The 125,988-nt window shown below is 39.0% G+C and overlaps 3 protein-coding genes across 12 annotated transcripts in view; all 3 read right to left on the bottom strand.

The window, feature by feature from the left end:
- Positions 1-6,106: 6,106 nt before the first annotated feature.
- Positions 6,107-85,996, bottom strand: RPRD2 (regulation of nuclear pre-mRNA domain containing 2). 10 transcript variants are annotated; one of them, XM_065877276.1, is made up of 12 exons: positions 85,792-85,996; positions 49,532-49,661; positions 33,191-33,291; positions 32,255-32,332; positions 30,936-30,988; positions 30,217-30,343; positions 28,351-28,526; positions 17,930-18,212; positions 16,413-16,673; positions 13,914-14,114; positions 9,338-10,519; positions 9,109-9,197 (listed from the first exon to the last, which is right to left on the bottom strand). In XM_065877276.1, the coding sequence occupies exons 1-12, from the start codon at positions 85,994-85,996 to the stop codon at positions 9,109-9,111; spliced, it is 2,886 nt and encodes a 961-aa protein (XP_065733348.1). The 10 variants fall into 10 exon arrangements, with proteins under 10 accessions (XP_065733328.1, XP_065733342.1, XP_065733336.1 ...); XM_065877291.1 differs by having other exon boundaries at positions 10,100-10,519; XM_065877256.1 differs by having other exon boundaries at positions 6,107-10,519.
- An 8,761-nt stretch (positions 85,997-94,757) lies between these two features.
- On the bottom strand, positions 94,758-114,027 carry PRPF3 (pre-mRNA processing factor 3). Its single transcript, XM_065873736.1, has 16 exons — positions 113,985-114,027; positions 111,799-111,989; positions 111,000-111,130; positions 108,848-108,994; positions 107,178-107,261; positions 106,747-106,967; positions 105,469-105,775; positions 104,628-104,794; positions 103,765-103,844; positions 101,633-101,776; positions 100,599-100,698; positions 100,313-100,426; positions 98,828-98,946; positions 98,475-98,558; positions 97,334-97,395; positions 94,758-95,120 (listed from the first exon to the last, which is right to left on the bottom strand). Exons 2-16 carry the CDS (start codon positions 111,941-111,943, stop codon positions 94,974-94,976), a joined length of 2,052 nt encoding a protein of 683 aa, XP_065729808.1. The 5' UTR covers positions 111,944-111,989; positions 113,985-114,027; the 3' UTR covers positions 94,758-94,973.
- Positions 114,028-123,524: 9,497 nt separating this feature from the next.
- Positions 123,525-125,988, bottom strand: part of MRPS21 (mitochondrial ribosomal protein S21) — a 12,438-nt gene continuing 9,974 nt past the window's right edge. Inside the window, exon 2 of the mRNA XM_065895658.1 lies at positions 123,525-123,705. Coding sequence (XP_065751730.1) covers positions 123,525-123,705 — 181 coding nt within the window. The remainder of the gene's footprint in view (positions 123,706-125,988) is intronic.

Below are 125,988 nucleotides of genomic sequence, written 5' to 3'. Positions count from 1 at the left end.
CTGTCAGAGAAAGATGTTTAATCTAAGTTTCCAGAGGTTCTGAGAGAGGCAGCAGTTGATCTGAGTCACAGGCACCACCCTGGATCTTGGCTCCATCTTCTGGTATGTTACACACCCTGAAATACAAAAAGAAATAAACAAGACTGTGGAAGAGGAAGATTACTTGTGTGTGTGTGTGTGTGTGGTTGGGAGAAGGTAGGGAGAATTTTTAAATGGCATTCAGAAAGTGAGACAAACTTTACCCATGGCTCTGCACCAAAAGGGACAGGGGAGTGTTACATTGAAGGCAACAAATTGGTAGCTGCTCAATAAATAATTATTGACTTAAGAATACACCAATCACTGTACTGACTCGGAAGTCCAAAGTATTCATATACTGATACACACCTTCTTCAATCATTCTACTTTGTAAGGATAGTAGAGGGATGGTGGAATAAGTAGATTACAGTTATGGTAGCTCCCGGCACTCATCCCTCAAACATTTACTGACTGCTTACTGTGTGCAATGCACTGAGCTGACTGCTCAGGAGGTGCCAATCAATCGACCACTGTATCATCACCTATGTAACCTGTTTTGCAGTGGAGGGAGGGAGGAAGGGATGTCAAGTTATTCCATTCCTCCCTGTGTGGCAAGCAAGCCAGCAAGCAAGCAGGCAAAAAGCAAGCTAGCTAAGGCCAACGCATTAAGCACTGGTCCTTCACAGTGATTTTGATCTATGACTAGCATGTCTCAGCCTCGGACTTTTACTATGTGCCAAGTACCATGCTTCACTATCTCATTTAACTCCTAGAACCCCGACAAGTAGTAGCTCTTCTTACGCTCCCTTTAAAACATTGAAAATGATTCTCAGACAAGTCAAGCTGCAGTCCATCTGAAACCAAGGCCTGTGTTCTGCCATGCTATGCTATCTCTCAGGGACCAGGATAATCATAATGCATCATGTTTGGTAGCACAGCTTTTTGTCTCTCCAGGGTACACTTCTAGGAGCCTTTGGGGCCTAAGAGGTCTTTAATATACGGTGGAGAAAAAGGTCCAATAAAAAGCCAAGAAAAGAGGCAAAGAGGCATCTTACCAAATATCCTCTACCACACTAAGGTTAAGGAAAAAGAAGAGTTTAGGAAATAATGGCAGAAGACTTCACAGAAGTCTAGGGAAAAGGGAATCCTCAGTAAAGGGTATACTAGACCCTTAATTTTGGGAAATTCTCAGCTTTACTCCTCTTTTAGAATAGACATCCTGTTAGCTAAAGCTTTGGTTGAGGAGGTATTGTTTTTATAACGTTAAACTATTTGTAAGAATTCTCTCCATTGAAGGTAAAGTACATTTCCCACTTGTTATCAGGATCAACACATTACCTCCAAATCTTAGTTTTTAGAAGCAAAATTTCCCTGCACCAAAGAAATTTTAAAAGATATTGGAGGTAAAAGAGAGAAATGTAAGAAGGTAAAATACATAAAGAAAGGTTTACATCATTGCCACCAAATGCTTTTGAGGCCCAAAGAACTAGCCAAGTGGTTAAGCCTACAGTAGGTACTGTGGGGAGTTTAGGTTAAAAAAAATTTTTTTTTCCTTAGTAATGAAGATCTAGGACACAGCCAAACTTTAACTTTGCTTTAAAGATGCTACAAAGAGAAAGTCCAGCCAAGTTTGCTGAATAAATCAAGAGGGGGAAGCTTCCTACCCAGAGCATGGGGATAAATTGAACTTTGAAGACAAAACCTTTGGCTCATCTAAATATCTCTACTAACATTTCCCTTTCCCAAGACATTTCTTCAGCCTGAGAAACAAGGAAACAGCCACCTCCACCCTGCCTTTTAAATGACCCTGGTTGGTCAGGTCAAGACCAACGGAAAAATATGAAGTCTCCCAAACACAGGAGTCAGTGCCAACTTGTTTGATACTGAAGTAAAAAAACCCAAAAAACAAAAGCAAAGAGCAAAGTACTCTGAAAGAAGGCCCTAGCTACATCTACGGAAGATTACATACAACTAATGGCCCACTACCCGAAAAACCAAGATTTCAAATTAATACTTCATTAATCTCTACTGCCTTTGACAATGATTGGCTACCTAGAAAATGGGACCTTAAGTATTGCCTCATGTGGATGCAAAGGATTCCTAGCCAGGGGAGGAGAAAACAGAATGCTTTCCTCCTGGATGCTGCCCGTCTTCTTTCTACCCATTCCAACTGAAATACTCCAAGAAAAAAAACGTAGGAAGTTTCAAGTCTTATCTCCTTCCCACAAATTATGTTGCAAAGGACTTAATTCTCAAAAAGAAGGGGATCCAATGGGGAAGGGAAAGGAGGTAATGTGGTTGGAACATCTAATTTGCTAGGAACCTCAGCAGATCCAGGGTGTACTGGTTTAGCCAACACCCTTTTAAGTCAGACACAAACTGCAGCCTGTATTTGTTCTCTCTGTTGGCACTGCTCACTAGCCCCTCCACCCATATCTGTGTTCTCAACGTTTGACTCTTGCCACAGTGATAACAAAGGGAAAGGACAGGAAAAAAATAAAATAGAACCGTAAGGTAACTGTAATATCAGTTTCTAGATAGATCTCAGCCTCCTTATCCCCTTCCCCTCAAACTTGTAACTAAGCATTAAAGGTTTCTTCTGTCCTCCCCCAGCAGTTAGTCAGAAATTGATATTTAATTCTACATTACACTTGCTCCTTTCCTTTAAGGCATTATGTGCTTCTTTCTACTTCTACGTGGGGGGAGAACAGGATTTTTACTTAGGAGCCATCTCACTTGTGGGTATCCCTCTTGCAGCTTTGTCTGTGCAGACTCAATGAGTTATTACTCAGCAATTGTGAACAGCAGCCGACTTGTCCGTACAGTTACTCATAAACAAGTATGAGAAACGCCTCAATACCCTAAAACCCACTCAGATAGTGTTTATGTTATTCTGTCTACATACATGAGGGGGTAACTCATTCCTTCTATACCATATTGGCTTAAATAGAACAATTTTGGGGAAGTTATGTATTTTCAACATGCTCAGAAAGGCCGATGAGGAATTCTAAAAGCTGTTGCTTCCTTGGGGTGGAGACAGGAATCAGGAGGGCAAATCAAGGTCCCAACTGGGGACCAGGAAGTAAGGGTGAGCCAGATTCCAGAAGCAGCTGGCATAGTGGTACACCCTACCTGCTGGGTGTGTTCCTAGGCTATTTCCAAAGTGTCTGGTGACACATCTGTAGCTTCACGTATTCAAGGCTGCTATTTAGAGCATTCTACCCTGCCAGTGACCCAGCCTGGTCTACACGCAGCAACTCTCTTTAACCCTTAAGCCAACATTCGATTTATTAAGCCTCACTGGGTTATGAAAAAGGGATGGGGCAAAAGAGAGGGGTTGAGTGTAGCTTCTGTATGACAGACTGTCAATATGCAAGAAGGGCAGATGTGGGCAAAGAATTGACCAGAAGGATCCCTATCACCACTACCCCAATTTTATGTTTGCTTTAAAAATGCTTCTTCGCTCACGACTGTACAACTTTTTGAAGACATAACACAAGTTATCATCCATACAGTATACCCACTTCATTACCAACCATTCCCTGAACATCTTGATCTCACCCCACCCATCATCCCTTTCAAAATTGAATTTCATAAAGGATCAAAGAGAAAACCACAAGGCCATAAAGATCTCTCAAGAGGCTCAGACTGCCTTCAGTGACACTGAGTGCAGAAGTCAAAGGGCACGACAGTTGGAAAAGATCAGTGCGAGAGGGGAAAAGTCAACCACACAACAAAGGAAACCATACTTTATTAAACAGGAAACAAAAACAATTTTGGGGGCAAAGAGATTAAAAAAAAAAAAAGAGGAATGACTGGAAGAGAGGAAAGGGCAAGTGGTCACAAGGAAGGGATGAGATGGGTGGTCTGTGGCATCTGTGTTTGCCTTAGAACCGTGCAGGCACATACACCAGCCCCTCTACCCTCCATGCACTCTTAGACCAAAAAGCCAATACAATTGCATCTTCAGAGATATATCCAGGCTTTTCTTCCTGCATTCTGTAGCTGGTTTCACCTTCAGCCCTGGACAGTCATGTAGGGTCTTTGCTGGAGAAAATTTAGGTCTTTCCAACCATAGGCCTGTTCCACAAAGCAGCAGTTTCAACTCCTGGAGAAGTTCCCTCCTATTTGCACTCACCAGAGAAGCCAGGGGCCCTTGGTCAAAGCCCCAGATCTCAAAGAAAAATGTCAAACCTTTAGAACTAGTTATTTTATTAAATGATATTAATACACATTTCAAAAGGATTTCATTGTTGTTGCCTCTAAAGCATGTACTTGTTTTGTTTTCCACACTGAACACGTGAGAATATCAATCCAACATATCTAATTTTAATCTTAACAGGCACCCCAGCCCATTCGAAAAAAGGGGGGAGGGGGAGGAGGGGAAGAAAAAAAGGGGAAAAAGCAGTAATTTACAGCGGCTTCAAAACAATAACAGCTGAAGCTTAATTCTGCATGAACCAGTAACTTCAGGATTGATAGTGAATATTTTGCGATTAGAAGTTTAGCATATTCACATTATCTAGATAGGTTTGCTGTACCATATATATCACAAACATTGTACTCCTGGGATCGGAAAGGATAAAAGGCCTATTCTCTTATCATTTTACCCTCCCTGGAAACAAACCAAATTCTGTTTATTCTCAACTTTTGGGAGGGCAGAGGGGAGCAGGGAGACAGGTTTCATCTAAGCTGACTGAAGAGTAAACTCTTACAAAATACTCAAGGACTCAATTTCTGATACTGTATCACTGTGTTTTAAGTGGTACCAGTGTATTCATGGCCCCCACCCACTGATTCTCTGTCTGTGATTTTACAGTGAGCACCAAGGACGTTAGTAACAACTTCACATATTCTGCTTGCATATGAATCATGTCCTTGCCAAGATACACTATGCTATGCTTTCTTTAAAAAAATCTTGTTTATTTTTTAAACTCAGGTTGAAATACAAAAGTCAGAGCATGGGCACGGAGTTTTAAATCACAGACAAAGAAAGAATAAAACCCCTTTGTTTCATGTTATGAATACCAGAATTGTCTTTTTTGTTTCACTATATCACATATATACATTGTTGTCTTCATTTACTGCTGTAGACAGATTTCCTTAAAGTTAACAACAGCTGACAAGTCACATACAAATCCTCACTTCCATCTTGAAACAAATGCACTGAGGATTTTGTGGCTTAAAAAAAAAAAAAAAAACACTCCACAAAAAAACCAACCCTTAAAAGTCCATCTTTTAAACTGTACAACAAGGTCCTTCTTTCATGGATTAGCTATCATGCTTTTGAGGACAATAGCCCTGCCCCAACATTCAGGAAGCCACTGTCTTGACAACCCCGCATTTTCTGATAAAATCAAATGGTCAGAGAGCCTTTTCAAGTAAACACTACTTTTAGCTTAAACGAGAGCAGCAAAAAGAATTCACATTCTTTTATTCTAGAATAAAAAAACATCCCACTTTTCTGCAAAGGAAGAAAAAACCTATCCCAGTTTCGAGTCAGAGAGAACTCTCCCTTTCCCTCCCCCCACCCCCATCTTCACACTCTCTTATACTTTTCTCTAAACAAATGTCTTAGGACTCAATATAACTGTACTGTTTCTTTGCTTTGCTACACTATATACCCCACCCCACTTACAAGGTCATGGTATCATGCATTTTTGCGGGGGGGCGGCGGGGGGAAGCTACAGGACAGAGAGGCTTGAGAAAGTCAAAGAAAGAAAGAACAGTTGGCTTAAAACCAGAAACGCATTAGGAAGATGAAGGACTTGCAGGATCCTAACCAAAGAAAACATGACGAGCCCAAATAAATAATATGGAATAAATTACACAAAAACTCCCAAACTATGATGCACACCTGGTTTAAGCTGCTCTTTATCTGAAACGCTCTTTATCTGAAAAGCAAGTTTCTTTTGAGACAAATAATCATCTTCTGTCACTACACTGCCCACTCTCTCCCATCTTTAATATTTCGCTGGAGGAATCCAGAGCAATCCCCATACTTCCTACAGTTACTCCTATACTAACTTGGAAGAAAATATGAAACTTGCTAGAATTTCCTTTTTTTTTACTCATCTGGCTGGAGATGACCAGTGTGTACCTTGGGGTAAGACACTAAATAAAAAAGAGTAGTAAAGCAACATTTGCCTTTCAGTGTCCCTAGATATAAAGATATAAACACTCAGAATGCAGTGATTGTCCTTTTCCCAGTACTAGTTGTAGAAATACAAATAAGAAGCCTTTCAGTTCAGGGACAAGAAAAGCATTCCTTTCTCGTGGAAAATGACTAAGGGCAGAAACATTATTTTCTATTGAGAGTGGGAGGTGAGGTTAAGGATTGAGCCTTGAAATGTGACAGGCTGCTATCTGTAGAGTGGGGTAAATTTGAATTTATCGGGTCCTCCTGTTTCTCTGTAAAGATACATATAAGAATACCCACTTGTCACTAAGACAGATCTAAAGAGGTATAATATAAAAAAAGATGCTACTGAACTTCCTCCTTCGAAATACCAAGAAGAGGGGTGAATACAGGACTAGGTCAAGGGGAAAAGAAAGATAAAGACAAATATTTCCCTTTCCCTTGTAGTTAATTTTTGCTGAAAACTACCAACAAATGCCACTTACGTTAGGGAGGCACCATGGTAAAAATGTGTACTTATTAAAAAATACAGGGATAATATTTGATAACATTTCAGTTACACCTTCATATCAATTGTCAACTGTAGTGACTCTCTCTGGCTAAAGCAGAAATGAAAACTGAGGGAGGAAATAGTCAAGAAAGAAAAGCAGGAAGAAAGAGGTTGGTGCAAGATGTGTGAAACTACCTCAGAAATGTTTCCTTGTTTATGACAGATGGGCAGGTCACAACACACCATTTAACAGTTCCTTTCTCTAGCTCTCTATATTGTAGCTACTCCTTATTTTAACCTTTAAATTATATCCAGCCCCCTTTCTTTCACTCCAAGTATAAAGAGGAAAATTTTTTACTAGGATAAAATGAGGTCCGTATCTCCTCAAAGTTACTGCCTGATAGTACTTTAGAAGAGGAAAAAAAAAGAAGGAAAAAAAAAGCAGCTTTAGATTTTAGGAGAGAGGTAAAGAACTCAACTGCAACATGCCTTTAAAAACAAAACAAAGCAGAACAAAACAACTTGACAGGTCCCAGGTCTCCCACATTTCTCCCCTGCAACATCTCCTGGCTGTCAGCAGGCCACAGAGCATACAGGGAAGAGAGCCACACTGGTTACAGCAGTAACGGAGCTGGAGAGAGAAGGGGACAGGAATCCTTCACTGACTACTTTTGACATGCCAAGCCCAAAATAACATCCCAACATTGCACGTTATTATCTGTACTGATGGAAGTTTTATTTCAAATGTAATAATACTCTTCCATAGATGGGGTAAGATACGAGCTGTTTTCCTCCCCACCCCTCAAACCCCCAGCCAAATGAAGTGGCTTTGGTTGTGTTTCTTTGCCCCCCACCCCCTTAAAATACAAACAAGTTGGAGAAGGTGGGTATAAGTGCAATGGGAGGCAGGACTGGATGGAATAGTGAAATGTGGGCATATGCACATGGGACTTTTTAATTTGGAAGGGAGGTCCTCTGTCATAATAAAAAAAAGAAAAAATAAATCAAAGGAGGGAAAACAAACAAAAACAACAATAATAAACCAAACTCCTACTTCCAATTCTCTCTAGACTGTTCAAAATGCCTTTCCCTTAGTTTCCATCAGTACCTGGGAGGGAAGAATGGGCGTTTTGGTGCAAAGAACGGAGGGCCCCTAGCGAAAGGTGGCCTGGGTCTCTTTAAACTGTGAAAAGGGTCTCTGCTGAGAAAAGGTTCCCTAGGCCGGAAGTCTGGCCGGGGACTCCGCAAGATCATACCACTCCGGCTGATGGCGTCTCTGTGTGAGGGACCCAAGGGGGGGCCGCTGCTGTTGCTGCTGCCTCCCCCACCTCCTCCTCCATGGGCTGGGCCCAAGTGCTCCAGAGAAAGGGAGGGTAGGCTCAGGCTCTCGCGTACACGGTTAAGGCCAGGGCCGTTGAGGTCCCGTTGGGTGGGGCCCCCATGGTCCCTGGGTCCTGGGAGCACCCCAAAATGATCAGCCAGGGTCCCCTGAAGGAGGGAACTATGGTCCTTGGGAAATACTGCCACAGCCCCCGCCACTCCGTGCTCTGCCAGTGGTGGGGTCGGGAAGGGTACAACCCCAGAGTGGTCAACAGGAGGTGGAGGAGGAGGAGGAGTGGAGAAAGGGACGCCACTCCCGCCACTGCTGCTATGTTCCCCAGGGGGCGGAGGAGGGGGTGGGGTGGGGAAAGGAACTCCGCTGTGCTCTCCAGGAGGAGGTGGGGCAGCATGGGCCAGGGCTGCCTCCTTTGTGAAGGGGTTCGAAAGATCCACAGAGGGTAGATGAGTGGGTGCATCTCGAGAGAAGATACCACCATGATCCTTAGGAGGGGCAGGTGGGGCAGATGATGGCCCCACTGGCTCTCTCTGGAAGGGTGTCCCATGTTCCAATGGGGACGGGGGGAGATGATGCTCAAATGTTGAGTTGAAACTGTTGGAACGAAAGCTGCCGACACTTTCCTGAAATTGGGGTGCTCGTTCTTTGTATGGTGCTGTTTTAAAGCCAGTGAGGCCTCCGCTGCCCCCACCCCCAAGGGATGCCAACTCAGAGGCACTTGAGGGGCCATTGTCAAAAGAGCTGCCTGAGGTGCTCAGATCAAACCAACCCACCCTTGAAGCCTCACGCCCATGTCCTCTATTTCCCTTCCCAGGAACTCGGATGGACTCTACAGTCTGTATTGGCTCCCCTGACATCCTCCTATTGGATGCATTATGATAACCCAAGGTCTCTATAGGGGCCCCCTTTTCTTCCGTACTATCAGGCAAGTCTAAGCAGGAGGAGGAGACTCGGGTCTCTATGCGGTAGTGCTCTTCTTGCTGCTGCTGATCACTGGCTGTCAAGCTGGGCTGGGAGAGGTTTGAGAGACTGACACCATCACTTGAAGTGCCCTTGCTGGGGGCCTGGCCAAAATGTTTATCATCTGAGGGCTTTCGCGAGGCATTTTTAAGCATATTCTTAAACTCAATCGTCGATGTGGTGGAAATGGTGGAGGCCAGGACTTTCTCCATGCCTGACGTGGGTGGGTGGCCCGTGGGAGCAGCAAGGGTATTCTGCGGAGAGAAAAGGGAACGATGTGGAACTGGGTGAGGAGAGTCTGGGTACTGCTTCTGTGGCAAACTGAGATGCCCAGTGGTAGACTGAGACAAGTTATTGTGGTTGGAGTCAGGGGTGAAAAATGAATCATTCTTACTCGGTGATGGTGACCGGTCAGACCCAGGTTCATTCCCTCTTATGCTGAAGGCACCAAAAAGCCCAGGGGAAGACGAGAGACGGTCACAGTTCTCACTAGAGTCCAGGAGGGCCCTTACAGATGGAGGGAAGGCAGACTTTACCCCAAATTCTTGGCCCCTGTGGCTGTAACTGGACAAGATGGGCTGGTACTCGGTGGTATCAGAAAGCTTGCTTGATTTCAGGATAGATTTGGCTGGTTTCTTCTCTAGGTTCATCATGGCAGAGGGTGGAGGCCCTGAATACTCAAAATCTCGGTAATCTTCATCTTCCTGGAAAGAAGTATCTGGATAGAATTTCTCCTGTGAAGAGTCCATCAGGGAAGATGGTCTCTCCATTCCATCAGAAGGCTGCTTATAGGGTGATTCACTGCCCAGGCCAAAGGGTCGATACGTAGATACAGAATTGGAAAGCTCTCGAGGATAGCTTTCCTCTCTCCCAGGGGGTGGTGATCTTGTGCTGCTGGGTGTTGAGGAACCAGGGCTAATGATCTTAGAAAGCAGGGACATGGTATCTACACTGCTGGATGTGGGCTTGTCCATCATCTCATCCTGGGTGGGTGTCCCACTCCGTTCATCCCGCACAGGGGTTCCATCAATGTTGTCGATTGATGTGCTAGTAGGGCCACGCTGGAAGTCTGAGGGATGGCTTTCTGCTGGGGCACTGGATCCCAAACTGCTCAGGATTGGGATGTTTAAGTTTAAGCCACTGAAACCAGGATTACCTTTTAAGAAGTTGTGGATCTTCATTTCCAGGCTTGGGGAGGTGGACTCTGACTCCAGCTTTGGCTTGGAGATCTCTGAAGATTGGCACATGGCAACTTCAGTAGGTGGGGCAGCAGGGCTAGTATTGTGGGTACCTGTAAACCCCAGAGTGTTGGATGGTAGCTTGAAAGTAGAGCTGGGGAGCCCTGGGCTTTGCCCAATTGAGGCCTTGCTGGCTGAAGTTGAAGAGACTTCAGAAGTTGATGAATTAGGGGAATAGCTAAAGCTTTTCGGAATAAAGGATTGGGTATTGGAGGGTAGATTTCTTCCTTTTATGCTAGAGACTGTGGTGTTGGCAGGGGAAGCCGAAGTGCTCTGGGATGCAGCTTCGCTGGATGGAACTGGGTTCCCAGTAACACTCTGAAGTAAAGATGACAGGCCTGTAGAAACAAAGATTAGAGGAGTTAAAAAGAACTCCCTACCTTCCAATGAAAACAGTGTAGACTAATTGGATATTCTCATTCATTCCAGTGGGAACTAGATAGACATTAAAATATGAGATCAAAGGGAATCCAGACCAAACAAGTAAATGGCTAAATGTCATAGAAAACATTGGACCTATTTATCAATATAAGAGCAAATTACTGAAATGTTTCTAGTAGTCATGAAATAAGTCCAACATGGCAAAATAAAAGGCAACAGGATGGGGGAGATTTTAGTGTCAGAATCATTCACAGTTTAAACAAGACAAAGCAGGAAAAGAAAGGGTGCAAAATTACTTTTAAAATAACACTTTAAGCCAGTATTTCTTAATGTTTGGTCTGTGGAACTGTTTCTCTAAACGCAAATAGATATTCTGCCCTATCCTTCCTTTCCAACCTCCACAACTGTCTCTAACAAGTTAACCTACACTGTTATCCTCAGGAGAGAGAGAGCAATATGCAAATTGCAGGAATTTATGTGAACTGGGACGCTTTTTTCAAGGAGCATCTCTTGCCACACTGGTGTTATCTTTGGGGAAACAGAGCTTTGGTTGTAAAAATTTTAGTTGTAAAATGTAAAAATAATAAATATACAAACATACACCACAAAGCTTATACAGCTAGACCATTGGGGCACTGATTCTTTCACAAGAAAACATACAATCCCCTTCTTATAGCTTGGAAAATTCAAGGATTATTCAGGCTTACACTGATGAGATTCAACCCCACTCACTGACAGACAAAACCTTCTCAGAAGCACTGAGAAAGAATTCTTTGGGGCAAAGAAGACTAAAGTTCACCAAAGCAAACTGCTCTTGCAGAAAAATGCTTGGAAAAATACTTGATAAAGAGATAACAGAAGGTCCTTTATATTCAATCATATTTTGGAAAATCTCCTCAATTTCTGATCACAAATGAAAAGTTTATGTATACTTCACCTGAATTTACAGCTTTCAGTCATACATTAAAACTGTTCCTTTATAACGATATGTGAAAGAAAATAATATTTCATGATACTTCAATTAATGTTTCTTCAAAATATCAATTTTTATCCTTATTTGCTAAGAGATTTAAGGTCTTAAGAATTTTAAGTTTGCTCCATCCTTGTGACATTTTCAAATGCCATCAACTTCTAAATAATGATGCACGGCTTTTATTACTATCCAGTGTTTGATAATATCCAAATAATTGAAATATTATTTCAGTTATTATCCTCCTGAAAAAAAAAATCCATGTTTCATTTCCAAAAAGGTCCCTGGCTATATAATTTTCCCCTTCCTAACAGTTTGATTTAATTCTTAGTAGTAACTGCTCTTACCAAAACCAGAAGTCTTCAAGCACTAGAAAGTGAGATATGATAATATCATGATTTAAAAAAGATATTTCAGTATTATCTTTCAGCTGTTGTGAAATAAATTCTTCAGAAGACCATCTTCTTAACAAAGATACTACTCAGATTTCTGGTAATGGCTGAAATAATCTCTTACCGCTAAATATTAATTTTCTTCAATCTTAAACCATAGTCTATGGCCTCTGCCTACTGAAGTCATTCTTTTGTGCTGAAATCAGTCAATAAGGGCTGTGGGTGATTCAGAGCAAAGTTCTAAGAGATTTCCTTTATGGTCTTTGAAGAAATGTATCTATTTAAGTTGCCGGACACAGTTCTTTTAAAAGGCTAGGAGAGGGGCTTCCCTGGTGGCGCAGTGGTTGAGAGTCCGCCTGCCGATGCAGGGGACACGGGTTCGTGCCCCGGCCCGTGAGCCATGGCCGCTGAGCCTGTGCATCCGGAGCCTGTGCTCTGCAACAGGAGAGGCCATAACAGTAAGAGGCCCGCGTACCGCAAAAATAAATAAATAAAATAAAATAATAAAAGGCTAGGAGAATTCCACTTTCCATAGGAACTGAAAGGTAATATAAACTGCCCTGTTATTCCACAAAGCTTGTTTCCTGAGATTCCCACTTTTCATTTTGTCATAACACACCTAGTTCTGTTCAAATTTTGCCTGATGAGAAGGTCCACATGATACTATTGTTACAATCTGCTGAAAAAAAAGGCTTCTTCTTTAAGATCTAAGTATTATATCTATATAAGAAGTTAAAATACGAGTTCAAAAATTTTACTGTAACTATAGGATGGTGATAGAAGAGGGAGTGGAAAGGAGAAATCATATAAACATGCCAATCTCTCAAACTAATTGTCCCTGAAATCAGTAGTATGAGATGCACTGTAGCATCATCATTAATTCTTTTGCTGGTTCCAGTATGTACAGCTGTGGATTACTATTTCACAGTACTTAGTTATGTGTAACAAAATTCTCTTACATGGTAAGACAAAGCTCACTATAATACAGTGCCTGGCGGATACACTTACAGAACAGTTTAGGAAATAAGAAAATTAACAGATACCTGTACTGCTGCTCTCTATTCATATAAAGCAGGATCTCAGCACCACTGACATTTGGGCGGGATACTTCTTTGTTGTTGGGACTGTCCTATGCATTGTAGGGTTAAGCAGCATCCCTGGCTTCCACCCACTAGAGGTACAGCACCCCGACCCCGACCCCAGCTGTGACAAACAAAAACGTCTTCAGACATTGCCAAATGTCCCCTGGAGGCTCCCGGTTGAGAACTACTGATAAAGAGTAAGTCACTATATTGAAGCTGTAATTCACTGCATAATTATACTGAGGTTGGTATCTGGAGGGTCTGAGAACAAAGAGCAAGGTAAGCTTTATGAAAAAATGTTAGAAGCAGATGGTTTTAGCACAAAACAAGATAATTAGCAAAGGTGAAGAGACAGGTTCAAATAAGGTAGCGATAATAGCTAGGCAGAAAATAAAAAAAGGTATGATATCTATAGAGGCCTCTATAAAACATTAGGACATAAAAAAAGAGATAATCATGTCTCATAAGAGTTCTGATAGATTGATCTTTCTTACTGTCTTTAGCTTCAGTTAACATTAAAATGTGCAGAACTCAACATGTACTAACTTATACTAAGAGGTTGGGATACATGGTTTAAGTGAAAGAATACTGGACTCCAGTCAAGAAATCTGGCTTTTAGTCTCAGCTCTTCACTGAACAGACATATGTGTGATCTTAAGCAGGTCACATCACCTCACTGAGTGTTAATTTCCTCACCTGAGGAGGGTATCGGACTAGAGGATATTTAAAGTCTCTTTCAGCTTTGACATTTCAGAATTCTATAAATGTCAGTTTGTACATGATAAAGAGAATAATGAATTAACTGTATTATACATTTCATAGCTTTGGATTCCTCAGAAATGGAATCCAGGATTAAGCCAGAGACAAACATTCACGATTCAAGTCCCTCTAGCGCATGTCAGTTTACCTTGCAGTGCAGGGGCTGACTGTGTCTGGGTTTTGGAAAGAGCAGACAGAATGCTCTCTGGGGTGATCTCCACCTTCGAGAGGATATTTGCTAGAGGGTTATGAGATGTTGTCGTGGCAGGTGCAGGTGTTTTCAGACCACTGGTGAGGTTGCTGGGACTTGCAGGAGTTCCTGGAGAAGGTCTTGATGCAGGACTGACCCCTGGTGGCAGAAAGATTAACTCAAGAAAATGAAATTCAAAATGACCTATAAATTCACGATACTTTCCAGTCACTTAATTGAGTATGGTATGTTCAGTAGGAATTCTTTTGTGAATGATCCACAAATTGTCCATCTTGTACAAAGAAAAAATCTGAAAATTAGATTAAGACTTGCTCCTATCTACTTGGAACACTGTTAAATTAGATAAGTATTAAGTTATTTTTTTTCATATGTATTTACTAGTTTTCAGAGTCCCAAGAGAAAGAGACCAGAGAACCTATTTCTTTTTTCTCTACCAAATGGAACCTACACCTCAGACTCCTCTAAGTGCTCAATAGATATTGCTGGCTAATTATGATCAGACTGGGCCACTGCATAATTCTATGTGATGAGTAAGTTATTTCCTTTTGAAATGGACTTTAAAATGAGGGTTATATAAGCAATCTTTACATTTTTACATTTTAAAATACTGGGTTGATTCTTAACATAGGAAAAATGGTATATAAAGAAGAAATGATTTTTGATCTTTTTAACAATCAAAAATATAGACAGGTATTTCACACAAAAAAATGATAAGCATATGAAAGAAATTTTAACCACATCTTTAATCAAAGGAATGCAAACAAACAATTTTTTTAAGACTGAATTTGACAAAGTATAAAACAAAACAGGTTGGAGAGGTTGAGGAACAATGGGAACTTTCATATACTTGGTACATAAAATAGTACGTTTTTTGGAGATCATTTTAGTTATAACATGAAAAGACTTAAAAACCTATATGCTGAATTTTTTGGAGTCTTTATCTTTTAGAAATACTTAGCTATTTATGAAGAAATGAAATAATTGGGATTTTCTTCAAAATAATCAGGATTGGATAGGGCATAGCAGAAACAAGATTGGCCATGTGTTTACAGTGTTGAAGATGAGTGATGAGCATGTAGAGGAGCTCTACTTTATTTATCTTCATTAAATCTTCCATTACAAAAAGTCCCATATACTTATCAACCCTTTTAAGAAGGGTTGTGCATAAAATTTTAGCATCAAGGTTGTTCATTACAGTATTCTTTATAACAGCGAAAAATTGGAAACACACTAGATGTTCTGATAATAAAGGCTTACATAAATTATTGAATGCTATTAAATGATATAGCTGAATGTTTAATGACTTACAAAAACATCCATGATATGTAGTTAAATTTTAAGTAGTTGCTTTCAAAAGAGTACAGTTGTCCCTCGGTACCCATGGGGGGTTGGTTTCAGGACTCCTGAATATATCAAAATCTGTAGATGCTCAAGTCCTTTATAAAATGGTATAGTATTTGCATATAACCTATGCACATCCTTCCATATACTTTATTTTTGTTTGTTTGTTTGCCATGCCACATGGCTTGCGGGATCTTTGTTCCCTGATCAGGGATTAAACCTGGGCCATGGCAGTCAAAGCACCGAGACCTGAAAATTAGATTAAGACTTGCTCCTATCTACTTGGAACACTGTTAAATTAGATAAGTATTAGGTTATTTTTTTTCATATGTATTTACTAGTTTTCAGAGTCCCAACAGAAAGAGACCAGAGAACCTATTTCTTCTTCCCGCCAGGGAAGTCCCCGTCCTTCCATATACTTTAAATCATCTCTAGATTACTCATAATACAATATAAATAGTTGTAAATACAACGTAAATGCTATATAAATAGTTGCTGGGGCATGACAAGTTCAAGTTTTGCTTTTTGGAACTTTCTGAAAAAATTTTTCCCCCAAATATTTTCAATCCATGGTTGGTTGAATCCTTGGACGTGGAACCTGCAGATGCAGAACTGGTGAATATGGAGGACCGACTGTATACGCAATATGCTTCAATTACTGAAAGAAAAATTATTACTAACATTTTATTTCCCAAAACACACACACACACATACACGCACACTTGTAAGGTTAAACACAAGTGGTTTCCTTTGGGATGGCAGAATTATGGATATTTTATTCTTTTAACTTATCTTCTAATGTTTCTACGATGACCACGTAGCGGTATGTATGTATGTATGTATTTATTTATTAATTATGGCTGCACTGGGTCTTAGTTGCGGCATGCATGTGGGATCTAGCTCCCCGACCAGGGATGGAACACAGGCCCCCTGCACTGGGAGCATGGAGTCTTACCCACTGGACCGCCAGGGAAATCCCTATTTTTATTTTTTAATTAAAAAGTTACTTTTAATTAAAAAAAAAAAAACCCAGATTGATGGTTCAATTAGAAAGGTGGAAATAAGCCTTTTATCTTCTTTACTAGGGCTACTTACCAGTATTTTTCATGACTGATGTCAGGCTGCTAAGGATGGAACTGATCTTTGCCAGATCCACATTAGCCAGGTTTGGCAAAGCCAGTGCTGGAGTAGGGGAGAGAAGAGAAGTATTCACAGGCTTTGGAGGAGGTGGGGTTGCTGTCATGGTCACAGGCACTGGAGTACATGAAGAGGCCTTTGAGATACTTTCTGTTGGCTTTGTAGGTACAGCAGTGGATACAGCTGACTTCTCCACAGGTTTTTCCTTCCTGTCTTCTACTGTTTAAAAAAAGAAAAGAGATAGTATTGCATCTTACTACTTTCCAGACTCTGCTTCCAACATGTCCTATATTTCCTAAAAAGTACTATGCTTTAGAGAAAAATCATTCACTTCATGATTTTTTTAAAAAGTCATGCTCTTTATAATTTATGAACCTTCCCACCTTTAATAGCTGCTTAAAATGAATTCCCCAAATACATCTTTTATCTTACATTTAATGATTTCTTTACATCTTCTTAGTATCTGTTATTAAATTTGTACATTTCTGGAAGCATGTTATTATTTGGTACACATTTGTGTTCTTTCAGTAATATTTATGTCATAAATTGTCCTGTCTTTTCTTTGCCATTATTAACCTGAGAGCTTTCTAAGAAACAGAAACTCTGTACATATGTTAATGTATTATCCTTTGGCCTCCTGAAATTGGTCTACTGGGGGTGCAATCAGGCACTGGCACTAATGCAATGTTTTAACTCTTGATGCCTCTGCAATACTTTCCTCTTAATACTTTAAAGGCAATGCACTATGTGGATAGTGCATTAAATTCAACCTAAGTCAAACCGCCTAATAAGAATAATTATAAAAGCTGGGGATGTCAGAGAAACAATTCACCAATCCAGATTAATTCTGAAAGTGTGGTTAACAAAATGTGGCTTTGGAATCTTGAAGGTCAAGAGTGACAGAGAATAAGGAATTCCAGCATAAGTGGCCCTCCCTTTAGAGCAGTGCTGCTCAAAAGAAATGTAATTCAAGCCACATATGTAAGTTTAAATTTTCTAGTAACCATATCAAAAAAAGAAAAACAGGTAAAATTAATTTTAATTATATATTTTACTTATCTCAATATAGCCCAAATATTTTCATTTTAATAAGTTATAAATATAAACAATTATTGAGATATTTTCACTCTTTTTTAAAGCACCAAGTTCCTAGAATCCAGTGTGTATTTTGTTTTGTTTTTGTTTTTGCCACACCACGTGGCTTGCAGGATCTTGGGTCCCTGGCAACGGAAGCACAGACTCCTAACCACTGGACCACCAGGGAATTCCCTGAACAGCACAGATCTTAAGCAATGATTCCCAACGTACGTGGCATACCAAATCCTGAACCACTGCTCTACAGACAATACTACTACCTTGGTGTTCTAATTTTATGAGGATTAAACCATCTTTTAATACCTGCCTGTGATAGATTTATTGGTGGGGAAGGCAAAACAGATAAGGAGCAAGTTGTCTACTAATCATATAGAACATACCAATGATTTTTGACCCATCATCTTCCACATCTGAGAGTTCCATGTCTTCCACATCACGATTATCTGTTGCAGGCTCAGGTGTGGCAGATTTCTCACTCTCCATGGTTGGTGACTGGGACTCCTCACCTCCCATTCCTTGAAAAGGAGACTCAGAGCCAGTTGGGGAGGGAGCATCCATGCTTGGGGAAGGGACTGGTGATTCCTCAGGATCAGGAAGGGTTGACTTCAATTGATCCAGCTTTTTCTTTAAATTGTTCACTCGATTAGCAAAGGTTTTATATGCCTAAAAGAAAAAGAAGAGTTTACTCCTTTGAGAAGTAACCAAGAAGCTACCATTGTGACTTGATCAGATTTCTTCATTATTATTAACTATATCACTGGTATAAAACAAGAAAATATCATCTGTCAAGCACGGAGTAGTTTCCAATCTCTGCTTTTTATATCCCTTAAGTCAATATTACCATCCACAGCTGCCCAAGTTAGAGACTTAGAAGTTATCTGCAATTCATCCTCCCTTGCTCCGCTGTATCTCTCCAAGCAACCAACATTTATCAAGAGTCTAAATGTGCTAGCCACTCTTCTAGGTACTGGAGATACAGCAATGACTAAGAAGACAAAAATCAAATCAATAAATAAAGCATAGCCTGAGAGGTTAAATACTATTGATTTTTTAAAAAAAAGAAACTATTTAAAAAGTTTTAGGTGTACAAAATTACTGTGAAGATAAAATAGAGTTCCCATACAACCCACACCCAATTTTCCCTATTATTAACACCTAACATTAGCATGATACATTTGTCACAATTAATAAACCAATTTTGATAATTATTATTAACTAAAGCCCATACTTTATGTATATTTCCTCAGTTTTTATCTGATGTTCTTTTTCCATTCCAGGATCCCATAATTTAGTAGTCACATCTCCTAGGCTTCTCTTGTTTGTGATGGTTTGTTAGACTTTCCTTGTTTTTGATGAACTTGACAGTTTTGAAGAGTACTGGTCAGGTATTTTGTAGACTGTCTCTTAACTGAGGTTTGTCTAATGTTTTTCTCATGATTAGACTGGGGTTATGGGTTTTGGGGAGGAAGACCACAGAGGTAAAGTGTGATTGTCATCACATCATATCAAGGGTACATACAATCAATACAATGTATTACTGTTGTTGTTAACCTTGATCATCTGGCTTAAATCCTATTCATCTGATTATCTTAATTGCCAGTGCCTTGAAGCTGTGTGTCTTTTTCTTTTTTTTGTTAAGGGTCTTGGAACATTAGATTGTGGCATCATTTTGGTTGGCTGCACAATAAGCATTATTTTAAAAATGGAGTGGAACGGCAAATAATATGCTAGAATTGAGATTTTGTTTCATAATTGAGTAGTTTATAGCACAGCAAATGCTCCCATCAAGAACAACTAGAAAAGCCAGATATATACACATACATATCTATACACACTCACACGCATGCACGCACGTGCACACACACATATTTGAATGTACTGTAGAGTGCTAAGGCAACAAAAACCCAAGTGGCAAATTCTATAAGAGGGGGAAACCATGAGGAGAGTCAAGCTGACATTCTGCAGCTGCTTTTTCTCTCAGGGTCCTGCTGATTTTGGGGATCTAGGCAAGAATTTGAGAATTCAGGCAAAAGGAAAAGGCAGAGGGTTACTACTAAATAATATAAAGAAAAAAGGAGAACTTTTAAAAGTCTTGCTGGCCTGTAGAGATAAATTAGAAAAAATTAGAAAGGCCAAAATTTTGATGAAAGAGGAAGGACAGAACTGGCTCAACAATATGCTATGGCTTTTCCTTCAAGATGTTTGCTGATAGATAACCAGCAAGGACCTACTGTATAGCACAGGGAACTCTACTCAATATTCTGTAATAACCTACAGGGGAAAATAATCTGAAAAAGAACAAACATATGTATATGTATAACTGAATCACTATGCTGTACACCTGAAATTAACAGAACACTGTAAATCAACTATACTCCAATTAAAAAAAAAGATATTTGCTGAATTATGAAGCTTGCTTAAGACGGAATTAAAGAAGTCAAGCAGAAAAATTCTGAAAAGCAAAGCGGAGTTAAACATAGACTCATGGTACAGAAGAGACAAGGATTAGCATTCAAATCACACAGTGATGGAGGGGCCCTAGTGATGTTGCAGGCTCTCAGTGGGAAAAATCTGTGACTTAGAAGCTGGATGAACCACAGGAAATCAAAAGTTTGCCCAAACTGCAATTCAGCCTGAAGTCAGTTAAGTTTCAGATTTGATTAATATGATTAGCTCTTGGACTTCCCTGGTGGCACAGTGGTTAAGAATCCACCTGCCAATGCAAGGGACACGGGTTTGATCCCTGGTCTGGGAAGATCCCACATGCCATGGAGCAACGAAGTCCATGTGCCACAACTACTGAGCCTGTGCTCTAGAGCCCGCGTGCCACAACTACTGAAGCCTGTGCGCCTAGAGCCTGTGCTCTGCAACAAGAGAAGCCACTGCAATGAGAAGCCCGTGCACCGCAGTGAAGAGTAGCCCCCGCCTACTGCAACTAAAGAAAGCTGTGCACAGCAATGAAGACCCAACGCAGCCAAAATAAATACATAAAAAATAAATAAATTTTAAAATATATATATGATAAGCTCTCACAATATCTGCCTAGCAAAGGAAAGGGTGAATCCTTTCTGCAGGAAGAGAAATCACTGAGACTCCAGAAGTATTTTCATATACAATGTTCAGTATTCCATGCCAAGAGATGAAAGAAAAGACAGACACTATGAACAGACTCAAAACAAGTATAGCCAACATCGGAATTACCTAGCAAAACCCAAATAGCTATGATTTATACGTTCAAGAAAATATAGAAAATCCCATCTTGAACAATTCCGTCCAAAATTCATTAGCAAGAGTTGAAGGGAAGCCTTGGTCGCCTAGGTTAGGTAACGGAGCCAAAATAGGGTGAGGAAAATGACTGCATGGGAGGAAGGCACTGCATGGGATGTTGAAGCCTAAGTTAGATAAAAAGAAAGCCAACAGAGATGGCTGGGAGGGATGGAAGTGCTGGAAAACTGGCTATACACATGGGCAATGATCAAATAAGTGATTATGTTGAAGATAAGGGGAGCAAGATTTTACATTTTTAGAAAAAGCAATTATAAATGTGGAAACGGAGAAAACTAGAATGAACCTTGTAGTGTTAGACTGGGATTGGAGATAATAGTGTGAACTCATGGTTTCTGACATATATAGACAGATACAGAAATATATATAGATGTAAATGTGTGTATACAGGTTAAATACACACACACACACACACATATTTCCTACCTCTGTACACTGATATGGTCTGGAAGCAGTGATATCCCAATAATAATAAGTACACCTAGTACTCAGATCTTGGTTTACAAAATATGGTTTTTCACTAAAAGGAACCAAGGCTCTTTGGAGAAATGACTGATTCCCGGGCTGGACAGAAAAGTGCAAAATGAACCTGGAAATGCTCAAAAAATGATGGGGATATGTCAAAAGAACACAGAAAGCGGCTTGAAAGGAGCTCCCACTGGGACAATTTGAGCATCAAAATAATTATTTTGCAATGAATCAGTAGTTAGTAATGAATTAGAACACTGACTAAATACGACTGAGTCCATACTGATATAAATAAATGAGTAAACTGAAACTTTGAAGAGGAACAAAATATTTGCATAGTTTCAAAACACCTCCCCACAAGACACTTATTAATTAGTGTATGGTTTCCTAGTGTTGTGGTACTTTATTACTGAGTGGCTTAAAACAACAGAAATTTATTGTCTCATAATTCTGGAGGCTAAAAGTCCAAAATCAAAGTGTGAGCAGGGCTATGATCCCTCTACGACTGAGCAGAATCCTTCCCTGCCTTTTCCTAGCTTCTGGTGGTGGCCATCAACCCTCGGAATTCCTTGGCTTGCAGATGCATCACTACAATATCTGTCTTGGTTGTCACATGATATTATTCCTGTGTGCATCTGTATCCAAATTTCCGTCTTCTTACAAGGACACCAGTTATATTGGATTAAGGCTCATCCTAATGACCTCATCTTAATTTAAGTACATCTGTAAAGACCCTGTTTCCAAGTAAGGTCATCTTCACGTGTACCAGAGAGTTAGGGCTTCAACATTATCTTCTGGGGTACACAATTCAACCCACAGCAATTACCAAGTGAAAACTTTTCAGTGGACAAGCTGGGAAGATGCCACACTAATAAGATATGAAAGGGAATGTTACAGGTAGTAAAACAAATCAAACTTGTGTGCTAACTGAAAGGATGAAATGAGAAGAACACAATCACTTCTGTGATATTCCTACTAAAGATATATAACCTCAATCTGATCACAAAGAAACATCATATAGATCCAAATTGGGGGACACTGGACAAACTATTTGACTTGTAATCTCCAAACATATTTAGGTCATGAAAATTAAAGAAAAGACTGAGGAACTGTTCCAGATCAATGGAAAACGGAAATGCAATAAATGAAACCTCTGATTCTGGACAGGAGCTTTTGTTATAAAAAGTGGTCAATTTGAATAGGGGCTGAGGATTAGATAATAATGCATGAAATGTATCAGTTTCATGATTAAACAGCTACACCTTATGGTTATGAAGGAGAAAGTAATTGTCTTGGAGGAAAATACTCATGAAAATATTTGTGGGTAATGGGGTGTCAGCAACTTTTTTTCTTTTTTTGGGGGTGTGTGTTTATTTTTATTTATGTATATATTTACTTATCTTCATTCTTTTTTTATTAATTTTTATTGGAGTATAGCTGCTTTACAATGTTGTGTTCATTTTTGCTGTACAGCAAAGTGAATCAGTTATACTTATTTTCACATGACTCCCCCCCCACAAAAAGGTCTTCATAATATGCTTAAGTTATTTCTTTAAGTTTGAGAGTGTTATAAAATAAAACAAAGAAGACTGAAAAAAAATGAGAGAGGAAAAAATGAAAATAGACTGACAGAATTTTACCAGAAAAATCCAATTATTTCTGAAGAAAAATCAAATGGCAATTCTAGAACTGAAAAATAAGCCAACTAAATTAACTGATGGGTTAAACAATAGATAAGATTCAGCATAAGAGAAAATTAATGAATTAGAAGACTGGTTAATAGAAAATATCTAGAAGGGAAGCACCGAGGAGAAAAGGATAGAAAATACAGACACTAACATAAAAAGACATTTGGAACACTGATGAGATCTAGTATACAAATTAACAGAGCTCCAGGAGGAGAAGAGATATAATGGAATAGAAACAATACTTGGCAAGAAAACATCCCAAAATTTATAAGAAACATTAAGCTACTCATTATGGGTTGAATTGTGCCCCTCAAATCATATACTGACAGTCCTAACTGTATACCTCAGAATGTGACCTTATTTGGAGACAGAGTTTTTACAGAGGTAATCAAGTTAAAACAAGGTCATTAGGATGGGCCCTAATCCAATATGACTGGTATCCTTAACAAAAAAGTGAAAATTTGGAAACAGAGGGAAGGCAATGTGAAGAGACATAGGGAAGAAACAGCCATCTACAAGTTAAACAGGAGAAGCCAGGAACAGAATCTTCCCTCACAGCCCTCAGAAAGAATCAACCCTGCTAATAACACCTTGATTTTGGACTTACAGCCTTACAGTATGAGACAATAAATTAATGTAGTTTGAGCTACCCACTCTCAGGTACTTTGTTATAGCAGCCCTAGTAAATTAATACACCACGGACTCAAAAAGTTCTGCAAACCCTAAACCAGATGAATACGAAGAACACTACACCTAGGCACATCACTGTATAACTACTGAAAACCAAAGATAAAGAGAAAATATTAATAGCAAATCAAATGCAGTAAAATAAAAAGGCTAATAACACTAAATAAATACTGACTACATAAAACAACTATAGAATATGTATGTGTATAATTAAAATATATAACAATAAAAACATATAAACATATAAATCTGAATGGTGGAAATAGTTCCTTTGATGCTATCTCCAAGGAAGTTATGAAGTTAAAGACCTAAGCAGTGATTTCAGCAGCTGCCCAGTGCCAGGCAAAGAGTTTAGAGTTTATGCACTGTCAATTTAGAGAAGCTTAGTAAACACCTTCACTTCCTATTAAAACCCCACAAAGGCCATTGATTAGGAGTAAGGATCATGTCCCAGGACTAAGGGTTATGTCCAAACAAACCTAAAACCAAGCCTTCACATCACAGTGATCCACTGATAATTTAACTGATTGCCAGAAAAAAACCTCAACATTTTTTAAAGGTAAAATGATACAATTCACAGTTTCCACAAGTATCACCCAGAAGGTCTCCTATAAAATAAATTCTTAGACAAGCAAACAGATAGTATATATAGGTATGATTAAAGTACACACACACACACACACACACACACACATCACAGAAAAAAGTCAATAGGAGTATACCTAGAAATGACCCAGATACTGGAATTAACATAGAAGGTCTTTAAGACAGTGATTACAAATACTACGTTAAAGAATTTTTAGGAAAAGATGAAGAATGGATGAATAGATGGGAAATCTCAACAAAGAAAAGGAGCTCTAAGAAAGAACGAAATGAAAATTCTAGAACTGAAAAATACAGCAGACTGGGCTTAGTAGAACAAAAAATATGTGAAGACAAGTAAATATAAAGTAGCCAAAAATAAGTCCAGAGAGAAAAAAGAATGAACAGAACAGACAGAAATCTAAGAACACATGGGACGTATAACTGGAGTCCCAGAAGGAAAAGAGAGAGAATGAAAAAGAAGGAATATTTTAAAAGATAATTGTCGAATAGGTTCTAAAACTGATGAACAATATCAAACCACAGATCCAAAAAGGTCAGTGAACCCCTTTTATCCCTTTGTAGCAGGATAAGTACAAAGAAGAAATCTAGGCACAGCTGACTTCTCAAGGGATGACAGGTAAGGAAACATTTTCAGGTAACGAAAGAAAAAAACTGCCAACTTATAATTCTTTATCCAGTGAAAACACTTCTCAAAAATGAAGGTAAAATAAAGACATTTTACGATAAACAAAAACTGAGAAATTCATCACCAACAGTCCTGCACTATAAGAAATGTTAAAGACTTTAGGCTGAAGGAAAATGATCCCAGAGGGAAACATGGATCTGCAAAAAGGAATGAAAAACACCAGAAATAGTAAATATAAAAGACTATTTCCCCCTTAATTTCTTTAAAAGTCTACTCACTGTTTAAGAAAAATAATAAAAATTATACTATATAAAATATACATAAGTAAAATAGTTAACAATAGCATAAAGACCTGGGGGAAGGGAATCCTACTACTGTTAAGGTTCTTACATTATACATGAAGTAACACAATATTAATTTAAGGTTTTATTATAACAATATTAAGATAGTAATATTAAATTAAGATAATTTAATTTAAGGCAGTAAGTTAAGAGTGCCAGATTTGATTAAAAAACAATAAGCATAAAACAAAACCAAGATCCAACTATATGCTGTTTGTAAAAGACACATTTAAGTATAAAAACTTGTGAGATGTGGGACTTCCCTGGTGGTCCAGTGGCTTAGACTCCGAGCTCCCAATGCAGGGGGCCCGGGTTCGATCCCTGATCAGGGAACTAGATCCCACATGCCTCAAGTAAGAGTTTGCATGCCGCAACTAAAGATCGTGCATGCCGCAACTAAAAGATCCCGCATACCACAACGAAGATCCCGCATGCCACAACTAAGACCTGGCACGGCCAAAAACAAACAAAAAACTTGTGAGATGCAGCTTAGAGGGAAGTTTACTGTATTAAATATACATAGTTTTAAAAAGCTGAAAATCAATTATCTAAATATTCATCTTAAAAAATTAGAAAAAGTATAGGAAATGAAATAATATAGAAGAAAGAATATCTCCCAGTGTACTGCATATAACAAGAGTAAGTTTTATTTTGTGAAACTTTTGCTGTATATGTGCATGTGTGTATGGTTCTTAGTTTCCATGTAAAATCTTTCTTTCATACGGACTGTGGTCAAAATCTTTTTGAGAACATTGCTTTAAGGTTTAACTGTTTCCACAAAAGTCAACCTGGATTATTTCAATAACCTTCTAACTTGTCTCCCTACCTTTAATAGTCTCCTATTCTCCATTCTGCTATCTTGATTCCAAAATGCAGACTTGATCACATCATCGGCAAAATTAAAATCCTACAACTGCCTTCCATTGCTTTCAGGGTAAAATTCAAAGACCTTAGAATAAATATAGGCCTTTCAGGACCATGTTCTTGACTCCCTCTCCAGTTTTATTTATCACTTCCTCATAAATGCCTAGCTATAAGAAACTACTTTCAGGTCCACCAATTTTGCCATGCTCTCTTTCATTCCCATGCTTTGAAAATGCTCTTCAGAGAATATGGTCTTTCATTTAGCTAATTACTGCAACTTCAGAGTTTAGCTCCTCTGGGAAAAATTTTCTCCATATCCTCCATTCCCACTCCCAAATTAGCTAAAGTACCTATTCAATCTGTTCTCTTAGCACCCTATAGTTACCTTCATTATAGCATTTATTACACAGAATTGCAATTATGTGTGCTCAATGAATGCTTGCTGAACAAACTTCTCCCAGCCATTTGCTAAGGATCCTCCAAAGCAGACTAAATGATTTTATATAATTTCATAAATAAGTAACGATGGTTCACTTCTCAAAAATTATAAAATGGTCTTTTGAGTAAAAATGGTAAACTAATCACTCCTGTTCAGTGTCTCTCCCTCCTGGGACTCCTATAAAATGAATAGTAAAGGAACACAAAGGTATAAACCAGTAACAAGGAAAAGGTTTTGTAAGAGTAAGAAGTAATGAGGCAGGGTAGAGAAAAATGAGGTTAGGAGTATGCAGAAAGGGAGTTATACCTGGGAAAGGAGCTGACCTGTCTTGCAGAATCCCTGAGAAGTTTTGATCTAGGAAATGATGAGTATAAAAAAGTGGAGTGAGTAGTGGAGTTGAAATCAGAAATTAAAAGTATGAATATCTTGGGGACTTCCCTGGTGGTGCAGTGGTTAAGAATCCATCTGCCAATGCAGGGGACACAGGTTTGAGCCCTGGTCCCAGAAGATCCCACATGCCGCAGAGCAACTAAGCCTGTGCGCCACAACTACTGAAGCCCGTGCACCCAGAGCCCATGCTGCACGAGAAGCCACCGCAGTGAGAAGCCCACACACTCCAACGGAGAGTAGCCTCCGCCTGCCTCAACTAGAGAAAGCCCATGCGCAGCAACGAAGACCCAACACAGCCAAAAATAAATAAATAAATATATTAAAAAGAAAAAAAGTACTATATACTGGGAATTCCCTAGAGGTCCAGTGGTTAGGACTCCCTGCTTTCACTGACGAGGGCGCAGGTTCAATCCCTGGTTGGGGAGTTAAGATCCCACAAACTGGGTGGTGTAGCCAAGATCCCACAAACTGAGTGGTACAGCCAAAAAAAAAAAAAAAAAGTACTTAAAGTATTATATACTTTTATAACCATATATAGTGATTAAAACTAAAAAAAAATTAAAATAAAGTACAAAACAGTTTCTTTCAGGGGCCATTAGACAAATGTCTAATTATCAACCCCTCTTCCAGTTGAGGTGGGGAGAAAGAGGTTCCTTAATTGAGTTGATGAAATTCAGAAACAATGTTTCCATCTAGTATCCTGGGTTTAAAAATATATATATACATACTTCTGCCCAATTTTATATCCCGTAACAGTAACTTGGCACACTCCCACTGAAACACTAAGACATAAGGCTTTAGCAAAGCTTAATGGTCAGGGTATTCATGAGCTTTAGCATCAAAAAGACCTAGGTCTTAATTCAGACACCTTCACTTGCTAGCTATAATACTACCTTGTACAAGGTTACTAACCCTCTTCAAAAGTAACTTCTTTGGGACTTCCCTGGTAGCGCAGTGGTTAAGAATCCTCCTGCCAATGCAGGAGACATGGGTTCAAGCCCTGGCCTCGGAAGATCCCATATGATGCGGAGCAACTAAGCCCGCGTGCCACAACTACTAATCCTGCACTCTAGAGCCTGCGAGCCACAACTACCGAGCCCACGTGCTGCAACTACTGAAGTCCACACGCCTAGAGCCCGTGCTCCGCAACAAGAGAAGCCACTGCGATGAGAAGCCCCCGCACTGCAACAAAGAGTAGCCCCCGCTAGCCGCAACCAGAGAGAGTCCACGCACAGCAACGAAGACCCAACACAGCCAAAAAATAAATAAATTTATAAAAATAAAAGTAACTTCTTCATCTGTGAACTAGAGATAATAATACTTATCCTAATAGAGTTAGATAACACATATAAACAGTCACAGATATGTGGTAAGCAATTGATGTAAGACAGCTTTAATCATTACTTACATTGGCCACCACTTTTACTTCTTTGTACTGTGCTTCATAGAAAATTCCAGCATTTTCAAGTGCTTCTGTTAGTGAGGGCCCATTTTTCACCTGCTTATCTAGTCCATTCACAAATTCCTCCAGCTTGGCACTTGCCTCTTCAAATTCTTTGGAGAATTTCTTCCCACCTGTCTTATCTAAAATAACAAGAGGAAGTATTCTGTAATATTCTTAGTCTCATAGTTACACCTTAAAGAATCTTCTCTAAATCACAAAAATCACAAAACAGATTATTTAAATGGTTTGTGTGATCCTGCTGTAGTGAAACAAGAGTGCATGATGAAGGCACTTGTAATTAAGGTAAAGAAAGAAAGTTCAACTAAATGAATGTTTGTTGACTGCTTTTATTCACAAATTTGATGTCACACTGCTACTCAGGAATAATGGAACGAGGCTCAATTCTGTACACTTATACCATTAACTTTTATACTATAGACTATAATAAGATATATCTCTTAGCTGAAAGAACAGAGGTTCAGAAAAGTAAAGATAGGGCTTCCCTGGTGGCGCAGTGGTTGAGAGTCCACCTGCCGATGCAGGGGACACGGGTTCGTGCCCCGGTCCAGGAAGATCCCACATGCCACACAGCAGATAGGCCCGTGAGCCATGGCCACTAGGCCGGTGCGTCCGGAGCCTGTGCTCCGCAACGGGAGAGGCCACAGTGGTGAGAGGCCCGCGTACCGCAAAAAAAAAAAAGAAAGAAAAAAAAGAAAAATAAAGATAAAGTGACTTCTTTGTGTATCAGGCTTAAAGATTATTCTTTTCTATCTGAAGATCTCTGGTAATTTGATATTACAAGAGTACCATGAATTCTTTTTCAACAATAGTAACATTGTATGACATTGTAAACTGTTTCTTACTCTCCTAAGTACTTTTTTCCCAGTGATGTTGGAATATGGCCTTAGGTGTGGATATAAATTTAGGCTTTGCATTTTATCAGCTGTGTAACTTGGGCAAGCTTCTTATCTCCTTATGAAGCCTCAGATTTCTCATGTCCAAAACAGAGGTTTTTAACATGCTTCTGAGTTGTTGTGAGGACTAAATTAGATAACATATGTTAAATTTAAAGCATGGTACAAGAACAAAATAGGTGCCAAAACAAATAGCTGGTAGTCATTTACTCATTATTTCAAAAATATTTATCGAATGCCTATTATGTGCCAGGTATTGCTCTAGGCACTAGGATACAGCAAGAATAAATAAGGATAATTTCTACTTTCATGAGATTTACATTCTAATACATTAATGATTATTATTTATAATCTACAATGTAAGGAAAAGAGAGCAAGTCACTAGATTTTATGAGGCATTACAGTGACCTTATTTATTATTTTTTTGGCTGCACCATGTGGCTTGCAGGATCTTAGTTCCCTGACCAGGGATCGAACCCAGGCCCAGAGCAGTGAAAGTGCCACATCCTAACCACTGGACCACCAGGGAATTCCCTACAGTGACCTCATTGAAGAGCACAGCCAAACCAGTTAATCACTCATGTGAAATACCCCTACCATAATCCAATACATCAAGAAAGGACTAGAAGTGGGGAAAAGGACAGAATTTACTTATTTAAAAAATTTTTTTTAATTTACTTCTTCTCCAGCTTTATTGAGATATAATTGGCATATAACATTGTTTAAGGTGTACAATTTGAAGGCTAGGAATTTACTTATGAAATTGACATGCATGAAATCACCACCTGGGAAAGAGGTACCACAACTATTCTCTATAATGTGAGGTCTTTATGCAAGAAGTCAGTCTGATCACTTGAAGATGACATATCTAGAAAGAAAACCCAACCTATTCTATTTAAAGGGATGTAGGTGTTACCTTTTAAGCATTTGAGCGTTTCTGTGCTGCACACATCCACCCTCATAGTTGACAGCTGTTTTTCTTTCAATTCTATCTGATCTTCTGAGCGCTTGTACAGCAACAGCTCTTCAATGAGGGCCTGAGACTGAACACAGACCAGGGTCATATTTAATTTATGAAATCATCCACTTATTCTACCTTTCCACACTGAAGTAAAACATGAATAAAACCTAACAAAGCCACGAGAGGCAAAAACCCTTCATATTTCCTCATAATCAGGGATATCAAATATCAACATCAATTCTCATGTCAAAACCATATTTTCAGTTACATACTTTAAAAGAAACTTTTCCTTATTTATTCAAAGCTAATTTATGGATACAGAGTTAAGATTGAAACAGACAAAGGTCCACTTATATCTTCTTTAAATTTTAACTAGATAAACGGTCTTATTATGTTAACTTTAAGCAAATTTTAATTTAATAGTTTTACAGAAAGATGAATCCCTTGTTGGGATTCAACACAAAATTCAGCTGGTAATAGATATTTCAGAAGAAGCATACTTCATCCTTTAGAGATACAGATAAAACTCTTAAGTTTTAGACAGTCTGAACATGTTTAAAATATAACTGATGTATAACTGAATAAAAATAAATCTTTCAGGATGGACTATACAGAAAGCTAACACAAAAGGGGTGAATAATATTTTGGCATGTTGAACATATTCTGTAACTTACTCGAAATTCAGCAACTATCTTAGACTTGAGAGCAGCTTTTGGATTCGTGGATGCTGTTGGAATTAAACAAAAGGTCATTTAAGAATATAGACACAAAATGTTGACTAATATTCAGGAAAATTTCCAGTTTTATAGTTAAGGGTGTACTCTTTGAATATATGTCGAACATGCACATTTAAATCATGGTATAATTCCTAGAATAAATAGTGGAATATGAAATTTGAACACTCCCAAGCATGGTAAATATAAAAATACACTATTTAGATAGGTCTAACCTACTTACCTCCAACATACCCTGTAAGTCTGAAGTCCTAGAATTATTGATTTGGAGATACTGAGATACATGAAGTACCTTTTTGCCTAGTCTGAGTGTAAGAGGATCTTAACACCTCAAATTAAGAGTGTTCAGGAGCAGGACATCCAATTAATCCTGCGTACTGGCTGTAGAAGCATCAACTCTATTCCTATGTATTTAATTCTGGATTTCTTTTTCTGCTGACTCAATTCATAGCAAAAATAGGCAAGGAAAGTTCTAAGTACAATACCACTGTGGTTGAGCTTTGGCTGAAATGATGACTTTTGTTGTTCCTAAGCATGCAACTTACGACCAAAAGGATGTGAGAGGATTCCCTTAATCATGATGAATATCACATGCTTGCTGGAGCAAAACCATCCCAAGTGTCTTGTTTCACCTCCCAATTCTCACTGTCTTTTACCTTGTTCCCTCCACACCTTCAAGTCTTTCTCAATATTCCTCAGTTTGGCCCACAGCAGCCTATCACATGCAGTATTCCACTCCCTTGATCTCATGCTGGGTAAACATGATAAACACAGCAGGAGCTCCTGTTAGAGAATGAGCTTCTGGCCAGGATTTGAGGCCCATGTCTAATCTGGCAGAGTATATCCCCAAATCTGAAGGATTTCATGGCTCCCACACAAAGGCTTCTTAATGCCTAGTCTCCTCTTCAGCTCTGTTGTTTAATGCCAGCTGCCTCTAACTTCACATATCTTTGAACCTGAAAGTTAGCCTGGGCACTATCACGTATTTTTTTCTTCTTTCAATCCCCCAACTACTCTTGAATCTTCACTCATTTAAACCCTTTTTCTGCATTTCCTTTGTTTAAAAGTAGTTCTATTTTTATTTTTTTAAAGAAGTAACTCCATGATGGCTTGTTTAGTGCAAGTCACTGGGAGCCTCCCAGGCCTGGAAAACACAGGCTTGCCCATGGTTTATGCCAGGTACGATGTCAAATGGTCTACATTTTCTTCTGCTCCAAAAAGAGGAGGTAATTTATATTAGTTGAGATTTTGTTCCTTACTTTGTGATTTCTTCCACTGCTTATTCGGTTGTTTGTTCAGATTTTCTTTCAGCTGCTTCTGAGTTTTGAAAGTGGTACCTGGAAAACATTTCAGTTTTTGCAATCTGGCGTTATGGGAAGCTGTTCTGTCTGTCCACTTCAGTTGAAGCATGAAAAAGGCAATCCGAGACTGTGTGTTGTTTCTTTCTTTCCTTTTCTTTCATTTTTATAAAAAGATAAAAACACCCACCAGATCTAAGAAGCTGATAAATAAACATGATTTTACATCAATGAAATAACAAATTTTGAGAATAGGGTAGAAGCTTAAAAACACCAGTAACACATTCAAATGAAGAATTTAACAGCTTCTTAGAAGATGCTATTTTTAAAGCAAATTTCTAGTCAAATTATGGTCATGGTATCAGATATCACCTACTGCTATTCAATGACTTAATTACATGTATCTAATACATAGGAACTAAGTAATTTAAATAACACCAGTACACAACTTACTGCAAATCTAAACCAAAAGAGAGACCGAAGAATGCCAGTACATGCTTACTACCCAACAGCTTACTGAAAACTGAAACCCTGTCCAAAAATTGTCCCATAAGTAAGAGGACAGGGCAGTAATTATTAAACACAAAAGATGAACAGTTTAAAGCACTCAACTAAAGTAAAGCAAATGCAGGAAAATAATTAGATGGTCAACATCACTTAATATGCTTTACTTTCTTTAGTCAATAAAAACGAAATTCAACCCTCCCCAAACCAATTCTACTTAAATTTTAATGCAAACCGATTTTTACAATTATTTAATTTTAAACAAACAGGGCCAGGTCCAAAAGTTTATTTTTCGTTATTAAGCAAAAGGACCAAATCTATAAAATATATATATATAATTTTAAAGACTGAACAATGACTCAATCTTTCTTTTAGGAGAGAAAAAATACTTACTCAAAGCTTCTCTTAACGCCATAATCATTTCTTCTGGGTATACATTTCTATCTTCCCAGATTTTAAAGATTCGTTCTATAGACTTAGAGACAGATGGATCCCTGAGAAGAAAGAAAAAGTGAGACAGACATATAAAAATGTTAACTTACATCTCAAACTAGAAATCTGAAAATAAAGTTGTCAACAAAATTATTTTCTAAATGTCTTCTCATGTTTATTTTAAAACATTTTTTCCTGGTGTCTAGGGCTAAAACCTTAAAAACTCTTATTCAACACTTTTTACTACTGATATAGATGAGGCTATGGATAACACATTGAACATTTAAAAAATTTACTGAGAGTAATATTGGTTCATAATATAAGTTTCATGAGTACATTATATTTCTACTTCTGTGTACACTAAGGATTATACACTCATGAGCATGCTCATGATCAAAAGTTTAAGTTTCCATCCATCACCATACAGTTGACTCCATTCATCCATTTCACACTCCCTCCACTACCCTGCCACGCTGGTAACCACTACTCGGTCCTCTGTATCCATGTGTGTGTTTGGTTTGGTTTGTTCAGTTATTTTACTTTTAATTTTTAAAACATATTCCATGTATGAGTGAAAACATAAGGTACATCTTTCTTCACCTGACTTAACTTAATTTAGCATAATACCCTCAAGGTCCATCTGTGTTGTCACAGATGGCAAGATTTCGTCTTTTTTTTTTTTAATGGCTGAATGGTATTCCACTGTGTGTGTGTGTGTGTGTGTGTGTATATATATATATATATATATATATATATATATATCTATCTATCTATCTCACACCTTCTTTATCCATTCATCCATCGATGGGCACCTTAGGTTGTTTTCCTATCTTGGCTATTGTAAATAATGCTGCAATGAACAGAGGGGTGCATATATCTTTTCAAATTCGTATTTTCATATTCTTTGGATAAATACTCAGAAGTAGGATATCTGGACATGTGGTAGTTCTATTCTTAATTTTTTGAGGAATCTCCATACTGTTTTCCATAGTGGCTGCACGGATTTAGACTCCCACCAGCAGTGTATGAGGTTTCCATTTTTTCCACATCCTCTCCAACACTTGTTATTTCTTGCCTTTTTGATAACAGCCATTCTAATGGGTGTGAGGTGATATCTCACTGTGGTTTTGATTTGCATTTCTCTAATAATTAGTGATGTTCAACATTTTTTCACATGCCTGTTGGCCATTTGTATGTCTTCTCTGGAAAAATGTCTATTCAGCACCTCTGCTCTTTTTTTTTTTTTTTTTTTGCGGTACACGGGCCTCTCTCACTGTTGTAGCCCCTCCCGCTGCGGAGCAACAGGCTCCGGACGCGCAGGCCCAGCGGCCACGGCTCACGGTCACAGCCGCTCCGCCGCACATGGGATCCTCCCGGACCGAGGCACGAACCCGCGTCCCCTGAATCGGCAGGCAGACTCTCAACCACTGTGCCACCAGGGAAGCCCGATCATATGTTTTTTAATCCTTCTTTTTGTTAATGTATCATGCTGATTTACAGATGTTGAACCACCCTTGCATCCTTGGAATATATCACACTGGATCATGGTCTATGATCCTTTTATGATTCAGCTTGCTAACATATTTTTCCTTTTTTTTTTAATTGACATATAGTTGATTTATAATGTTGTGTTAGTTTCTTTTTTCTTAAATTTATTTATTTTATTTATATTTATTTTTGGCTGCATTGGGTCTTCATTGCTCTGCACCGGCTTTCTCTAGTTGCGGTGAGCGGGGGCTACTCTTCACTGCAGTGCATGAGCTTCTCATTGTGGTGGCTTCTGTTGTTGCAGAGCATGGGCTTCAGTAGTTGTGGCACACGGGCTCAGTAGTTGTGGCTCACGGGCTCTAGAGTACAGGCTCAGTAGTTGTGGCACATGGGCCCAGTTGCTCCACAGCATGTGGGATCTTCCCGGACCAGGACTTGAACCCGTGTCCCCTGCACTGGCAGGCAGGTTCTTAACCACTGAGCCACCAGGGAAGCCCCATACAATGTTGTGTTAGTTTCTGATGTACAGCAAAGTGATTTGGTTATACACATATATATTCTTTTTCCCATTCTTTTCCATTATAGGTTATTACAAGGTATTGAATATAGTTCCCTGTGCTATACAGTAGGACCTTGTTGTTTATCTATTTTATATATAGTAGTGTGTATCTGTTAATGTCAAGTTCCTAATTTATCCACCTACGCTTTCCCCTTTGGTAACCAGAAGTTTGTTTTCTATGTCTGTGAGTCTGTTTTTGTTTTGTAAATAAGTTCATTTGTATCATTTTAAAAGATTCCATATGTAAGTGATATCATATATTTGTCTTTCTCTAACTCACTTCATGTAGTATGATAATCTCTAGGATCCATCCATGTTGCTGCAAACAGCATTATTTCATTCTTTTTTATGGTTGAGTAATATTTCATTGTATGTGTGTGTGTGTACACACACACACACACACACACACTACATCTTCTTTACCCATTCATCTGTCGATGGACACTTATGTTGCTTCCACATCTTGGCTATTACAAACAGTGCTGCTATGAACACTGGGGCACATGTATCTTTTTGAATTAGTTTTCATCTTTTCTGGATACATGTCCAGGAGTGGGATTGCTGGATCATACGGTAACTCTATTTTTAGTTTTTTTAAGGAACTTCCATACTGTTCTCCACAGTGGCTGCACCAATTTACAGTTCCACCAACACTGTAGGCAAGGATTCCCTTTTCTCCACACCCTCTCCAGCATTTATTATTTGTAGACTTTTTGATGATGGCCATTCTGACTGGTGAGGTGATTCCTCATTGTAGCTCTGATTTGCATTTCTCTAATAATTAGTGATGCTGAGCATCCTTTCATGTGCCTGTTGGGCATCTGGATGTCTTCTTTAGAGAAAAGTCTGTTTAGGTCTTCTGCCCATTTTTTGATTGGGTTGTTTGTTTTTTTGATATTGAGCTGTATGACCTATTTGAATATTTGGGAAAATAAGCCCTTGTTAGTCTCATTGTTTGCAAATATTTTCTCCCAGTCCATAGGTTGTCTTTTCATTTTGTTTATGGTTTCCTTTGCTGTGCAAAAGCTTGTAAGTTTAATTAGGTGCCACTTGTTTACTTTTGCTTTTATTTTTTTTTTGCCTTGGGATACTGACCTAAGAAAACATTGCTATGATTTATGTCAGAGAAGGTTTTGCCTATGCTCTCTTCTAGTTTTATGGTGTCACGTCTTATATTTAAGTCTCTAAGCCATTTTGAGTTTATTTTTGTGTATGGTGTGAGGAAGTATTCTAACTTCACTGATTTACATGTGGCTGTCCAGTTTTCCCAACATCACTTGCTAAAGAGACTATCTTTTCTCCATTGTATATTCTTGCCTCCTTTGTTGAAGATTAGTTAACCATAGGTATGTGGGTTAATTTCTGAGTTGGCTTGCTAATGTTTTGTTGAGAACTTTTGCATCTATGTTCACGAGATACTGGCCTGTAATTTTCTTTTTTGTGTGTTGTCTTTGTCTGGTTTTAGTATCAGGGTGACCAGACTCGTAAAATAAGTTAGGATGTGTTCCCTCCTCTTCAATTTTTTAAAATAGTTTGAGGAGGACAGGTACTAAATCTTCTTTGAATGTTTGTCTACTGCCAGGTTTTAAGTGTAGAAAGTCCTCCTACCAGAGATTTTTTACATTATAACTTATTTTCTTTCATCTCTCTTTTCATGATTAACGTTTCTTTTTTTCCTCCTCTGTTTTGGTTTATTTATTAATTTAATTAATGGAAAATAGGCATACCCTAATATTTCTTTTTAATGTTCAGCTGTATAATTCATTTAAAGACCGCTGGTGTATAAATGTAAAGTTAAGCTCTAATCTAAACAGATTTCCAATTAATTGTTTCAATATCATAATTTCTCTTTTCCTCATTTACTGTGCTTCCTCTAGAATATAATTATTAATCTTTTTCTTGGCTGTAAATTCTGCACCATTGATCCATTTTTACACTATACTGTATTATCTTCAAAACTGTAGCTTATCTTCCCTCATTACGATTATACTTCAGAACATTTCTTATATTCTCATTTGCTTATTTTCCTGGAGTAAATTTAGAGTAATGTTAAGTTCCAAAAGAGGTGATACTTTGGCATTTTTAATTTGAATTATATTAGGAGAATATATTAATTTAAACAAAGCATTATTTTCTAATTATTATCTATGAATTATTAATACATTATTCTTTACTGCAGCAAAGCATTAATAAATTTATATTCAACATTCCCAAATACAATTTATTCATAAAGGTCTCACATATTTCCTGTTAAGGTTATTCTTAGGTATTTCATATATTTTATTGCTAGTATGATTCACCATCCCTCTTACTGCTAACTTCCCAGAGTAAAAGTGATTCAGAAGTTTGTTGATGGTAAATTGTTCTCAGTTTTTGTTTCTCTGGAGAATCATCTTTATATGGTTTGTCTAGCTCTTGAAAGTAGTCTTGCTTTGTATGCAAATCCATGTTTTTTTTTAATTAATTAATTTTTGGATGCATTGGGTCTTCATTGCTACACGCGGGCTTTCTCCAGTTGCAGCAAATGGGGGCTACTCTTCGTTGTGGTGCACAGGTTTCTCATTGTCGCGGCCTCTCACTGTGGAGCATGGGCTCTAGGCACGAGGGCTTCAGCAGTTATGGCTCGCGGGCCCTAGAGCACAGGCTAAGTAGTTGTGGCTCACAGGCTTAGTCGCTCCATGGCATGTGGGATCTTCCCAGACCAGTGCTCAAACCCGTGTCCCCTGCATTGGCAGGCAGATTCTTAACCACTGCGCCACCAGGGAAGTCCCACAAATCCATGTTGACGGCTATTTTCTTTCAATGCTATAAAAATATTTTTCGTAACTGCCTTCTGGTTTCACTGTTGCAGTTTAGAAGTCTGTTGTCAGTCTAACTGTAGTCCTTGTGCATGTGATCTGACTGTCTTTTCTCTTGACTACTTTGTTTTTTCAACTGTCATAAAATAATAACATAAAACTTGCCATTTTAACCATTTTAAATGTACAACTCAGTGGCATTAGTTATATCCACAATGTTGTACAATGACCTCTGTCTGTTTCCAACAATTTTCACTGCCCTAAACAGAAACTCTGTACCCAGTAAACAATTAACTCCGTATTACCCCTTTCCTCCAGCTCCTAACAATTTCTAATCTTTCTGTCTCTATGGATTTACCTATTCTAGACATTTTCTATAAATGGAGTCATACAATATTTCCCATATAACCACAATTCTACCTTCTGTTTCTATGAATCTGACTACTGTAGTTACTTCATATAAGTGGAATGATACAATAGTTGTGCTTCTGTGATTGGTTTATTTCACTTAGCATAATGTCTTCAAGATTCATCTACATTGTAGCATGTGTCAGAATTCTCTCCTTTTTAAGGTTGAATGATATTCTGTTTTATGTATATACCATATTTTGTTTATCTGTTCATCTGAAAATTGGGCTGGTTCCTTCTTTTGGCTATTGTAAAAAGTGCTGTTATGAACAAGGGTGTACAAACATCCATTTGATTTCCTGCTTTCATTTTTTTTTTGTACATATCCAGGAGTAGAACTGCTGGATCATATAGTAATTCTCTGTTTAACTTTTGAAGAACCATCAAACTTTTTCCATAGCAGCTGCACCATTTTACATTCCTACAGAGATGCAGAAGTTTTTCCTCATTCTCTCTAACACTTATTTTCTGGTTTTATTTTGTTTTTAAATTAGTTATCCTAGTAGGTGTGAACGCTTTGGCTGCTTTTAAAAATCTTTTTGTTTTGTAATTTCATCACAATGAATGACTAGGTATAAATTTTTTATTTACCCTGGTTAGTATATGTTGTGCTTCCTATCTTTGAAGATTCATGTTTTGTTTTGTTTCATCACTTTCAAAGTGTTCTCAGCCATTACCTCTTTGAAAGAACTCAGAAGTTCTCTCCTCCAGGATTCTCATTTGATGTTAATTAGGCCTTTCATTCTATTCTTCATTTTTCTACTTCCTTCTCTCTACTGCTGCATTCTAATTTCTTCAGAACTATTTTCTAGCTTAATCTCTTTTTCCCTTCTAGAATTCCTACTGGTTCTTTTGCCCAAATATCTTATCCATTGTTCATTTTATTCCATTTAATCTTTCTTTAACATCTCTTATAATTGTCTTATATACCCTGTCTGATAATTCTAGTATCTGAAGCTCATTGTGAGGGGATCTAAATCTGCTGATTCTCCTTTGTGGTGCTTTGTTTCCCAATGTATTTGGCGACCTTTGATGGTGAGCACATATTTTTTTGATCTGTGAGATTCCTGGTGATCTAAGTAGGAAATGTGTTCCTGGAGAGCAAATCTATACTGGAAGCCAGGGGGACTTATGACTCAAGACTACTTTATCCCCTTTCCAGAGCCCAGATCGTGTGGTAGGTACTCTGAGATAGGCATACTAATTAATGTCAGCTCTGCCATTCTAATATGTCCACTGTTATTGGTTCAGCTAATATTTTGTCAAGAATGTAATTGTTTTATAAAAAAGGACCCTTTGGAATTGATGGCTGGCCATTCAGCCAGAAGCCAAGTCATAATTATCTGTAAATGTCTGTTTACAGAGCTTCCTCCTGCCAGGAGTTATAACTTATTTACTGTTGCTTCTTCAGCACCTACAAAGTGTTCACTAAATAGTAAATGAATGAATGACAACTGGATTTTGTCATTTTCAAATCCAACTATTCATTATGAAGTCCCAACAGCTATTCACCGAAGTCTCAAGTAAAATATGCTGGAAAAACAGCAACTGCTAAGAAATCATAAAAATAAGACCAGGGTATAATATAGTAAAAAACAGCACTAGATGGGGAAACTAGAGGTTTTAGTTCTGGTTTCAGTGAGAAGTCTTTTGGGAACTAGGTTTCTTCATTTGTAAAATGATTTTTACTAAACAATTTCTGTTAGCTCTAAAATTCTTGGCTAGATTCGTTCTTTATATGAACACAGAACTCTCAAACTTCCACAATCCAACCATCTCTTGAACTTACAAATTCAACTAAAATAAAAAACCAAAACAAAATCCAAAATAGCAGTTTTACTTACCTTGTAATTCTAGACCTCTATTTCAGCCATTACTGATCACAACCTTAATTTCTACAGAACATACAATTATTACCACACACAACATGATTAAATATAAACTTTGTTGTTTGACTTACAAGTAACAAAAAAACTGACTGACTTGCAGAATTGCTAGGATGTTGAATAGATGCTTCCTATGCTAGCAACCCTCGCCCCTGGACCACTTTTAAAACAGCAAGGTATTAGCCAATTATTTCAAGGCATAAAGTTGATAAGGAGTACAAGAGGTGCCCAGGTATCACAGATAAAATAAAGAGAACTAGGGAATTTCCTGGCGGTCCACTGGTTAGGACTCCGCGCTCTCACTGCCGAGGGCCCAGGTTTAGTCCTTGGTTGGGGAACTGACATCCCACAAGCTGCGCAGAGTGGCAAAAAAACAAAACAAAACCAAACCAGAACCAAACAGCATAATCTTGTGCCTCACTCAAGAATATCTTTTCTTTATCAGTATCTTATTTCTGGGACATCATCAGAATAATGTGCTATATATCTTGCAGGTTCTTAATAAATATTTGCCAACTGACTGAATGGAAGACCAAATATTGGGTCAACTCAAGGAGGAGGCAGTCAATACTTAATTCCAAAAACCTTGTAGCTCAGAAATTAGATGGAGAGAGATTTTTATCTCTAAAAACTTGCTACTCTGTATCTCCTAAAATAATCCCCATTTATAAAACTTATCTTTTTTATTTGCCTATAACAAATGTTTTCCCTAGTGTGTCACTTGTCTTTAATTTTATGGTGTCTTCTATAATGTAGAAGTTTAATTTTGATGTACTTAAATTTACAAATACTTTTCTTTATTTCTGTTCTTGGTGTCTTAAGAGCTTTCTAAACTAACCCTTATAGTCATGAACATATTCATATTTTCTTCTAACATTTTAACGTTTTGTTTTATACATCAAGGTAATTCATTTGGGATATATTTTTGTGTACTGTGTTGGGAAACATTTAACATTTAATTTTATTTTTTCCACACAGAAAGTCCATGTCCCAGAATCACTTATTGAAGAGTTCATCTTCCCCCCAATGAACTGTAATGCAACTGCTACCATTTACAGAGGTCCCATATATGTATGAGTCCATTTGTGGGCTCTCTGTTTTGTTCCTTAAATCTATTTGTCTATGCTTGTATTAATACCATACTCTTTTAATTACTATAGTCAAATAATAATTCTTGATATTTCATATGTTAAGTCCAACTTGGCTTTTTTTTTTTTTTTTGCGGTATGCGGGCCTCTCACTGTTGTGGCCTCTCCTGTTGTGGCCTCTCCTGTTGTGGAGTACAGGCTCCGGACGCGCAGGCTCAGCGGCCATGGCTTATGGGCCCAGCCGCTCCGCGGCATGTGGGATCTTCCCGGTCCAGGGCACGAACCCGTGTCCCCTGCATCGGCAGGCAGACTCTCAACCACTGCGCCACCAAGGAAGCCCCAACTTGGCTTTTTATCAACAGTCTTGACTACTCCTAAGACACGGACTCCTCTATATGAATTTTAGAATCAGTATAACAAATTTCTTAAAATGTCCTACTGGGAACTTGATTAAAGTGTACTGTATTTACATGCTGATTTTTGTCTTTTTGAAACAGTTTATAATTTTCTTCATAAAGGTCTCAACACACTTTTGTTCTAGGTACCTATAAGCTTTTGTTATTACTGCTAATAATATTCCTTTTTTCTTAAATTATATTTTAACTGGTTATTTCTGATATACTGAAATGCTATTGATTCTTATACGTTGATTTGTATCCAGCAACTTGGTTGAATCCTCATTAGTCTGTAAATTCTCTTGGATTTCCTATGAATATGATCACAAAGTCTCCATTTATCTTTTTACCCCATATGATTCCCCTGAAAACATTTTATAATTCTTCAACTATAAATCAGAATTTGCAAATTAAACAAAAATACAGTAAATACCATTCATACTAACATTGATTTAAAGTGATAAATATTTTGTCGAAACCAAGTACAAGGTGCAGTGCAAACATAATACTGAAGATATACACTGAATTTAATATTTTTTTAATTTATCAAGCCTATAATACTATTATCATTCAATTATTTCACCATTTTTGAACTACTATGAACTTTTTTTTAGTCGAAATTATTAGTGCCTTCAACTGATACAAACCATTATTTATATATTAAAGCCATCTTTAACCTTTCCTCATTAGCCTTTGATAAAGTAATATTATCTTATGTCAAAATACAAACACATGATAACACAGCCACTGAAAATGAGTCACAGAACTGTTAATAAGGTAATCATACGGATGACACTTAATACGCTTAGACAATCCACAGACCCTTTAAACTATATCTATGGACCCACCTAGGAATATCTAGGCCTGTACTTAAGAAATACAGCTTTACAGCTCTCCATGGTATTTCTATCCATGCATCAAGCTAACCAACCACCTATGATGTGACAAGCATTGTGCTGGGAGCAGAATGTCTGGGAGATAGAAACTGGTGACAAAAAGCATGTGTATCGGGCTTCCCAGGTGGCGCAGTGGTTGAGAGTCCGCCTGCCGATGCAGGGGACACGGGTTCGTGCCCCGGTCCGGGAGGATCCCACATGCTGTGGAGCGGCTGGGCCAGTGAGCCATGGCCACTGAGCCTGCGCGTCCAGAGCCTGTGCTCTGCAACGGGAGGGGCCACAACAGTGAGAGGCCCGCATATAGAAAAAAAAAAAAAGCATGTGTATCAATTACAAGGCAGTGTTTTAGGTGCTATGACAGAAGTAGAGACAGGTATAATGGTAGCAAAGAAGAATTGTTTAATCCAGACTAGGAAGTAGAAGTCAGGAAGGGAAAATTTCTTGAGGATAGTAAGTGTATAAGGAAGGTGAAAGGATAGAGCAAACAAAACTCCACAGAGTTCATACCTAATTGGGAATACTGTACTGCTCTACGGTTGATTATACAATTTGTTCTACTAGGTTGTCAATTTGATTTTCAAAAGGAATCAACTTCTTAAATTCATTTACTTAATACTGTAATTTGAAAACTGTTTAGTCCAAATAAATCTTACATTATGGAAAAGTTGCATATAATTACATATGATATATATTATAAACAAATGATTAAAAAGTGAACAGCCATGTAATCACAACCCAGGTCAAGAAATAAAATATCGCTAGCTCCCCAGAGGACCTGAGTGGACCCCTTCAAGTTTACAATCCCTTCCACCTACCTAGGATGGTAGACTTCTGTGATAATTGTTTCCTTACTTTTCTTTGTTTTAACGTGTAGGTAGGTATAAACAAGAGTTCATTTTTTGCCAAATTTGAACTTTATATAAATGGATTCATACTATATATACGTAAATATTCCTTTGTACTTTCAATCAATATTTTATGAGATTTGTCTATGTCATTGCATATAACTGAAATTCATTAATTTTCCTTGCTGCCTGGTATTCCAGTATGCTACAATTCATTCACTTTACTGTAGAAAAATGTTTCCAAATTTTTTTTATTAGGGTTTTCACTTTATTAATTTATTTTCTGGCTGTGCTGCGCTGCTTGTGAGATCTTAGTTCTCCAACCAGGGGTCAAACCTGGGCCCCCTAAAGTGGAAGCACAAGAGTCCTAACCAATGGACTGCTAGGGAATTCCCCAAATTTTTATTACCATAGACAATGTTGCTATGAAAATTCCCTTCCACTGATCTTGCTGCACATATGCAAAAGTTGCTCAGGGGTAAAAGCCTATGGGTGGAATTGCAAGATCTGTACATAAACTTTTTTTTTTTTGCAGTACGCAGGCCTCTCACTGTTGTGGCCTCTCCCGTTGCGGAGCACAGGCTCCGGACGCGCAGGCTCAGCGGCCATGGCTCACGGGCCCAGCCGCTCCGCGGCATGTGGGATCTTCCCGGACCGGGGCACAAACCTGTGTCCCCTCCCACGGCAGGTGGACTCTCAACCACTGCGCCACCAGGGAAGCCCTGTACATAAACTTTTTAAAATGAGGTTGTTTTATACCAATCAACCCTCAAAGCAACAGTATATAAGAGCTTCCACTGTGCCACAATCTTGCTAATGTTCATACTGGTGGACTTTAAGATTTATGCCTTATCTGGTACGTATGTGTGCTGGTTATTAATTTACTGTCTCTCAGCTCTAACATGACCTTCCCTTGTGGTACCGGAGCCAGACTCTGCAAACTCTATTGCCCCTTGGTTCAGTGTTGGACTCTGACAACAGAGAGCCCTAGAGTGACACCGAGAGGCTAGAAGAGGCAGTACGGATTCTTCTTTTGGTGTTCTATTTTCAAGTGGATCAGCTTAGAGGCATCCTGGGTGCATTTTAGCATAGCTTTTGTAGTTCAGCGGTGAGTGCTCTCCAGCCTGTTTCTTAACCACTAGTGACAGGTAGCATGTTCTTACAGCAATCCACTCTTTCCTCAGGTTTGAATCTTAGCTTGGGGTGGGGTGGGGTGAGTCCTTATTTACTTTTCCCTCAGGTTCAGAGGTAGTAGCTGCTTTCAGCAGATACTATTCCATAACACCTTAGAGTTAGTTTATTCTTTCTAGTAGTTAGCTACCTTTTACCTACTTAACGATTCTTCATATTAAATCTTCCCTGTTTAAATTACTGATATGTGATTTATGTCTTCTGATTGGGACTTAATTTATATGATATGTCTCAGCAGTTCTAGGGCTATATGACATGATATCAGAACAGACTGAATGCAAAAAGCAGGTAAGAAAATATAGCTGTCTGATATTAAGCCAGACATTAAAGAGATCTGGCAAGAATGCAAAACACCACCACTCTTTTCACTAAAATTTTAAGTGTTGGTTATTAACGTTTATTGTTTTAAAAGTTATTAATAAATATATAAATAATTTCTGGTTTGATTTCTACAAGTGCCAGGTAAAACTAAAATCTTCAAATTTTTTGTCTTTCTCTTATTTTGTAACTCTTTATATATTCTGGATATGAACCTTTTGTTGACTGCATAAAAATATTTTCTCCCACTCTGTGGCTTGTCTTTTCACTTTTTTTTTTAAAATTTATTTTTGGCTGCATTGGGTCTTCGTTGCTGCGTGCGGGCTTTCTCTAGTTGTGGCGAGTGGGGGCTACTCTTTGATGCAGTGCATGGGCTTCTCATTGCAGTGGCTTCTCTTGTGGAGCATGGGCTCTAGGCGCCCGGGCTTCAGTAGTTGTGGCACATTGGCTTAACTGCTCCACGGCACATGGGATCTTCCCGGACCAGGGCTTGAACCCGTGTCCCCTGCATTGGCAGGCAGATTCTTAACCACTGCGTCACCAGGGAAGCCCTTTGTCTTCTCACTCTTTATAGTGTCTTTCAATTAAATGGAAGGGTCTTCATTTTAATGTAGCTGTATTTATTAATCTTATGAGGTAAGGTCATGAAATATTCTCCTATATTGTCTTCAAAAGATTTGTAGTTCTTTCATGTTTAAGTATTTAATATGCAATTGATTTTTGTGTATGATGTGAGTGGGATCTAATTTTTTCTATATAGCCAATTTGTCCCAGCAATATTTATGAAAAAGTTATTCTTTTTCTACTACCTAATAGTTTCATACAGAGACCAAGTATATATACTGGTCTGTTTCTAGACTTTGTATTATGTTCTACCAGTTTCTTTGGTTATCTCTGGGCAAATATCACACTGTTTTATTTATCGTAGCTTTATAATCAGTCTTGAAATCTGGTAGAGCCAGTCTTCCCACCTTGTTGTTCTTCAAGAGTTTCTAGGCTTTCTCTTTGTGGGGGAAGGGGAAGAAGGAGCTCTCTGCACTTCCATACAAAATTCAAAATCAATTAATAAAATAGTGGGGAAAAACACTACTCAGAGCCTAATTAAGACTGCTTTGGATTTATAAATCAATTTGGGAAGAAATGACATTAAATATTGAGTCTTCCCTATCCACAAATTATTTCTTTAGGTTTTCTATACTGTTTCTCAATTATGTTTTATAATTTTTTCAATAGAGATCTCATACGTCTTTTGTTAAGATTTATTTCTAGATACAGTTGATTCTCGTTAATTGCAGATTCTGTATTTGCAAATTCACCCACTTACTAAAATTTATTTGTAACTCCAAAATTTAGTCATCAGATGTGTTTTGTTTGGCTAGCAATAAATTTTTTAGAATGTGATTTAGCTTCACACATTTAAAAATTGGGAGGCTTCATATAAGAATCTAGATTTTGACCTAGCTTAAAAAATGAGAAATCTTTGGAAGGTCTGAAAGCATAGGTCAACAGTGAACTCGTTTCTTTATGGCCATAGGCTAGGGCTGAGTAGCTGTTGCCCCCTTTAGATGGGTTTTTCCTTACAGTCTACCCACTTCACTCACCTGGGTTAACTGTCTGGAACTTCTAAACATTTGCCCCTCCTCAATTAAAGGGATTTAAATGATAGCCTTAAATTAAGAGAAATGAATTCACAAAAGGGTAGAAATGAGTCTAAAATATAACCGTGAACAGAAATTTAAAAGGGGGATGGGATGGGGTTGTTTATGGAATACTAAAGCTCATATCCTAATATACTCTCATTTATCATATACTTTATAATTAATTTCTTTATAAGTGAGAATATATTCTGTTTCACTGATATAGTCTTCTACTCCTGATTCTATTATTGTTTTAAAATATATACAAGATAAGTGACAGGGGAACTCTGACTCTGATGTTCTTATAAACAATTATCTTGAATATGTATCCTTCCACATCAAACCCTACTGAGATTCTGACTGGGATTACACAATGAATTTATAGATTACATATTGGGAGAGAATCATATTTTTAACAATACCAAATCTTTCCCTTCAGAAGTATGTATTGGGCTTCCATGGTGGCGCAGTGGTTGAGAGTCTGCCTGCCGATGCAGGGGACGCGGGTTCGTGCCCTGGACCAGGAGGATCCCACATGCCGCGGAGCGACTGGGCCCGTGAGCCATGGCTGCTGAGCCTGCGTGCGTCCGGAGCCTGTGCTCCGCAACGGGAGAGACCACAACAGTGAGAGGCCTGTGTACCACACACACACAAAAAAAAAGTATGTATCTATCTCTTCACTTATCCAGGTCTTCTTATAAAATTTTCTCTACAAAAGCCTTACATACTTCTTAATATATTTATTTTGGGGTGGGGTTTCCTTTATTTGGGGGGGGGAGGCAGTACTTCTTGTTGTAAAAGGAATCTTTTTTTTCTAATTACATTTTTAATTGGTTACTGCTAGCATATATAGGAAATCTACTGCTTTTCTACGTTGAATTTGAATCTGGCTATTTAACTGAACTCTCTTATTAGTTGATTCTATGTAGGCCAGGGGTCAGCAAACTACAAACCTCAAGCCAAATCTGGCCAGCTGCCTGATTTGTAAATAAAGTTTTAGGAACACAGCCACACCCATTTGCTTATGGCTGCTTTTATGCTAGAATGGCAGAGTTGAGTAGTGGCAACAGAGATCCTATGGCCTGCAGAGCCTAAAATACTATCTGGTCTTTTATAGAAAAAGGTTGCCCACCCCTGATGTAGGTAATCCTATTATCTGCAAATAATGATAATTCTATCTCTTCTAAATGCCTTCTCATTATTTATTTATTTAGAAATGAATGGAATCTCAACATAATGGTGAACAGTAATGATGATAGAGGGCACTACTGTCCTGAAATGCTTTTATTGCTTCACCATTAAGTCTGATTTTATCATAGGTTTCTGAAGATATCCTTCATTGAGTTAAAAACATTTTCAGAGCTTAAAATTTTAAAGGACTGTACTTTATTCTGAGATTATGCCATTCCTACGTTTTTCTGTGAAATAGTAATACAAAGTGGTTGTTTTTAAAAATATCTTTACATGGTAAAATAAAAGGTGACAACCCTATATTAATCCATGAACTAGGTCATGAAATCTAAGTATAGGATACATTAGGTTAAGTTTTTAAGACTATAATGATATTTACAGCAGAAACTCTAAGTGGAGATCATGTAGCACACTGCTTTTCTTACTCAAAATTATACTGGATGTATATATGTAAAGAAGCAGCACAGACTAGTGGTTAGGTGGCAAAGAACATAAGCTTCGGGGTCTAGACAGGCTTGGGTAGGAATTCTGCCAAATACCAGCCCCCCGCCCCCAACCTGGTAGCTGTGAGAGCTTAGGCAAGCTACTTAATGTCTCTAAGCCAGTTTCCTCCGCCTTAAAATGGGGCTAATAGTAATAGCCACTTTAAATGTTGTTCTCAGGTTTAAACAACCTGAAGTACACGAAGCACTTTGTATAATAATAATAATAATATCTGGTCAATTATGACTGCTCAATAAATGTAGGTGATATTACTGTTATTATTTTATGTACTTCTGACGTGTATAAATCTTTATTACTTAGTATATAAAAATAAGACCACATTTTAATCTTTTGTAATACCAAAGTAGACATCTTAAGTCTACAATCCAAAGGAAGGAACAAGGATCATTCCATTCTAACTGGGTTAATACTAACAAATGGATCAATAATATATGATAGTCATATATTCAAATATATATTATGCTAAAAAGTACATAATTCGAGGAAATATTTAGCTATTTTGATTTTTCCATGTAATTGTTTATCCTCCAATTGTGTGTAGATGTGTGTGTTTCTCACACCAAGCAAACAGCTTACAAATATGGATGAAACACAAGGAAAACACTATTAATACAGGACAAAAATAAGATCAAACATAAGTGTTCCAGCACTTTGAGAAATGCTGGACACAACTTTGCTAATGGAGTAAATCAATATGGAATTAAGAATAAATATTTTCATTTCTCCCTAATTACACAGATTTCATGAAGGGGGCAAGATTTCAGAAAGACTCTGAAAGAAAAATGGAAATGTGTAAAAAACACAAAAACAGAAAAAGCAGTTAGAAAGAAGTACAGCCAGAGAGCATGACCAGGAGATACACTCTCCTGGTCAAGTTAGGAGAGAAGAGGCAGAGCATAAATAACTGACAAGTTTTCAAAAAGGGAGGAAAGAGTCTTTAAAAAAAAAGTGTATTACCAGGAAAGTTACAATGAACAATTTGGACAAAATATCCTTGGATCTTCAAGCATGTGCAACTATTACAGTTCTTACTAACAGGAAACTAAAATTCTAAATTTTCTAAGCTTAGATCCCAAAGAGGATTAAGAATTTACTTACTTCACTAGAGCAGCTGCTTCTGGAAGTACATCAGCAAACGATTCACGGAATATGATTGCGTTTTTCCTTTTACAGTTCTGTATGACATCATTGGCAAGGTAAAAGAGATTCAAACGGTGGGGATAGGCAGCTGGAGATGACAAAAGACAATAAATAAGACCAAATGAGTCAATTTATACTTAGTACAACTTATTCCAAATACAGTGTTCTCAAACTGTATAACTGCTACTACAAGGATGGATGATGAATAAACAGACAAATGAGCTAATGGATCAAGTTACTGAACCTAATGCCTAAAAACCTTGACTGCTTCAGGTTAAGTTTCTATTCTACGTATTCCTTTAGCAAATTTCTACTTCACTTTGTATGTATTTGGCACTAGAAAACCCATTAACTCTGGAGAAGCTCAAATAAAACAAAACTGTTCTCCCAGACATTTGGGAAGACAAAAAATTGAGTTGAAGTAGTTCACTTTGCTGCAGAAACACCAGGGTTAGTGGAAGGAGAATGAGTTTTAGAATCCAATCAGAATGTGACCTTAGGCAAGCAAATTGCTTAACCTCCTCTACATTATTATTGCAGACAGACTCTTTTCATCAACCAGTCCAGACACATCTAAGTCCTCCCATCTACTGGAAGAGAGGCTCTGCTGCCACTTTCATCACTAGGCGAATGTCCTGGGAAATAAGTAATTTGAGCCCATAAACTCACCCACATCAACCTTTTTTAAGGTCCAGGACAGGGCCCAATCAATTTACTATCTGGAACCTTGAGCAAAGCCACCCTAGGTTTTATTATTATCCTGAAAAATTTTACTGTCTGTATGGAAGATGATTCATCATGTTTTCTAGTCTCGATCTCAAATGCAGCAACCTCCAAGAACCACTTCTTTCTACATTTTAAAATCACCCTTTCTGACCACAACCATCCATTCCATTATATTTGTCCTTCCATTTCATCAAGATCTCAGTTCTTTATTTTCTCTAACTCACATATAGTCTCTTTTAGTACTCAATTCTTTCTCTACCAATTCGAGTCTTTCTGATCCATTATCGAAACCACTCATATCAAAACCTTCATTTGCTTTTCGTCCTCCCTACAATTTAGGCTTTCTATCACATGTATTCAACAAAATCCTAAATCTGGATCAATCTAACTGAACGCCTTTACTGCACCTTTATTTCTGCCCCTGGGTTCTGCTGAAGAAAAATCATACCACCAGAAGTACTGAAACAATGTAAATTCAGTCCCTTCCTTCAGTGGGCCCTCCTTCCATACGTCTTTAATCAGCATCCTCTCTCATTTGCTGTAAGAGCTATTTCAAACTTTACCACTCTTGCCAAGCGCCCTCTCTTACCACATTCTCACTCTCAGGAGATAAGCTTAATATACTATTTCACAGAGAAGCAGAAATCATTAGATGGGAATTATGTTCTCTCAAAAAGTGTACCCAGGGACTTCCCTGGTGGCGCAGTGGTTAAGAATCTGCCTGCCAATGCAGGGGACATGGGTTCGATCCCTGGTCCAGGAAGATTCCACATGCCACGGAGCAACTAAGCCTGTGTGCCACAACTACTGAAGACTGCGTGCCTAGAGCCCATGCTCCGCAACAAGAAAAGCCACCGCAATGAGAGACCTGCGAACCGCAACAAAGAGTAGGCCCCACTCGCCACAACTAGAGAAAGCCCGCGCGCAGCAACAAAGACCCAATGCAGTCAAAATTAAATAAATACATAAATTTATTATTTTTTTAATGTACCCATACGTAAACCCATCCAGATCAATTTACCTAAGTCAGTTAAGATATTTCAGATTAGGGATCTGAAAGAGTGTTATATACTCACTGTCTCTAATTTCTAGTAACTCCGTAATTATAGGAGCTACCTTTTTTTGTACTTAAAAAATATGCGGGCTTCCCTGGTGGCACAGTGGTTGGGGGTCCGCCTGCCAATGCGGGGTACGCGGGTTTAGGCCCTGGTCTGGGGGGGTCCCGCATGCCGTGGAGCAACTAAGCCCGTGCGCCACGGCTACTGAAGCCGGCGCCCTGGAGCCCATGCTGCGCAACAAGAGAGGCCACTGCGGTGAGAGGCCCGTGCACTGCAGCGGGAAGTGGCCCCCGTTCGCTGCAACCAGAGAAAAGCCCACGCGCAGCAATGAAGACCCAACGCAGCCAAAAAATAAAATAAAATAATAAAATAAATTTATTTTAAAAAATGCAATCTACCATGTGAGGAGCCTTATATAAATTATGCTATCTCATTTATGTTGCCATCACTTCACTCAAACAGCAATTACCAATATTACCAATAAACTCCAACTTATTAAACCCAAAGGAGATTTTTCTTTAATATATTTATCTATTTATTTTTGGCTGTGTTGGGTCTTGTTGCTGTGTGCCGGCTTTCTCTAGTTGCAGCGAGCGGGGGTTACTCTTTGTTGTGGTGAGCAGGCTTCTCATTGCAGTGGCTTCTCTTGTTGGGAAGCGCGGGCTCTAGGAGTATGGGCTCAGTAGTTGTAGCCTGCGGGCTCTAGAGCACAGGCTCAGTAGTTAGTGGCACACGGGCTTAGTTGCTCCGTGGCACCTTCCCGGACCAGGGCTCGAACATGTGTCCCCTACGTTGGCAGGCAGATTCTTAACCACTGCACCACTAGGGAAGCCCCAAAAGGAGATTTTTTAAAATGCTATTTCTACAAAGAACTATCATTTCCACCAGGCTTTGGCACACAGAATAATGTGCTATAGTAATCCCTTTTTGTTTCTGTTATAATCATTCTCTTAGTTCTCCTCTGACGTCTCTAGCTCTTCCTCCATATATATACACAGGTGGACATGATAGGTAGGCAGCTCTGCTTGTGATCATCCTCCTTTATTTATTTCGTTTTTTAAAATATTTATTTATTTATTTATTTGCAGGTCGCAGGCTCCTTAGTTGTGGCATGCAGGTTTCTTAGTTGTGGCACACAGGCTTAGTTGTGGCATGCTACTCTCAGTTGCAGCATGCGTGTGGGATCTAGTTCCCTGACCAGGGATCAAACCCAGGCCCCCTGCACTGGGAGTGTGGAGTCTTATCCACCGCGCCACCAGTGAAGTCCTCAATCCTCCTTTAAATGTTGATGCTCCCCAGGGTTCTCTCCTGAGCACTCTTCTCGATTCACCCGTAGCATAGAGTTGTAAGATTTCAGGTTCAAAATCAGATAGTCTGTTCTATTCCTGGCTTTATCACTTATTAGCTTTAGGGTCTTATACATTACCTAACTTCTATATGTTACTTTTTTTTTTCTTTGCAAAATGACAAACTCATGGGTTGTTATAAGAATTAAATAAAACAATGTATGTAAAGCATTTAGGACTTTGCTTAGCCAACAGAAAATGGAATGCTATCAGCATAATTATCCACATTTAACTACTACCACCTAAGTACCAATGACTCCCATATCCATAGATTTCATACTTGGATTTCCCTTTACCAGTCAATGCACACATCTACTTCGAAGTCTCAGAGATACCTTGAACTTGGTTTTTCAATATTTTATTAATAATCTTCCTCCTCTTCCATCTGTTACTGCTCTTGTATTTAGCTAGAATTTCAGCAGTCTTTTTTGGCTCTTCTTCTTCCCTGCCTGACCCTCATCCCCTTTTGATAACTCTCCAAGTCCAGCCAATTTTGTCTCCCAATAACATTTTTCAAATTTATCCCCTCTTCTCCTTCTCTTCCTACCATTGCTCTTTGCTGGGTCATCACTTTTGACCCGGACTACTACTGAAATAGCCTCCTAACTGGTTATCCTGCCTTGGACTTGGTCTTCTCAAATTTATTCTCTACATTGTTGCTAAATTCATCTTCTAATACGTAAACAGTATCCAACTATTTCTCAGATCAAATCTGTCAATGATTTCCAACTGCTTACTAGAAAATGCCCAAGCACCTTAGTCTTCATTTATATTCTGGATCTTACCTTCTCTTTCAGTCTCATCTCCTCCCCCTTCAAATTCAAAATTCCACCTTTAATGAATTACTCACAGTTCCCAGAAACACACCTCTCTCTCTCTCACAGAACTTTCCTTTTCTTTGATAACCCATCCTAAATAATCTTCAGTGTTTTCTACTCACCCATAGGAAAAAGTCAAAAATTTTAAATTAATTCATGTCAGATTCTGACCCCTCTCTACCTCAACTTCCCAAAACAAATCACCCCAAACTTTTTTTTTTTTTTGGCCATGCCACGTGGCTTGCAGGCTCTTAGTTCCCCCACCAGGGACTGAACCCAGGCCCTTGGCAGTGAAAGCTTGGAGTCCTAACCAGGAAATTCCTGCCCTAAACTATTACTGGAGAGATTAAGAGATTCAAGGTACAGAGCAATCTGATGTAACTAATTTGTGTTTCTGAAATGGACATAGGTTTGGACTAGCCAGCTATAAATGATATTTTTGGATCAACTGAAGAAATGTGAATGCGGTCTGGGATCAGATAAAATGAAAATTTACGGAAATGGAAATAAATCATCAACTGGAGGGAAAACACAGTAATTATAGAATGATCTCATGTTAGGAAAAACATCTGTGAAAGAGATCAGAAAGAATAAGGAATTAAGTTTTAACAGTACTGATCTCTATTTTTTTCACTTTTGCTTGCCTGTATTATAATTTTCTGTAATATATATTTGCTGCTTCCATTATTGATTAAGGAAATATAATCGCTTTTGTCCAAAAAGTTTAACTGACTGTCTTAAACTAATTTGTATTTCAGCCTGGACCTATTCTTTGAACTGCAGACTCAAATATCCAACTTCCTACCCAACATCTCTCTTGGGATATTTAATACACAGCTCAAGACTCAACGTGTGATATTCTGATCTCTTCCTCTTAATTCTCTCCTCCTATAGTCTTCTCCATCCCAGTAAATGGCATTTCTTCTGTGGTGGTTTTTTTCAGCCAAAAATCGGGTCATCCTTGATTCCCCTCTTTCACACTCCATATCCAAACTCACAATGCAGATCTCAGTAACGCTACCTTTGAAATATATACAGATTTAGGAAGTTACAAATGCAGAAAGAAGGAGGTTAGAATAAACCCTGTGGTGCTGGACTGTAACTGGAAGTCTTGGTATGAATTCACAGTTATATATAGAAAACATATACTTATTCAAGAGATAAAAGTTAATGTCACTATTAATGAGGCAGATTGACATTATGTTCCTCCAAATATATATAATGCTTTAAGAACACAGCATCACTTCTGTGGTATTCCTGCCCAAAACTGCATAACCTGAATCTAAAAACAAAAACAAAAAAACAGACAAACATAAATTTATGGATTATTTTACAAGTTACTGGTCTATAGTCTTCAAAAATTTCAGGGTCATGAAAGATAAGGAAAGACTAAAGAACTGTTTCAGACTGAAGTAAACTAAAGAGATGTGACAACTCTAACAAATGACCCTGGACTTTTAAAGGACCATTATTGGGGCTTCCCTGGTGGCGCAGTGGTTGAGAGTCCGCCTGCCGCTGCAGGGGACACAGGTTCGTGCCCCGGTCCGGGAAGATCTCGCATGCCACGGAGCGGCTGGGCCCATGAGCCATGGCCGCTGAGCCTGCGCGTCCGGAGCCTGTGCTCCGCAACCAGAGAGGCCACAACAGTGAGAGGCCCACGTACCGCAAAAAACAAACAACAACAAAAAAGACCATTATTGGGATAACTGGCAAAATTCAATTAAGGTCTGTGGATTCGATGGTGGTACTGTATCAGTTTTCATTTCCTGGTTTTGGTGGTTGTACAGATGTTACATAACAACTGTTGCAATGTACTGAACTGTGTCTCCCCAAAATTCATATGTTGAAGTCCTAACCCCCAATGTTACTGTATGTGGAGATAAGGTCTATAAGGAGGTAATTAAGGTTACGTGAGGACATAATGGTGGGGCCTTGATAAGACGACACGAGTGTCCTTAGACATCAGAGGAACTCTGCCTCCCCCCAAACCCTCCTCCACCACGTGAGGACACAGTAAGAAGGTGGCCATCTACAAGCCAGGAAGAGAACTTTTACCAGAAACTGAACCCTGTCAGACCTTGATCTTAGCCTTTCCACCCTCTAGAACTGTAAGAAAATAAATTTCTGCTGTTTAAGCCACACAGTTTGTGGTATTTTGTTATGGCAGCCCAAGCTTATTGATACAACTATATAAGGAAATGAACTGCTTTTAAGGACACTGAAGTATTAAACAGGGCATCATGTCTGCAACATACTCTCAAATAAGTGTGTGTGTGTGTGTGTGTGTGTGTACGTGTATATGAAGAGAGCAATAAGAGATTAAAGTAAATATGGTAAAATGTTAATTACTGGGGAATCTGGTGAAAGGCACACAAGAGGTATTTGTAATATACTGCAGCTTTAAATTTGAAATTATTTAAAAATAACAAATTTTTAAAAATACATAGACTCCAACTATTATTTATCATTGCCTCCTGGTTTAAGTCATATCATCTTTTGCTTGAATTATTGAATTAGCCTCTCAACTGGTCTCCTTGCTTCTACCTTTGTCCCACTTCAGTCTAGATCCTTTCAAAATATAAATCTGATCATATTATTACTTTGCTGCTTTAAATCCCTCCAGTAATGGCTCTCGTCCTTACTCAGGGTAAAGATCAAAGTCCTTACTATGGCCTGTAAGTCCTAAACAATCTGACCTTGCATTATCTCTCTGATCCCCAGTCCTGGTAACCATTCATTCCATTCCAGTCACTCTGGCCACCTTGCAACTGCAAGACCTACAACACACCTGGCATACTCTTGCTTCAGGGTCCTTTGAGCTCCCTGCTCCCTCTGCTTGGAACATTCTTTTCCCATATAATCTCATGGTTTACTCTCTCGCTGCCTTTAAATCTTTGCCCAAATGTCACTTTCTCAGTGACTTTCTGTATTTCCGTGACCAGGAAAACTGCAACATCAAACCACCAACACTCCTATCACCCCTTGTTTTTTCTACCCGATATACTATAATTTACTTACTTTATCTTTTGCCTGTCTCCCCGATGAGGACAAGGATTTTCATCAGTTTTGTTTAGTGTTGAATTCTCAGCACCTAGGACCATGCCTAACACATAGTAGGCTTTCAGTAACTATTTCTTGAATAAATAAATTAGAAAAAAGGAGAAGGAAAATACAAAGAAAAGAAAAAGTACTCATGAAAATGAGTACTAGAGTCTTCTATTCAGTTTGGTTAATAATCCCATAAGGTAGCTGGCTTCTGAGTACCTACAGAGTAGATAGGGACCAGACTTCCATCTAAGATACCGTTAGGTACTGTAATTAGTGCACGATTTTAAGAATTAATCTTTTGTCTTAGGTACTGATTTTAGAACCCGAGTAAATGACTTCAATGTACACTGAAAGAGCCACATCTAAGCTAAAAAATTCAAAATGGTCTCTCAACATTTGTAAAGTATCAACTCAGAAGTTCTTTGAATAATTTGCCACTAGGAACATTTGTTAAATATCATTATATATAATTATCTAGAAATCTACTAAATCCAAACATTCCCTAACTCTAAACAGAAAACTACTCAGTGTTATCAATGATCTGTAAAGAGCCAAAAGAAAATCAGAATCTAAATATCCACCAGTAGTAGAGTTGACAATCATTAATCAAATATGAAGACCATACAGAAAATAGAAAAATGGTTTACATATTGAAAGTGGAGAAAACAAAAAATATATGTCAACCTTGCCTCTTGCTTCCCCTTACTTTCTACATTTAAGTCCTGTTAATCCTACCTTCTTATTACTGCGTATTTCTGAATTTAAGATAAGATTGTTTATAACATGCACATTTTATACACCACCAAGAAATTTTAAAAGTGCTTCCAGTTAGCTGAATGAAACCATCAACTGTAAAATACATACTGCTTTCAAACATGTTAAAATGTGAAAAGACAACGTACATCCTAGAATTGATGAAGTACATTAATTTCTAGTTCATTTTTTCCCTCCCCATTTCTTTTGCCACTACCCTACTTCAGTTTCTCATCATTACTACAACAAACTTCTTAATAACTGATCTCTGTCTGTAGTTTCAATGCATTTTCCAGACTGCTGGGAATTAATCCCACCAGTATGCTTGTCCCTGTGTACAAAGATATTCTTGCAGCACTATTTCCAACAAAAGTCTGGAAATATCCTAAAAGTTCTTAATAGGGGCTTCGCTAAATAAATTCTGTTACCTCCATCTAGCTGAAAAGTATGTAACTATTAAAAAACTTGTGTTTTTAATAGTTCATTTCACAGTTCATTTAGAACTATCTCCAAGATATAAAGCAAAAACAAGATATAATGGGTCTGGGCTTCCCTGGTGGCGCAGTGGTTGGGAGTCCACCTGACGATGCAGGGGACGCGGGTTCGTGCCCCAGTCCGGGAGGATCCCACGTGCCGCGGAGCGGCTGGGCCCATGAGCCGTGGCCTCTGGGCCTGTGCGTCCGGGGCCCATGCTCCGCAGCGGGAGGGGCCGCGGCAGTGAGAGGCCCGCGCACCGCAAAAAAAAAAAAAAAAAGATACGATGGGTCTACTTTGCTAGTATATGTGTACAAAAGTACAAACAAGCATATACTTCATATTTATAGAGAATACCTCTGGGAAGATATATAAGAAACTACTAACAGTGATGCCTCTACAGAAGGAAACCAAGGGATCAAGAGAGATAGAGACAGTCATGACAGAGCAATTCATTTTCTATCGTACACTTTTTGGAATTTGGGCATGTATTTACTTATTCAAAATAATACATTAAAAATTAAAAAGAAAACACCCCTATGCCACTACATTTTATGTCCTTCCTCAATACTGCTAAAGCACCTTGTATATAGATACTGTACTTTTTCACTTGGAATTTAAAACATCCATTTATAAATGTTTCCTCATCAGACCATGAGTTCTTTCAGCACACTGGCTTGGTATCTCAATGCCAATCAACTATTTATCAGGTATACAATTAATATCTTCTATTGAATAAATGAATACTAACCAAAGCCTCCCTTCTAAAATCATCCCCATCCAGGCCTCATCTTCCCCCATGCTCCAAATTATCTGTTTCTCTCTCTTATCAATTATCCCCAAATGTTTTGGGGTCTCCTAGATAACACCAAGCAATGATCTAGGATGTGAAGGAGATTGAACCTTTTACTCCTGTCCCTTGTTAACCAAATCCATCTTCTGTAAGTCTATATTACAGGGTCTTAAACAACAACCCCCCACCATTGCCCTTTCATACCATTTACTCTTTCAAGTTTACCCTGATTTCACTAATACGAAAATGCTGGGGAAAAGAGGAATAGCAAATAAATAATGTAATCTGCCCCACCTTAGTGCTAAGGAGAGTCCTGTCTCAAATACATATAGCAGAATTCTCATTCCTTTCAGAGGATGGTATAGCAGAAAGAAAACAGAAATTGGACTCAGACATACATCAATTCAAATTTTACCTCAATAACTGAGTCATGACCTTGACTAAAATTTTATGTCTCTGAGCCTTTATTTCCATCCTTAAAATGAATATAATAGCTCAAGACTTTGGAAGGAATAAATAATATACGTTAAATGTCTGTTTATAGTACCTACTAGAGAACAAGTCAAATACTTCACTAATGGCAGTTGTTTTCTCCCAGTTTTCCTTCCCTGTAAGCTAGTATATATCAGGTGAGTATGAGGGGGAAATGCCATTTGATTAAACTAATCTAAATTAAGGTATGTATGATAATAGTTTCTTTCTCTTTAACCCTGGCCTCTGAAAACGGGGAGAGAAAAGGCTATTTTATTCTTAGCTCCTCCAATTCCAGGACTCCCTTGCTCTATTCTGGCTCCTGACATCTAGGAGGCTTGTGAAACATCTAGGTTGCAAAAAAATCAGAAGCGGAATCACTTGGGAACCCTAGTCTTCGGAGAAGTCCAAGGGCTTCAACTCAACCAGTTTTCTTCTCAGCTGACCTCAGAAACACTTGGTTTGTCTATAGTAATACTAAATATAGAGATTTATATGAGTTGTTTAATTGCTTACACCTAATAACTATGCAGAGTAACTATGTACATATCATTTAATAAGCGAAATGTTTTAAAAAGTTGATTATAACCAAAACTCTGTTCAAGAACGATTCAAATGTTGGTTAATTAAATAGCCAAGCTGTCTGTTCATGGATTTTAAAAAACGTTCACACTATTTCTTCCATCTAAAATGACATTACTCTTCTCCTTTTATTATTTGAATTCTCATCTCAAAACCCAAGTCAAAACCCTGGTCCTCAAAGACAGCTCTTGAAACCACTTCCATCTTTCTTAACTCTGAACTTACACTGCTCTTATATTTAACATCATGTACTGCTTCACACATTAGCTTTTCCTTGGCTTGATTGTAAACTCTTTGAAACAGAATTATATCATTTACTTCTTTTCCATCTTTCATAGTGCTGAATACAAACTAGCCATTTATTATGTTTTTGTTGACCGACTGCCTACTTCCATAGTCTAACTTGAGGCCAAAAAAAGCAGATTATTCCTTTTCATCTTCAATGAGTATTAGCACAACTATTTATTATTTACATTAATGAAGGGAAATACTAGTGTGGCTAATCCCAACAAATTAATTCCCAAAACATTTCCACTGTACATTTAGAATATATCATATCAATTCTTTTAACAAATATATCTCGGTAATTATGTACTTAAGTTTATGTCACAATAATCTACCTTACTCTCCACACCTGATACTTCTCTAACAGAGAAGGAAGAGAGATGCCACAAGATTAGCAAAGAGTAACTTGTGAGAAAACAATCAACTTTTTATAACCAGGGTGTCATATGATATTTCAACATCAATGTCGCCACCACCACCAAGAAAGTATATGTGAAACCAAGAGTTATAAACTTATATATTTACCAAAAACTTAGAGGAATTAATTTCCATAACACTTTCACAATATGTCAACCAATCAGCTGTCAAAGTCAGGTACTGTGCCCTTTTTTCTCCATCTATCTAATAACTATAGAAAAATTTCCAAGAAGCAGTATAATATGGCCTGGTGCAGCAGTTCCCAAATTCTGGCCATAGCCTGTGATGAAATTTCCATTGGTTTGCAGAGAAATGAGAAAAATAAGGACAGAGCAGCTTATTTTTCCTGAAGCAAAATGTATCCAAGTTAAAGAATGGTTCTCTATTATCTTCTTCCTATTTTTCTGGTAATTAAAATATCTTTATGAAATGATGGTAATGATTTTAATGTCCTCAATTAGAAATACGAACAATCCTATTTCAGTACCTTTAGTTTTTCTATTTTCTTAAATTGATTGGCCCATGTCTAGAAACTACTAGTCCAATAGATCTCCTCTGATCCTGACTCACTGTGAGCTACCAAAATAAATGAATGCTTAAACACTTCATTGCTTAGTTTGCTTTTTATGATCAATAATTAGACTTGTGTGTTAACTGTGCTGGAAAAATTTCTTTCTTGAGATTACATGGACCCATGATCTGTGGATCACAAAAATGCCAGAAGCAGCATTAGTGTATAAAGATGGTCTTTTATTTATCCCAAGAACTTAAGGATGGCTTTATCTTAGAAAATCTGTAAATATCATTCACTATATTTACAGAAAAATTCTTGATAAAATTCTGTGTCTGCTGAAGTAGATACTGTTAGCAAATAACAATTTCCGTTAGAAATAAAAAGGAACCACATAACCTGATAATGAAGTCTTAAATACAAAGAGTGAAGTACCATAGAGGTAAGACTATCATATATATCAGATCAGTTCTTCCACACTGATCAACACATTCAATAGAATTCCAGTCAAAATCCTAATAAAATACATTAAGGAATTTGACAAGCTGATTCTCCATTTTATATGGAAGTGCAAAGGCCTAAGAATAAAAAGACACAAGGTAGAAGAATGTGGCCTCCCAGATACCATGATGTCATATAACAGGCTATGGAATTTGCACAGGTATGGCCAAATTGACCATTAGAACCAAATGGAGAGCCCATACACAGATCTGTGTTAACTGACATTTATGACAGGGGTAGCACTGCAGATCACTGGGAAAAAAGGAGAATGCTATTCATTAAAGTAGATAGGACAATGGTGTTTCTACATGGAAAAAAAATGAAAATGAACTCTATCATGTCATATACAAAAATCAGTTCTGGGGCTTCCCTGGTGGCGCAGTGGTTGAGAGTCCGCCTACCGATGCAGAGAACACGGGTTCGTGCCCCGGTCCGGGAAGATCCCATATGCCGTGGAGCGGCTAGGCCCGTGAGCCATGGCCGCTGAGCCTGCGTGTCCGGAGCCTGTGCTCCGCAATGGGAGAGGCACAGCAGTGAGAGGCCCACTTACCGCAAAAAAAAAAAAAAAAAAAAAAAATCAGTTCTCAATGGAATAAGGACAAATACAATAGGCTAACCAAAGGCTTCAGCAGAAAACACAGGAGAACATCTTTATGACCATAAGGTAGGGAAAGAGTTCTTAAACCAAACACAGTGTGCCAACCATAATAAAAAGTGGGTTAACCACAATACATATATAAATCTAATATTATTAAAATTAAGAACCTCTCTTCATCAAAAAGACATCATAAAGAGAGTACAAAGACATACCTCTAACTGGGAGAAACTCCTTGTAACTTCTTATGTGGACAAAAGAAACAAATGGGCATTTCACAGAATAGGAATCTTGAATAGCCAATCAAAAAAGAACTTCATTAATAATCAGGAAAATCCAAATTAAGATCAGGAGACAGCATTTACCTGCCCCCCAAGCCTGGCAAAAAATTAAAGAGAGCTGACAGTACCAAGATTTGGCAAAGATGTGGATAAACAGAAAGTCATCTTATTTATCGTGTTGGTGTTTTGCTTTTTTTAAAAAAAAAATCAGGTTTATTATTGAGGTTTGATTTACATACACCAAAATTCACCCTTTTTAATGTACAGGTATATAAATTTTGACAAATTTTGCGGTGTAACCCCCGCAGTTCTATTACCCCCCCCAAATCCTTCCTGCCCATTTTTAGTGAACCCCTCTCCCTACCCCCCACTCTCTAACCATATAGTTTTGTCCTTTCCAGAGAGTTACATAAATGAAATTATATAATACATAACCTTTGAGTCACTTAGCATAATACATTTGACATGTATCTATGTGTGTGTACCAGTACTTCATTTCTTTTTTTAAGTCTTTTTTTTTTTTTGGCCACACTATACAGCCTTCAGGATCTTAGTTCCCAGACCAGGGACTGAACCCGTGCCCCCTGAAGTGGAAGCGCAGAGTCCTAACTACTGGACTGCCAGGGAATTCCCTTAAATCATTTTTTTTTTAATTGTGGTAAAATATACAAAACATAACATTTCATTTCTTTTTATTGTAAGATAATATTCCATTTCAAGGATGTCCTAAAGTTTGTTTGTATCACAGTTTGTTTGTTGAAGGGTATTTGGGTTTTTTTGGTTTTGGTAATTATGAATAAAACCACTATAAACATCTCTTAATAGCATCTTTAACACAGCAAAATTTCATAATTTTGATGAAGTCCAGCTTATAAAAACAATTTTTTTAATGGATTGTGTTGTTGGTGTCATAAGAAATCTTTGCCTATCCCAAGATCAGACTTTCTCATACATAAAGGTGAAATACTGAAAGCTGCAGGATGTTCACTTTCACCCTTTCTCTACAACTAGACGTCCTAGCCAGTGCAGTAAGACAAGGGAAAGGAATATAAATTGGAAAGGAAGAAATTACAACTGTCTTTTGTTGCAGACAACATGATTTGTCTACATAGAAAAACCACAAAGCATCTACAAAATAGGTACAAGAACTAGTGAGTGAGTTTAGTAGAGTTGCAGAATACATAATAGAAAAAAAATTTTTTTAACGTAGAACCATTTATAACAGCAAGAAAGACTTAGGTAGAATCTAGCAAAATAAGGTATGTATGCTGAGAAAAAAATACAAAGCACTGATGAAAGAAATCAAAGAAGACCTAAATAAGTGGAGAGATATACCATATTTATGGGTTGGAAGACTCAATATTGTTAAGATGTCAATTCTCTCCCAAATTAATGTATAGATTCAATATAATCCTAATCAAAATCTCAGCATGATTTTTAGAAAAAACAAACTGATTCTAAAATTTAAATGGGGGACTTACCTGGTGGCACAGTGGTTATGGTTAAGAATCTGCCTGCCAAAAAAAAAAGAATCCACTTGCCAATGCAGGGGACACGGGTTCAAGCCCTGGTCTGGGAAGATTCCACATGCCGCGGAGCAACTAAGTCTGTGTGCCACAACTACTGAGTCTGTGCTCTAGAACCCGCGAGCCACAACTACTGAAGCCTGCGTGCCTAGAGCCCGTGCTCTGCAACAAGAGCAGCCCCCGCTCGCCGCAACTAGAGATAGCCCGTATGCAGCAACGAAGACCCAACAGGGCCAAAAATAAATAAATTAATTAATTAAAAAAATAAATAAAATAAAATTTGAATGGAAAGACAAAAGACCTAGAATAGCTAAAGTAATTTTGAAAATCTTGTTGGAGGATTCACATTACCTGATTTCAGAACGAGATATAGTAATCAAGGCAGTGAGGCATTAGCAAAAGGACAGACACAGATGAATGGGACAAAACAGAGTTCAGAAATAGACTCATATGGTTAATTGATTTTTGACAAAGGTGCATAGGCAATTTAATGAAGAAATAAAGAAAGGACAGTCTTTTCAGCAAATGGTACTGGAACAGTTGGACATCCATGAAAAAAAAACAAAGAACAACCTTGACCCACACCTCATACCATTTGCAAAAATTAACTCGAAATGCATTATAGACCTAACTGTAAAATCTAACTACAAAACTTTTAGAAGTTCAATGTCTGCAGGATCTGTACTGTTGCTCCTTTTTCATTCCTGCTATTAGTAATTAGCATCTTCTTTTTTTTTCCCTTTGTCTGGCTAAAGATTTGTCGGTTTTATTGATCATTTTAAAGTACTTTTAATGGGATTTTAAATGAGAAACAAAATGACAACACATACTTGTTAAGTCAAACAGTTGCATCCCTTCAATCTGGCAATTCCTCTCTTGCATATGTGCCCAAAAGTATCCATAGCAGTATTATTCATCACAGACAAATAACTATAATACAGATTGAATCCTGAATAGTTACAACCTTGAATGTAAATCAGAGATTATTTTTTAATTTGATGAGATCTGATGCAGCCTTGCAAAGACATCCACTTGGATATGAAAAACAGCCTTGTTTAAAATTTTGAAGACAAAAAATTATTTCAAACTAATACTCAGCCACAAAACACATGTTAATAAAAGCAAACACACATACATGATCGTATGGCTGCTAAACCAGCTGGGTTCTAGGCCTTTTTCAGGTTTTCTACTGCTTAAGCCAATAAGCGTTCTATATATTAAGAATATATATATTCTATATATTAAGCCAATATTTTTATGGACATTTTCTCCATTTCCTTTAGGCTTTGAAAATTATTAATGTAAAGCTGAAGATGTATTTATAATTTTAAAAAATCTATGTCTATAGTTAGTTCCCTTTTAAGAACACACTGGGTAAACAAAATGTGATATACGTATATATAAATCTCACACACATAATGGAATATTATTCAGCCTTAAAAAGGACAGAAACTCTGACACATGCCATAATATGGATGAACCTTGAAGAGACGTTATGCTAAGATAATATGGATGAACCTTGAAGAGACGTTATGCTAAGTAAAATAAGCCAGTCACAAAAAGACAAATACTGTATGATTCCACTTATATGAGGTACCTAGAGTAGTCAAAGTCATAGAAAGAGGAAGTAGAATGGTGGTTGCTAGGGGCTATGGGATGGGAGGAATGGGTAGTTACTTTTTAATGAGTACAGAGTTTCAGTTTGGGAAGGTGAAAAAAAGTTCTGGAGATGGATGTTGGTGATGGTTGCACAACAATGTTAACGTACATAAGAAGAAAATAAGAAACTGTTAATAATGGAACTTGGCATATAGAGGAAAGTGATGGGTAAATTACTTTTCATTTTGTAACACATGTATAGTTTGAATTTTACAATGTACTTTAATAATCATAAAAAGTTTGTTAAGGGCTTCCCTGGTGGCGCAGTGGTTGAGAGTCCGCCTGCCGATATAGGGGACACGGGTTCGTGCCCCGGTCCGGGAAGATCCCACATGCAGCGGAGCGGCTAGGCCCGTGAGCCATGGCCGCTGAGCCTGCGTGTCCGGAGCCTGTGCTCCGCAACGGGAGAGGCCACAACAGTAAGAGGCCCGCGTACCGCAAAAAAAAAGAAAAAAAAAAAAAAAGTTTGTTAAAAAACAAACTAGTTAATGGCTCCCTAGTTCTGTATACTGAAGTGACTTTCATTTGAAAATAACCCTCCCTTAATTACATAATCCATCATAGCTACCTTCTCAGTTCTTACCTTCCCTCCTCCTTCAAATATTTGGAACACTGTCTACTACAATGGCCACATGTCTCTCCATGTCCTCACCTAGGACAAGCTATTTATTAATTTTAAAAAAGTATATATATATATGTCATTTAACATTAAACATACAAAAAGTATGCAATTTATTAGATGCCATTCTTCTATAAAGAGTTTTTCTTTCTTGCCCCCCCCCCTTGTTCTCTTTCTCTTTTCTTTTAATGAATGTAACTATAGACACAGGGAGCTTTTTCTTCATTCATTACTGTCATTCTTTTTGATGTACAAACTGTCCCACAGTTAGCTAGTAAAATCCCTTTCAAGCCAGCTCTTACATCCTTTTCATATGATCTCACTCATCTTTGAGCTCTCCTGAGACCTTCTTGCCCTCCGGCCAAAGATGTTCATTCCATGAGCCTGATGTTTTCTTCATAGGAAGATTTTACAAACTACTAACTCAGTCTGGTTAATACTTACAGAGCTATTCAAATTTCCTAATTCTTCTTGGATTATTAATTTTTAAAGGAATTTGTCCATTTCATCTGAGTTTTCAAATTTATTGGCATTAAGTTGTTTGTATGATTTTTAAATTTCTACTTTATCTGTAGTCATGCCCCCTCTCCATTCCTAATATTGTTTATTTATGCTTCCTCTTTTTTTCTTCCTTGATCAGTCCTGACAAAGGTTTATCTTTTACTTTTTCGGTTTATCTTTTACTTTTTTTTAGTATTATTATTTTTAAAATTTATTTATTTTATTTTTGGCTGCATTGGGTCTTTGTTGCGGTGCACGGGCTTCTCATTGCAGTGGCTTCTCTTGTTGCGGAGCACAGGCTCTAGGTGCACGGGCTCAGTAGTTGTGGCCTGCGGGCCCTAGAGCGCCGGCTCAGTAGCTGTGGCACATGGACTTAGTTGCTCTGCAGCATGTGGGATCTTCCTGGACCAGGTCTCGAACCCATGTCCCCTGCATTGGCAGACGGATTCTTAACCACTGTGCCACCAGGGAAGCCCCTACTGGGCTTTTTGAAGAAGCAAGTTTTGTCTTTGCTGACCTTCTCTATTTTATCTTTCTTTTGTACTTATTCTTTGCTCTTATTTTTAATCTCCTTCCTTCTACTCTCCTTGGGCCTATTCTGTTGTTCTTTCCCTGTTTTTTTTGTTGTTTTTTTTTTAAACAAAAGATGCTTAGCTTATTAAGTTTCAGCCTCTTGCATTTAAGGTTACAAATTTCCCTTAGGTACAGCTTTACTGCATCCCAGCCCAGACTTCTTAACTCAAGACCCATATACCTACTTGTCTAACATGACATCTCCACTGAAGTATCTAGAAGATATCTCAAACTCAACATGTTAAAAACTAAACTCTTGATCTCTCCCAAATCTTGTCTACTCAAAGCCTTCATCACGTAGTTAATGACAACTCCATCCTCTATCACTCAGGACACAAATCTTGGAATTATCTTTAATTCCTCCTTTTTCTCATACTGTCAGCAATTTGTTCTATCTTCAAAACATATCCAGAAATCATTTACTTCTTATGACCTTTATCCCTGTCACTGCAATCTAAGCCATCATCATCTCTCACCTAGACTATTACATTACTCTTATAATAGGTCTCTCTGCTTCTGTCCATTCCTCCTTATAGTCTATTCTTGCCATGGCAGTGGAGAATTCTTTTAAAAGGTAAGTCAGAGCATGTTATTCTCTGCTCAAAACTCTCCAATGGTTACTACTTCTGCTCTAAGTAAAAGCCAAAGACTTTGCCCTACGTGATCTGCCATCTCCTTTATCTCTTTGACCTCATCTACTTTCACTCCATTCTAGCCATAGTGTTCTGGAACACTATTCTTTGAACATACCAGATATACTCATAATTTAGCATCTTAATTCTAACTGTTCCCTTTACCTAGAATCCTCTTCCTCCAGATATGCACCCGGCTAACTCAGTGTCCTCAGGTCTTTACTTAATTCTCACTCTCTCAATGAAGCCTATTTTAAGTGCTTCCTTTAATACTGCAACCTGTCCCCCAATCTCCACTGTTAATTCCAATGCCCTTTACCCTGCTCTTTTTACTTTTTTCCCATAAGATTTTTTCATTTTCTACCATAATAGGTAATTTACTTTTTCATTATATTTATTGATCCACAAGGTCAGAAATCTTGATCACTGATGGATCCCAAATAAACAAATGGTAAGCACTCAATAAAATGAGTTATTAGTTTCGATGTAGTGTTCTTATTACTATTCAGTGCTATGTATTTTTAAATTTCTACTATGATTTATTCTCTGATCCATGAGTTATCTGGAAATGCACATTTTAATTTCCAAGCAAAGGGGAAATTTTTGTTTTGGTTATTAACTTCTAAGTTAAAAGTACTATATGGCTAAAGAACATGAATCTGCATGATACAAAGGATCTAAAATTATACTAATCTTGCATTAGGGGCCAGTACACATCACTAATTGGTTTAAATATTCCTTGTTTGCTCAAAAAAGAATGCACATTTTCTAATTTTAGAGCACAGAGCACTGACTCTCCATACGTGAGTCAGTTAAATCAGATATGGTAGTATAGTATAAATTATATTTTTACATATTTTGTATCTGCTTAAACTACCAATAATTAACAGCTACATTTTAACTCTCTCACTAGGATAACAAAGCTGGTAAATTTTCCTTTCAGTTCAGGCATACTTCAGAGATATCGCAGGTTTGGTTCCAGACCACCACAATAAAGTTACAAATATAGAAATAAAGTGAGTCACATGAATTTTCTGGTTTCCCAGTGCATATAAAAGTTATGTTTACACTATACTGTAGTCTATTAAGTATGCAATAGCATTATGTCTAAACAAAAACAATGTACACACCTTAATTTTAAAATGCTGTTGGGGGACTTCCCTGGTGGTCCAGTGGTTAAGAATCTGCCTTCTGGGACTTCCCTGGTGGTGCGGTGGTTAAGAATCTGCCTGCCAATGCAAGGGACACAGGTTCGATCCCTGGTCCGGGAAGATCCCACATGCTGCAGAGCAACAAAGCCTGTGCGCCACAGCTACTGAGCCTGTGTGCTGCAACGACTGAAGCCCGCGTACTCTAGGGCCCGCGTGCCGCAACTACTGAGCCTGCATGCCACAACTACTGAAGCCCGTGCACCTAAAGCCCGCACTTCACAACAAGAGAAGCCACCGCAATGAGAAGCCCACGCACCGCAACGAAGAGCAGCCCCTTTTATTAATTTAAACATTTTATACATGATTATTTTATATTTTGTATCTTATCATTAATAGTTTAAGTCTTTAGGGGTTTGTTTCTATCAAATCTCACTCAAAGTGACTTATTTCCTTGTGTTTGGTAATTCTCTGTTGAATTTTATCTGTGGGAATTCAAAGAGCCTAACCAGAAAAAGCTTTCTCTCAAAGTGTACTTGCAAGTGCTATGGCAGAATCAGGGTAGTACTGACCTTGGTCCAATTTATCATCTTTCTCAGAGGGTTCTTCCATTTTGCTGTGGGCCAAAGGCTTAGTTTCCCATTAGTGCTAACATGGGCATTTGCCTTTGAGAGCAACCTTGCCTCTTCTGTTTGCTCACAGCTCACTGTTCCTGCTTCAGCTGACTCTTCACTTTTGTGAGAACAGACCCTTAGAGAGCGCCCTAACTTTTTTAGCATACTCAGTAATGCATTAAAAATTAAGCTTGTGACCTTCCATGCACAAAGATACTGCCCCCTCAAGGAGGTGGAACATCAATTCTGCACTCCTTAAGTGTGTACTGTGCACAGTGACTTCCTTCCAAAGTGTATAGTTTGATAAGGGGGTGGGAGGAGATTTTACAGTGAAGAAACCTGATAAATACTGCCTCAGCCAGGTGATCAAGGTTAGCATCATCAGTGATAAGTCATGTTGACAGGATACTCTTGACGCGATGTGATGCAAATGGCACTTTTCCTGTGTTCTTTCCAAGAACCTATAGCCCCAATTAATCATGAAAAAATATATATATCAGACAAACGCATATTTTTGTTTATTCATTTGGGCCGCACCTAGCGGCTTGAGGGATCTTAGTTCCCCAACCAGGAATCAAACTCAGGCCCTCTTGCAGTGGAAGCGCAGAGTCCTAACCACTAGACCACCAGAGAATTCCCCAGACAAATCCATATAGAGGGACATTCTACAAAATACCTGATCAATACTCCTCAAAACTGTTTACAGTCTAAAGGAGCCTGAAGTGACATGATGACTAAATGTAATGTGGAATTTTGCATGGGATTTTGGGATAGAAAAAGACATTTGGCAAAAACTAAGGAAATCCACAAATAAAGTATGGACTCTAGTTAATAATGACCTATCAGTATTGGTTCATTAGCTGTAACAAATGTACCATATACCAATGTAAGATGTTAACAACAGGGGAAACTGGGTGCAGGGTATTCTAGAACCCTCTATACCATCTTTGCAACTTCTCTGTAAACCTAAAGCTATTCTAGAATAAAGTTTATTTTTAAAAGTTATGTTTGTTACAATTTCTGCAGGATTTAGTTATTTTTTAGGGCAAAAAAAATGTAGTCTCTCTGCAAAATATCTAGTTTGTCATATCATCAGAAACAGAAATTGTCCTATTCACCCTTCTCCCCAGTACAATCATGCCTTTTCCCAGAACCATGTTCCTTGGAAACTCCACTGGCAAACTTTCTCTTCCCTTAATTTCTGAGAAATTACTTTGCTCTGATCTTCTCCTCTACCTAGGACACCTTTTCTTCTGAAACTCTGGTGTTTCCCAAGTTCTTTCACTGGCCCTTTTCTCTTCTCACTTAAAATACTGTGTCCCTTGAAGTGCTCATTCATTAACTACTACCAATATGATTACAATTCCCAAGTCTCCATCTCTAGTCCAAAGCTCCCTCCCAAATACAATATAGTGGTTATGAACATATTTAAGTTAGTCAGAACTAGTTTCAAACCCAGCCCCTATTTCCAACTGCATGACATTTTCTCATCTATACAATGAGATGCTTTTCTCATCTATACAATGAAATAATAGTACCCACTTATTCAAAGGTTTTTCTCAAGATTACAAGACAAAATACACAGAAAACTCCTAGAATTGCATCAAGTATATAACTGTCAATAAATATTAGCCAATATTAGGATTATAAGCACTATCAAAATGGTTAATTATCTATTAAACAACTTGTCTCAGATGCCCTCCAGACACTCCAACTCCATGTGTGCAAGCCTGCTTTTATCATCTATTTCCTCCCAAACTTCCTGTCACCCAAGACAGAATCCACAGGTCCATCTTCCAAGCTTTCCTCTAACTTCATCCCGTACATCCAACTGGTCAGCAAGTTCTGCCGAATTCTACTTTCTAAATACCTCTTAGATCTTTTCTGTCCTCTCCACTACCAGTTATATTCTTTCAAATCTTTGTCATTTGGTTAGATTATTATAGTGGCTCCTGAACATTTCCCCCAAACATATTATCATTTATTTTTGGAACCTGTAATATCAGTTTCAGGTATTGCTATTTTAAAGACCAAAATACAATACTTTTGTTGGCATAATACAAAAGAAGTTCATTCGTTGTCCTTAGTTGTCTTTATCTCTTTCCTACCTACTCACCCACCCCCATTCCTCTCACTTTCACCACGAACTCCTTACCCTACTTCCTGTGCAGTTGAGGAAACTCCCCTGACTCACCCCCCTCTACCTTTGTCATGGCCCACTTATAGGGAGAGTCTGACCCTGAGGGAAAGAACCTTCCATAACAAAGAATCTCTCCTAGGGAAAAGAAAGGATTTAAACTCCATCAGAGAAACGTTTCCCAAGTTGGCCAAGAAAGAAGTCAAAACTTCAGCAATTTTGAACTACTGAACATAGACAGGTGGTTCCGAAAGCACTGGTCAGGGGAGTTAAATATGGCAAGAAGATACTAAAGTCCAACCCAACCAGCTACATCACACAAAGCAATTATAAACGTACCTCAGACAAAAAGACCAAAGTCAAAGGAAGCAGCAAAACCAGGAGGAGCTGATGATTTACAACAATAACCTATGCTTAATAGTTATGTTTTTATAAATTTACATTTTTACTTGATGTTTTAAAATATGAAATACATTAAAAATCTGGGCTCACAGACTTAACTTCAATTTTTGAATTCTAAAAGCTTTGAATAAATCCGAAAATATACTACTACCAATATTACAAAAAAGTAATTTTGGTCCAGTGTTACAATCACTATCTATTGTAGCTTTTGTGCCTATACATACATAGTTACTTTGTTTTCAACATACCTTCCCCTCCCCACCGTGTCTTAAAAATCATGGTTTTTACTGCTTCTTTGCTTCTCTTTGTCTTTTCCATCCTCACTTGTCTATGTGTACTTCTGATTGTTCACTCTCTGCTTCTGATTCTTTCACACCTTTGTTTGTATTTGAGATACCTTCTTTCACCTGCTTCACATCTTTTTTGAACAACTGTTTCCTCCATGAAGCCTTTCTTACTACACACAAATATAAATTGGTTCTCTCTGCTCTTTAATTGGGGGTTTCCTAGAAAAACATCCATAACAAAGCTTCCCAATGTGCGTTCCATAGAACAGTAATCACATGAGATGGCTAGAAATGAAAGGAACTCCATGGTCAAATAAGTTTGGAAAATACTGAACAGACCATCCCCCACTCCTTCTGGAAATTCATGAAGCATTTTATTAAAGGTGCTAAAGTCTAGCAGCATGAAACAGGTTTAACTCTAACTTCGTAGTACCTAAGCTTTGACAGTGACAACCTAAACATCACCACTTTCTAGAAAATGCTGTTGTACAAAGTCAAATTCATATTTTTTGTTTATTGCTATATTTTCTCTGTATCTTATCCACATTTATCAGTTTATACATATGTACTGTACATGGCAATCTGAGGATAAGAATCAATAGGAGAATAGAGATGAATTCTTATCCTAGTTTATACTAAACACAGTATATATGTGTAAGGATGACCTATAAATGGATTTCAAAAGCTGTTCACTTTTCTATTACCAGGTTTTTTTTTTTTTTTTTTTTTTGCGATACGCGGGCCTCTCACTGTTGTGGCCTCTCCCGTTGTGGAGCACAGGCTCCGGACGTGCAGGCTCAGCGGCCATGGCTCACGGGCCCAGCCGCTCTGCGGCATGTGGGATCTTCCCAGACCGGGACACAAACCCGCGTCCCCTGCATCGGCAGGCAGACTCTCAACCACTGCGCCACCAGGGAAGCCCTATTACCAGGTTTTTAAAGACTTTTAAAACAAAGTAAAATTGATCTTCCAAAATGTGTCTTGAAATGAAATTTTCTTTTAAAAAAATCTTGAATTTCAAATTTTAAATGAAAATATGATTAATATTTGGTCTGTATTATTCCAACTTAAATTTTTATAAACCCCTTGTTTTTGATAGGTTATTTTTAAAAATCCAGCAGCACTAAAGATATTGCTGCCCCTGTGAAATCCCTTCTTTGAGATGCATTTTCATATTAGCACAACAGCTATAAAAATATATGAAAGATTCTTAAATTCTATGAACTTCTAGAACTGCAAGATGTTTTTATCCAAATAGGTACTTGAAATACTCAAAACAGATAAATAGTTTCCAAATTAGTGTGTTTTCCAGGCATTCTCTAGAATTAATAAAAAGGCCTAAAAAATCTGTGTTCATTCTTTTGGATTATTAACCTTAAAATTTCACCTAGGGTATGCAGGATTAACTGGAAGAATTTAAAGCTTAAGCACACAGGCCTGCATGAAACATAGTGTAACAAAAATACATACCATAATTGCATTTAAAAACAACAATAGTTACCATTTGCTGAACTTTCTTTATACATATATGTATATTTTTTTTTTTTACTGAAGTGTAGTTGATTTACAATGTTGTGTTAATTTCTGTTGTACAGTGCTGAGCTTTCTAAATGTCAGGTAGTTTGCAAAGCACTTTATATGAATTATCTGTTTTTTTTTTTTTTTGCAGTACGCGGGCCTCTCACTGCTGTGGCCTCTCCCGTTGCGGAGCACAGGCTCTGACGCGCAGGCTCAGCGGCCATGGCTCACGGGCCCAGCCGCTCCACGGCATGCGGCATCTTCCCGGACCGGGGCACGAACCCGTGTCCCCTATATCGGCAGGCGGACTCTCAACCACTGCGCCACCAGGGAAGCCCTGAATTATCTTTTTTAATACCACCAACAATCACATACGGTGTGTTGTATTATTATTATCCCTATTTAAAGGCTTTAAGAGGTTAAGTAACAATTATAATGCCTATTGGAGTCGAAAACCCATGTACTTTGCCAATTAACCACTATACAATATTGTATATCCCCCTACATATGTAAATCTATGTAAACAAAACTATGTAAAACCTCTATAGCAACAATTCTCGAAGTGTGCTCTGTGGTCAGATATAAGAAAGTCATTAATTAAGCACTTTCTATGTTCTACACCATCTTCAAGGTGATGAGGATGTAGTGGTGGGCAAAACAAAGTCCCTGCTGTCATGGGCTTACATTCTAGTTGGGGGTGAGAGGGGACGTGCATCTTAGTAAATAAACAAATAAATAAGGTAACATCTTATAATGGGAAAAGGTATATAAAGAAAATAAAATAGGGTGATGCAGTAAGAGAATGATAGATAGGAGCAAAGTGGGGTAGGGTAGGCTCTTTGGCTAGGACGATAGGGATCAACCTCTAAGGAGATGAGCTAAGACCTGAAAGACAAGGACATTAAGGCAAATTTTTCATATAAAGTGGTAATTTATAAAATGATAGTGATAATATAAATGGTAGTGTATTTTACATCCTTATTTGGCAAAATAAAAAGTTATCAAACTTATGATCTCACAAATTAAAAAACAGTAATTAAATGGTTATAAAATAACATCTGGTAACCCCTGGGCAATACACAGTATTAAGATGAGAGACAATGGATGTGTACGTTGCAGAAACTTAATAAAGGTCATTCTATAACATATCAATAAATCAGTGAATTCTCAAACCTTTTGGTTTCAGGATACCTTTACCCTCCTAAAAATTACTGAAGACCCCAAAGAGCTTTTGCTTATGTGGGTTAGTTACATCTATGCTCTTTACTGTATTATAAATTAAAACTAAGAATTTTAAAATATCTACTAATTCATTAAAAATAATAAAACCATTCAGTTAATAAGTTATACATATTTTATTAAAAATAACTATATTTGCAAGAGAAAAAAATTTAGTGAGGAGAGTAGCACTGTTTTACATTCTTGAAAATCTAATGTTTTGGCTCAACAGAAGACAGCTAAGTTCTCATATCTGCTTCTATATTCAATTTATTGCTATATACGAATTAATGAATTTTTTTCACCTCTGCAGCTTAGTGAAATCATCAAAATAGACAGGCACAGAACTCACAGAAACAGAGAGTAGAATGGTGGTTGCCAGGAGCCAGGGAGTGGGGGAATGGGAAGACGTTGGTCAAAGGGTACAAACTTGCAGTTATAAGATAAATAAGTTCTGGGGATCTAACATACAACATGGTGACTATAGTTAACAGTATGGCATTATATACTTGAAAGTTACTAAGTGCATCTTGCGGTAATAATTCTGCAATTTATACATGTATCTAATCATCACAACTTACACAATGTTACATGTCAATAATATATTAAAAAGCTGGGAAAAAACAGGCACAAGGGCTGTTTGGGAACCATTATACTATATATACCACACTATGGAACACTACAAAATACCAATAGACTTTGAAAGAAGTGGAACGCAGTCTAGCACAAAGGTAGAGAGTAGGCGCTGGAGTCAAGACTGCTTAGATTTTAATTCTGGCTCTACTGCTTACTAGCTATGAAACTTTAACAATTAATTTTACCTCACTGAGCCTTCAAGTGCTTCAGTTATATCATCTATAACGTTTTCTTTATTATTTTCCCTTCACCAGCGTAATTTTACATATATATCACTAATAGCCTTACTAAGTAATAAAAATTACATAATATCAATACCTCATGAATTGCTATATTAAATGAGATCACACGATAAGAACTCAGGAAATGTTAACTATTTATTACTAAATCTATTAGTGATAATGTTTGTGAAGTTAACTGTATTAATGATTGGAAACTTAATAAAGAACATTGTTAAATAATAACAAAGTAATTGTAAGCAACTCAGGCTTTGAATCCACCGTATTTCTTGTATTTCTCCCACTCACTCTCACCTTCTGCCTTCAGAGAACAAAACCAAGGGGGGAAAAAAAATTAAGCTTATGCTTAGCCACCCTGAAACCAGGCAGTTTCCCTTTCCTATACTATAAAAATGGTCTGACAATTTCCTCAAAATAATCAATTGACTTCCCTAAGCCTCGGTTTATAAGAATTTTAAGTGGGGATAACTCCTACCTTCCAGAGCTTATGTTAGGATGATAGGAATATATATATATATATGTATGTATGTATATGTTTGATATCTAGTAAGAGTGCTCAGTGAATGATACCTTCACTCCAACCAAAAAGTGATAACTCTTCGAAACTGGTACAGCATGTAAAAACTCATACTATCATTCCCAGAACAAGTTATTTTTGTTCAATTCTTATCTTAGTCATGAAACGTTAAGTTCCTTATAATTCCATCTCTTTCAGCGAGCAACCTAACATAAAGTTTTACATAGAGTAAGCACCCAATATTCCTAAATTAATTTTCTGAATTCTGTATCTTTGGACATAGGAATACACTATAAAAGAAATGTTAAGAAATAACTCAAGTAATGTTAAGAAATAACTCAAGTAATGTTAAGAAATAACTCAAGTAATACTGACCGCCTCTTGGACAGAGATCATCATTTTAAAATAATGCGTCATGCTACCATTTTAAAACTATAATGACAGTAAAGGGAACACAAAAACAGCACAGGATCCATTCGGGTCTTTTTTAATTGAAAATGGTTAAGTTATAATGCCTAACATTAAAAAATCTTTTCCCTTCTAACAGTGAAACTTTCACTAAAGGAAATAATCAATCTCCTTTCTCCCCCCAGCCACCTCTGGTGGGTACCAAAGAACCATAGGGTGAAAGTAAGTGAAACTAATCACTAGCAAGTGAAGTGAAGGAAGAGACGAGAGAAAGATAAAAGGCTGCAACCAAAATTTAAACCCAGCGTATTAAACATTTTATTTCTTTCATCAAACAGCCTCTATTTCAATGTTTCTAAGAGAACAAGAAAAACAATGAGTTTCTTTTTTTAAACTATCTTTATCTTAGCCAGAAAGACTTTAATGTTCTAAAGCACAAATGGAATTGTTGCCTTGTTCCAGAAGGAGTAACTAGGTTCTACTACTTCTCCACAAGATGTGCATCTCTCCAGTGTTCTATAACTAAAATCTGTGGATGCAGTGGAATCAAAAGCACTACAAAGCACCAACTCCTTTTTGTTTCCTTGACAAACAGATGAGAAACTCAGTCAAGGTGGTTTGTGCAACAGTGTTAAGTTCTTGAGTAACTTTTTTTTACTAGGGTCTCTGAGCTCCTTCTACACATTAAAAAACCTCATGTAGTCTTAGTTCTCAGATGAAATTTTAAAACAACTAACCCAAAATATTTTAAGGTACTGCTGTAGAACACTAAACACTTGGGAAAAGTGGAAAAAAAAAGATTAAAAGAAAAGATCATAACTTGGGCTTCCCTGGTGGCGCAGTGGTTGAGAATCCGCCTGCCAATGCAGGGGACACGGGTTCAAGCCCTGGTCCAGAAGGATCCCACATGCTGCTGAGCAACTGGGTCTGTGCACCACAACTACTGAGCCTGCGCTCTGGAGCCCGCGAGCCACAACTGCTGAGGCCCGTGTGCCTGGAGCCTGTGCTCCGCAACAAGAGAAGCCACTGCAATGAGAAGCCGGCGCACAGCAAGGAGTGGCCCCAGCTCGTCGCAGCTGAAGGGGGCCCACGTGCAGCAACAGAGACCCAACGCAGCCAAAAAATTAATTAATTAAAAAAAAAGAGCCTCACAGCCCCTTCAGCCCCCTCCTTATCTTCCCACCAGCCAGCTTCACACTTGCAAACTGGTTTCCATCACCTGCCTGGTGGACAGAGGCTATTGCCAGTTGTACATTGAATCCGGAGACCAGGGTGTTAGGAATCTTGGAATTGTGGCTTTATCTGTCCATGACTGATGCCAGAGGGGTTAAAAAAATTAATTAATTAAAAAATAAAAATTTTTAAAAAGATCATAACTGAATGACAAAAGCTTAGGAGAAAAGGGAGTTTGGATGCATCTATTATTTATGAGTTTATGAAAGGCAGGAAGCTAAATCACTAAGAATAAAATCAGAAGTCTCCACTCTCTAAGAAATTACACACAAACATACACTCACCCCTTCTCTACCAATAGGACTGTAATTTTGGGGTGGCCTGTTTAAGGAAATGTTAATATTAGTAATTTTACATTGGAAATGGAAATTTCCAATGGAATTTTCAAGATATTTCCACACCACAAAATCACTTGAAGTTTGTCAATACTGTTTCACACTTTGATTTATGGGAATGTTTATTTGCTATATAATTTAACATTTAGCTTACTATGGGATGTACAGCAAAAGTATGTTTTACATATTGCTTTAAATCCACCTAAGGCCATGTATATAAACAACCCTTCTGCATTTGAGAGACAAAGCAGCTAAATGAAGAATATAACTGCCTGTAAAGTCTCATAATACACATAAAAAGGCTCATTTAGTATACACCATTACAATAATCACACGTAATAATCACGGTAGCTCATGTTTTGAAATACTGTCAGAAAACATGGAAATTATCTACATCTCTATGAACCTAGGGCAATGGATGGAAGAAAAGGTGACCTAGGCATCCAAAGGGCAGAGAGAAGATTGTGCAATAACTTTACAACTGGGAATTATAACAGACCTAATGCCTAACTAATCCAGAAGTGCCATTAAACCTAACCCAAGAGTAGAAATATGCAAGAGATCAAAATAGATTTATTACTTCTTTGGGGAGCTGAAAGTTTACCTTGAACCTCAGAAAGAACCACACACAATAACACATTAGACCAAGTAAGCAGAAAGAGGTATCTGAAATACCAGAATGCCCCAGAGCCTTCTCTCTGGACATCTTCTCTATCTATACTTATTACTCTGTCTTACTACACTTACTTCTCTATCTACACTTACTTCCTAGTACATCTCTTCCAGGCTGATGACTCTAAAGACAATTTACATACTAAGCAGATACCCTGTGGTGACTGTCGCACAACTCTGTGAATATACTAAAACAAATGAATTGTACACTTGAAATGAGTGAAGTTTGTCGATAAATGTCAACTCTTTCTAGTCACTCAGCCAAAAAAACCCCAGAGTCATTCTTGAAAACTCTCCTCTCTTACCCCACATTTAATTCATCTAGAAAGCCGTTTGGATCTACCTTCAGAACAGGTGTAGAATTAAATTACTTCTTATAAAGCTTGTCCAAACCACCAGTATTTTATCCCAGGATTACTTCAATAGCCACCTACTGGCATCCCTATTTCTGCAGCAACTAGAATGATCTTTTAAAAACAGAAATCTGTTCACATCACTCCTCTGCCTCATCTCATTCAAAACAAAAGCCCAAGAATGCCTATAAAATTCTTTGTGATCTGCCCCTCCTGCCATATCACCCACCATAATCTGAGTTCATCTGCTAATCCTTACTTTCACTACTTCTTTCCAGCCACAAAAGCTTTCTTCAACTCACCAGGCACACTCTAACCTCAAGACCTTTGTATTTTTCTGTTCTCTTTGTCTTGGAACATTCTTCTCTCACAGTCTCCTATCTATATTGCCTATACCTCACCTTCCTGCTCAAAAGTCACATTCTCAGTGAGGCCTTCCCTTAGCACCTAATTTAAAACTGCAAACTCTTATAACACTCTGTATTCCCCTTCCCTGATTTATATTTCTCTTTAGCACTCCTAATATTTTTTACCTTCTAATATATTTAATATTTTGTTTGTTTGTTGCTTGTCTCCTCTTCTAACAGTATAGGCTCTGAGAGGACAAAAATTTTTCTCCATTTTATTCACCTGCTTATGTCCCCAGTGCCTGGCACAGTAGGTATTCAATAAATATTTGTTAAAAGAACTGAATGTAAACTAGGGATTTGTAAGCAAAATTCATCTTGGAACTTAAAGTAAGAATTTGTACCTAGTCCACCTATATTTGTATACATGTGATATGTGATTAAAAAGCTATGGCAGTACTGTTATACTCTATGTGTAGCCAACTATCTGCTACAAAGGATGAATTACAAGGAAAGTAAACGGTTAAAGGAATAGCTACATTTCAGATACCAGAGCTGCAAAAAATAGTTCCAGACCCTCAGATTTGTGCAATATCAAATACAAGATTATAGACTTCACTCTCCACTGACCAATGGAGGTACCAGTGTGGTACCCCAAACTTTTTGCCACCAAAAAAAATCCTTCTATTATTTAATCTAAAACCTAACATTTAGAGATTTTTATCAAGTAAACAACTTTAGTAACTAACACGTTCAACTTGTTTTCCCTTTTTTAAAATTATAAATGACTATCAGAACTTCAAATCTATACAAGATAATCAGTTTTCCCACAGAAAGCAAAAATAAAAACAAAAATACCCACAAAGCTTCAAAATGTAGATATTCTAGTTAATCTGCATGGCCTAATATTGTAGAAAATATTTTATGAATAGGAAAGGCTGTGTAGTACAGTGGCTAAGAGTGTATGCTCTAAATCAAGAATGCCTGGGTTGAATCCTGGATCCACCACTTATTAGCTCTCTAACCATGGGCAAGTTACTCAACCTCTCAGTGCCTCTGTTTTCCCATCTGTAAAGTGGGGATTATAACAATACCTACTTCAAAGAATTATGAAGATTGAATGAATTAATAAGTGTAAAATGCTTGGAACAGTGCCTGGCACATAATAAGCACTTGATAAAAGTTAGCTAGAAAATTATTACCAGCTTCATGGTCCATTCAAGGATCTGAGAAACCACTGCCATACATCAAAAATAGTAAATTGCACTTTTCTAATTCTCTGCAACAAATTAATCCTGTATTAAGAGGTTTTTTTTGGACAGTCCATATTTATATAACAGTTTCTCTTGTGGAGAAAATACCAGATTGTACTGAGATTTGCTTCAAATGAGGAGGAGGAGAAGGGAAAGTAAAGGCGACAGAAGAAAAAAGATCGGCCATTAAAATAACTACTGGGACTTCCCTGGTGGCGCAGTGGTTAAGAATCCACCTGCCAATGCAGGGGACACGGCTTCGAGCCCTGTTCTGGGAAGGTCCCACATGCTGTGGAGCAACTAAGCACATGGGCCACAACTACTGAGCCTGCGCTCTGCAGCCCACGAGCCACAATTGAAGCCCGCGCGCCTAGAGCCTGTGCTCGGCAACAAGAGAAGCCACCGCAACGAGAAGCCAGCGCACCACAACAAGAAGCCGGCGCACCGCAACGAAGAGTAGACCCCCGCTCGCCGCAACTAGACAAAGCCCGCGCACGGCAATTAAGACCCAACGCAGCCAAAAATAAATTAATTGATTAATTAAAAAAAAAGATAACTACTTTTGAAGTGGGGTGATCAGTGTTGGCAGGAGTGTTATTACTTTTCTAATCTTGTACATACTTAAAGTTCGTACCAAAAACAGCTGAAGGGAAATCTTAACAGCTTTTCTGCTCTACAAATGATTCTACTTTCCTATAACCCCCTTTTCTTCAAAAACTCATTTCAATTCTCATACACCTTCTAAAACAGACCAACCCATTCAATGGTTAGAAGCAAAACAATTTGGAGATATCATGAACACAGTATTTTCCATTTTGTCCTACTAGTTCTTCAGACAACTTGCTAATTCACTACAGAAAGGTTGGTCCAAATCATCTCCCTCTGACTGGGAATGTAATTTCCAGCACTGTTCCCAAAACAAAGTAATTATTTCGAATAGTTAGGACCTTAAGACTATCTACATCATCGTTGTCACCATAATAAATAATGTGAACATATATGTATATGCTAGGACCTATACCAAAATACACGCATTATCTTCTTAAATCTAGACAACAAGCCTATGAGAGATAATTATCTCTACTCACAGATCAGAAATTGAGACTCACAATTTAAGTACTGTGCCCAGGTATTAACTGATGGAATTAAGATTTGAACCTGGGTCTAATTCTAAAGTCTGTGTTTTTCTACTTTTCCATACTTATTTCCATGTTACATTAAAAATGGGACAGATGAACAAAATACAGAAATGACAGTCTAGTCAAATTGCACATCAAGCCCATATAAGCGCCATATTTTGAAACTGCCAACAACCATACCTATCATTTCTTTTACTAAATTATAAATGCTGCCTTCTGATAAACAGAAATTAAAACAATTCAAGTTCTTGATTAACTATTTCACAAAATTATATTGGCAAATATTTACTGATTACTTATTGTGTGCCAAACACTGTTCTAGTTGCTTGGGGATGTAGTAGCAAAGAAGACACAGCCCTGTCATCTGGTGGAAGAAAATAAACAGTAAGCATATAAACAAATAAATAAGGTAATTTCATATACTGAAAATAAAGTGATGTGTTATAATGCAACTGAAGGAACCATTTGAAATAAGATCATTAGGGAAGGCCTTTCTGAGGAGGTAATATTTGAGCTTGGATCTAAATGATGGGAAGATAGGATTAGAAGAAGCCTGAGAGGTAGTAGGCAGGGCAGGTGGTGTAGGACCTTGTAGACCTTTTACTTGTAGTAAAAAGAAGTTTAACCCTTTAAGCCTGTTGCAATGGGATATCACTGAAGGATTTTAAAGCACAGAAATGACATCTGTTTATGCTACAGAAAGATCACTTTTGAAAAATGATAGTAATGGAAGCTTCAGTCAAACAAATTAAAACAAGTCTGAATAAAATCAGTAGAACCCAGGGCTTCCCTGGTGGCACAGTGGTTCAGAGTCCGCCTGCCGATGCAGGGTACATGGGTTCGTGCCCCGGTCCTGGAAGATCCCACATGCCGCGGAGTGGCTAGGCCCGTGAGCCATGGCCGCTGAGCCTGCGCATCCGGAGCCTGTGCTCCGCAACGGGAGAGGCCACAACAGTGAGAGGCCCGTGTACCACAAAAAAAAAAAAAAAAAAAAAAATCAGTATAACCCACCATGGAGTGTGCTTGAGGAAGACTACCTGCCTTCTCTAAGTTATTTCCTTTATTGTTTTTCTAATTTTTATTTATTTATTTTTTGGCCATACTGCGCAGCTTGCAGGCTCTCAGTTCCCCGATCAGGGATTGAACCTGGGCCATGGCAGTGAAAGCCCAGAATCCTAACCACTAGGCCACCAGGGAACTCCCTAAAGTATTTCCTTTAAAGTGAACAAAAGTCTCTTATTACACATTATGAAATAAAGGATAAAAATGAAAATATCTCAGGAAGAGTTAACATAGTCACTTAAACTCCCACTGAGGTCTAAATATAAGTTACTAAATAATGGATGCCGAAGAAAAAAAGGAGAAGCAAAAGTGGCATCAGGAAAATGGACAGAAAGGCTGGGAATGCCAAAGACACCTATTTCACAAATTTGCCTAAAGCTGACTTAAAAACCAAACTCGAACTAAAATAATTCTAACAACAATCTCCTGAATATTTCTCTCAAAAGGCTTTATTTACAATAAGATAAACGATGTTCACTCAACGTAAACATAAAACAACTACAAATTACCCTTAACCATTTTAGAAAGTTAAGTTGCATTCCACCAGACAAAAAAAAAATCAGGTTTATAGAAAGCCAAAAGCATTGAACTATACAAACTGTATATAATACACTTCAAATGAAGTACTGTCTTCCTAGAGCAATCATTTTTTTCACTCTTAAAATATCAACAAGGGAAATAAGCTCAGGCACAATATCAAAAGTAGAGGCAGAAAATTTCTGGCTCCAGTGTATCTCGTTATCGCTGACTGTAAAAAATATATTGTAATTGCATTTGTAATCCCACAGGCAGGGATGGCGACCAACTTATTCTTGCAAATGATGTAACCATACAGTTAAAGCACCAGAGCCCAAAGGTAGAAAAAGTAAAAATGTTTTAAAACAGGAAGAAAAATATGTTTAAGGAGAATACGTCCTCAGGCTTGAGCACTGCTTGCTACCACTGGTATACCAAAAACATTAAAGAATAATCATGAAAACATTACTTTACAAAGTTAAATGTGGCCATTGTCATCTGATATGGTGGAGTCAAATCCCAACTCCACCATTTTACTGTATAAACTTAAGCAGCTTACTTAACATTTCTGAGGCTTAGTTTCCATATCTGTAAATCAATTATTAAAAAATCTACTTCTTAGGGTTAGTTTAAGGTATAATGAGATACTAGATATATTGTAAATGACAAAGGGCTGGGTACATAGTAGATACTTACTATGTGAGTCTTTGATAATGACTGGTACTTGATATTGTATGTTCTAATTTTACCTCTTGGAAAGAAAGTAACTTTGATCTGCTATTGGTAAATATAGGTAATCCTGCCTTGGTTATACAACTCTTTCTGCATATGTTATTCAAAGAGCCACAAAACATCTCTCCCAACAATAACTTTATACACAAATAATTTGAAGTTTGGGGTCTATGATTTTGTAAATTTTATCCATCTGTTCCCTAAAAGTAAACACAAATTCAAACACTATAGGGGCAATAGCAAAAGTGGAATAAGAAGAATAAGTGAATGATGGGTCTCACTGGTGACGTGCCATAGACAGGAAGCAGACCTAAAATTCAAATAGATATACATGGATTTAGGGTCAACCCTCTCTTCTCAGCAGGAAGCAACAAATGACTTCTCCACACTTTGTCCTAAAAGATCTGAAATTTTCTGCAAACAATCCATGCTTCCTGACAGTCTAACAGACCTCTTTTCTGCAGTAACGCAGTAAAGTGAAAAAAACTCCACGATGTAGACAAAAAAGCAATTAACTGGGGTAAAAAAGTAGTACCTATTCAAAAAGCACACTTCCTGATTCTTTGTTTTGATTACCTATGAAACCAATTCCTATTCTTTAAAAAGGTATCTGAACTGGTTGAAAAGTAGCCGGATATGTTTTCCATTTTATGGTGTTAGTGGCGATACTGACTACGGTTGTTTCCGGTCAGTATCAAGAAGCCTGTATTTTACTGCAGCAAACATAGCTACAAAAACCTCTCAGGTGGTCGCCTCAGCTCTATGTGGAGCTCACGTTACCTCTTCATCTAGGTAAGGCCCTTCTTATTACACATCACACGTTTTAGGTCAGTGGAAAATAGAATGGTCCCACATATTCCAGCGAAGTAGATGCATTTACTACTGCTTAAACCATAGCGTGTCTATCACCAGGAGAACAAGAAATCATTAACACGTCAGGGCCTATAAGAAATAAACGGACGCAACAATTTCTGTGAAGGTTCAGTAAAAACAACATCACCTTACAAAGCTCTGAAACAACATGTAAATCTCAACAGATTTGGGCCCAACGTCCCAAGGTCACACCAAGTCAGTCGCTATAAAATCCAAGAAATGATGAGCCTCCTGCATTCAGGACAATCCTGGCTAGGAATAGGGTCTGAGTTTGGGTACACTCTGGTCGAAGCTTTAATATGAACAACCCCAACCGAATGCAGCGGCTCCACAGGGAAACCCTAAGCGTTTCGGGTAGTATTTCCTTCCATCCCCAGTCTTCCCTTCCCTAGTCACCCCCCAACACTCACATCTCCGGAGCCACTTCATCCAATGGTAGACGATAGTAGTGTGGTGTTTCTTGTTCTCTATACACCAAGACGACAAGCCTTGAATAGATTCCATGGTGTTAGTTACCGACTGGAATTTTCGATCCAACGAGGACTCCAGAGCCCCTGCCGAAGAGGCCGACGAGGAGGAGGCCTTACTGCCGCCTCCGCCGCCGCCGGCCGCCATCTTCCCGGTTTGCACAAGCGCTGCTGCTCCTCTGGCGGCCGCGGCGGCGGCGGCGGCGGCGGCGGGAGCGGGCAAAACAATCACTGCGAGTGCGTGAAAGCCGCAGGTGGGGAGGGGGGCCAGGGGGTGGGGATGGTGCACGCGCTAGGCTCTTCTGGAGGTAGGACGGGAGGACCAGCTGCTGGGCACGCTGGCGGCTCCTACACGCTGCAAAGAGGGGCTGCGGATTTCGAAGGTTTATCGGAATTGTTCAAGGGATTGTGTTTAAACCAGTCAGTAATCACGGAAGAATTGCGCAGAAAACAGGTCCTGCAAAGCCTTTCTAAACGCCTGGCCCGGAAATTAATGGTTTTATACTCTTCGGCTCTCAACGCTTAAGGCCGTTCCCCCACACTCCTCTAAGAGCGGGCATGAATATCTTAAAGTTAATACTACCCGACTGCCCCGTCAGTTGCAGAAATCTTTCTCTCTCCTTTAGATCCTCTAGCACAGAAAGGCCCAAGGCTACCTAGTCAGGATTTTTTTTGCAACGCAACAGCAGCAAAGGGACAGCAACACTATCGCGCACGCGCTGCTTGGCCCCGCCCCCCTGCTTCCTTCTCAACCTAGAAAAAGCAGAGGGAGGTGTGATGGCGGGGCAATCTGGCCAATCAAGGGAGAAGAACGGGAAGCGCGCGCAGAAGCCCACAAGCCCCAAGGGCTAAGGAGGCGCTTCGAGTATTCGTGCGCCTGCGCAGCAGGCCAGCGCGTAGCGGGCTGGGAGGAAAAACGGGGAGAGAAGGGTGGGAGAGGGAGTTGGTCAAACTAAGGAGAGGTTGGGGGAGGGGCTTCACCGCTCCGCCCCGCGTTTTGCTTCCTAGCGAGGTGTCTCCCTTGGGGCTGTCCAGCTCACACAGCAGGGCCGAGAAACTCCCACCGCTCAGCGGCCACTGTTATTTTCTGGCACCTGCAGCTGCCGCCGCCGCCGCCGCTGCTAATTCCTCGGGGCACCGACGCGCCACAAACTAGCTAGCAGCCATCTTGCGGTGCCTCAGAGGATGCGCATGCGCCAGCTCCAGCGAGCCATTCACTACGCAGACTCCCAGACCAAACAATTTTTTACACTCCCCTGGGACATTAACACTCACAGCCACTTGACTTTTTGGATTATAGGAAGAGGAAGTAAATGAAGTGAAACGAAAATTTTCCCCGTAGAATTTTCGAGACGCGGAAACAATAAAAGGCAAGATGTGATCTCACCTTCGCCAGATATGTTACAGTCTCACAATTGCATAATAAATTATAGTTTACAAAAGCCTTAGATATTTATTATTACATTGATTAGCACAACCTAGATTAACCGTGCAATTGCATATGCCTACGTAAATTCTCTGGGCAGATTTGGAGACTTCTTTGTTCCACTGAACACATGCAGTTATTGTATTTTAATTCTTTCACGTCTTCCCAGTAGACTCACGTTTTTTGAGGCAGGGAACCTGTTTTGTCAAGCTCACGTATAGTATTTGTTAATTCAACAAAAAGTTGTTGAACGTCTTGTGCCAAGTACAGTTTTAGATGTGGGGGAGTAACATAGCAAAATAGACAAATATCCCTTTTTTCTGGGGCTTATTGGCAGGAGACCATAAAAAATATATCAGGGAGTAATAAGTTCTATGAAGTAGCATGAAGCAAGGTAAGGAAGAGAGAGGGGTTGTGTGTGTGGTCCTTAAGGGAATGGGAATGGTGGTTTGGTGATCAAGGAAGGCTTCTGGAAGGAAGTGATACTTGATCTGAATGTTGAGCACAAGGTAACCAAGCAAATATGGGAGAGGGGGAGAAAAACATGCTGGCAGGTGGAACAGCAAGTGTAAAGGACCTAAAACAGCAATGGCTTGATATAGTAGAGGAAGAACAAGGAGGCCATTGTGGCTAGAGAAGAGGACAAGTGATAGAATATGGGATCTGAGAGGTGAAGGGAGAGAGTTCATGTAGGGCCTTGAAGGCCACTGTAAAGACTTTGGCTTTTAACTTTGATGTGGGGAACACTTAAGCAGAGCAGTTTTAAGCAGAAAAGTTACATAGCATTCTTTTTAAAAGATTACACTGGCTGCTATGTTGAAAACAGACTGACTGCAGAGCCACCAGTTAAGGAGGCTATTGGAGTAATCCAGACAAGGAAATGATGGTGGCTTCTACTAGCATGGCAAAAAAAAAAAAAAAAAAAGGAGTGGCGTCAGATCCTGGATAGTTTGAAGGTAGAGCCGAAAGGATTGCTCATGGATTTAAGGGGAATATGAGAAGAAGAAAAAAAAAGAGTCTAATATGACACCAAGGTTTCTGACCTGATTAACTAGAACAGTGTTTCTCAGCCTTTTTTTCCATTGCTGTTGACCCTAAAGATTCTTCTTAGATATTTTTTCCTATTCCCCCAACCCCCATGAAATGTTAATACCACAGTTATATTGTATATCTGTTTATGTACTGTCTGTATATTTGTGCTTTATACAAGAGTAAGCATGAAGTTTACTTTTTATTCAATGCAGAGTTAAGTGTGACTAAAATCTTTGTTAAAAATTAAAAAAATTTTTGATGTCTTTCTTCCACTGGATTCTTCTTTTTTTTTTTTTGATATTTATTTATTTGGTTGTGCCTGGTCAGTTGCAGCTCACGGGCTTCTTAGTTGTGGCATGCAAACTCTTAGTTGCAGCATGCATGTAGGATCTAGTTCCCTGACCAGGGATCGAACCCGGGCCCCCTGCATTGGGAGCATGGAGTCTTATCCACTGCGCCACCAGGGAAGTCCCAAAACTTAAAAATTTTAACGCTAATAATATTTAACTTTATAACTGTATTTGCTGAATAAACTTTAATGTAATTTATGTATATAAATTGCAATTCACTGCATTACATATGTAAATTAACAATTTATATAAATACATAATAGCAATGAAATCAGTTTTTGATTTTTTTTTTTTTTTTTGCCACACCATGCGGCTTGTGGGATCTTAGTTCCTTGACCAGGGATCAAACCCGGGCCATGGCAGTGAAAGCGCCGAGTCCTAACCACTGGACCACCAGGGAATCAGTGTTTTTTTATTTTATTTTATTTATTTATTTATTTATTTTTGGCTGCGTTGCACACGGGCTTTCTCTAGTTGCCGCGAGCGGGCTTCTCATCACGGTGGCTTCTCATTGCGGAGCACAGGCTCTAGGCACGCGGGCTTCAGTAGTTGTGGCACACGGGTTCAGTAGTTGTGGCTCGCAGGCTCTAGAGCGCAGGCTCAGTAGTTGTGGTGCATGGGCTTAGTTGCTCCGCGGCATGTGGGATCTTCCCAGACCAGGACTCAAACCCGTGTCCCCTACATTGGCAGATGGATTCTTAACCACTGCACCACCAGGGAAGCCCGGGACTGAGTTTTAAAAAAATCATTCAAAACTGTTATATTTCCAGCAGAAGTAAAATAATTGAAAATTTAATTTCTTAAAAAAATTTAGTGAACTTTTAACTTTATTTTATTTATTTATTTTTGGCTGCGTTGGGTCTTCGTTGCGGTGCGCGTGCTTCTCATTGCAGTGGCTTCTCTTGTTGCGGAGCACAGGCTCTAGGCACGCGGGCTCAGTAGTTGTGGCACACGGGCTTACTGACTTTGCATACAATTTTTGTATCTTCCATTAACTCAATGTCATTGCTGCTTGTGTCACACCCAAGAAAATGAGAGAAATTAAATAAGGAGTAAGATTTTGTTGGGTAGAGCTGAGCTTTGGAAGGTGACAAAGCATTGTAATATCTAAGACTTTTTCATCCCCCAAGAGCCAACTTTTTCTCCATGTGGGGTGATATTGTTCCCTCGGAGAATGGATTGCCATTTTCTCAGACGGACCAGGGGAGGAAAGGGGAAGGAGCAGTCCTGTGAGAAATGAGTAGAAATCGGGATTTCAGTTAAACATCTTGAGTATCAGAGGCATAAATGGCACCAGATATTGTGAGTCTAAAGTTCATGAAAAAGTTCTTGGTAGGAAACATCAGTTTAAGAATTGTCAGTATATAGATGATCTTAAAGCCATGAGATGGATGAGGTTGCCCAGAAGTGAGTGAGCGTAGATAGAGTAGAGGACCAAGGACTGGGCTATAAGGAGCAAGTTTCAAAGGATATTGAAAATGAATGATCAGCGAAGGAGAACCCAGCAAGTAATGTTCTGAAAGCCATGTAATGAATATTTGTCAAGCAGAAGGGAGTAATTGTGTCAGGTGTTGCTGCATAGGTTGCATAAGTTGAGGACTGAGATAACCACTGAATCTGGCAAACACAGTAGTCACTGGTGGTCTTGGCAAGGGCTGTTTCCAGGAAGTGAAGTGATTAGAGAGGGTTCTAGAGAGAATGGGAGATGTGGAGTTATCATGTGGTGACAACTCTTTCAAGAAATAAAATGGGAGCAGAGAAATGGAGCTGAAGCTGGAGGGAAATGTGGTTTCAAAAGGTCATTTCTTTTTTCCAAGGTGGGAAATAATGTAGCTATTATCAGATGCTACAGTTGATACAGGATAGAGATGGGACAATTGCTGGCTGATTTCCTTGAGTAAGTGGAAGAGGATAGGATCAGGTGGTAGGTTCATAGACAGTTCCTTTCTTGTAACAGGAAGGTAGATCTAGGTAGAGATTCAGGTAGGTTGATAGATGTGTTGGTGAGAATGTGCAGAAATTCTCTTCAATTGCTTCTCTTTTCTCAGTGAAATAGGTAGGCGCTGCAATAGGTGCTGAGGAAGCACACTCTTAAAAAGCATCAAGGATCTATTAATTGCCAATTCCAGTGCACTGTTTACAGTCTCAGCCTTCAGCTTTTTCTGTTAGTGCAATGGTTTAGAGTAAGACACTTAGAACCAGACTGCTCAAATTCAGGCTCTGCCACTTGCCGTTGGCAAGTTACTTGCGAGTGGCAATTTACTTTACTGCCACTTACCATTGGCAATTTACTTTACTGCCACTTACCATTGGCAATTTACTCTCTGTGGTGCTATAATTATTAAATGAGTTAATGTGTGCACAGTGTTTAAAGTAGTGCCTGGCTTAGTAAAGGCTTGATGACGTTGATGTCAGCTATTATTTATTATACTTAAATCTTTCTTAAAATTCATTTCCCTTTGCTTCTGTTAAATATACAATCATTAATCAGATCCCACTAAATGGATCCTTTCTCCGCCCATTGCTAGTTTTCTTACCCCCTTGTGTTTGCCAAAGTTCCATTTTTAGCCCTTCTCTCATTTTTATGCTCATTCTCTCCCAAAGATTAAATTTATCACCTGCATTCATTCAAGTTGGATATCCTAGTTACCTTTGATTCTACCCCTTCAACTAGTTATCAAATCTTGTAGACTTCTACCTAGATATTTCTTGCGTGAATTCCCTTCTTTTCATTCCCCTTGCCCTCTACCTAAAGATTATCACCTTTCTACATATCAACAGCATCACGATCAGCTTCCTAGTATATCTCTTCAGCTTATATATATTACCAGACTAATCTCCTAGTTTCCCCCTACTCAAAAAACAAAACCAAAAAACTTCTTCCTTGTTATGTACCAAGTTAAGTAAAAGCCCTAACTTTTAAGACCCTCCACAATGGTTCCAATCTAACTTCCCAGTATTATCTCAAATGCCTTTCCTCCAAGGTTCCTTGGGCTCCAAACTGTTCCTTTTCCTTAAATATATCCTGTAATTTTCTATTTATAATTAATTCTGCCTAAAATATCCTCTTCTATTACCAAAATTCTACCTATCTTTCAAGAACTATCTTAAATTGCCTCTTTCAGGCCAACTTCCCTGATCATTCCAACTGGATCGAGTCTTTTGAACAGTAGCATTTTCTGCCCTGAATAAAATTACATGTATGTTAACTACAGAATATTGCATTGAATAACATGCAAAAGCACCCTGATTGCTAAACAGTGTTAGTTATGACTGAATTGTCTTATCCAAAAATAATTATTTGGTACCTATATTACAATGATATTGCCATTGTTCAAGATATTTCTGGAAATTCATCAAGGTAAGCCACATATAGGAAGAACAAATCAGTCCAGTAACTTTATATTTGCATTTTTTAACAAAGAAAGCTATTATCTACCTTGATCATTTCACTTAATTCTCCATGATAAATTCCAAATGACTTTTAAAGTTCTCTCCAGAACGCTACAGAGGACAAATAACTGCCGTTAACTAAAGATATAACTTCAGATTATGAAAGAAATTACTAAAGTTCACAATGTATTCTAAGTGATAACAGCATCCCAAGATAGGAACTATTTTGAGTCTAGCATTCATCTGAAAGAACACATCTGTCCCTACCACCTATTTCACAAATGAAGCATCATGTGTAGGGACTAAGTTTGGGTTCTAGTCAAACCTGGGTTCAAATTAAACTCCATCACTTACTAGCCATAACCTTGGAGCAAATTACTTACTCTTAGCTTCAAATTTCTCACCTCTAAAATCTACTTTCCTCATAAATTTGTTCTGATAAAGGAGGCAATGCCTATCGAGCACAATGCTTAATACAGTACAGGATCAGATAAATTAAAAAACCACCACCACCCTGAAGCACAGGGAGTTAAGACTTAAAACAAGGATTAAGTCTCACTATGGGTACAGTAAGCCCCCTACAGACGAACGTTCAAGTTCAGAACTTTCAAAGATGCAAACATGCCCCTGTATGCCAGCTGTTGTACTGTACTACTGTACTTTTCAAGGTACTGTACCGTAAGATTCAAAATGTTTTGTTATGTATTACTGTGTGAAAAGTATTACAAGCCGATTACAGTACAGCAATTGTGAATTGGGTTTTGTTGGATGTACGAACAAATTGTGGACTTATGAACGTGCTTTCGGAATGGAATTTTTTTTTAAATTTATTTTTGCTGTGTTGGGTCTTCGTTTCTGTACGTGGGCTTTCTCTAGCTGTGGCAAGCGGGGGCCACTTTTCATTGCAGTGCGCGTGCCTCTCACTATCGCGGCCTCTCGTTGCGGAGTACAGGCTCCAGACGCGCAGGCTCAGTAGTTGTGGCTCACGGGCCTAGTTGCTCTGCAGCATGTGGGATCCTCCCAGACCAGGGCTCGAACCCGTGTCCCCTGCATTAGCAGGCAGATTCTCAACCACTGCGCCACCAGGGAAGCCCTGGAGCTCATTCTTTAATGTAGGGAACTTACTGAACTTTATAATGAACAAAAAGACTCCTTTTAGGTCTTCAGCAAACAATACATTTTTGAAGTTGTGTATAAATTTACACTCATGTTTGTAATAAATCCTTTAATAAAAGCAAAAGCACTTACTTCTGACAATGTTTTCCCCTGGATTTGCTTAAATCACGAAATATCAATTCTCTAGCTCCTAAGTCTCACAGATATAGGCTTTTTTTTAGGTTTCTTCCTGCTCTAGGAATTAGTAATGTCATCTGTCTGGGTTATAGTTTGCTTATCTCTAAAAAAGAGGTTGTATAGTTTTTCCTTAAGGCCTTTTGCAGTCCCTTGTCTCTTTCCACCTTTTTTATCCTAGCACTCTCTAATACTGCCTTATAATTAGAACTCTAACTAGGGCCTGAAACAGTAACTTTTTAATTTTTAAAAATTTTATTTATTTTTGGCCATGCCATGTAGCATGTGGGATCTTAGTTCCCCAGCCAACGATCCAAACCGTGACCCCTGCCTTGAGAGCATGGAGTCTTAATCATTGGACCACCAGGGAAGTCCCCACATTTTTTTTTTTTTTTTGCGGTACGCGGGCCTCTCACTGTTGTGGCCTCACCCGTTGCGGAGCACAGGCTCCGGACGCGCAGGCTCAGCGACCATGGCTCACGGGTCCAGCCGCTCCGCGGCATGTGGGATCTTCCCGGACCGGGGCACGAACCCGCGTCCCCTGCATCGGCAGGCGGACTCTCAACCACTGCGCCACCAGGGAAGCCCCCCACATTTTTTTTAAAGGGGTTAATTTGATAACATAGAATGTTTTAACTTCTGGTCAAGTATTCATTCTGACACTACTTCCTAGTAAACTCCAATTAGCAGGGAGGAACTCTAATGGCTTCTATATTCAATCCATTCTCAATACATCCTCAACAGGCAACATGAACTGGAACGATATTTATGGTAAGAATTTTGGACTTCTATGGATACTTATTCTGACCCAAATACTCCTAAAATCAAACCAGAAACATTAAATGCTTAAACAGAACTGCATCTTGTCAGATTCTTGGGGGTGGGTGGGAAAAAGAAATTACACATTGTCTTTTAGAAAAGGATTGGTTTCTTTAATTAGTAAAGAGAAGAAATAGGCTAAATTCCCAAATCCTATTCCCTTTTACAGACTGACCCATAACATCCTCTTTGGACTCTCCTTCTGTGTCCGTTTCACCCACGACATACCTTCTCATATATTCACCCATATGAGGAACTAATTTCCTGTTAAGACTACTCAGCCAAGACCAGAAGTAATCTGAACCTCGTGACTATCCACCGAAGGTTAGGAGATGGAAATTCCCTCTCCCCTATCCACTTAATACCTTTTCCTTCTTCACTCTGCTCCAGGAAAACAATATTTATCATTCTTACTCTAAGATGAGGTCAGAAATTTCCATTATCCAATCATCCATCCATTCGTTCATCCATTTATATATTCATAAATATCAATGACAAAATTTTCTTTTTCCACAGCAATTGCTAGAAGTCTGGAGAAAAGATCACCTGAAGACCCAAACTCCAATACCTTTGAACGTTGTGAAAAATATCATACCGACTTTAAAAATAACTCTTTAATCATATTCACATAAGGGGAATAAAGGGCAGCACCAGGCTGTCTGGGGAAGGAAGCAAGGTGTTCTCCCTTTGTCCCAATGTCAGCCTGGCACAGTTCTGAGATCACACACACAAGTAGGGCTGGGTTTGGAAGTAGAATAAGGGAGAGGACTGAAGAGACACAGGCAAGAAGGGAGAGGCAAGGGCTTGCAGTAGTCTCAGTCGGTGGACTCCAACACAGATTCACTCAGCGCAAGGTCCCAGTAGTGCTCAGCCCCATGCTTTTTGAAATGCTCCCGAGCCATGTTCTCTGTAGGGCACTGTTTGAACTTCATCTCCCCAAAGCTCCGGTCTTTGGCTGTACCCTGGGAAAGAGACAAAATTTTTAATAAAAACACTGCAGTTTCTAATTTAAATCAGATATAATATTCCTTTATAAAACCTAGTAACACCTGTGTAGCAATGTGCCTACCTGAACATAATTTTATGGTAAAAACAATTCTAGGGACTTCCCTGGTGGTCCCATGGGTAAGACTCCATGCTCCCAATGCAGGGGGCCCGCGTTCGATCCCTGGTCAGGGAACTAGATCCTGCATGCATGCTGCAACTAAGAAGCCCACATGCCACAACTAAAGATCCCGCATGCCTCAAATAAAAGATCCCGAGCGCTGCAACTAAGAACTGGTGCAGCCTAAATAAATATTAAACAAACAAAACAAAACAAACAATTCTAACCTCCACCCCCTTGGATATTTGCTGAGTTTTCATGACTTTATATGGGTTTGTTTTTTTGACTGAATGGAAGATGAGGAGTTCTGTGCTCTGGTGCCTGGATGGAAGAGTAAGTCAGGAAGGACTAGGGAGGGTGAGATGGGATGAACTTGCCTCCCACCAGGCCTCCAGATTTGGGCATTTAAGGAGAAAGGAGTTAGAGGCTAAAAGGACTCTTTTCATAAGACTTAGTGAGACCATGTATATAGGCAGGAGGTTTTGGGGCCCAGTGACAAAGAACAATACAGGGGTTCGGGGGAGAGAGGAATGGGAGCCAAGGGGGATAACCTGCAGACAACTACAGTAGAAACATTCAGTACTTACTGGAACCGCATTCTCACCAAAGGGACTAGCTGCAATGGCAGTCACAAAGTGCTAGAGGCTTTCAGGGATCAGGTTCCAAAAAGGAGGCTAAAGCACAACTTGGCTTATTTCTGAACCTGAGAAATAATTCCTGAGGACTCTCAGAGATAAATGGAACAGAATTTTAAAGAGGTGAAGGGGCTGGGGGATATTAAATATGCAGATGGGGACTTATGAGACACAGAAACAGTTATTATGGTTATTATTACCTACTTAGTATGCATAAATTGGAGGAATCTGGGGTAAGACAGAAGGATACATGAAAAACAGTAGCAATTACCTATAGAGTGGTCTTAAAAAATGAGTGAATTGGAAGGGACTATTTCAGTAAGTGATCTTCTGTGTTGTCAGAATTTATTTTAATGAGCATTCACTACTTTGGTAGTAAAGTACTACTTTTTTTGTTTTCGGGCCATGCTGCATGGCATGTGGGATCTTAGTTCCCTGACCAGGGATCGAACTCACACCCCCTGCAGGAGAAGTGCGGAGTCTTACCTCTGGACTGCCAGGGAAGTCCCAAAGTACTACTTCTATAATAAAGAACTAGTTACTAAATACGAGCACATTTAAAAAATAGAAGATACACACGCGCATGCAACCTAAAAGAATAAAATGAAAACGTTAAATCAACACAAAGGTAGAAAATATTTACAATGTATAAAATGTATTTTGGAGTGGGAATAAAAGGATTACTGCAGTACATCAGGATAAGAATATAGTTACTGAGGAAAGAAACTTTTAATGCTTCCTGGAGAAATAGGATGATATTTTACACTTCACAAAGGGTGAATGATCCTTAGTTCACTACTTGGCCTGAACAAGCATATTCACTCATTCATTCATTCTTCAGAATAGTGTGGCTCACTAAGAAAATTTGAGGGATGAAAGAATTGTATAACCATAAAAAAATTCCATTTTAAGAGTGATTTAGTTACATTTTTGCAAAGCATCATTACATAATAATCAAATTAGGTTCTCAAAATAAAACTGACAATAGGGAGAAAATAATATCCACATTTTATAGACAAAGCAACAGTTTTCGACATTAAGTGTCTTGCCCAGTTACACAGTGATACTGCCCAGACTCCCAACTTTGTATTAAGTCTAGTACTTCTTTCACTATATCCAAAGAAAAATTCTCCAATTCATTTCCCTCTTTCCAAGTCTCATATCCATGACTGTGAAATAAATAAATCGAGAATTTGTATTCTTGCCACCAGTTTCCATACTTTTCCCCAGATGTTATAAACTATATACCCATCAATTTAACTAAAATATAATCAGGAAGGATTTGCTGCCAAATACTTAACAATGAATTCCAAAAAGAAATACAAATTCCTTAAGGGATTAGTCATTATTTAGTTTTACCATTATATTGCTCCATTTGCATAACATAAACAATCAGGAATTAGCTAAAGTCCTGCTTCAGTGTTTAATCACCTACCTCCCAGACTAGTACACATTTGTTGGTTTTCTTCACAGCTTCCTCATCAGATTCCTCATCATCTGGAAAAGACAATATAGCTAAATCTTGCTCTAGACTTAGATCAGACATCAAGATTTAGGTTCTAAACAAACAGTATTCAAGCCTACCCAAATTCTTTTAAATATCATCACCTTTTCTCATGTATTGGGATCAAATGTCTTCTGTTACTCTTTATTTCCCCCCAATTAGACTGAAATCTCCAAACAGGTAGGGACATTAATTAATTCAACAAACATGTATTGAGGACCAATTACGTGTCAAGAGCTGTGACAGGTACTGGGAATAGGGAGATAAATAAAAGAACAATAAAAACTTGTCCTAAGCACTTCAGATGCCAAAATGATAAGAGTCCATTCTCAAGGAGTTTTTAGTCTAATGAAGGAGGACAGATATAATGAATGAAAATATCTTAGGAATACTTGCAAAACAAAATAAAATATAGGTCAATTATAGTAAAAAGTATACTTTAAGTACAAAAATAGGGAAGAACGAAAAGTATAGAAGGGCCAAAGTTAAGAAAAGTAAGGTTCTCTGCATATGTTAAATGCTAACCCAGGTCTTCAAAGAAGGGAAGAATGAATATTGATGGAAGAAGATGGCCTGAAGGATGTCAAATAAATATACTAGATAAACTTGGGCAAAAGAATAAAAGTTTATTTTCTTGAATGAAGCAGAGAGCTTTTTTTGATCTGAAAAATATTTTTTGCTCTCAATCCTTTAAAAAACTTTTTGTCAAAAAATTAAAAAAAAAAAAAAACCACAAAAAATTATATAATATAGACAATGCACATATGAATGCGCAGCTTGCTGAAATTTCACAAACTAAATACACTCGTGTAGCCAGTATCCAGAGTCTGGGCTAACAGGGAAATCAGCTAGTAGAAAGGCCTTAAAGGACAGGCAGGAGAATAACTAATACTCATGTATATGATCATATAATAAATACTGTATGAATGTCTAGCATGCTTAAAGTCCAAATGGGTCTTTCTAAAATTCTTAAACATTATCTGGTATTTGCAAGAGTGTCAGAGAGAGGGAACAGATGAATGGACAGAGTACCATCCCACCTCCCACTTAATCCCCTCTAACCCCCATTCACCATCTCCCTTTGTGTTAGATGTCTGTTCATCCCACTTTATCCGATGCAGCATAAGACGCTTAAATTTCTTCTGGGCCTTGGGGCCTAGAAACAAAGAAGGAGAATTTTGCCAGAGTTGTGGAAGACAATGGGGTAGAAAGAACGTTTGTGTGCATTCAACGCTTAGACATTAATGTGGTAGCTGAAGCAATCCCAGGAACCACATCTTAGGTCCTTCTACTCCAATAAACACAGAAACAGAGGCCCAAGATACTAAACCCAGGTATGGCTCTAAAATACTATCTTTTTCTCCTTTCTTCCCACCATGTTAATCACTTCAAGGCCTACGGTTGCCTCAATTTTTTCAGACTCACCCCCTTCCACTACTACCACGTTGACATCCTTGTGCAGTACCACCACCCCTGTCAGGTACAGCTGCCCAGCATTGGCCTCAATCTTGAACTTCTTGGCTGGGTTGCTCAAATTTCGAACTCTGGAGAAGGGAAAGTTTAGTTATGGCTTTCATTTTAGCATCAGCAGCTGCCTGAATGGAATGGCAAATAAAAATGGATCCAAAATAGTTTTCTCTCTAAAAACAAAGGCATTTGGAGTAAGCAAATATACTAATGCTTAAAGGTAGAATTGATGAATCCAGAAGTATTTCTACTGTCTTAAACTTCTTCAAAGTCTAGCACTGTACACTTTACAACAAATAGCAGGTAATCAAAATTTACTCTAAGAATGAAGGAGAGATATTTACCATCATCCAAAAATATTTATATGCTAGTTGTTCTTGACAGTATAAAGACCAACAAATCCTTTGCCCTCTAGATGCTTATAATATAAAGTAGTCACAATGCTATGCCTGAAAAATTTCTTGAAGAATATACGAAAAACTGTCAGTGGCAATTACCCACAGTGAGTGGTCCTAAGGGATCAGAGAATAGGAAGGGGACTTTTTCAGTAAATGTCCTTCTGTATTGTTAGAATGTTTTTTATCTTAGTAAGCATTCACTACTTTTATAATGTGCCGTTTTTATAATAAAGAACTAAACAGGAGCACGTCTAAACAGAAGATACACATGTACTTGACATAAAAGAATAAAATGAAAACATTAAATCAACACAAAAGGTAGAAAATATTTACAACATGGAAAGTCCAGGGCTTCCCTAGTGATGCAGCGGTTAAGAATCCACCTGCCAATAGGGGACACAGGTTCGAGCCCTGGTCTGGGAAGATCCCACGTGCCACAGAGCAACTAAACCCGTGCGCCACCATTACTGAGCCTGAGTGCCTAGATCCTGTGCTCCACAATAAGAGAAGCCACAACAAGAAGCCTGCACACTGCAATGAAGAGTAGCCCCCACTCGCCACAACTAGAGAAAGCCCACGCAGCGACGAAGACCCAATGCAGCCAAAAATAAAAACAAATAAATAAATCAAAAATAAATAAATAAATAAATAAAGTCCACTTTGGAGTGGGAATAAAAGGATTACTGCAATACATTAGGATAAGGATATAGTTAACTGAGGAAAAAAACTTTTAATGCTTCCTAAAAAAATAATATTTTATGCTTCATAAAGTATGAATGATCCCTAGTTCACATCTTGGCCTGAATAAGCATATTCGTTCATTCATTCTTCAGAACTAGTTAGTTCACTAAGACCTCAGAGATAGAAGACTAAGTTTTTAACCCTCACCAATGAAAAAGATCTACTAGCTCTTGATTTACACTAGGGTCGTTAAAAGAGAGTAGAGCTGCTATTAGGTATGCTTTACACCAGTGATTCTGCCTCAATCACCTGGAAAATGTTTTGGTATTTCTAAGGAAAAGGCTGGCCCAGTTTGGACACCTACCTATAAACAGATATGTGTACCCCCTGTGAAATGTCTTCTTTAAGCTTTTTAATTTTCTTGACCTTTCTCTGTTCTGCTGTAAGTTTTCGGGCAGCGTTGGCCTCTTCATGCGCTCTGTCGTGACAGGAAGGACATCCACAAGTGAGAAAGGCATTGAAGATCAGAGGCAGGGCTGAGGGAAAGAGAGAGCAACGGAGAACTCTCCCCTCCCTCCAAATATGGATCCCCCAGAAGAGTCTGGGAAAGGTACTTGCCCTGGGTTTCCACCCAATCCCATGGCACTTACTTCTGTCTTTTTGCCATCTGAGCTCTGACATGGGCTTCTACCTTCGTGGGGTCTTGAACAGCTTCTGTTCCTAATACTCGCATCAAATTTGAAATTCTTACTGCAGTGAAGAGATGATAGAAATCAATCTCATAAGTCATTACTCCAGCTGGGATAACCTGTCAATCTCTTCTCTACTAATTCATATCATTCACCTATTTCAAATCTCTGCTCAAAACTCACCTCCTCCAAATACTCTTACCTTGAAAGCCCATCCAATTAATTCAGCATTTGAGGGAAGTCACATAATTAATCTAAATAACTGGTATGCATTTATTCACATTGTTTGAAAATTTACGAAAGACAAGGAACTTAATTTCTTTGGCTTTTTTTTTTCTTTTTTTTTTTGCGGTACGTGGGCCTCTCACTGTTGTGGCCTCTCCCGTCGCAGAGCACAGGCTCCAGACGCGCAGGCCCAGCGGCCATGGCTCACGGGCCTAGCCGCTCCGCAGCATGTGGGATCTTCCTGGACCAGGGCACGAAGCCGTGTCCCCTGCATCGGCAGGCGGACTCTCAACCACTACGCCACCAGGGAAGCCCTTTGGCATTTTTCACTCTCATCATAGCATTTAGTGAAAGATCCTATACATAACAGTGCTCACTCAAAATATTACTAACTGATAATGGAAACTACAGGAGTGAGGTTTTTTAAACTGCATTTTCATTTTTCAAACATTTAAGAATTATGTACATAACAACTCTATGCAAATACTCCAACTACTATCTTCATGAATTTCAAGCCTATTATTCTTCCAGGCGTATAGGAATGTTTTATGGTCAATATTAGTTAAAAAAAAAAAAAGCCTTAAATGACATCTACAATAACTATGTTGACCTGTCTTAATAAGCAAAGACAATAGAAAATTTAGGAAAGGAAGAACCAATGAATGATTCTGAGAAACAAAAAGCACCCAAATATAGAGAGATGCTAAAGTTCCTCTAGAATGACAGAGATAAACTTGTCATCCTTTCTTCCCTGCCTCTAAGATACGTACCTTTGGGTTCTGGAGGAGGCATCAGGCCTAGCCTGACTTTCTCTTGTAGCTCCTTCTGTGCTTCCCTCCTTGTTTGCCTTCGAAGTTTCTTCTGTTCCTTCTTGGTCAGATATACCCCCAGAGTAACTGGTGTGTCATTGTCGACTGTCAGGCAGAGAAATGAATGTACCAAAGCAATAAGCATATTAGTGGGATACAGGTGAATATCAATCACATTAAAAGGAACTTTACAGCAACATGGATTGGCCTAGAGATTGTCATAATGAGTGAAATAAGTCAGACAGAGAAAGACAAATATATGATATCACTTATATGTGGAATCTGAAAAAAGCGTATAAATGAACTTATCTACAAAACAGAAACAGAGTTACGGATGTAGAAAACAGACTTATGGTTACCAGGGGATAAGCGGGAAGGGATAAATTGGAAGACTGGGATTTACATATACACACTACTAATATGAACCTACTGTATAGCACAGGGAACTCTACTCAATACTCTGTAATGGCCTATATGGGAAAAGAATCTAAACAATAGTGGATATCTGTATATGTGTAGCTGATTAACTTTGCTGTATGCCTGAAACTAACACAACATTGTAAATCAACTATACTCCAATTAAGATAAAAACAAAAAGGAGAAAGAAAGGACCTCTAGTTTGCTTTTAGTTAATTTTAGGTCGTGATAATGGTATTATAGTTATGTCTTTAAAAAGCATTCTTTTTTTTTTTTTAATTTATTTTTGGCTGCCTTGGGTCTTCATTGCTGCTCGCAGGCTTTCTTTAGTTGCGGCGAGTGGGGGCTACTCTTTGTTGCAGTGTGAGGGCTTCTCATTGCGGTGGCTTCTCTTGTTGTGGAGGACGGGCTCTAGGCACATGGGCTTCAGTAGTTGTGGCTCGCAGGCTCTAGAGCGCAGGCTCAGTAGTTGTGGCGCATGGGCTTAGTTGCTCTGCGGCATGTGGGATCTTCCCGGACAAGGGCTCAAACCCATGTCTCCTGCATTGGTAGGCGGATTCTTAACCACTGCCCCACCAGGGAAGCCCCTCAAAAGCATTCTTATCTTTCATGAGTAATGTTCTAACTTGTTTTTCTTTAAGCAGTTGAACCCTTTTATAAACTGAAATGTGGCAAATATAGAAAACAAAATTAGAGCTGCTCCGGCTGCTCTGTGTGAGGATTTGGAGTAGGTGGGGGGTATCCAGAATCCCATTTGGATCCTACTTACTGAACCTCAACGTGCCTATGGAATACAATTTGAAAACCACTGGCCAACACTAAGAAATTTATAATTTAAGAGTCATAGGGATTGGGAAAAATCTTCTGAGCTCCCAAAGCAGATTTACTCAATTTGTTAAAACAAACAAAATCCCCCACTTTCTTCTAATGATTCATGCTGATGACAGCTAAGTACATTCTGATTAAGTATAATTCAATGATTATTATTCTTTTATTATCACAGGGTCTCAATCTATTTTTCTGAACTTATTAGAGATACTGGCAAGCAAATTTACTGAGTAAATGTACTGAGTAAAAACTAACCTCCTCTATTCATCTCAAATTTGATGAAAATGTTAAAATCTTCTGTGATTGCTTAAGAGGGAATATCAGTATTATCTCTACATATGAGGAAATTCTGTATTATAAGTGATTTACCCAAGGGATTCAGCCAGTTCACAGCCACAACTAAAACCCATCTCTTCTGACTGAGCCAACAGACTTTCACTACAAAAATGATAAAGAGAAAGGCTGAAGAAAAAGAAGATTGAAGAAGGCCAGGAGTTTAATGGTGGTGTACTAGACTAGAGTTGGGAGTCAACACTATGGCAAAAGCCCAGTTTGTAATATACATCAGTGAGGCCATCTATAGATTAGACCTCAATGCTCTACAGCTGCACTGTCTAACATTGTAGCCACTAGCTACATTTACTATTTACATTTAAATTTAAATTGAATAAAATTAAAAAATCAGTCCCTCAGCTGTATTAATGCAACTTGGTTTTCAAGTTCTCAATAGTCATGTGTGCACAGCAGCTATAGTATAGACAGCCCAGACAGAGAACATGCCCATTATCACATAAATTTCTATTGGCTAATACTTCTCTAGAGCTTTGATTGAGTAATCTCTACATTACCTGGAGGGTTGAGCTGGGCTGGATGTTCAACAAGATTTGTGATTCCAAAATAATCTTCTCTCTTGGGATTTTCCTCTGTACTAAAATTGGAGGAAGAAGGGAAAACAGGATATGTGGGTAGAGATGATTCCAAGAGAGAGGGAATCTCAGAAACACAATGAAAAAATCCACCCCCCCATAATGCATTCTAGAACTTTTTACAGTATTTGCATGTCTATAATATGTAATATATTACTTATAATTTTCAAGATGACAAAATGGTCCCACTAAGGTTGGATGCATTCTCTACACCAGTCATTGTCAACCTTTTTTTTCTACCCTAACACCTCTGATGGACACCATATTCTCTCATTAGTAACAATAATTCGCTGGGACAGAGGCTGACAAAGGAAGCATAAGGAAAGGCTGAGACAGTCTCCTAAAGCCATGTATCAGAATAATGGAACAGATATGATTGAAGCTTTCCAAATGTTTCTTATACGCTTTATTTATCATTCTCTCCCCCATCAACTAAGAATCCTTGCTCTATTCTAGGACTGGATCTTTAAGAAATGTTAAACACCTATTATAAGTAGCAAAAGAAGGTAATTAAGAAAACAAATATGGTAAAAACAAATAACAATGTATAACAAAGCAAGCAGAAATTTTACAGATTTGTATAGATTATTTAGGCTATATGTGCCCAATCCTCCTACATTAACCGAAAAAACTAAAACAACCCATACAACATATTCTTTACAAATATATGAGCTTGTATATGGTTATCTATCTTCCTTGGATTTAAATTTTTTACTTAATGCACAAGTACCATCTTTCCCATTAAAACTCTAGCCTTATTAAAAGGTATTAACCAACAAACTCACAGGTCAAAGCCATTGGGGATGATATAAGAGTCCCACCACTCAATTTCAGGGACATCACCTTCCTTCAACTCCTTCTTAGGAGCAATGAGGGCCAGCCTAGTTGAAGTATGAATGCCTGTTTTTCGAGCTGCCTGTGAGATCTCTGCCTGCAGCTTCTCCAGTTGAGCCTAAAGACAAGACAAGATAAATTGAAGTCAAAGAAAACAGGGAAGTAGTAGAATCCCAAACTTTAAAACACTCCCTTGTTGAACTCTTTACATCTAATGCAACAAATTCATACTTTCTGAAAGCTTAGAAAAAGGAGCTGTTCTGCTTTACTTTATCCTTTACTTGGTTGATTTACATACATTTCACTCTCATCACTAGCCCTTTACCCCACAGTGCCTGCCTGCAGCAAATATGCAGAAATGGAATTTTATGAAAAACCTCATTCTGAGAGGATGAAAACAAGAAGGTAAAAGTCATCAAATATACAGTCAATCAAACTATCCAAGTGTGTGGACTGTCTGCAGTAAATTTTAACACCAGGTTAGCTTTCATTAGTTGCCCTGAGGGTTCTCAACGGTTTCCCTCCACTGACCGTTTATGTGGAGAATTTTCAAATTCAATTTTATTTCCACCTAAGTAGAATGTAAGTAACTGAGAAGACAAATCAGCTAAAAATCAAGTATTCCAGGAAAAAATATAGTATTTTAAAAATTACTCATTGCTTTACTACTTGTTTATCTAATTGCCAAAAACATAGAGAACTGAGTTGACGGTTATTTCAGGACTATATTCAATTTCCTTTGTCACCTTCTTAACTTCTTCAAAATTCTAGATTATATTCTAAGCCAGATACCTTTGTCCGTAATCGCTGGGCAATCTTTTCAAATTTGCCCTTATCGTGGAATTTAAAAGTGCGTCTCTGGCGCTGGGAAGGGGCAATTGAGACTCGGGGGTCAAAAAAGGTATTAGACTCCATGTCTTCTGATGGCTTTTCTTTTAGCTGTTGCTTGAATTGTTCCCTCTTCACAGCCCGAATATTGGCCTTCAGAGTAGGCATACGGTGTGTCAGCTCAATTTCCTTGCCGGTTGCATCTACAGTTCGACCTTGTTCATCAAGAATCAGTGGTGTAGGTTTAGTTTGATCTTTTAACTCCACCTTCCTGAAAAATAGCCCACAAAGGAATAAATCCCATTTGGAACAATAAGTCAAGCAAAAAAAAAACCAAGCAGAAAATAAAAAACAGGGCTTCCCTGGTGGCGCAGTGATTAAGAATCCGCCTGCCAATGCAGGGGACACGGGTTCAATCCCTGGTCCAGGAAGATCCCACATGCTGCGGAGCAACTAAGCCCGTGCGCCACAACTACTGAGCCTGTGCTGTAGAGTCTGTGAGGCCCAACTGCTGAGCCCACGTGCCTATGCTCAACAAGAAAAGCCACCACAATGAGAAGCCCGCACAGCGCAATGAAGAGTAGCCCCGGCACAGCAACGAAGACCCAACACAGCCCAAAATAAATAAAATTAAAAAAAAAAAAAAAAAAAAAAGGAAAAATCAAAACCCAACAAAGACAACTAGGTTACAAAATTCTAAGGAACATAAACCCATCAGTGAATAATAACATCTTGACTGAAACTATCAAACTGGACAGTTGAGTATAGAGTACAATCAGATGAAATGAACTTATAAATTACAATGGTAAGAAGTTGGAATCATATTTTCCTTTACTCCTTAATTCTTGAGTCAGACAGGGGATGGCAAACCAATTAAGGTGTTAAAAATGAAGTCTATCACCTTTACCCAGTTGTAGAGAACTCTCAGATCTGGTCTCACTCAATGTGGTTTAATGGATATAGTTCTGACCTAGGATTCAGGAAACCTAGCTCTATTCCTAGCTCCAATATTAGAGGAATAATCTTAACTTCAGTTCTACGAATTGTAAAAAGAAGATAATTAAACTCTGCAATAAGGTAACCAAGAGAATAAATTCAATTGGTATTTATTGAGTATATGTAAGAAATATGAAACTATCTAAGAAATTATTTAAGTTCCTTGCAAGAAGAGGATCAATAACATTCAAAGGTATTTATTGCTTCTCAAGCTTCAGAAACGAGTTCCATGAAACAGGTACTCACGGGGGAGCAATGCCCATAGCATGGAGATTGGCCAGGCCCACCATGTTAGCATTGCCGATGAGCCCTGGCTTCAGTGCCAGCTGGGCTTGGATGCGGGCTTGTAGTTCAGCTGCTTTCCTTGCCTTCTCAATGGCATCATTCATGAAAGTGGCGGCCTGGGAGGGCTGAATAGTGTTGCCAATTGGAAGTCGCTCTGGTTGGGAGGAAGAAGGAGTCTTTGGCTGTGAGATAGAGAAAAAGAAATCAGAATCAGAAAAATTAGACAGGCAGGCAGATCTCCCCCGACCACCCCCCCACCACCCACCACAGAGTGGTAGACTGTGGTAAATTGGGGGTGGAACATGCAGTCATCTTCTGGACTCTCATTTGAGTGGGTGGCAAGAAATTCTGTGCTAAAGATTCTTATTTTCAGAGAAATCTGGTTACAATACCTGAGGCGTAGGGGGGCTAATGAAACTTAGTTGTTTTTTCCTTTCCTCGATTTGCCGTGTTGCTGCCTCCATCATCTGTTTGATCTGCTCTCAGTGGGGGAAAAAGTTGAAAAACTGTTAACATCTTTTTATTTCTCTCATACAGGTTCCTAAACTCAAAGGGCTTTCAGGTTTAGAGAACAAAAAATTTTTGAATGACCCCATCATATTCTGCTTGTACCACAGGCTAGAAAATGTAATAAAGATAAGTGTACACAGCTGAGCACTGGAATTTTTCAACCTATCTTCCCGAGGCAGGATTGGCATGTTAAGTATTGATAGTAACATAGCTTGCTAATTAAGACTCTGGAGTCAGGGAAACCTGAGTTTGAATCTTAACTCTGCCATTTAATGCTTGTGTGACCTTGAACACGGTATTTAATTTCTAAACCTCCAAGTGTCTAAAAGGGGTAAAAATGGTACCTACCTTACAGGGCAACTGTGAACATTTAGAAAATGCATGCAAAACTGACAGAACCCATAAACATTATTACACTTAAAAAAAAAAAATCACCTATTTGTCCCTGAGTTCCTAGTTTGGGTAACGGGAGCCAACAATGTGAAGACTTACTTCCTAATCTCTGTAAATACTTTCCTCTGCCCTAAAGAAGTTCAGAATAATAAGCTTTGAGGACATGATCAAATAACTCTTCTTGAGTTTTCCAAGAGTCCTGTGTCAAGGCGCTTCAAGATATTTTAAAAAAATTATTTTAAACATTTTTTTGAATAGGTGGTATATTTACATAGTTTAAAATGCAAAAAAGTACAAAAGGGTATACTGTGAATTCTTCCACCCCATTTTCTATTAAAAAACATCACCATCAGTTTCTTTCCTTTCAGAAATATCATACATAATATGCAAATCCATCCATCCACCCACCCATCCATATATATGTATATATTCTATTTCTCCTGTAACGAATTTTAAGTGGTACAAGAAATATTTACTACTTATGTGGTATCAAAATTTTTTGTTTTTGTTTTGTTTGTTTGTTTTTTGTTTTTTGGTGGTACGTGGGCCTCTCACTGTTGTGGCCTCTCCCTTTGCAGAGCACAGGCTCCGGACGCGCAGGCTCAGCGGCCATGGCTCACGGGCCCAGCTGCTCCACGGCATGTGAGATCTTCGCAGACCGGGGCACGAACCCGTGTCCCCTGCATCGGCAGGTGGACTCTCAACCAATGCGCCACCAGGGAAGCCCCCAAATTTTTTAACAGTGCCCATTTTAAATACACAGATAATTCCTATTAAAAACATACAAAGTGAACTCAAAATTATTTAAGTGGATTATACCTTTTCTGTGTTATAGTATTAGGAAATACTTCTCTGCCATCATGTTAAGTTCTAATCATTTCAATAATTTTCTTACTGACACAGTGAGGTAGATATTTGGGCAAACGATGTACGTAACACACCTTCCTTGCCACATAATAGGTGCTCAGTAAATGCTATTTCAAAAGACTTCAACTGGAATACTCCTGGTTAAACCAAGAAATGATGAAACATAAAGCAGGATATAAAATTTTTCCAATGCTAACAATTAATTCAAATTAAGGCCACGATAAATCTGGACCCATCCATCTCTTACTTCTTCAACTCTCAAAACCACCGCTTCCAGTTCTTAATTACTAACCTGGAGCTTAGTCAGCATGCCAGGACTCTCTGAGGGAGGCCCAGGGATTACTTCTGGCTCCTCTTCCACCTCCTCAAAACGGGGTATCCGTCGCTTTTTTACTCCTGATGATTCCTTGGAGATCTCAGAGTCATCACCAAACACTTCCTAAGGGAACCCAAGATGAAAGAAGAGTTGTATCCCTGCCCATGGGAGAAGGGAAGAATAATCCTAGTCCTTATCAGCATTTTGTGGCTTTTCCCAGAGTCTTCTAGACCCTCCACCAAATGGACCATCTCACCCATCTCAACTTCATTATTCTCCTACTCCAGTCAAACAAATTTCATCCCATGTGCTTATAAATGTTCCCATCCCAAGGTCTTTGCACATCTTACTGCCCACATTTGTAATGATCTCCCTCAACTTTTCCCCCAGTCCAAATCCTGCCTAAAACTCACCTCCTCCAGGAAGTTTTTCTCATTAATAATCTCATCCCACTCTGATCAAACTGTTGTTTCACATCCTTTTAGCGCTTAAGAGCTTGGTTCATACTAAGTAAAATTACACTGCTGATATTCTGTTTGCCAAGTGTTAAGTCTTTCAATGTTAGTACGTACTTTCTCCCAACTAGTGTCTAAGCTCTTCCAGGACAGGGGCTTTCTCTCTTTTTCAGTATTCCCCAATAACACTTTGTTCTCATCAAACAATGGGAACTCAAATATGTTGACTAATTTGCAAGGTGAACTTAACAGGACCAAGAGTGGCCAACTGGAAGGGACAATGGGAAAAAGCAAATGTACACACCGGTGGTAGGCTTTGGGTGACATCCCCTCTTCACTAGGAGGGCTCGTGTTTTGCAAGGACATATCCTCGGCCAGGGGCGAGCGCTTCCTGGAACTCCTACAGTTCAAGAAAAAGGACTCTCCCATAATATATTGTGTGGGGTGGGGACTGAATGGACCAAAATGGGACCCGAATCCCAAGGCTATCTAGATACCTCCTTCAAGAAACCATTTTTATTAATCCCACCCAATGTAGTCACTTTATTCACAGCAGGCCCTCAGCACTTATACAGTAGCACGCCCTATCAAAACATAATCTTCACTCTACAGATCTATGTATACTATGGATCAAGCATTCCCCCTTAAATGTAACAAAATTCAACGGAAGTCTGAAACTCTAGTCAACCCTAAAATTTACATGAAACTGCTACTCAGATTTCATAATTTGTGACTGTATTTTGTTGTGCCCTCCCATTCCCCCAACCCTTAAACTGCAAATTCCTTTAAGGCAAGGACTATCTTTCATTCCTCTGATAACCCTACAAAACCCTAAACACAAAAAGCACACAAATCTCTATTTCTCTTGGTTCCACAGCCTGGCCAGGGACCAAGCAGAAACGTCTTATTCACTCTTGTGCCTCAGGAAAAACAAAAGGATAGCCAGGATATCAAAAGCACTTTGGAAGGTTTTTGATGGGAGTCACAGAAAAGATTTTTTTTTTAAGAGACAGACAAAGAAAAGAGATAGATCAGCTACTTGACACTGCTAATATTGAAAGAGGCCATGACCAATCAGCAACTATAGGATAAAAAGAGAAGGAGGTAAGGGGGGTAATGATGGTCCCTTTAAGTATTCCACTCATGGGGCCAGAGGACTGGCAATATGCTATGTGGAAAACAGTAGGCTCTCAAGACACACAGTAAAAAATCAATTGCTGTTAGGTGTCCCATCTACAAGTCCATTGCAGAGTAATATCTCTAAAGGACCAACAATGAGGTCTATGGCTCAGGTAGCAGTGAAGTCACATTCTGAAGCAATCTATTAGGCCTCAAGTAAATCAAAGCATAAAATCTTAGAGCAATCAATTTATTGAAAAAAAAGAAAAAGAGAGAGACTTAGGGAAACATGAGAACCAAAACTCCTAACTGTATATGAAAAAGGACAAAGCTACCTACTATTTCCTCGGAACGTTTCAACCCATGAACTTAGGTAGTTCATCACCATAAGATGGTGATAATACACGTTCACCACCTCTACTTCAATGTCTAAGTATCTCTCTTAAATATTAGGTATTCTAATAGTGGATATTAAAGTGTGAGCCAGGTAAGCTCAGCAACTTTGTTACCATTCAAAACACTCCAAGCTCGTCAGATAGTTAACTGTAACCTACCTTTAGCTCTCGTTTTCTGCTCCTGTCACTGCTGGACTTGGAATGCCTAGAGCTTCGGCCTTCCTCCACAGCCTCAAACAGTTTGTCCACAAATCGGAGAGTAGAATCATCAAGAAAAGGTTTCAGGTGGTCTGGCAAGAAAAAAAGAGGTGGTAAGGTTGAAAACATAAAAGTACTTAGTCCAATACTAGGCATACAACAGATGCCAACACTGGAATTTTATCCCTAAGAGGGAGAGAAATGCTTTCTTAAGTTCTTTGTAGGATTCTCATACATTCTCTTACACTGAATGACCTTGCCCCACGAGATAAAAATAGTTATAATTTTTTGGCATAGGAAGTAGCATAGCCAGAGTAACCTGTTTAGGCTGAGCATCAAAGTTTAAGATGAATAACCACTCTAACTTTTCCCAAACAGCAGTTGGAGGAGACTACCTTAACAAAATCTGCCTCCCTCAACATTTTTCATGTATTTTATAGAGACTTCTATATGTTTAGATGTCGATCTGAATCTGAACATACCCATCTGACTTAAGTATATTTCCTAAGTAAATATAATTTAGGTAACTCAGTGCAGTGGTCAAAGGAAATCAGTCTGAGATTCAAAATATGTCACAAATAGTATAAAAAATAAGAGAAAAAGCAATATTAATTATTTAGGCTATTTCCATTATAATGCAAGGGAAACTGTGGCCTGACCTTTTTTTAGACACTCCCAACAGAGAGAATTTTGGGGAAGTTCAAAGCAGTATTTGGGGTCATCCTACATGTTAAGCCAGAAGTTTCAGAAAGGTACATACCAGCTGCCTTCTTCTTGTCCATGCCCTTCCCCACACAGTTCAGTGCTGCTGTGACCACTGTGGGCTCTGAGAAACCCAGCACCCTCTTCACTGTCTTCTCTATCCATGGTTTCAGCTCATCCAGCTCCCTCTTAGACAGTGCCATTCTTCAGGAAAAGGAGGATAGCTCAAAATAGGATTCAATACTGCACCTAAAAAGAAACCAGTAAAGAGTTAAGTTAGAGGACAGGAGAAGACTAAAATGACCCCATGCCAACAGTAAGTATATCAGGAATGCCTTCCCCACCTCTATTCTCAATCCTAGGCAAGTTCTTCTACTTCATTTCAAGCCAAATACTTTCCCTACAACTCATACTTCAAAACAGAAAGGACTACATTCTGTTTGATTTTTAACCCTAACTCAGTAAGTATCAGTGGATCAGTGAAACCTATGGAATAAACAAACAAACCTTGGGAATAACCTAGTCTGAGAAATGAGTCCTAACTTCTTTTTTGATTCTGTCATATTCAACAAGGACTGGCAAGCATATAACATGAAAACAAGACTGAAAAAGCCCACTCAGAGCCCAGCCGTTCTATTCTTCCTACTTCTGGGCAAGCATTCCTTAACCCAGGCCTTCTTTTAAGGGACACAAATGAGAGGGCTTATCCAGGTCAGTCATCCTATATTAAAACTCATAATCCTTAAGACTGTTCTATCACATTTCTCTGTACTCATATTCATCCCAGTGGGAATTCTGTACCTAGATACTTTTCTCTCATGTTCTACAGGGTCTCTGTCATAACTAATCCCTCAGTTCAGAAAAGATTACCCTCATTTTGGATGTACTCTCTCTCTTTTCACCTTTATTCTACTTTTTTTTTTTTTATTCTACTTTTTAGGTTAATAGAGAAAACACCATCATAAAAGACTCTACAACAATCTTTAATTTGTTGTTTAATGTAAGTAGAGTTCTTAAATTTTATTCATGTTTACGTTTTTATCTCCTACTTAAATCTCAAAACTCTTCATGAGCATAAAGAAAATTTTTATTTCCCTAATTTTCTCCATATTGCCTAAAAGTCAATAAGCTAGACTGACCTCAATTCCAAGCTAACCTCCTCCCAGCAGCGCCACACATCAGGGTCCAATCTAGGATTCAATCTTTTAAGATGTTTTAAGACACCTTTTCTCCTATAAGGTACAGTCTGATTATCTTCTACATTTTTGGCAGGTTTATCCTCTGTAAGAACTGTTGCTAAATAGTGTATTTAATTTTGGTATAACCATATGAAGCAAGTAGATTAAAGTCATGAAACTACGAGTGAAAGACTTTGTGCCTCAGTGACATGTTATATGAATAGAGTGGCTCTATTTACCCGTCATGAGATAACAGTAGAGCCTATCAATCTCAACATGTGCATTGCTCAAAAGCATATTCAGACACCACAGAGAATGAAGAGCTCACACCGAGCTCTACCATTTACCAGCCTTCTGACAAGTAATTCCTCTCAGACTGGGTTCACTCATCTTACAAAATGAGGACGACTGCCATTCCTATATGGCACTTAATTCATTCAATAACTATTGATTGCATAACTAAGTCTATCAGATGAAATGTGTGCCCAAGCACCATATGAACAAATGTACTCAACTTCAACCCATTCTTCCATAAGATAACGTGCAAACTAAACAGCCAGTGGCCAAAATAAAAGTTCCAAACGGTAACTAGCTTTGTCACGAATCAAATATTCAACAATAACTGCGTGGAGCGGGGCTGGGGTGGGGTGTGGTTATGGTGTGGAAGGAGATGAAGTCAGAATGATCTCTGAATGAGCTGGTAGCAGGTTCTAATCCTCTGAAGCATTTCCTTACTCTGTGCTCTCCTTTGCTACAAGTCCAATTTCCTCCTTGAAACCCCCATTCTTCTCTTTTTGCTCTTTCCGTCTCTCTGACCCGCCCCCAACCCAGCCTCGTTCTACCCCAACTCCTCATCTCAGAGGTAGTCTCCTCAGCTCGTCCCTTTCCCGCCCCCGCCCTTTTCCTCTCAACAATCTCATTCCAACCCGTTCTCCCACAGAATTTGTTCTTTTCTCAGCTTCCTTTCCACTGAACCTTCCCGCCTCTGTCCTGCCCTTGGATTGAACCCTAGCCCCAGTCACTAGGACGCGAGGATACCCTCTCCGGGCCCGGGGCCACTACTCACCTCACTAACTTCAGCCCCTGAGACGGAGCCCGAACGTTACACCGGAACCGGAAACCTTCTGACCGCCCTATGGCCTGCCGTCGCTACTGCCACTGCCGCCGCCACGCCGCGGTCCCACGGCACGTGATGAGGGAGGGCGGGGCCGCCGATTCGCGCAGCCGTAGTGGGTACTTTCCCGGCGGCGGAGCGCCTGCGTGGCGGCGCTTTAAAGTTTTCCGCTTGCGCGTTACTTGCCTCCTTCGGTTTCCCCAGGTAAATCTGTTAGCTAGGTTATTGCAAAGTTAATGTTCCCTGAAGCATAAATTGGGCTACTTGTAGCATTCCTAGTGTGGAGAATAAGTGCGCTAAGGTCATGGTAGAACTAAAAACGGGGCTTCTGCGTTTGGGCTAAACCTGGACTTTGTGATAGAAAGTAGCCCTGCGAGAGTCGTGATCACTAGCATTAGCCGCCCCCCGCCCCCTCCTTACCCTTTTAACCTAACTTCGCAGTGGTGCCAGAGATCACCCAGAAAGAAAACGAGTATAGGAGGACTCTGAAGATAGTAGCCCATCCCTCCCCTTTACTGTTTTTTTCTTCCATTCATTCACGCAACAAATAATTATTGAGTGTCTATTACTATATGTCAGGCATCCACTGAGATTCAGTATTACTTAATGATTAAGCAAGAGCACGAGTTTTAAAGCCAGTGTCTGTAGTTGTATTCCAGCTCTCCCACTTTAGCTGCGACATTAGGCAAGTTACTTAAGCCCTCTCTTTCCTCACTTGTAAAAAAAAAATCCACCTCATAGGGTTGCTGTGAAGACCACAAGAGTGACAGTGCTTCTCACAGAGTTCAATACAGCTACTTGACATATAATAATATATCCAGTTGGCTACATAAATGTATAGTAGACATCCTAAACTTACATGATGAAAACTAAGCTCCTGATTCTAACCACCACCATCCCCAAAAAACCAGCTCCCAACACAGTCTTCCTCATCTCAGTTAATGGCAACCATATTCTTACAGTTGGTGATAAATTGAAATTATAATGGAGTAACCACAGTACAGGTATACAAAAATGGAGTTGGGAGGTCATTGAGGATCTGGTCTCAGACACAATTCTGCCCCACCGAGAACTTGAACTTTCTTTGAACTGTACAGAACCCAAGGACACCACTGGTCATATTCAGAACAACACATGCCACTGCATCCTTATGGTCTCAAGGTCTCCCCTTGTAACCGTGCAACCAGTTCGGACCCCAACCAACCCTTATTTAACAAGCACCCTTGGGAATTTCCTGGCGGTCCAGTGATTATGACTTGGCGCTTTCACTGCCAGGGCCTGGGTTCAGAACTAAGATTGTGTAAGCCGTGTGGTGCAGCCAAAAAAAACCGCCCCAAAAACAAGCACCCTTACTTCTTGCCAGCTCCAATTATAATTATTAATAAAGAACTCACGTAACTAACTATAACCTTGTGGTTTTTGTCTTTATAAGTCTCCCCCATTTTGTAGTCTGGTGGAACACATTTCAAGTGCTTCTTGAACATGTGTCTCCCTCAGTAAGACCCTGTATAAAACTAAACTCACAACTCTCATGTTGTACATTTTTCTTTCAGTTGACAGTTATGCAGGCCAATAATCTCAGTCATCCTCAACCCCTCTGTTTTTCTCCAGCCAATCAGCAAGTTCCATTGGCCCTACTTTCAGAATATATACAGAAACCATCTGCTTCTCACTACCCTACATTACTATCACCTTTATGCTTGGATTATTTTAGTAGTCTTACTGTTTTCTCTTGCTTCCACCTTGTCCTCACTTAGTCTAGTTTCATCAGAGTAGCCATCATGATCATGTTAACACATCAGAAATGTTGTATCACTTCCCTGCTCAAAACTATCCACTGGCTTTACATAGCACTCAGAGCAAAATGCCCTACAAGATCTGCCCCACTCCATTATCTCTGTGATCTCACCTACTACTCTTTTCTTCACTCATTCACCTCCAGGATCTTACCCCTTGTTGTTCCTTGAACATGCCAAGCATAATTTCACCTCAAGGCCTTTGTACTTGTTGCTTTCTGCCTGAATTGCTCTTCATCCAGATATGTGCATGGTTTGCTCCCTAACTCCTTCAGATTTTTATTCAAAATTAACCTCAGAGAAGTCTTCCCCAGCCACCCTATTTAATTCTGAAGTCTGCTTGGCACAGTTAACTATCCCATTTTTTGTTTCCTTTTTCCTTTTTCCATAGTACTTATCACCACTTATGCTACTAGTACTAGGTAATTTTCTTATTATATTTATTGCTTATCATCTGACTCCCTCTGCTAGAATGTCAGCTCCACAGAGGCAGTAATCATTGTTCATTGATATATCTTAAATGCCTACAATACCACCTGGCACAATTAAATATTTGTTGAATTAAAGAACAGATCTTTTTTAGCAGTGGATCTTACAGGCTTCAGAACCTGCTGAAGTCTGGTGTCCCAAAGAATGGAAATTCCTGGGAATTCCCTGGCAGTCCATGGTTAAGACTCCATGCTTCCATTGCATGGGGCACAGTGTCGAACCCTGGTCCAGGAACTGAGACCAGGGAACTGAGATCTTGCATGCCACAATATGCGACCAAAAAAAAAAAGAATATGGGGGAGATGCTTGGTGACTACATAAATGTCATGTTTCTCATCAAATTTTCACCTTCTAATTTTAGCATTCATTGATGATCTTGCCTGAAACAATAATAAGGTGATTGCAAAAAAAAAAAAAAAGAAAGTATAAATAAGCCCAGGGTGGGATACAGCACAGGTGTTCAGCCAGTAGGTCCAAAACCCCGCAAGTATTCACAAGCCTTCTCGAAAGATGGGAACATTAGCGGTGATCTCCAAGTGGTCTCACGGCCACCCCGCTTGTACCTTCACGGACCCGCCTTTTAACCAGTGTTTCTGAAAAGCATTGTGTGTGGGTGAAGTATAGTTTGGAAAAAGCATGCCCCCAAATTGACACAATTTTATACATGGAAAATTCAAAAAAAAAGTATTATTTCCAGATTACAAATGACAGAAATGAAAACCCTAAGATGTTTTCTTAGATAGTAAGTTCACTGGAAAATGCAGTTATTCTCTAGGGAGGTTATTAGAATTTCCCAGGGAGCACCAGATTTTTGTATTTAAAGTCTGGTTTTTAATAAGCTTGAGAAGTATGTACCAAAATCTACCTTCCCTGATGGTACAGGATGAAACACTGAATAAATCCTGGCTTTGAGTAGCAAACTGAGGGTACTTCTTGCTCAACTACTTCATGCCTCAGTTTCCTCATTGTATCTACAGCACCTAAAACCAATGTCTCACATAAGTAGTCACTCCAAAAAGTCTGTTGAATGGGTTAATGAGTTCCAACTCTGCAGAGTTGTAAATTTAGTTTCAGTGCTTTTAACTACCTGGATTCAATTCCCCATAGGGATTTTTGTTTTTTAGGAACTGATTTTATTTCCAGTATTTGGAATCAGATGGGTTTAAATCTTAGTCTCGCAGTTACTAGCTGTAAGTCTGTGATTCCTTCAGGTAATACATTTTTCTGAGGTTGTTTCCCCAATTATAAAATGAGAATAAGTCTCTACTTTACAAGAATATTGTGAGGATTAAATGTAACTTATAAAACATATTTAGGGACTTCCCTGGTGGCGCAGTGATTAAGAATCCGCCTACCAATGCAGTGGACACAGGTTTGAGCCCTGGTCTGGGAAGATCCCACATGCCGTGGAGCAACTAAGCCCGTGCGCCACAACTACTAAGCCCGCGCGCCTAGAGCCCGTGCTCCGCAACAAGAGAAGCCACTGCAATGAGAAGCCCGCGCACCGCATCGAAGAGTAGCCCCCGCTCGCCACAACTAGAGAAAGCCCATGTGCAGCAACGAAGACCCAGCACAGCCAAAAATAAAATAGATTTAAAAAAAACAACAACAGAAAACAAAACATACTTAGTGTGACACTGGCATAAGGATGGACATATAGATCAACAGAATAGATTAGACAGCCCAGAAGTAAACCTCACACATAATGTCAGTTGTTGTTTTGGTTTGGTTTTTTTGGCTGCATTGGGTCCTTGTTGCTGCACGTGGGCTTTCTCTAGTTGCGGCGAGTAGGGGCTACTCTTTGTTGTGGTGCACCGGCTTCTCATTGCAGCGGCTTCTCTTGTTGCGGAGCACGGGCTCTAGGCGCGTGGGCTTCAGTAGTTGTGGCACGTGGGCTCAGTAGTTGTGGCTTGCGGGCTCTAGATCGCAGGCTCAGTAGTTGTGGCACATGGGCTTAGTTGCTCCGTGGCATGTGGGATCTTCCCGGACCAGGGCTCGAGCCCGTGTCCCCTGCATTGGCAGGCAGATTCTTAACCAATGCACCACCAGGGAAGTCCACGGTCAGTTGAATTTTTAAAAGGGTGTCAAGACCATGCAATGGAAAAAGGACAGTCTTTCATCAGATGGTGGAGGGAAAACTGGACATCCACATGCAAAAGAGTGAGACCCCTTCCTCATTCCATATACAAAAATTAACCCAAAGTGGATCAAAGACCTAAACGTAAGAGCGAAAACCATAAAAAGTCTTAGAAGAAAACGGGAAAATCTTCATGACACTGAATTTGGCAATGATTTTCTTGGATATAACACCAAAAACACAGCAACAAAAGAAAAAATAAATTGGACTTCAAAATTAAAAACTGCATCAAAGGACACCATCAAGAGAGAGATCCACAGAATGGGAGAAAATATTTGCAAGTCATATATATAATAAGGGATTAATATATAGAATATATAGAGAACTCCTATAACTCAACAAAAAACAAATAACCCAATTAAAAAATGGGCAAAGGACTTAACTACACATTTCTCCAAAGAAGATATACAGGTGGCCAAAAAGCACATGAAAAGATGCTCAACATCATTAGTCATTAGGGAAATAAAAATCTAAACCACAAGGAGATACCACCTCACATCCATTAGGTTGGTTACTATCAAAAAACCCAGAAAATAACAAGGGTTGACAAGGATATGGAGAAATCGGAACTCTGCACACTGTTAGTGGGAATGTAAGATGGTGCAACCACTATGGAAAAATGCATGGTGGTTTCTCAAAAAACAGGATTACTCTATAATCCAGCAATTCTCCTTCTGGGTATATACCCTAAGAACTAAAAGTAGGGTCTCAAAGAGATACTTGTACATCCACGTTCATAGCAGCATTATTCACATTAGTGAAAACGTGGAAGCAACCCAAGTGTTTAATGACAGATGAATGAATAACAAAATGTGGCATATATATATATATATATATATATATACACACACATATATATATACACACACGTATACATATATATAAACACAATGGAATATTTTTCCTCCATAAAAAGGAATGAATTTCGGATACATAGTACAACATAGATAAACCTTGAAAATATGCTAAGTGAAATAAGCCAGACACAGAAGGGAAAATATTGTATGATCCCACTTATATGAAATACCTAGAATAGACAAATAGAATAGACAAATACCAGGGGCTATGGGGAGGCAGGGGGTGGAGGGTGGGAAATTATTGCTTAATGATTAGTTTATTTCAGGTGATGAAAATGTTTTGGAAATAGATAGTGGTAATAGTTACATAACACTCAATTGTACATTTAAAAATGGTTAAAATGGTAAACTTCATGTTATATATATATTTTAAAAATATTTATTTATGCATTTGGCTGCGCTGGGTCTTAGTTGCGGCACATAGGATCTTCATTGCCATGTGCAGGATCTTCGTTGTGGCATGTGGGATCTTAGCTGAAGCATGCAGGATCTTTACTTGCGGCAGGCAGGATCAAGTTCCCTGACCAGGGAGCGAACCCGGGCCCCCTGCACTGGGAGTGAGGAGTTTTTGTTTGTTTTAATACATTTATTTATTTATTTTTATTTTTGGCTGCGTTGGATCTTCGTTGCTGTCGAGGGCCTTCTCCATTTGCAGCAAATAGGGGCTACTGTTCCGTTGCGGTGCGCAGGCTTCTCATTGCGTGGCCTCTCGTTGCGGAGCTCAGGCTTCAGTAGTTGTGGCACGCAGGCTCAGTAGCTGTGGCTCGTGGGCTCCAGAGCGCAGGCTCAGTAGTTGTGGCACACGGGCTTAGTTGCTCCGCGGCATGTGGGATCTTCCCAGACAAGGGCTCGCACCCATGTCCCCTGCATTGGCAGGCAGATTCTTAACCACTGTGCCACCAGGGAAGCCCGAGTGAGGAGTCTTAACGATTGGACCACCAGGGAAGCCCCTGAATCTAGATCTTTTTGACTATGTAAAAAACTATGCATATAAGGTAGCTGGAACATACTAGAAGCTCCAATCCTTTCCTTTTCCTTCAACTACCTACACTTAATACAGTCTGAAGTAATAGTCGCCTACATATGAACGAGTTCTGTTCCAAGAGCACGTTTGTAAGTCCAACAAAGTTAGCCTAGGTACCCAACTAACACAATCAGCTATATAGTACTGTACTGTGATAGGTTTATAATACTTTTCACACAAATAATGTGTACACAAACACAAAAAATAAAACATTTTTAACCTTACAGTATAGTACCTTGAGAAGTACAGTAGTACAGTACAACAGCTGGCACGCAGGGGCTGGCACGCACATTCACATCTTTGAAAGTTTGCAACTTGAAGGTTTGTATGTAGAGGACTTACTGTATACAGTGAGTAGTTATTCCTTAGTATTTTCAGTTAACATATAGGCAAACTTATTTTGTACTTAGTGCACTTCTGAAAACTTTAAAAGTACAATGTCAAAGTTACTCAACAGAGTCCAATTTTAAAGGGGTACCTGTTTCCAGAGTACTAAACATGCCTGACAGAGGTAATCCAGTGGACATCTAAGAGATGTCATAGGTGCCTAAGATCAAGGTAGGAGGTATTGTATCTATCGCCCTATAACTGTGTAAATACTAAAGCACCCCTCTCCCGAAGGTGATGCAGTAATAAAAAGATTAGGGCAATCCCCACTCATTAAATGACCATGAGGTATCCTCTAGCTTCCCAGAGCAGGGAGTGGAAGGTCTTTCTTCCTTCCATGACAGCACAAGCTGATTGGGACCTCACCAAGTCGGCTACCCGCTTCTCACACACGAGGCCTTTTCTACTGGCTACCTGCTACAACCCATCATTGTTCACTGCTCCAGGGCACATGGACAGTGGTCAGGACTGGAGATTAGGACAAGCCGGGGATAATTTCAGAGACAAATTCCAGAGCTTAGCCACCCCTTAGTATTTTGGAGAGACGACAGAAGCAACTTTAGCCTCAGAGAAAAGCTGCCACTTAACAGGGAGAAATGCTGCCAAGTAACAGACCTAGTTCTGCTATCACAAACGTATCCTGCCATTTTGGCAGAAGCCAGGTCTTTATTCTTTGGCAACAGCAATCGGCAACAGGTGATAACATGCTGTGGCTCAAAATCATTCAAAAGTAATGTACTGAAGACCAAATTCAGAGATTGAAAGGTGATTCAGAAGTATCAGTGTCTAATTTGTTAACTTATTAAAATGAGGTTGTACAAAAGTAACAGAGTTGAAGACAGTCTGTATATAGAATTTCTCAAACCGCAATGTAAGTTTCTAGAGGACAAGGACCAGATCTTCTGTTTATAAGCTGTTTCTATGTAGTGCCCAATAATATGCTTTATTTACCATGGGCCTTATTCCTGATGAGTGGAAGAAAGACAATCAAGCCCTGAGACACAAGGAACACTGGTTCCATCATATCTGCTGTTTAATCAGTAAGTATGGTTATTGTGAAAGAGAGAAAAAGACACTGAAGACAGAATTAAGACCAGAAGAAATCTGAAGCCACGCTACTGTACCACAAGGGGGCAATATTTGAACACTAGTAATCTGGAGAGATAGGAGGCTTGGCAGTTGGCTCTGTTTACTTTTTTTTAACATCTTTATTGGAGTATAATTGCTTTACAATGGTATGTTATTTTCTGCTTTATAACAAAGTGAATCAGTTATACATTGTTTACTTCCTTTTTTAACACTATGCTGAGTGGGCTCCACTCAGGGTGAGGAGAGGTGGGCTAGCCACTTCCACCTACCCTCTGCATTCTCCTACAGGGGTTGGCACCAACTCTCCTTATACTAGCAGGCATGGCTGTTAGGGGACCAAGATCAGAGGAAACACAGCAGGAGAGGAAGCAGAGCAGCTGGTCTTCCCACAGTGGTCAGATGCCCCAGCTGTCAAGAGTCCCATGCCCAGGAGTGCCTGTTGAGGAGGGCAGGGGTGGTAGTTGGGACCTCCACCTGGAATCTCTTTTGAGTACTATAGGGCAATGGTTCTCCAATTTTAGCCTGCATCAGAATCACCTGCAGGGCTTGTTAAACGAGATTGCCGGGCTTCAACCTCAATTTCCAATTCAGAAGGTCTAAAGTAGGGTCCCAAATTTTCCATTTCTAGCAATTTCTCAGGTGATGCTACTGATCTGAAGATCACACTTTGAGAACCACTGCTGTAGGTATTTCTGGCTTTGTGCCCTTCTTTCTCTTAACACTCCCCCATTCTCTCTTTCCTACCATCCATCTACTGCTTTCTTTTCCACCAACCCTCCACTAGCCTCCTTTAGGAAAACCACAGGAAAGACAAAACAGGGGTGAATGTTAGACTGTCTTAAGGATTCCTTTGGGGAAGGTTTCCAGCTCTCTACCCTGGTTGATGGGTGTTTCAGAAGTAGAATTTATTCCAAATATATACATGTTTCCTCTTCCTTTTACCTAATAGTTGGAAGGCGGTTCAGTAAAGAGGAATAGATCGTTTTCCAATAATAAGATCTTGCTTTGGGTTTCATAAAAATTAGACATGGTAGATATACTCCACGACATTTTAAAAAATTTCCCACTTCAGACTACATTTTAAAAAATTACAGTAAAATATAGGGACTTCCCTGGTGGTCCAGCAGCTAAGGCTCCATGCTCCCAATGTAGGGGGCCCAGATTCGATCCCTGGTCAGGGAACTAGATCCCTCATGCCACAATTAAAGATCACGCAGGCGGCAACGAAGATCCTGTGTGCTGCAGCTAAGACCTGGCGCAGCCAAATAAATAAATAAATATTTTTTAAAAATTACAGTAAAATATACAAAACATAAAATTTAACATTTTAATCATTTAAGTGTACAGTTCAGTGGCATTAAGTACATTCACATTGTTGTGCAAGTATCACCACTATCCACCTCCAGAACTTTTTCATCTTCCCAAACTGAAACTCTGCTCTCATTAGACAATAATTTCCCATTCCCCTCCTCCCAACACCAGCCCTTGGCAACCACCATTCTACTCCCAGACTACTTCTGGACTCGGTTTCTCTTTGACTTAATACAGGAAAGTGTCTATTGCTGACTAGTGGGATTGCTTCTATATATGCAGGCCTTCTTGCATATATGTGAGTTTATTGTAAGAAAGGTAAGAGAAAATGGGGTGGGAGAAAGAAGAGAGGTGGAGACAGCTGGATAAGGATTTTCACATGGGGCCTCCTATCCACAGGCCTCAGCAGCCCTGCCACGGATCCGCCCGATTCTTTCGCATCAAGAAGTTGATCTTGCGAGCCATTTCCATGTTGTAGATTCGCCGGCAGGTTTCATAGCTTTCCCTCTGTCGCCGGCGGCAAGGCTTCTCGTAGTATCGCCGTCGCTTTATGTCCTCAATGAGCCCATCCATGGTAAGGATTCTGTATAAAGACAGGCAATGAAGTTAGAGGCTTAGGCTCCTTATTGTTCTTTTCCAGTTTCACAATGATCAGAAGTTAATTGATCAAATAACTGGTGTCTGTAAAAATGGTGTGAAATAGTGACAATACAGCATTAACTGCCAACATACAGAGGTCAGGCACCAAACAGTAATATGTGGGGAAATAAAAAGGCAATTAATTATACAGTCCTTGTTCTTGGGGAGTTTATAGTCATGGTCATGTTCTCAACCTTTTTTTTTTTTTTTCTACCACAACACACCTGAGGGATATGGCACAGACCCAAAAGAACAGTGGCTCCCTATGGCAGTGAGTCTCAACCAAGGGGCCATTTCAGAATTTTCAAATGGGTAAGTCATTTGCAATAGGAAAAAATAACTAGGGGTGATTCCTACGTGGTCCTTAGAGGAGAATGTAGTTCCACCCCTACTGTGTTTAAGAGCTGATGCAGCTGAAGTCTGTAAGTCTGAGAAATATCTGGGCCCACTTAATACAGGGAAAGAAGAGGCCCTTATCACAACAGTGATACAAATGGGAGCATTAAAATAACAGCCTCAACCATGATTTTTCCATGTACCACATGCTCCAACCACACTACTTTACTGACTACTCTCTGAACACACATTAACACCAAGTCTTTACTCACACTGCTTCTTCAGCCTAGAATGCCATCCCCAACCCCTAGCTGCCAAACTTCTGAGATTTTCCACATCTTTTTGATGCTAAATCCAGATGCCATCTCTCCACAAAAGCTTTCTCATCTTCTTAGAGAAAATAATTTTGTTGTATACCTATTTAGAGATTATTTCATTTTGCCATTCTGTTAGTTATTTATACAAATGTCTCCCTCACTAGACTAACAATCCCTGAAGACAGAAACCGTATTTTATTAATCTTAATTTAGTTCAATTTGTTTTTTCCTGCCCACCTAATTCCTTACAACACAGTTTCTCTTGGATTCATAACACGCTTAACTCAAACCAGCCCCTTTGTTCTCACTGAGCCAAGAGGACATGGGGGTTTATTCTATAACCTACCTTATCCCTGGGCTCCTGAGAGCTCTGGCTCCAATCTGCAACTTGTCTCTCCCTCTCAACTCATCATCAGTTGGTCCTGAGGAGGTCTGGAGGCACCTGCTGCTACTGCCCTCCATCCTGGCACTGTTTACATGACCCCATTCCTGCCTACCCTTTCCTTTCATTACATGTAAAAAGTAAGTCAAAAACACAATTGGAGGTAGAGAAGTTGAGACATGGCTTAATTATAACTGCAAGGGGGACAGCAGAAGGAAATAAAAATAAGAAACTACCAGCTACTTCCGCTCAGTGGGAAACCCTATTTATTGCTGGTATGTTATACCAAAAGCCCAAGATAACAATAATAGATTGAACATGTACTTGAAAAGATTTGAGCTTTGGGTACATTACAAATGTGAATAGACATGGGAACCACTATCCTTTGGGATCCTCTCCTAGGCTCCTGCTGATTTGTAAGATCAGTTTGTCTAGGTTTTAGTGGCAGGGAGATGGGAGGCAAGGGAATTGCTGCCAACTCCCAGAAGTGGGAGGAGTAGATAGTTCAGGTTCTGTTGAAAACACAGTCATGCCCAGAAGTCATGTGGATCCAACACTAGAGTTGTACAATAGAAAAGCAGGGCACCAGGGGACTTCCCTGGTGGCACAGTGGTTAAGAATCTATCTGCCAATGCAGGGGACACAGGTTCAATCTTTGGTCCAGGAAGATCCCACATACCACAGAGCAACTAAGCCCCGTGTGCCACAACTACTGAAGCCTGTGCTCTGTAGGACCCACATGCCACAACTACTGAGCCCACATGCTGCAACTACTGAAACCCACGCACCTAGAGCCCGTGCTCCACAACGAGAAGCCACCACCACAAGAAGCCACCGCAATGAGAAGCCCACACACTGCAATAAAGAGTAGTCCCCACTCACCGCAACTAGAGAAAGCCTGCGTGCAGCAACGAAGACCCAACGCAGCCAAAAAAAAGTAGGGCACCAAAGACTCAGTATCTTGGCCCACAAAAGGGTCTCCATTGCTGGCTTTCTTCCTAATTTACCCTTGACTGTTGGTATCCCTCCAGATTCTGACTGTAAACCACCTCCTTTTTGGTTCTACATGATTCCCTTAAACTTTACCACGGGCTTCAACCCTGTGCACAATGCAATCATTTCCTGAAGAGCCTTTAAAAAGTATTCATGCCTTGGTCCCGTTCCTCAGAGATTCTGATTTAATTGGTCTCCA

The sequence above is a fragment of the Phocoena phocoena genome, chromosome 1 (genome assembly GCF_963924675.1).
Source record: "Phocoena phocoena chromosome 1, mPhoPho1.1, whole genome shotgun sequence".
Taxonomy (NCBI): domain Eukaryota; kingdom Metazoa; phylum Chordata; class Mammalia; order Artiodactyla; family Phocoenidae; genus Phocoena; species Phocoena phocoena.
This window is presented reverse-complemented; position numbering and strand designations above follow the sequence as displayed.

What these genes read in the sequence shown, in the direction of transcription:
- PRPF3 (XM_065873736.1), bottom strand. Translation starts at nt 111,943, where the DNA reads ATGGCACTGTCTAAGAGGGAGCTGGATGAGCTGAAACCATGGATAGAG. An exon ending in GCATGCTGACTAAGCTCCAG is followed by an intron (nt 107,262 to 108,847) that starts GTTAGTAATTAA and finishes CACTGAGAGCAG; the next exon opens with ATCAAACAGATGATGGAGGC. An exon ending in CCCAGCGATTACGGACAAAG is followed by an intron (nt 104,795 to 105,468) that starts GTATCTGGCTTA and finishes TCTTGTCTTTAG; the next exon opens with GCTCAACTGGAGAAGCTGCA.
- RPRD2 (XM_065877256.1), bottom strand. Translation starts at nt 85,996, where the DNA reads ATGGCGGCCGGCGGCGGCGGAGGCGGCAGTAAGGCCTCCTCCTCGTCG. An exon ending in GATGAAGTGGCTCCGGAGAT is followed by an intron (nt 49,662 to 85,791) that starts GTGAGTGTTGGG and finishes TGTCATCTCCAG; the next exon opens with CTGCCTATCCCCACCGTTTG. An exon ending in AAGTAAAAGTGGTGGCCAAT is followed by an intron (nt 18,213 to 28,350) that starts GTAAGTAATGAT and finishes TTTTTCTTTTAG; the next exon opens with GCATATAAAACCTTTGCTAA.